The sequence below is a fragment of the Mustela nigripes genome, chromosome 15 (assembly GCF_022355385.1).
Source record: "Mustela nigripes isolate SB6536 chromosome 15, MUSNIG.SB6536, whole genome shotgun sequence".
NCBI classification, from domain to species: Eukaryota; Metazoa; Chordata; class Mammalia; order Carnivora; family Mustelidae; genus Mustela; species Mustela nigripes.
This window is the reverse complement of record NC_081571.1, coordinates 9367965-9502359: the sequence shown is the minus strand read 5'-3', so window position 1 is coordinate 9502359 and position 134395 is coordinate 9367965. Positions and strand designations below refer to the sequence as shown.

Here is a 134395-nt window from a genome sequence, read left to right as displayed (position 1 = left end):
GCCTGGGTGGCTCAGTGGGTTAAAGCCTCTGCCTTCCGCTCAGGTCATGATATCAGGGTCCTGGGATGGAGCCCTGCATGGGGCTCTCTGCTCAGTGGGGAGCCTGCTTCCTCCTCTCTCTCTCTCTCTCTCTCTGCCTGCCTCTCTGCCTACTTATGATCTGTCTGTCAAATAAATAAATAAAATCTTTAAAAAAAAAAAAAGACCGATTTTGGTCAGACTGGTGGATTATGAGTGATTCTAATTTTCTCCTTTGTATCTTGTTAGGTTTTCATATGCTCATAATAGAGAAGTATTTTTAAGGACTTCTGATTGCAGAAAATCAGCTTTTTAATTCTGTGTTCCAAGTTCAGAACCTTACCCTAATGGAAAAAGATAACTAAAAGTTGGGAAAGACTTTGAGGTATATCCTTTTGATCTCCAGGGCAATTCTCAATTGCTTTATACATGGACTTTTACCCGATCTGTCCTCAAAGCACTGTAATCACTTATACTGAGTTGAGAATGTCTGGAATATACGTTTGCTCATAACGGTTGAGGTTTAGCAGTCACAGGATGATTTTTTTGTGTTGCTTTTTTCCCCTCTTAGTGCTTCTGGTAAACTCTTTCCTTCTCCTCCTCCTCCCCTTCCTCCTCCACTTCCTCCTCCTCCTCCTCCTTCTTCTTTTTCTTCTTCTTTTTTTAAGATTTTATTTATTTGAGGGACACATGGGTGGCTCAGTTGGTTAAGCCGCTGCCTTAGGCTCAGATCATGGTCCCAGCGTCCTGGGATCGAGTCCCACATTGGGCTCCTGGCTCAGCAGGGAGCCTGCTTCTCCCTCTGCCTCTTCTTGCCACTCTGTCTGCCTGTGCTCACTCACTCTGACAAATAATTAAATAAAGTCTTTAAAAAAAGAAAAGATTTTATTTATTTGAGAGAGAGCACATGTGAGAAAGAAAGCACGTTCCAGGGGGATGGGGGGAGAACAGAGGGAGAGGGAGAAGTAGACTCCCCACTGAGCAGGGAGCCCAATGCCAGACTCGATCCTAAAACCCTGAGATCTTGACCTGAGCCAAAGGTAGACGCTTAACCCACTGGGCCACCCAGGGGCCCCCGGTTATACTCTTTCTCTTTGCCAACATAATATTAGGCCAGACCAACTGCTAACAGAGGTTAAGAGAGAGCTGTCCTCCCTGAGGATTGAACTCAGGACCTTTACATGATGAGACTGACACGTTGTCAGCTGCGCTAAGAGGGAAGGCTGAGAGTTGGGGTTTGTGTGGGGTTTTTTTTTGGGGGGGGGGTTGTGTGTTTTGTAACTGTTCTTAATGTATTCATTTACTCATTCATTATGTTCCCATTAGACATTGAAGGTCTTACAAAGATGATGTAATGATGTCTACAGGTCTTTTATTCAGATTCCTCATGTGATATAAACTCAAGGAGCAGTTCAAATGAAGCAAAGCAGGACTTTTAGAGAAGTGAGAGAATAATTCTGCCTGAAGGAATCAGGGCAGACTTCACAGAGAAGAGGACGTTAGGACTTCACCTTTAAGCACACAGGACTCCAGCAGGTAGAGAGGGCAGGATGCCCATAATCTCCCTGTGAGGGAGGGATCCGTGCTTATCTTGTTTACCTGGATTCTCTGGCTACCAAGTAGTCCCTGATGCTGAGTAGGTGTGCAACAAAGATTTATTTAATGACCATTTGCATGCAGGGTGAACAGAAGAGACACATAATCAAATTCTCCAGAGTCACGGAAGCCAGGTTTATTCATACAAAAACCAGTATACATTTGCTGAAGGATAAGCTGCGTGAAGAGGAAAATTGGAAGCTGAAACTGGAAGTTATATATTGAATCTAGGTTCTACTAGACTAAGGAGTACTCGGTAGATAGTCAAGGTGATGGATTGGAAATATTCATCCAGGGTGTTCTTTTAAAAATCAATGGGATAGATCAAAGGTGAAGAAACCAATTCTAAATCTATTAGAATTGGGGAGATGTGGACACAGACTAGATATTTGATAATGTTAAGAAATTATTGTTCATTTAAGAGTGATAGTAATATTTTGGCTATCTTTCAGAGAAACATAAGGAAATATTTACAGATAAAATAATCTGATGTCTGGATTTGCTTCAAAGTTATCCTGGGAGTTGTGGGGTCGGGGTACAGATGACAAAAAAAATGGTCATGTGTTGATAACTACTAAAACTGGGAGATGGCAAAGGAACTTTCTGGGGTGATAGAAATGTTCAATATGTTGGTTGGGAGTGACAGTTACACAGATACGTACATTTGTCAAAACACATTGTACCCTTAAAGCTTATTCATTTTACTATATATGTTTTATGTAGAAAAACTGGATGATGATTAAGTTGGGTTCATCTCACTATTCTCTCTGCTTTTTAAAATATATTTGAACATTTCATAATAAGAAGTAAAAGGAAAGGAAGAAAGGGAAAAGAAAAAGAGAGGAAGACATCCTCTTCGATACTGAGAACAGGAAACTTACCCCAGGTGATGGAATGGAATAAAAGGGGGTTGATTGAGGGTGACATCGTTCAGGTCAAAAGGGCAAAACACTTGCATTGAGCAGGGTTCTGCCTCACTGGAACACTTGTGCGGTATTGTAGAAAGCAGGATGGGCAGCGCTGACCCAGGCATTACTAGGAAAAAGCACACAGCGGGATTCATTCAGTGTTTTCTGATCCAGTTGCCGCTTTCTCCAACCAACTTCATAATCAACTTCATCACAATGCCTACTTACTATTCTCATCCATAGACTAGTGACGCCATCCTCTCATAAGGAAAAAAAACGAATTAAAGAAATTTCCTTTGATGTGCTTTTGGTAGGATTGAGACTTTCTTAGACCATAATTATGGACCCGGGAGGGAAGGTATTTAGGGCTTTCCAGGTGGGGGCCTAATCCTAAAGAGATCTCTCATAGAGATTAGCATCCCTGGGTGCTTTGCTTCTAGGAACTACATCTGTGGAACAGACTATATTATCATTTTCATGTTTGTAGATCCATTTTTATTTCAATATGTGAATGGTAGCAGTTTCTGTGGGTATATTTTTCTACAGATTTGATATTATGGTCACTAAAAATACTATTGATGCAAAAATTAGGGAGCAGCAATGGTCAAAGAAAATTTTACTTATTTTATTTTATTTTTTTAAAGATTTTATTTATTTGACAGAGAGAGACACAGTGAGAGAGGTAACACAAGCAGGGGGAGTGGGAGAGGGAGAAGCAGGCTTCCCACCAAGCAGGGAACCCGATGCAGGGCTCGATCCCAGGACTCTGGGATCGTGACCTGAGCCAAAGGCAGATGCTTAATGACTGAGGCACCCAGGTGCCCCCAAAGAAAGGTTTTTGGGTTTTTTTTTAAGATTTTATTTATTTATTTGACAGACAGAGATCACAAGTAGGCAGAGGCAGGCAGAGAGAGAGGTGGAAGCAGGCTCCCTGCTGAGCAGAGAGCCCAATGCGGGGCCCAATCCCAGGACCCTGGGATCACGACCTGAGCTGAAAGCAGAGGCTTTAACACACTGAGCCTCCCAGGTGCCCCAGAAAGTTTTAATGACAAGGTTGAACAATCCTGACCGTGAACAAATATGAAAAAACAGGCTCTCGTGTCATGCATGCCATGGAAGCCATTCATTCAAGCCTCTACCATCACCTTATGACTTATACTCAGATGAGGTTCTCTGGAACATACTGTCCCAGAGATAGCCTGACAGGAGTGAAAGAAGACGTTACCAGAGGCAGCTGTGGCCTAGGAGTGAATTATTCCCCCAACCCTACCCCAAATGGACACAGTGTCGTTGGCATCTATTCTTTGCTTCTCTTCTGACAGAATGCCCGTATTGTCCAGAGTGGCCCCCATCCCTCAGATAGCCCTGAGCCTCAAGGGAAGTGACTCCTAGCCCCAGTTCCAGGAGCGAGCCTGCTTCGTCAAAGCAACCCCCCTACTTACATCCTCACCAGGGATTTGTTCAGAAATTAACTTATGTCTGTTTCCTCCACTTAAATGTAAACTTGATGAGAATGCAGATGTTCGTCTGTGTGGCCAAGAACCTAGAACGGTGCCTGGCACATAGTTCTTTTTTTTTTTTAAGATTTTATTTATCTATTTGACAGAGAGAGATCACAAGTAGGCAGAGAGGCAGGCAGAGAGAGAGGAGGAAGCAGGCTCCCCGCCGAGCAGAGAGCCCGATGCAGGGCTCGATCCCAGGACCCTGAGATTATGACCTGAGCTGAGGGCAGCGGCTTAACCCACTGAGCCACCCAGGCACCCCCTGGCACATAGTTCTTAATAAATGTCTCATGAATTCATTTTTGCATTCCTCTTCAGCAAATTTTAAATGAATGCCTATTACATGTCGGGGACTCTTCTGAGCCCTGGGGATGCAAAAACACACACACCTCAAGAAGTCTAGTAAGGAAGCCAGACATATAAACAATTCTCTAACAATACATCAAGGTAAACACTGTCATGAGTTATATACATTAAAGGCTGAAGGAGCATGGAAGGACCAACTGACTTCCTCCGTAAGAGTCAGGCAAGGTTTCCCAGCCCTTCCTCCAGCTCTTGGAACAGAACTTAGAAGATGAGCACAAATTTTCCAGATGCAGAATTGGAGCGAATGCAGTATGACCACATAGTCTGTTGATCAAACCAGGATATTCGGAGAGTGAAAGGGAGGCTATTAATAATTACACTGAATTACAGGTGTAAACAGAGACTTCTCCAGGCAAACCAAACCATGTGGTCAGTCTTGGAAGAAGGAGCAACGTGTGAGAGGGTGGAGGATGGTGGACATGCCAGGGGAAAGGCGAGCACTCCTGGTGTGTGTGGGTAAAGTGTGTGGCACAGTGAGGAGACGGGCTGCAGCTGTGGTGGGGGGTCAGGGCCCCAGAGTGAGGGACCTATTCTGGCAACCAAAGAACTTCAACTTGGTCCTCCAGCATCGGGGGCCCTGTGGAGCTTTCTCAGCAGGAGAGTACCATGATCAGATTTCCATCTGGGGACAATGGCTCTGGCAGGCATGCAGAGAAAGAACTGGAGGGGCACAGATTAGAGAAGACAGACCAGACAGGAGGCTCATTAGGGGATGACAGGCTCCTGCTTCTTAGGCAGCCTGGGAGGGTGGGTTCAGAAGGAAATACATACTCCAGGGGATGCTGAGGGAGAATTGACAGGCTGTATGGAGGGGCAGGGGGTGAGGAACAGAAGAGGTAGATGATGCTAAAGTTTCCAGACCTCATGACTGGCGGCTTCTTTCGTCCTTTCCCATGGGTAGAGACAAGTCAGAAAATGACTTCAGCTGTTTGGCAGACTGAGAGTTGACAGGGAGCAGATACAGGAAGCTGGATCTTGTAGGGACCAAGTGCCAAGCCAAGAGGCCAATCCAAGAGCTGAGTCATTATATCTAAAGGGGTCAGCACAGATGGGAAAGAAAGAGAAGAAAGAGTCAAGGTGCCTATTTGGACTAGGGAAGCCCGGGAAGGAGAAGTATTGAAGCAAGAAGGGCAGGGAAGCAGGTACCCAAGGGCAGACCCATTGAAGAACCCATAAGACATGCACTCTATGACTGGAGAAGTAGACTGGGAGGCAGAAGAGGTGAACATGTAAGCAAGTCAACATAATAGAAGTAATCAGTGTTTTTGGTGCCCAGAGGAGGAAGGAACTCAGCGTAGATTAAAAAACTGGGGCTCCTGGGTGGCTCAGTCTGTTAAGCATTGCATTCTCCTCAGGTCGTGATCCCAGGGTCCTGGGATCGAGCTGCATGTTGGGATCCCTGCTCAGTGTGGAGTCTGCTTCTCCGTCTCTCTCCGCCCACTCCCTGCTTGTGCTCTCTCTTTCTTCCAAATAAATCAATAAAATATTTTTTAAAAAATGAACAATTGGCATCCATTTTGTCTATAAGCCCTGGGTGATTTTTAAATTATTTTTTAATATTTAATATTTTTAATTATTTTAATTATTGTTTTTTATTGGGGTAAAATTTACATGAACTTTTCTGTCTCTCTCTTTTTTTTTTTTTACCATTTTAACTTTTTTTTTTTTTTGACACACAGAGATCACAAGTAGGCAGAGAGGCAGGCAGAGAGAGCGGGGGTGGGGGAGAAGCAGGCTCCCCGCTGAGCAGGGAGCCCTATGCGGGGCTCTATTCCAGGACCCTGGGATCATGACCTGAGCCGAAGGCAGAGGCCTAACCCACTGAGCCACCCAGGCGCCTCTTAACCATTTTAAATTTTTAAGTGTACAGTTTAAGTGGTACTAAGTACATCCATGTTGTTGTTGTGTTGTATTGTATTGTATTGTGTTGTGTTGTGTTTCGTTGTATGACCATCACCACTATCTATACCCAAAACTTTTTCATCATGCTTGATAGAAACTCTGTGCCCCTTAAACAATAACTATTGCCTGCTCCTCCCAGCCCCAGGTGACCACTGTTCTACTTTCTGCCTCTATGAATTTGACTTGCCCAGGTACCTCAAATAGATGAAGTCAAACAGTATTTGTCTTTCTGTGGCTGGCTGACTTCACTTGGTATTATGTCTTCAAGGCTCATCCACATTGTAGCACGTGACAGGATTTCCTTTCTTTTTAGGCTGAATCATATTCCACTGTATGGATCTACCGATATAGCTTATTCATCCCTTGATGGACACATGGGTTGTTTCTACATTTGGCTATTGCGAATTCATTACTTTTCAGGTTAAGCAATCACACACTATTTTTTTTTAAAGATTTTATGTATTTATTTGAGAGAGAGAAAGAGAGAACATAAGCAGAGGGAGTGGCACCGTGCTGGATCCCAGGACCCTAGGATCATGACCTGAGCTGAGCTGAAGGCAGACTTTTAACTGACTGAGCCCCCCAAGGTGCCCTGCAATCACACACTACTCTGACTAACCGTTCTTTTTTTTAAAGATTTTATTTATTTGTCAGAGAGAGAGAGAGGATGAGAGAGCGAGCACAGGCAGACAGAATGGCAGGCAGAGGCAGAGGGAGAAGCAGGCTCCCTGCTGAGCAATGAGCCTGATGTGGGACTCGATCCCAGGACACTGGGATCATGACCTGAGCTGAAGGCAGCTGCTTAACCAACGGAGCCACCTGGGCATCCCTGACTAACCCTTCTTAATGAGGAGAGGAGAAGAGAAGGGAGGGGAGAAGAGAGGAGATACCAGGTGATCAATGGGCATTCCTTTTATCTCATTCATCCTATGACGGCCCACTGTGGTTCTGAGCACTTACACACAGTTTCTCATTTAACCCCCCAACAACATGATGAAATAGGGAACTTCTCCTTTGTATAACAATGACACTGGAGCTTAGAGGGTTAAGAGCTTTTTCAGCATCACAAACCGAACTGGTCTGGGAGAGGAGATTGAGCTGAGCATTCCTAGGACAGACGCCCTAATTCTTTCTTCTTCTTCTCCTCCTCCTGCTTCTCCTCCTCCTCCTTTTTCAAAAGTAATCTCTACACCCAACATGGGGCTCAAACTCAAAACCCCGAGATCGAGAGTCACATACTCTGCTGACTGAGCCAGCCAGGTGCCCCTGATGCTTTAATTCTTAACTTGGGGCACCTGAGTGGCTCAGTCGGTTGAGCTTCCAGCTCTTGTTTCTGGCTCAGGTCATGATCTAAGGGTGATGAGATCAAGTCCCACATGGGGCTCTGTGCTCAGCAGGGAGTCTTCTGGGAGTCTGCTTGTCCCTCTCCCTTTGTTCCTCACCACCCTCCTCCACTCCTAGGCTTATGTTCAATGTCTCTCTCTCTCTAAAATAAATAAATAAAATCTTAAAAAAAAAAAAAAAGAAGAAGAACTTGCCCTTTAAGTCATGTGTAAAGAGATTGTTGTCTTTCTTTAGTGGGAGACTCTGAAGGCAGAAGAGCCCTAAGAGGGTCCTAAGAGGGTCCTTCCTAAAGAAGGGTCAGAGTTCAAGTGTGTGCTCTGTTTAGGCAGGGAAACCAGAATTAAACCAGGGTTGCACTGATAAGATACTTTTAAAAAGAAAAAAATTTTAGATTGTGTCTAGTAATTAAAAAATATTGTCACCTAAGGGTGCCTGGGTGGCTCAGTCAGTTAAGAGACCTGTCTTCGGCTCAGGTCATGATCTCAGGGTCCTGGGATCGAGCCCTGCATCGTGCTCCCTGCTTAGCAGGGAGTCTGCCTCTCCCTCTCCCTCTGCTGCTCCCCTCCCTTATTCTCTTTCTCCCTCTAATAAATAAATGGATAAAATCTTTAAAAAAATTGTCACATAAATATATCATTCAAGCTTTAAAAATATTCAATCTATTTAATTTTTGAAATAGTCATACATTTGTGTGATTAAAGACCCAAAAAGTATAAAAAAATATATATGGTAAAAATTCCCACTTTCGTCTTGTCTTCCAACACACGTCCCCACTTCCTCAAACCTGGGACTATGAATCGTTTCTTGTCTATCTGACAGGAGTTTCTTTATGCTAAATATATTTTGGAATTTTTGCTTTTGTTCAGCTTGGCAAAGCTTGGCTATTTTAATAGAGTATTTTTTAGAAAGAAGAAGTGGAAGCCACGCCTTTTTCTCTCAACTGATGACAAAGCTTGAACATTTCAGGAAACCCCCAGGTGTTACACTACCCCTTACTAGATGCCCTGGGTTGGCTGATCAAGGTGAAGTGGCAAGGAGGTTTGATAGGTGCTGCGGCGCATATTTGGCAGTGAAATCACAAGTTAGAGCCACACTTTTACAATACAAACTCCAAACATATGGTCAAACTCTGGTAAAGCGTACAGAAAAGCCATCCTGAGAAGTGTGTGAGGGAGAGGGCAGGATGAAAGAAGCTGTCTCCATAGGGGAAAAAAAAAACAAAAAACAAGCAAACAAAAAAAAACCCCTAAAGACACAAGAAAGAAAATCAGAGTTCTGACTGGAGAAGTAAGATGTAGGTGCTCAAGACTTTATTTAGAGTCCAAAGGGTGTTATAGTTTCATTTCTTTCCTTCCTTTCTTTCTTTCTTTTTCTTTCTTCCTTTCTTTCTTTTTCCTGAGGAACTTCCTCAGGAGAACTGAGTAAATACTGAGGTGAAAATGGGAAATTCCAACCTGAAGAGAGTCAGAGAAGCAACAGAGCCTCCTGGAGTGCTTCGGGAGCCTTCAGATCTTCTCTGTTGATTAGAGAGCTTAAAACACCTCTATGGACCAGAATTATTTTATTTTTCTTTGCTCCAGAGTTGGACCTGTGGAAAGCGCAGGTGTTTCTCGGTTTGGGTCCACAGGGTAACGAATCTTTATTCAGCACTTACTGTTCTTCTGCAGCCTTGGGAATAGAGTTCTTCAGACAGACAGATGAGGTTCCTGCGGAGCTCACACAGAGAGGAGGGGATCCAGCGACAGCAAAGACGTGACTGTGTGAGGGAGCGACGGTGCTCTGGGGACAAGGAATGCCTAGGGTTGAGCCCTCGTAGGTGGCACAGAGCTTGTTGGTGTTTAAGGAAAAAAACAGAGGCATATGTGATAGGAACAGCGTGAATGAGGGGGAGGAACCTGAGAGGAAGCTAGAAAGATAGAAAGGAGGATGAGGAGAAGGAGTTATAACAAGTATCTGTTCCTTAAGTGCCTGGTGCTGTATGAAGTACTTTACAGGTATCAGTTTATTTAATCCTCAGAAGATATCAGGAGGTAGGGAGTAATATCATTATACCCATTTTACATATGAAGAGATTTTTCTGTAGTTTATAAGATGTAATTATGTGACTCTGTGATTTTCCAACTTTTCCCATTGGATCAGGTGACCTGACTCTCTAGGACATGATAGCATTTTTTTTTTTTTTTTGAAGTCCTAAAGAAGAAACAATCTTTCTCTTCTCTGAACACTTATAATATTGTAAATCACACAACTGGCACTCATCTAATTTAAAGTTGCTTGGGTACACATCCTCTCTCAGCTAGGTGGCAAGCTTTTGGAAGGCAGGACTGTCCTTCCCTAAAGTCTACCACAGCCTTCGTAAGTAGGAGGTATTCAAGGATATGTACTAAATACAAAAATGCGGTTCAGATATACATTGTTGAATAACTGTGTGATCGGAACAGACCGTGTTCCTCCTGTTCCTATCCAAGGCTGTCAACGTGCTCTACACTTTGTGGCTGTATTTCTCTCTGTTCTACAATTGGCATAGAAGAAAGGGGTGGCTGGTCAAAGCCTTTAAAACAGTATCCTCTTCTCAAGGTAAGCTCAGCAACTTCTGAGTTTTTCCAAACAAATGAGGTAATTGCTTCATCCTTCCCAGCCTCTGGGCAGTCAGGCCCTGCTTAATGAGGAGCTAAGTATATGAAGAAAATATTCTGTCTTACTTCTGTGCTCACGAGAACTCAAGGTTTTTTCCTCCAGTTGTAAACCTGGGAGCTTGATGTCTCCTTGACATTCTCCACCACGTTAGGTCTCAACAAACTGCAGGACTGGGAATCCAAATTGATAGGATGACAAACCAGGAACAAGGAACCTTTTAAGGTTCGCTGATTCTATCACTTAGTATTGACGGATTCGACAGCAGAGACAGTAGACTCTAACCTTTGCTGATGTCACTACGGGTCCGATCGCCCCCTTGGCGTTCCTCACTCATCTTCGCCAGTTCCCTGCAACACGCAGCATGCTGAAGCCTCAGACATGAGCTGTGCTCTCTCAGGTTTGGTGCATGAGACTCTCCCTCTGCCTGGGAGACCACTGCCTTCCCCTCCCTCACTGTTGTTCGACCTGTTCTTCTGGATCATGACGCCATCCTCAGCTTGTCCCCCCTGTGCGCAGAGCTCTTCTCACCCCCCTGGGAGCTGCCAGCACTTTGTTCTCTATTTTCTCGGTGCATTTTCCAGAAATGCAGTCATCTCTCTCCCCCAATGGCCTGGGTGCTTCCTGAGGGTGCGGAATTCTTTTCTTCATCAGTAGGTGACCAATACATATTCGTTTTAATGGATGCACTCACATTTCAGTTTTAAATAGATTATAACAGGACTGTACCCTTTTAAAACCTAGATTTAAATGGCAAAGTTTTAGCTACATTAGCTATATGCCATCCTGCTCAGCAAATCAACATCTTATATCTTTGGCACAGATGATTCAGCTTTACTCATCATCGGAATTAGAAGTCAGCATCGAAAAGTAAGTCACTGATATGTTGATTGGACCAACAAAGAACATCACTGTTTTCATTAACATCTACCTCTGAGCAAGGGAAGATGTTAATGCTGCCAGTAAAGTCGATTCACTGGACTGCCAATGGGCAGGGTAAAGAAGGAGAGAGATGGTGGGTTTTCAAGTCCAAGTGTGTAGTGTGGCTCCTGACTCTGACTGGTTAAACAGCGCCATGGTGAAAGTGGTCAAATGAGCACAAAATGATCCCACTCTAAGGGCACTGGGGAGCTTACATTAGAAAATGTACCTGGGGTGCCTGGGTGGCCTCAGTCAGTTAAGCATCTGCCTTCAGTTCAGGTTATGATCCCAGGGTCCTGGGATGGAGCCCCATGTCAGGCTCCTTGCTCAGTTCTCCCTCCACCTGCAGCTCCCCCCACCCCTTTGTGGTGGCTCTCTCTCTGTCTCTCTCTCTCTCTGTGTCAAATAAATAAATAAAATCTTAAAAAACAAAAAACAAACAACAAGAAAACAAGAGAAAATGTGCCTAGAGTGCTAATTAGGTGTCTGGCACATAGCAGAGACTCACTAAATCTGGGGGAGTAAATTGGCAGGCTAAGGGCTGTATGTGCCTGCCCTGATTTTTAAAATACTGACTTTTGAGTGGTCATTCAAAGCTCTCCAGTTTGTTGTTGAGTGCCAGGCACTGTTCTAGACACATCCCCACATTTTCTCCTCGCTGCACCCCTCTGAGGTAGACATAATTATTACCCTTATTTTCCAGAGGATGGAAAAAAGATGAGAAAAAGAAATACCTTCTTGAATATATTTTGTAACTCAAACCTACGTGTGGGTCCCAAAGGAGTCAAGTGCCTCTCAGCCTACCTCCTCCTCCTCAAATCAAAACAAGGCACTTCTACAAGAGCTGGTATAGCAGAGCACATACAAATGTGGCCTCTGCGGTCGGGTTCTAATCCTGGTTTCACTGCTTACTAGTTGTGCCATCTAGGAAAGTTATCTCTGTGTCTCAGTGGCCCTACCTGGAAAACAGGGATAAATAATCGCACTTACCTCACTGGGTTGGGATGAGGATGTGATAAATTGTTTGGTGTGTAGAAAAGTCCTCAGTAAGCATTACCTGTGACTATGGTAGTCTTATACCCCAGCCCAGCTCTAACTCCCTCTCCCCACATCCTTCCCCTCCCCACCACAGGCAACATTTCATTCATTTATGTTAGCAGGTATAAACGCAAATGCCTTCAGGGAGAAGAGAAACAGCAAGAAGTACTCAAGCCTACCTCATTTTATTACTCTTCGCCTGTGCTGTGCCTCACAGACATTGTGGTTTTTTCCATGGAAGAGCTGTGGCAATCGTGTGTCCAGCCATTCTTCCAAAATCACGTGCTCAGTTCGTGTGTCTGTGTCCCATTTTGCTCGTTCTTGCAATATTTCAAAATTTTTTTCATTATTGTTGTATCTGTTACAGTGATCTGTGATCAGTGATCTTGAAATTACTTTGTAATTGTTTTGGGATTCCATAAACTGCTCCCATATGAGACAACAAGCTTCTCCAGTATGTGTGTTCCGACTGCCTCAGCTTGTTCTTCCTCTTCTCTCCCTCTCCTCTGGCCTCCCTGTTCCCTGAGACACAACAACATGGAAATGAGGCCAGTTGGTAACCCTACGGTGGCTTCCAAGTGCTCAAGTGAACGGAAAGGTCACTGTCTCTCATTTTAAATCAAAGCTAGAAGTGATTAAGCTTAGCGAGGAAGGCATGTTGAAAGCCGAAATAGGCCCAAAGCTAGGCCTCTTGCATCAAATATTAGCCAAACTGGGAATGCGAAGGAAACAGTCTTGAAGGGAATTATAAGTGCTAGGCTATGGATGATATGTAAATGAGGCAGGCTTACTGCCGATACGGAGAAAGTTCGAGTGGTCTGGAGAGAAGAGCAAACCAGCCCCAGCATTCCCTTAAGCCAAAGCCTGACCCGGAGCAAGGCCCTAGGTGTCTGTGATTCTGGGAGGGCTGAGAGAGGTGAGGAAGCTGCAGAGAGAAGTCTGAAGCTGCAGAGGCTGGTCCATGAGGTTGAAGGAAAGAACCAGCTCCGTAACAGAATATACAACGTGAAGCAGCAAGGGCTGGGGGAGAAGCTGTGGCGAGTTCTCCAGAAGGTCCAGCTACCGCAGTGGTGAACGCGGCTACACACCACAGCAGGTTTCCAGTCAAGACAGCCTTCTACTGGAAGAAGATGCCATCAAGGACTTTCAGAGCTAGAGAGGAGAAGTCAGTGCCTGGCTCCACAGCTTCAGAGGACAGGCTGACTCTCATTAGAGACTAAAGCAGCTGGTGACTTGAAGTTGAAGCCAAAGGTCACTGACCATTCTGAAAATTCTAGGGTTTTTAAAAATTGTGCTCCATCTACTCTGCCTGTGCTCTAGAAATGACACAAGGTATGGATGACAGTCTGTCTGTTTACAACATGGTTTACTGAACGTTGAAGTGCACCGTTGAGACCTACTGCTGAGAAAAATGATTCCTGTCAGAACGCGACTGCTCACTGACAACGCAGCCGGTCATCCAAGAGCTCTGACGGAGACGTCAAAGATGAACCTTGTTGTCGTGCTCGCTGACACAACAGCCATCCTGCAGCCCCTGGATCACGGAGTCATTTTGACTTTCAAGTCTTATTTTTTTCTTTTATTATTGTTAATACTATTTTTAATATTTTTTTCTTGTATTGAGGGCTGACCTGTAATAGATTGTAGTGAGGGAGCTGTTCTGCTACATATGAAACTCGGAAGGTCTTATATTTCAATAAATGCATTTTGTAAGGTTATAGCTGTCATAGATAGCAATTCCCTTGATAGGTCTGGGCTAAGCAAATAAAACCCTTCTGGCACGGATTCACCATTCCAGATGCTTTTAAAATATTCATAGGAAGAGGTCAAAATATCCACATTCACCAGAGTTTGGGATAGATTGGTTCCCACCCCGCCCCAGGAGGACTTGGAGGGGTTCAGGGCATCTGCAGAGGCAGTCACCACAGAGGTGGTGGAAACAGCCAGAGAACTGGAGTTAGAAGTGGGGTGAGAAGATGGGACCGCACGGCTGCCATCACATGATCCAATCCATGTGGTAAACTGTATTGTGTTCTTTTAAGAAATTGCCACAGCCACCCCGGTCTTTAATGGCCACCGCTCTGATGAGTCAGCAGCTCAACATCATCAATATCGAGGCAAGACCCTCCACCAGCAAAAAGATTATGACTTGCTGAAGGCTTGGATGAAAGTTCACATTTTGTAGTAAGGAAGTATTCTTTTTTTTCTTTCTTAAAGATCTTATTCATTTATTTGTCAGAGAGAAGGAGCACAGGCAGACAGAGTGGCAGGCAGAGGCAGAGAGAGAAGCATGCTCCCCAATGAGCAAGGAGTCCGATGTGGGACTGGATCCCAGGACGCTGGGATCATGACCTGAGCCGAAGGCAGCCACTCAACCAACTGAGCCACCCAGGCATCCCAAGAAAGTATTCTTTAAGTTGAGCTACAGACATTGTTTTTTTAGATGTAATGCTATTTGCACACTTAAAAGACTATAGTATAGTAAAAATATAACTTTTGTTTGTGCTGGGAAACCCCAACATTGATTTGACTTGCTTTATGGCAATATTTGCTTTATTGTGGTGGTCCAGAACCAAACCCACGACATCTCCATGGTATGCCTGTGTGAGGTGACACGTGGTTAACTGGAGACAAGACAGGCAACAGAAAATATGAAGGGCTTGCAAGGAACTAAACATGATAGGATTGTGTACAAGTATTCAAATGACAAAAATTAAAATACTGTGTGACCAAGTAGATTATGCTTGGTCCTTGAAGTTATGTGGGTATATTTTGTAGCTCACACACTCAGGCAGGCCCCAAAGAAGTCAGTTGTACACATACCCATCTTTCTCTAGGTACAGTGAAGGTCATGGTAAAGCTGATACAGCTACAAGTAAAAACAGGGTTCTAAACCTAGATAACCCCTTCTACGTTCTGGGTACAAAGGGGTTGTGTTTCTGTCAAATCTTTTTTTTTTTTTTTAAAGATGTATGTATGTATGTATATATGTGTGTGTGTGTGAGAGAGAGAGAAAGAACACAGAGGGAGAAGGAGAGGGAGAAGCAGACTCCCCACCGATGTCCCGCTTGATCCCAGGACTCCGGGATCATGACCTGACCTGAAGGCAGACGCTTAACCAACTGAGCCGCCCCAGATGCCCCTCAATCAGAGTTTAACTGTATGACACATTGTTACGAAATATCCCATTACAGCACTTAGAAGAATCTCTTTATATCTGTGCCTCTCCAGTGAACTTGAGGCGGGGGAGACAAGACATTGTGAGGTTCTGCAATTAGAATCTATGACCCCCTTGTGAATTTAGATGGTTATGACATTGCCTATACATACCTTTTGATAATTCTACCAGGAATCCATTTTTAAAAAGGCCCGTTTTTATGTAAAATTAAGTGTAAAGCTGGCAGCCTCTGTTCCTGTGACATTTTAGGATTCATGGATGAAGAGGCATGTTGGTGGGCAGTGTGGATGGAGGCAGGGCTCAAATTCTGGCACAATAGATCTATTTCCTGGAACAGAATAGTAGATGGGGAGGGCAGGATTACAATAGGAGTTTACCCAAATAGGCAAGACAGGGTCTGGTACCATGGTGACACTTGTAGGCCCTGGGGTCTAAGCAGAATAGAACACAGAAAGAATTCAGGTGGGTGATATTTCCTAATCTTTGGCAGGGAGAGGGAGGCACTAAGCACTCCAAGTACCTGACTGTGTGGTGGTGAAAAGCAGGGTCCTAGCTGCTGGCTTGGGTATCAGGGCAAAGAGGGAGCGCCCCAGCTTCCATGGAGGTAGGTCCCTGGAGAATCAAGCCAGCAACTATGGGACTTGGCTATATTCTATTTGCAATTTTTTCCCCCTAGCAAGCTTATAATGGAAATCACTATGGAAACAGCATTCATGTACCAGAACTCTGTTTTGCACCTAAATTTTGTTTGCTTTGTTTTGTGTTTCAAATGCTTTGAACCTATTAGGCAAGGCATATCTGATTTTTGGAGGTTTATCTGAATTCACATCCTCAGCCACACTGAAATAGGGGAACCCAAAAAGCACCCCTTCACTGCAGCTCACCAAATGGGAAATGTTACAGGCTTTCCAACATAATAAAGTTGTTCTACTAACTTGAACTTCTTTCTCAGATAGGAAGAAATAAAGCTGAGTTTCCTGACATAAAGAACAGGATGCATTGATGTATTTTATAAAAGTAGAAGAGAGGAACCGTACCCTAGCTGGCCCAGCTTAAGGATTTCTCACAGGACATTTTTTTTTTCACTCAGGAGACTTTTTGTCTATGGTAACATCATCATCAGTGTTGGGCTGAGATTTTCCCTTTTGCAACTCAACTTTCAGAACAAATATATTTAGATACTATATTTATAAACATATTCTAAATTTATGGCCAGCAGGGAGGCGGGAAGGCAGCTTGGCCCCCTTTCCCCATTACTTGTCTTTCTTCCTAATTCAAGGAGCTAAATATATATCATTTTTAATTATCTTTTGTTAAGTTATGGTGTTTTGACCCAGGTGATTCACCCACTGTATGTCAAAGAGATAGACCACCTGACATTTTTGTTAAGTGCTTGGGATGTTGGATTACCCGGTTATTTCAACTCTACGAAGGTTTCCTCCCACTCTGCCCAGAATTACCCAGATCACCTCCGTTTTCTTTCTGTGGAGTGGGGACCAGCTGTCCCCTCACCCTTAGCGGAGGCTGCGGGTCAGTCCTCTCCCGGACTTACCCAAGTTGCCGCAGCCCATGCAGCGAAAGGACTAGCCCCGCCCCCCCCTTCTCCAGCGTTCCCTGTCCCCCCTCACCCCCCGCCCCCGCTCTCCCCGCAGCCAAGGCTCTGGTGGCGCTCGGGCTCTAGGACCGCGAGGGACGCGGGCGGGAGGCGGGGTCCGGCCGAGCGCGGGGTGGGGCCGCGCCTGAGTTCCCCCGCTCGCGCGCTCCGGGGCCGTAGAGCCGCGCGCGGAGGAGTGGGCGGGGCCGCGCGGGGAGGTCTGGGCGCGCGGCGGGTGGGCGGGGTCCGCCCCGCCGCTGGGCCAAGCAGCTGCCGGGCAGGCCGGGCATTAGGGCCTCGGCGGAGCCCGCTCCCCAGCGCGCAGGGCGGGGTGTACGGGCGGGAGGCTTCGCGGGCAGGCGCGGGCCCCGAGGCAGCGGCTGCGCCCTGCGCCGGGGAGGAGCCGGGGGCGGGCGGGCGAGCTGCAGGCGGGGACTGGGGCCCGAGGCGGGGAGTGCCGGAGCGCCGGCGGCGACGACGGCAGCGGCGGCAGAGCAGGCTCGGTGCGTGGGTTCGTGGCGGCTCGGGGTCCGCCCGCGGGCTGCGGTGCGAGCGGGCGGCCCGGCTCCTCTCCTCCCCCGCCCGCCGCCGCCGCTGTGATTGGGTGGAAGATGGCGTTGGGCGGATGGAAATCCTAATGACAGTCTCCAAATTCGCCTCCATCTGTACCATGGTAGGTGCGGCGGGAGGGCGGCGGGGGCGGCCCCGGGACCCCCGCGGGCGGGCGGGCGGGCGGCGGCTGCTCGGCCCTTGTCCGCGCCCCTTACACGGGCGGCCCGCGGGGCCTAGCGTGGGGGCCCCCGCGGCCCAGGCGGGGGCGGCTGGACGGCGGCGGGCGGGGAGCGCGGTGAGGTACCCGGCGAGCCCGGGCGGCGCGGGGGCGACCGTGGCAGACGCGGCGGGGCGCGGGCACCGATCGCCAGCGCCCGCGGGCTCGACTGTCCGAGTCTTCCCGCGGCGCCGGGGCGGAGCGGCGAGGCGCACCCCGAGCTGTGGGCGCACGGCCCCCGGCTGGGGTCGGAGGTGGAAGGACGCGGGGCAGCGCCTCTCCATTTCCGTCCGGCGGTGCGCCGAGCGGGGAGGCGGCCCTGGGCGGGGGTGGGGGGTCCGCCGGCAGGAAGGCAGGGTCTCATTCCTGCCGGGAGAGGACGGAAGTCAGACGCAGATATCCTCCGCGCGCCTTTGGCGACGCCGAGGCCCCCACCCGGTGCTTAGGGGAAGGGGGTGTGTGTGAAGGTGGAAACTTTAAATAAGTGCTGTTGAAAAATTTTCCCATTTTCGGCTCTTCCTGAGCAACGAGCTCTCCGTTTTCCAGCCATGTGTCCATGCAGCAGTCTCGGCTTTGCGAATCCGCGTTAATCTTGAAAACCGCTTAAGCTTCCCGGTCGATTGTTTACTTGAATACATCAGACGTATCTGTGTGTGGCTGGAAGTACTTCTCTGTACGGGGACGGATCGTGAGGGTGGTTCGCGTTTCGTTGGGGCATTTAAATAGACTGACGGAAAAGTGCTTCTGCCTGTTGCAAAGTCCCGAATTAATTACAGCAAAACGTGGGTGCGTTTAAATCTTGGTGTTTTCGTGATTGGCCAGAAGGGCCCCAGTTTTTCCACACGATGGGGCAAATTCGTTTCATTAGGTACTTCGGAGCTTACAACGAGGGATCTTAATTGTGAACCCTCACAGAAAAAAAGTTATTCTTTGCAGTGTGGGCCTACCGATTATGTTATTAAAGACATCTGAAATCTTTCCTTCTGCTCTATCTTACTGGCCCTTTTTGTGCGTCGGATTGCACAAGGAGATCCCCAGCAATCTTCGATTTAAGGGTAGTACATTTTATATGGCTTTCTTTAAGGAGTGATGAATCAGATTGGAAAGGTGCTTTAGAGGCAGATTCCATACTGCACGCTGAGGAACAGTACAAAAAAATGGCTGAAGTCAGGTGGAATTAAAATTTACAGTATTAAATCATGTTGAAGAGTGAATCACTGAAGAATCCATTTCCCCAAATGAATGTTTGTTCTTTTTCACAATTTACATTTTAGGAAATCATTGATATTAAAGGGACTATATTAACAACGATTCCCCAGGATCATGTGGATTAATTATTTTTAGATATGCCAATTATGATCGTATTCTGTTTCAGAAGGAATGTGATAATTAATTCTTTGAAAGTGATAATCTTGCCGGATTGCTGAGCTACACGGATTATCTGGTCATAGTTCATTGTCAAAGTCTATTGCTTAGGGAGTGAGTGATGTGTTACTCTCTACTCACCATTCATTCACTCGTTTATCACTTGGTAAGGAAGAGAGACTGGCCTCAGCCAGTGAGGAAACAGTAGTGATCAGGGCAGTCCGTGCTCATGGTGTATATGACCTAGTTGAGGGACACAAACAGTATTCAGGTAGATATATTAAATATATATGCTCTGATTAGATTAGGAAGATGGGGAGAGATTTGCCAAGTCAATCGCCAAGTAAACGATTCTGATTGAAGAATGTCAGACTCAAGCTCTTTCTAGGGCTTTCACTCAAGTGTGTTGATTGGTTGCATGAGGTGTGTGTGTATTGTTGGTGAATATGGAAATGTCAGTGCCTGGTCAAATAAGATAGTTCCAAAACTAGTGTTAGAATTGGGTGTGTCACAGGGCGCCTGGGTGGCTCAGTGGGTTAAGGCTCTGCCTTCAGCTCAGGTCATGATCCCAGGGTGCTGGGATCGATGGAGCCCCGATGGGATCGGGCTCTCTGCTCAGTGGGGAGCCTGCTTCCACCTCTCTCTTTCTCTGCCTGCCTCTCTGCCTACTTGTGATCTCTGCCTGTCAAATAAATAAATAAAAAAATCTTAAAAAAAAAAAAAAGAATTGGGTGTGTCTGTAGTTCATATTTGAATGAATTCTGATGTACTCTCAAAATAATGCTGAATGTCTCAAAGTAATCTGTAATCTTACTCTTTAAAGAAGACTGCAACCCATCTTAGAAAATTGACGGTCAAGAAAAGTAAAGGTATTTATTTACCTTTGTGCCTTTGTAGATGCTCTTTGTGTAGGCTTTGAACACTCCGTCTTTGCTTCTAGTCTGGTGAGTTCTTCCCCATCTCTCAAGCTGATAGCTTTACTTAGATAATCCTACTCCTGTCTGTCCCCACCTCTATCACCCTCATAAGTTCTTGGAGTTTTGGTAACCTCAGTAGCATTTATTACACTTGCTGTGTTGTGAATTTTTCTCTTGTCTCCTTATTAGACCGAAGACCTTAAGGGGAAGGACTATTGTTTATTTCTGCAGTTTGGTGGGTCACTAACTTCTGCAAGCTAGAGAACAGTTTCCCAGAGGCCTCCATTTCTCCTACCTGAGTTTGGGGGAAGTGAGTTTGTTTAGCAGGATGAGGTTGGGGGGGTGGTGGGGGTGTGTGTGTTGGTGGTAAAGAGGAGGTGGTGTTGGACCTAAGAAGAATGATGCTTCTACTCAGAGGGTCAACATCTGTGAAAATATGATGGATTGGAATTTTATTTTAGAAATAGTAAAGTGTAGGGGCGCCTGGGTGGCTCAGTGGGTTAAAGCCTCTGCCTTTGGCTTTTGTCATGATCTCAGGGTTCTGGGCTGGAGCCCTTGCGTGGGGCTCTCTGCTCAGCAAGGAGCCTGCTTTCCCCTCCTCCTCTGCCCGCCTCTCTGCCTACTTGTGATCTCTCTCTCTCTGTAAAATAAATAAATAAAAATCTTAAAAAAAATAGTGAAGTTTACCTGATTTTTTTTTTTTTTCACTTGTCAGCTTAAGGTATCTGGGCAGATTGGCAATACCTTGACTGGATCGAGTAACTGTTAAGAACAAATCTCTTCAGATATGTCTTATTCTAGGTCACTGTTGTTCTGCTAATATGGGAAAAATCAGTTTTTCTGAAGTTAGTGTTGTAGCCTGACCCAAATGAGCGATTCTTTGTTGATGGGAGTGAATAAACTTGGAAAGCTACGACTAGAAATGTTTTTTGTTTTTTGTCCACGAAATAATATATTTTCAGTGTTACATGGTGGTGTTTGTTTTGCCTCTGAAGTAGCTTCGATTTCACACAGTAGTTACCTGATATTAAATAGTCTCCTTAATAAGTATGAAATGATGGGAAAAGTAGCCAGATACATGTAAGAGAGGCCTAGGTTTGGAAACCAAAGCTGCAGAGCAGTTTTGGGTGGCCTGGGACTGGAAGGTGGTAATAAATACATGGGTCTTGCCCTGTTCCTCGAAGGCATCAGCGCCACCAGCTGGGATCATCACGTCCCTTCCTGCGTGGGTTGGAGAAGTCATGTTTGGAAAGAGATTGTTGAGGAGGGGGATTGGGTAAAGGAGAAGTTGTTAAGGGTCGACGGTGGTAGATCCTGGGATGGCACTGGCCTGGCTGCTTGCCCACTCCCAGTCACAGCACGGGGAAGTAGAGCCATCAACGTGGGAGGCCAAGGCCCCAAGTTTGTGCGGGTCTGACAGGTTTACTTCTTAAAAGCTTGTCCCTAAAACAGCATCCTACACGCGGTGACCTTTAAACTCCTTATTGAAGCAAAGTCACAGGTGAAGGTGGCTATTTGTCTTTTCTCATTGTTTTGAGTCTCACTGGGGTGACTCAGTAAGAGTTAAGAGTTAAGCCTCTGCCCTGTTGATTGTCAAACCCCCTCCCAGGGGGTCGGGGGTTGGGGGTGTGAGTGTGTGTGTGGCTGCTCTCTTCATGTAGTCCGAATATTGTATTAAATAATAAAATGCTTTGTTCCTTCTCAGGAAATAGGATAGATGTAATTCTTTTATTAGTAAAATAATTTTTATTTATATTTTATTAGTAGAATAGTACTTCTATAGTAGGAACATTCAAAGTGAGTTGCCATTATTTTACTCATTTTTGCTGTTTTTACTATAAACATTAATTTTAGACAGGAAAATTTCAAAAAGAAGGATTTTTTTCCCCTCATGTAAATGGTTAAGTACTGATAAGGAATGTTTGAGCATGTGTTTGAGGAGGCTTAGTGGAGAGATCATTTAGAATAAGTGTTATAAAAGGTTTATTTAAGCTTACTAATCTGATTTTGGCTACAATACCTTTTGGTTATTAAAATGATGTGTTCTCATTAGAGAAAATTTGGCAAATATTTTATAAAAAGCATTTGAAAACTCTTACTCAAAAAGAAAATAACTGCTTTACCTCCCAGAGCATATTTTGTCTTAAAAAAAAAAAAAAAAGCTTGGGCTACTGGGTGACTTAGTCAGTTGGGCGACTGCCTTTGGCTCAGGTCACGATCCTGGAGTCCCAGGATCGAGTCTTGCATCAGGCTCCCAGCTCCACCGAGTGTCTGCCTCCCTCTAACCTTCTCGCCTCTCATGCTCTCTCTCACCGTCTCTTTCTCAAATAAATAAATAAAATCTTTAAAAAACAAACAAAAAACTTAATCAGCCTTATAGATAAAATTTTCCATTTCAGTTTTCCCCATGAATGATTGTCTTGCTGGCTTTTAAATTTTGTACAATTGCAGGATAAGCATGGAGAGTTTAATGTTTAAAATGATAATATGGCAAGTTTGTTAATGCAGAAAGGTATGGCGATAGGCTACGATGCTGTATATAATTAGTAGAAATGGAATTTTGTAAATGATGATGGGTTTATTCTAATCTTAGGTACTTAATAGTTATCACAAAGATAAGACCATTGGGATTTGAAACTTTTAATATGTTTAAAAAGTATAGTTTTAAACACCATATTCAAGTGTGTGGAATGTGTCTGAGGACTGGATTTATATTATATCATGTGGTTTTGCTTACCTTCTGCTTCTAGCTAATCTTTATAATCTCAGAGCAGTTTAATTATTTACCCTATCATGATCCACGTGGCTAGTTTTAGCCAGGCTTGATCACAACACATCTAGTTTTATTTGATTCCCAGCTTTTGACCAGGTCCCCCAGAGATGGAAAACCTCCATTTTGTTACTTGGAAGTTTCTTCCTTCCTGCCTTTGAAATAATTTTTATTCTAGTTCTCCTGAAACTTCTGCTATCTCAGGAAAGATTATTTAAGCACTTGTTCACTTAGTAGCATTAATCCTTAACAGAAACCTTCATTTTTCCAGATTTAGATGGTCTGATTTAAATCAGATAGTCTAACCTAAAATCTAATTTAGATTTTCTTTTAGTAGCTTAATCCCAGAAACTTAATGTTTAATATTTTATTATGTATCCTACAGCATGGCATAGTAAAAAGAGCAGTTAACCCAGAAGATAAATTTTAGATACATTTGTACGTTTGTTTCCTTCCAGATCTAAAACCGAATACTTTGATTCCTTCAGAGTTTATAAATTATTACCGATATCATCAGTATTTTGGAACCTCTAGTCATGTTTTATCTATTAATTTTTTTCTTCTTACTTTTTGACTACCTTCACCCCTTGTACCTCTGCAGCCATCAAACTGTTCTCTGTATCTGTGAGTTTGGTGGGTTTTTTGTTTGTTTGTTTAAGATTCCCACATATGAGTGCTCATAGGTATTTGCCTTTCTCTGTCTGATTTACATCACGTAGCATAATGCTCTCTAGGTCCATCCACGGTGTTGCATATAGCAAGATTTCATTCTTTTTTCTGGCTGAGTATTATTCCACTCTGTGTATGTACAATAATTTCTTTTATCAATGCATCCATTGATAGACACTTGGTTTCTTCTGTGTCTTGGCTATTGTAAATAATGCTGCAGTGAACACAAGGGTGCAGATACCTCTTCAAGTTAGTGTTTTCATTCTCTTCAGATAATTGCAGTGTTATGGTAGTTCTATTTTTAATTTTTTTGAGGAACGTCCATACTGTTTACCAAAGTGGTTATGCCAGCTTACATTCCCACCAGAAGTGCATTCCCACCAATAAAGATTCCATTTTTTTCATATCCTCACCAATACTTTTTTTTTTTTTTTTTTGATCATACAGTCTAACTGATATGAGGTTGGACCTCATTGTGGTTTTGATTTGCATTTCTTTGAGGATTGCTGATGTGTATCTTTTCATATACCTGTTGGCTAGCTGGAAAAATGTCTGTTCAGATCTTTTGCCCATTTAAAAAAGTCAGTTTTTTTTTTTTTTTTTTTTTTTTGCTATTGAGCTGTTTGAGTGAGTTCTTTATGTATCTTGGATATTAGTCCCTTAACCAGATACATGATTTGCAAATATTTCTCCCATTTAGTAGGTTGTATTCAGTCATGTTTTAGATTATATAAGGAGCATGGAATTAGATACAGTTAAATGTGAATTATGTCTAGTTCCCCAGTTTTGTGCATGGAAAATTACAGTCCAAAGTTAATATATATTTCTTCCTTTAAAAGCATTTTGTGGAGGTTAGGGATACTGCCATTTTATTCATTAACAGGCTATTACTATGTAACTATTTACTCATGCTTGAACATTTTTTCTCTTCCAGTACCATTAAAACCAATTTTGAATTGGTGCCCTTTTTGAGAGTCTACATTTGTTTCCTTAGGTGTGAGTGCAATCTTGGACAACTTAATTTTCTGTGCTGTGGTTTCCTTATCTGTAAAATGGGAGTAAATGATACTTGGGTTCATAGCAATCACTTTGTAATGGTGGTGGTTCTTTATTACCCCTATAAAGTGATTTGTGCCCTCAGTGTGGAAAGGACTCTTTGACGCTACTACTGATTCATGTTAGCTCAACAAATATTAGTAAGCAAAATTGAAAAATTTGTTTCATGAAATGCAATTACTGCAGTTCATTTTCAGCACAGGAAACAGCTCATTAATAATATATGCCTCTGAAAACACAGATTTATTTCAAAGTGGATTAGATTATGATATTGTAAACTAAGAATGGAAATGATCTTTCTCTGTTTTAAATAGTTTGTAGAAAGATTTTATTCTTTTTGTCTGGGAATAGATATGGTCTAATTTGTGACATTCTCGAACATTTTTGAGAAGTTTAGGTAAGTTGGGAATACTACTTTTAGAAGAAAAATCTTGCCTTATTTTTTATACTAAAAAAAAAGGCACCCCAACTTTTTGTCACTGTTAGAACGACTTGTGTGTATCCAAGTCAGCTTCAGGCCTTATTTCCTTTTGTATTTTCCTATTGTTCCTGCCTCTGTCCTTTCCTGCAATAACATCTCTCGTTGGCCTGCCGTGTAGTTACCCAGTCTGCTTTCATATCTTGTTGAAAACCTATTCTCTCCTTGTCTCATGGGCTGGAAAAGGGTTAAATATCTGTAAAGTGCTTTAAAGTGTTGTAAGAAAAGGGTAAATGTTAGTTGTTATGAACAGTTATGTATGAGTTGCTGCATTAAAAACTTGCAACCAGAGAGACAGTGTTAGTGTGAATACCTGGAATTAGAGTTTGATCATTTAAAATCTTATGGTTAGAATTTGTATTAGAAGGAGATGAAGGACACAGTTTATAGACATAATTTGTTTTGGAAGAAAACTATTAGTCTTCACTTTCACAAAGTTCCCAGTTGAGAAGAATTTTGTGATAGTGTCAAGTCCAAGATATTTAATAGGAAACATAATTGTGTGAGGTGCTGAGACTTTGCATATCCGCTGTGTTCACTGCCTTATGCTTTTCTGTTGATTCTTTTTAAGAAAGATCATTAACTTTTTCTAGAAATTGTGGAGTGACTACAGAGTGTATAAGCTTGCCTAGACTCCCCATCTGTAGTAATCCACTTGTCTAAGGCTGCATGCCAGTAAAAATTTATTTCCAACTTAAAACAAGAAGTGGATGTTTATTTCAGTGATAGCTGACAGATGTTCTTATTGAAATGCTTCATAGGTGCAGGAATCATCCATGCATTTCCTACTTGTGAATACTGGTTTAAATCACAGAATCTTTTAGCTGAGTTATTGACTGTTGCCTTTGATTTTATTTTGGTGTTTTAGTGACCTAATAAGTCTTCTGCCTGATAGTGTTTTTCATCGGGGGATGGGGAGAATTTATTAGCCAATAGTGACATACTTTGTTTTTTTGTTTTTTTTTGGTAGAGAGTGTTTTTTCTTCAGTAAGTACTTTAAGGAAGTATTATTGGAGAATTACATTACGTTAGTTTTGGGGGGCGCGGTACTGAGACTACAAAGGTGACAATGGTAAGCCCTGGTCTTTACAAAGCTTCCCATTTAGTGTGTCCTGAATGGGTTCTGGTTGTGCTGAGAAAGTAATCCTCCTGGCCTCTAGGCAGCCGAGAGGCATTTGGATTGACCAGATCCATTGACTAGTCTCATCCAGTTGAGAATACTCTTATCTGTTTATTTTTGGAGGCTCTACAGTTACTACTCTCAAGAGAGAAGAGGACTTTCAGGGAAAAGGCTTCACAGAAGAGATTTGAACTTTGTGAAATGAAGTCATTTATTGTGTACACAAGGAGGGGTAGGATTCCAGATGTGAGCAAAGGTATAGAGTCATGGAATAATGTGCTATTTTTAGAGTCTGTAGTTCAGTTTGGCATGGAAAGAGTCCTGGGAGAATTTTAGGCTGGAGAGGAGGAAGGGGCAGATGCAGAAGTACCAAGAGAGTTTACCAATCATTGACTCTTATTAAAATATCATTAAAATATGTATTTAGCCTGAGAAAATAAAGTTCAGAGGAAAGTTGTTGGGATAATGAAACAATGGAATTGATAAAAATGTCAGTACATTGCATGGATTGTTAAAAGTTACTTGTATTATTTTTTTAAAGATGACGGTAACAAGATTGGGTATAATCACCACTATTCAGTGGGTGGTTAAAACCTGGTAAAGGTTTGCTCCTCCGAAAAACCCCAGCATTAGAAATTTTAAAGTTACATAGGCATGTTAAAAATGAAGGATAAATAAATACACACCCACCCTAGAGATGAATTTTCTTGCGTCCAAACCAACAGGAAATTAAACTCTATCACTCAGACTCTGAGAGCAGAAAAACAGAAAAATCAAGAAGCAAAATTAAAAAAAAAAAAGATCAACAGAAAATCCAGAGCTAGTTCATTAATTACAGTGAACCTAAATGGATTAAATTTATCTGTATTATAGTGAAAGGACTATCAAATTACATAAAAACCAAAATATTGCTAAAAGAAACCTGCCTAAAACAAAAAGACAACATATATAACCATATATTCATGTTATTATACCTAAGAAAACCAACTGTATAGATTGATTTTGAGATATTTCAAAATCATTTCAAAGTTATTTCGTCCTCTTTATCTTTTCTCATAACTGTTGCCTTGAAGACCCATTTAGGGCTAGGAAAGCTCAAATGATAACCTCGTTTTCACAGATTGGAGAAACAGGTTTTAGGTTGTTCTCACATTCACTAGGGATGAGGTCTGAATTTCTTGACCCCCAAATCCATAATGATATCTATAAACCACTATGTTGAAGCTTTCATGGTTGGAACAAAATTGTTTTTCTTTCCTTCTTAGAGAAGAATTTGGAGTTTTTGTCTCTTGACTTCCATGTTTTCTGTGTGGGGGGGAGTACCTTTGAGTCCCACTTCATTAATTATTGGTACTTGGATTTCAGCTTTGAACTGGAATAGTCATTCTCATTAGATCACATGAGGGGATGCATATGAAATGAGACAATTCATGTAGACATCCTTTGTGCTATAAAATAGAACCTAACGGGGCACCTGGGTGGCTCAGTGGGTTAAGCCGCTGCCTTCGGCTCAGGTCGTGATCTCAGGGTCCTGGGATGGAGTCCTGAAAGACCCCTCCCCTAGAAGATAGATAGGATAACTAACCGCTTTTAAAGGTACATTGGTACAAGACTGAAATTGTCTCTGTTCAAAAGGACAATGTTTTCTTAGATCAATTGATCTGCTGTTAAGAAAATGTAAATGGTTTTCTCTTTGCCTGCCCAGAAAAACCAGTTTCTATGTTTTGTTTTATCAGGTGTTTAACATCCCTAATTATATTTAGGCATGTGCTTTAAAACTTTCTAAAATTTTAGCAAATGTTGACAGGATTTAAATTGTAAATCTCTTTAACTCCAGCTTTTCCTTGGTATGTGAAGTTGCTCATGAAGTACTACTGAACCAATGATAAACCTTGGGTTACATTTGGGAAAATGCTATAACTATTCTAGAGATTCTACGCACTTCCTAAAGTTTTAACGTTTTGAGAGATCACCGCTTGATATTGTAATTATGGGAATGTTATGTGTCACAGAAATTGTAACCTGATTTCCTTGCAGCTAAATTGTAAACTCTCATCAACTCTAACTATATCCATTCTGAATTTTTGTCATTTTAATTGTTTTAATTCTCTTGCAAAATTATCTTCAAGTAGATTCCTATAAAGGACTTTCAGGACAAATACAGATATTTAATATGCTTGAAAATCCTAAAACTGAAATGGGTAAGAATTTCCAAAACTGACTAAAGCCGCATTCACCAGAATTAGTAACATGGGACTAAATGGGACTAAAAGATTATAGTGTTGTGTCTCTTAATGTTTTGTCTTACTTTAAACATTGCTGGTTCTCTCTACTGTTTGCTCTTACAGACTAGGGATACTCCCTCCTAGTCATCTGTAACTTATAGAGACGTAAAAGTGCTCATTTGTAAAAGTACTCAAAGCATTCACCTTTTCTCTCTATCTGAACCCTCTGAAACCAAAAGGTCTTAGTAAGTATTCTTTCTTCCATGGCAATCAGTCATTTGCATAAGTTCAATAAGAATCTGTTCTCCTTGTAACAGGAAAGAATTGGAAACACGGGTTATTTTACCAAGGCTTTGACTGGGATGTCATATTTGAAAAGACTCAGATATGACCAGACAGCTTTAAGGAACTAAGGTTGACTTTATGAAACCTGGAGCCATAAAGCCCCTTGGGACTGTTAGCCTGATACCTTGCTTACAGAGTTCCCAGCAGCCTCACCAGGTGAGTAAAGAATGTCACTCCTTGGTAGGTGCGGAGACTCAGAAAAGGAACTCGCCCAAATCGACAGGTATTGCAGGCATGCCTGATGGCAAGTACAGGGCTTGGCTTCTGGCCCGGAGAGGCTACTAAAAGTTCAACCTAGAGATTCCTTATAAGAAGTTCCAGCAAAGCAGATTCTAAAAGATCTATATGATCACACTCAACTGTTCTTACTGAGCTTATGTAAATAATGGGCCAAGTTTGTAAAAACTGGATTTGTTTCACAAGTGAATTAGTCCTGATTTGGCTATCTTTGTAAATGAGGGTTATTTTAGAGAGAAAAATTGTTTTAGTAACACACCTTTATGGATGTTAAAATCTAGATTTGATTGTATTTAAATGTTTACCTAAGCTAAACAATTTGAGGTAAACTTCAGAGAAGTCGATCTTATTATTTTGTGGGGATATTAGCAGACCCCACAGCACATGATTAAACAACTGGAAAATGGGATTGATTCCCCTACAATTGTATAACTTAACTAACACCTTATGTGTGGCTGGGATAATGAAATTGCCTAAAAGCCACCATACCACACTCCATAGGATTAACTATGGACTTGTGGAGATAATGGATGACCCCACTTTCTTTATGAGTGGATTGGATGATGCATGGGGGACTCCCCTTATCTCTTGACAAGTTTTCTCTCACTTGCCAGTGATCCTCTGTAATCAGGATATTGTTAAGGCTGGACCACTCAAAGGTCTTCTTATTGGTTTCACCCCTTTGTCATATTTATCCTAGAGGCCACCTCTGTTGAGGTGCAATTGCAAATAGATGCTTTAGCAAAACCTAGAACAGCCTCCCTCATAAAAGAGCCTCAAAGTTCACTATGGGACAGTCCCTGACTGTAATGATGTCACATCAGGTCCAGATTTGTCTTAGGGATAAGTCTCTCTCTCTCTCTTTTAGTGATTGGTTAAGTTCCTGGTTTGAAGGAGGACTATGGCCAAATCTCCTTCTCGGGCTTCTCATTTTTATCACCTCATTAACCTTAATATGTTGCTTTGTTCAGTGTTTCTCTGCTTGGTGCCTAGACTCCATTGCTGCAATGACTTCACCATGACAGACGATCCTTGTCGCGTGAGAGGACGCCTCTTCACTGCCAGCGCTGGATTCGGCTGCCTCCGCCTTTCGTAACTCCCCTATACATTCCTCCACTGATCAATTTTGACCCCAGTAGGTAGGGACAGCTCTACGCCCCTATTCAGCAGGAAGAAGTTACAGAAGATGAGACCTTCCACCTTCAACCACCTTAAAGATTTAAGAGTCAAAATTGTTCAGGGGGAAACGATGAAGGAGCAGGAGGCTGGCTGAGGATGGAGAAGGGGCTGGTGCCTTGCACCCCCTCTTCACCCTTCTCCACCGCGAAAACTGGTTCAACAGACTGCCTTGGCTTACTACTTTGTTGTCATCTATAACGGGCCCTCTCATCATTCTGTTATTAATTCTAACTTTTGGTCCTTTTGTCTTAAACAGGTTAGTACAGTTCATTAAAGATCGCCTGTCTGTTGTTCAGACTATGGTACTGACACAGCGATACCAACTCCTCAAACAAACAGAGCCCCGGACTAGCTCAATGCAAGGGCAGGACATGCAAGAACAAGACGAATGGATAGAAGATTCTATCCATGATAAAGAAAAAGGGGGGAATGAAAGACCCCTCCCCTAGAAGATAGATAGGATAACTAACTGCTTGTTTGCTTTTCTGAGAACCGCTGGCTTTTAGGCGTAAATTAGGTTATTAATTGCTTATTAATTGCTCTTTTGCCCTTCTGTAACTGCTTGGCTAATAGAAATAATAGAAGACGCCATGATGGCATTCCTACCTTCCCCCTTCTTTTTCTCCCTCCCTGCCTCTCTCCTCCTGCGCGTGCCCTCAGAACCAATCAGCTTGTTCCCCCTTCCCGCCTCTCTCTTTGTGCGCATGGGTCCCCAAAGCCAATCAGCAAACTCCACCTATGCCTTTTTCTTTTTCTTTTTTTTTTTTTTTAAAGATTTTATTTATTTATTTGACAGAGAGAAATCACAAGTAGATGGAGAGGCAGGTAGAGAGAGAGGAAGGGAAGCAGGCTCCCTGCTGAGCAGAGAGCCCGATGCGGGACTCGATCCCAGGACGCTGAGATCATGACCTGAGCCGAAGGCAGTGGCTTAACCCACTGAGCCACCCAGGCGCCCCCCACCTATGCCTTTTTCAAAAGTTCTAACTGTCAACCAATCAGTTGCGCCCCACCCAAAACTTGTTTGTACCTGTCTATAAAAACCCGGCACCACCCCAGCCGGGTGTGCTCAGCTAGCAGGAGCTGCTGACCACCCGCAGGCGCGCGCTGACCACCCGCAGGCGCCTGCGTAGCAATAAAGAACCTCTTGCTGATTGCATCCAGTGGCAGTGTTGGATTCTTGGGTAAGGGAATCCACCGGTCTTTCAGTCCCACATCAGGCTCTCTGTTCAGCAGGGAGCCTGCTTCCCTCTCTCTCTCTGCCTGCCTCTCTGTCTACTTGTGATCTCTCTCTGTCAAATAAATAAATAAAATCTTAAAAAAAAAAAAAAAAGAACCTAAAATCAGTATATGACCATTATTGATAGGACTCCTTGTCCTCCTAAGGAGAGGATGGAAGGCACATTAAGGTGCCATAGTCCAAGAGTTACAACAGGCCTCACAAGTTTGCTTTCACAAAGTGTAGTCATGTCAGAGTTTGAAAATGAGTGTTTTGAAGTTCCTGGTCTTAGGATGCTCAGGTGACTGATGAAGCAAATTTCTAAGTGGTGGTTGTTGTTGTTCTTCTTCTAAAGATCATTTTAATGATTCATAAATTTATGGTTAATAGAGGTTTTATTTGTTTGATTTTTGTTTTTGTTTTGTTTTTTCCTGATAAGCTATCTGTGGGTTTGGCTCTTCTATTAGCATACAATTCACTGAATTATTTGTGCTGTGAGGGTGTAGTTAACTTCTGATATCAGCAAACTTTCTGTAATTCACTTCTAGTAGCAGTTTTTTAAAGTTCTAAAATTATGGAGAGTAAATGTTGTTAATTTCTACAGTATTGGTCCACCTGGATTTTTCAGGGATCCTTGACAAGAGAATTTTTGTAATTCTTTTAAAGTAGAATCTTACAAAGAACCCATCTCAGCACAAATAAAGCAAGCAGTGAAGGGGCAAGGAGAGACTAAAATAAAAGCCATCTGTTCTTTGGAATGATAAATATGTTTGTAATATGAGATTCTGTAGGCAAAAACATTTATTCTGATTTGTCTGTGATTATCTCAGGCATTATAACTGAAGAAGTTACTATCTTTTTTCCTAGAATGTTGTTCCACAGTTTTTTGCTGATGTCAGACAGATTCCCTGGTGTTTAATTTGCTTTATGAAGATACTCCTGCAGGATGATTACAGTGGTACCTTGGGGGTAGCAATTGGTTCTTTGAACTTTGCACGAGGAAAATGTGTTTTTCAAAGAGTAGGAGAAGGGTGTTCTTGTTTCTGCCAAACAGGATATAATATTTAGGTTTCCAGCTTACAGCCTTGAATGATGAAGCTTTGGTTCATCTAGGAACAGGTGAGGAATAGAAATGGAGTGTTTAATCTTTCATTATTTGATGGACTTAAGAGTATAACGCTCTGATTGCCTCAGACCAATGGTAGTCAGGGTTCTTTCTTTAAAGGTGAACAAAAGTTGAACAGTTTTGAAATGTGAGAGGCTCAAAACTAGATATAATTGATGAAAAACAAAACCAGAAATACTGTGCTTTGATTCTGCTATGCAAATTTATTATTCTTGTTATTTGTATATATTTCTTTACAAGGCCTTTCACTCTTTTTTTCTTACTAGTTTCTTTAGTTTACTAGTTAGTTTCATTTGTTTTTACCACATTTTTTGAATTCGAAGAGGTTTACATATCCCTCACAGGGAACCCAGTTCAGTAAAGACCTGACATGTTCCCATGCCTGGTAAAGCAGCTGCCTGGACTTTGACTCTCAGCTTTACAAAGAGAAAGTTGAAGGAAGCAATCTTACCTTCTGATTGATTTTTTTTTCACCCCTGTGAAAATCAAGCCTTAGCCTAGTAACCCCACTTGTGTATTGGCAACATTGTCATCTTGTTTGAAGACATGCTAGATTCCCCATTTAAACTAACAAGTAATATCTGTCACCTGTTTTGTTCTGTCTGTAATTTTATTGTTTTTGTTCCTTAAAGACTACATGGCTGCTTGTGCTGAGGTCACTGGCTTTCCCAGTACTCCACAGTCCTGCTGTGCCAGGCTACTTGCTTTAATTCTCTCCTGTCACTTTGGGAGCTGGACCATGTCAGCCCTGACAGTCTAGCTTTGTTGGGATGTTCCTGCCGTTTTCTATTAGTGATTACTTCGATCATCTTAGCAGACTTTGGAAAGTTGAATGTGACTTCAGTAATTTTCAGCTTTCACAAAGAATTTAGATCTAGATTTCTTGGTGAGAATTTTTTGCATCCATGTTCATCAGGGATATTGGTCTGTAATTCTCCTTTTCAGTGGGGTCTTTGTCTGGTTTTGGGATCAAGGTAATACTGGCCTCATAGAGTGAGTTTGGAAAATTTCCTTCTGTTTTTGTTTTTTGAAATCGCTTCAGAAGAATAGGTATTAATTCTTTTTAAATGTTTGGTAGAATTCTCCTGGGAAGCCCTCTGGTCCTAGACTCCTTTGTTGGGAGATTTTTTTGGTAACTGCTTCAATTTCTGATTATGCGTCTGTTCCAGTTTTCTGTCTCTTCCTATTTCAGTTTTGGTAGTTTATTTGTTTCTAGGAATACATCCATTTTTTCCAGATTGCCTAATTTGTTGACATATAGTTGTTCATAATATATTCTTAGGATTTTTTGTATTTCTTTGGTGTTGGTTGTGATCTCTCCTCTTTCAGTTACGATTTTATGTATTTGGATCCTTTTCTTTCCCTTTTCATAAGTTTAGCTAAGGGTTTATTGATCTTACTAATTCTTTCAAAGAGCCAGCTCCTAGTTTTGTTGGTCTGGCTTACTATTCTTTTGATTTCTGTTTCATTGATTTCTGCCCTAATCATTATTTCTCTTCTCTTGCTGGATTTAGGCTTTTTTGCCGTTCTTTCTCTTTCTCCTTTTAGGTGTAAGGTTAGGTTGTATATTTGAGATTCTCTTGTTTCTTGAGAAAGGCTTTATTGCTGTATACTAGATGTCGATTTCTAACGTTTATTGAGTGGCTACTTTCTGGTGATATTGCTAAGTAACCTCACAAATTGAGATCTTATAAATAAAGGTGAAAAAAGAGTTTGGATTTAGGTAAATTTATGGATGATAAATCTGGAATGAATTATTCAAGAAAGGATATTTGGGTATATTTTTGGTTGAAATCAAAGCTAACAAGGCTCTCTTAAAATGCTACTCTAACAGGGAGAAGGCTGGACTGAATAGGTGTGGCACAGTTTAGAAATGAAATGTAATGATGGAACATTTGTAAAACCTCCAGATATGTATGCCTGTGGAGTGGTTGGTAAATGTTGCCTTATTTTCCTTCTGTCATTTTTACAAACAAAGTATATTTAATACTGACTCTGAAATATGATGATGAGGTCAATTTTAGAAATGGGATGGTAAATATGCTTTTGTAGATTAGTAACTAATGAATTCTTTTGAACTGTCGAAATGAGGAATTTAAAAGTGAATAAATCATTCCGGTTGAACCGTGTATATTGTTAAAGAATATGACATGTGATTACCTTGGAAACAATAGTCTGAATTCTATGTTTCTAAAAAGTTAAAGAGCCACTTACTATTTTACAAAGTACTAAGCTGTGTGAATTTAAAAAAAAGTCATCTTCTGCAAAGAGAAGGAGATGCAGTCTTTCCCAACAGTTAACTGCTTGTGAGAGTCTGTATGGTTGGACGTTACCTGTTCACGTACAAACATGATGTTGTGTGTTTGTGTCACTTCCCCACCCCCAACAAAATCTGCAGATTTGCAGCTTGCAGTTTTTACTTCCATGTATAATGGCTATTTTTCTTTGTCATTTGGTTTCTTCCTTCTAGGTCAAAACTGTGCTCATTTTATTCTCCGTTATTTTCAATGTCTCCCATGTTAGACCTTATATAGTACTATTGCACATTTTCATTTTCTTAAACCCCAACTGTAACAGTTTCTCAGAGCTGCCTGAACAAAACACCAAAATCAGTGTGGCTTAAAAATCACAACTGTATTGTCTCCCAGTTCTGGAGGTCAGAAGTCCAAAATCAAGGAGTCAGCAGAGTTGGTTCCTTTGGAGGGCTGTCAAGAGAGTCCGCTCTGCCTTTCTTGAAGCTTCTGGTGTTTGCTGGCAGTCTTTGGTGTGTAGACCCATCCTGCCTGATCTTTTTTTTTTCCCCCTAAGATTTTACTGATTTATTTGAAAGAGCACAAGCCGAGGGAGAGGGAGAAGCAGGCTCCCTGCTGAGCAGGGCGCTGGATAAGGGGCTTGATCCCAGGACCCTGAGGTCATGACCTGTGTTGAGGGCAGATGTTTAACCTACTGAGCCACCCAGGTGACTTCCCCTCCCCCACTTTCATCTTTACTTGGTGTTTTCCCTCTTGTCTCTCCCATTGCTTTTCCTCTGCACGTCTGTCTCTGTCCATGTTTCCCCTTTTCATAATGACACCAGGTGTTGGATTCGGGCCCACTCTAATGACCTGTAACTTGATGACCACTGTAAAGACCCTCTATCCAAATAAGGTCATATTCTGAGGTCCTGGGGGTTAGGGCTTCAGATGCTTTTATTGTGGGGTGCCATTCATTCCATAATGGCGGTGGGGCCATCAGGCCCATTTCTGGAGTCTGAATCTGAATGGTCAGGCTGTGTCCTGGACATTGGATGCATGGCTGTTTACCTCTTTACCAGTCTTTGTTCTCAGGGGGCTTGCAGTCTAGTTGGGAAGACCATACTCACACATGGCAGGGTAAACAGTGACCCAGACCTCAGACTTGTTGCTCAAAGGGAAGACAGGCCGAGTTGGGAGTGAACAGACTCTGGACCATCTGGAGGCTTTCTGGGAGTGGTGGAGAGGGGAGCTTGCTGGGATTCCCGAGGTGATAGGAAGGACAATGAGGGTGGGGAAAGGGCTTCGGAGAGGAGGCAAGAATGTGTGCATGCATGAGAAGAGCTAACAAATAAGCGTTTAGTGATTAAAATGACATAAGTAGTTTAATGTTTCAGTAATTTTGTCCTCAGATTTGTTAAATGGATTCCATTATATTGGTTTAGGCAAAAACCTCCTCTGAAAGTTGTCTGGCAGTTAAAAAAAAAGCATGTTTATGTGATTAATAATCACATGTGCAGCCTACAGGACTCATTTTTGCTCCAGTGAGTTAATGAGAAGAAGTACTTTTGATGAAGTGGGTAAAGGAAAGTGGGAGACATCATAAATAGGGTACTCACTCCGTTTCTCCCCAAAGTCGTGACAGAGAAAGAAATCTAAAAACCTTTGATCCTTTTCAGCCATGGCATTATTCCTGTGGGTTTTTTTTTTTCTTATTATATGTAAAACTTAAAAAAGAGATCAGAGGAAGTGGTTTCATAGAAAATTTATCTTAAAATGTCAACAAAACCTTGTTACTGTGGGTCAGTCATTAGTAAAAATAACAATGCAGAATATATTTTCATGGCAGATACATGCTGTGAAGAAGCCTCACCAATATCATTTTCATTTTAGACCACTTTATTACTTTATTTTTTTTTGAAGAGCAACTGCAAATCTGTGAAATGGGCCAGTAAGTGGTAGTGTTTTGTTTCACAAATGAGAAAATGGATGAATAGCTTACTACATACTACAGTTACATGATGCATGATTTGGGATTAGGAATCTGCCTGGGATCTCTCCAAATTCCATCTAGTGCTTTTGCCACGGGACCGTACTGCTAGTAATGTAAGTGTGGAGTTCCTCCCCTCCCCAGTACAATCACAGTATCATTTACTGCCCACACCCCCATTTCCCAATTTCTTAATGTCCTCAGTCCAATTACTGTTGAAATTGCCTGATTATCTCAAATGGTTTTACATAGCTGGGTCTGCACATGGCATTTGGATATTCTCTCTCTTAAGTATGGATCTCTCACTCTTTTATAAATAATAGCTTATCTATTGAAATTCAGTTTTCCCATTCTCTGCATTTTGCTGATTATATCTTTTTAGTGGTGTGTAGAATATCCCTCCATCCTCTGTATTTCTCTAAACTGGTAGATCTGCAGGCTTGATCCAGAATCCGTATTTTCCGTTGTAGTTTTGGGTTTTTTGTTTGTTTTTTTTTTGCAAACCCCCCCTCCCCCCGCCCGCCCCAAGCAAGGATGGAATGAGTGAGTGGGTGCGTGGTAGTGAGAAGAGTGTATGGTAATTGGTGTGTACTTGTAGTTCCAGCACATCAGGAGGTACACGTGTTTTCTCTTTCTGTGATCGTGAAGTTGATGGAGGGTTCAGGTGTTGTCAGCATGATTCCTATTATGTGCTCCCCAGCAGCTTTTCACCTAATGATTTTAGCAACTGTTGGGTAAAAATGACCTAGGTCAGCATTTCATTAGAGCTTAAGAATAGTGTTTTAAATGCTTTTTACCAGTTTTTGTATTTGTAGGAAATACTATAGAAAACATTTAGAGAGACTGTAGATCTATTTTTCATATATGTAGATGTAAATCTCTTAACATATGCAGAATATTTTCATAATTGCACTCCCAAAGTAATAGGCTGAGTTTTAAAATAAAATTTAACTTTTTTCATACCTAAACATAATTTTTGACTACAGGTGGGTAAGTACCTGGGATCCTAATAAAATTCTTGCATCTGAACTATAGTAAGACTTGGCTGTGATTGTACACTATGCTAGACAAAGTAGTTTTTCTTATTCCCCCTTTTTAATATGCACCTGTTAGAATGACTCTTGTTTTTAAAGCAACTTCAAATTTTTAAGCATATGATTGAGGCTGCTAGATGAACTAACCAGGTACAGTCACTTTTACACTATCAGAGTGCTTTGATTTCTGTTTGTAAGGTTTGAAATGGACCAGAAATTTGTGTGTATGTAATAAATTACCACCAATTTAGTGGCTGAAAACAACATAAATTTCTTATCCTGTCATTCTGGAGGCCAGAAGTTTGAAATGGATCTCATTGGGCTAAAATCGAGGTGTCAGTAGAGCTTTGGTCCCTTCTGGAGGCTCTAGGGGTGAGACTCTTTCCTTGCCTTTCCCTGCTTCTGGAGGCTGCTCTCTTTCCTGGCCTGGGAAGCCAGAGAGGGTTGGTCAGTCTTTCTCACATCATGTCGTCCTGACCTTGACTCTTTTGCCAGCCTCTTGCACTATCGGGAACCCTAGTGATTGCATGGGTCCCACTTGCGGAATGCACGATAACCTCCTGTCTTAAGGTTAGTTGAGTAACAGCCTTAATTCCCTCCCATCATGTAACCTAACATAGTCTCACGTTCTGAGGATTAATGATGTGGACATCTGTGGGTTGGGAGGGAGGTGGTGCTGTTATTTTTTTGTGAGCATAGTGTATATACATATTTAACTTTAAAAAATAAAGCCTGCATTATATTTAATGTCAAAAATTTGTTCCCGGCAATGTTTGTAATGAAGTTTGGGCTGTGGTGAAGTATTAGAAAGGAGTTTGAGTGGATTAGTAAACATAGGCCTTTTGTGCTAAGTGGGTGTTAAGAAGTCATTAGCTGTTGCAACTATAGGAGTAGAAACTGTTGGCACATCACCCATCTCAGCAGAAGAAATGGAAAGATCCAACAGGGTGTTTAAAGTGCTCCATTCAGTGGGTTTTGTGTTTGTCAGTTGTACAACTCTGACCAGCATCAGTTTGCAACATTTCCATTGCCTCTACTGCAGAGTGAATGTCGCGTCTCCCCAGAATTTATCTGTAGAAAATGGTGGCTGTTTAGGAGGGCTCTTGTTACGATGAGTGCTGGGTGTTGTATGTAAGTGACCAATCACTGAGTTCTGCTCTTGAAGCCAGTATTACACTCTATGTTAACCAGCCAGGATTTAAATAAAAAATTGGGAAAAAATGGTGGAGGTGATGTGGTCAAAGGTGTGGCTTGTGAGGGTGGAGCCCTCACAAATGGGCTTACTGTCCTTTGAAAAGAGACCCCAGGGTCTGCTCCCTTTCTGCTCTGGGAGGCTTCAACAGGAAGTTAGCAGTGTGCCATTTGGAACAGGACCCTCACCAGGACTTAGCTGTGCTGCCGTGATCTGGGTGGGACTTCAGCCTCGCAACTGTGAGAAACAAGGCGAAGTTTAAGCCACCCAGTCTGCGGTGATTTGTTAGAGCAGCCCAAGCAGACTAAGGCACCGACCTTAAAATATCTCTGTTAATCCACTTGAGTCCAGTTACCAACGTTTTATAAATTTTTTTCCCTGGCTCATGTCTTTTTTTTCCTCCTGTATTCCCCTCTTACTGCTTTCTTTTGCATAGAGTGAATGTTTTCTAAGGTAGCATTTTTATTTTCATTATCGATGTTTTATTCTGTATGTGTTTATATATTTAGTGGTTGCTTTAGATTTCACCATATACATTTTATTTATTTATTTTTAAAAGATTTATTTATTTATTTATTTACCGGACAGAGATTATAAGTAGGCAGAGAAGCAGAGACAGAGAGAGAGAGGGGAAGCAGGCTACCGGCTGAGCAGATTCCCCCCCTTCCCATTCAGGGCTTGATCCCCAGACCCTGGGATCATGATGTGAGCCAAAGGCAGAGGCTTTAACCCATTGAGTCACCCTACCATATACATTTTAAATGATCAGAATCAATGTCACGTTTATTTTGACTTAATTCCAGTGAAATAAAGGAATTGTGCGCCTGTTTTCTTTCTCCCCCTTTTGTGGCATCATTCTTGTACATATTTCATCTGTTAATGTTATAAACACATCAGTACATGGTTATAATTAGTACTTCACCATTTCTGTTTCTTAAGCCCATTGCCCATTATTGATACATATGTTACATGTGTATTACATAAATATATATTATAGTTCCAGCAGTATTTTATATATACATAATCTTTTGTAATTGCTTCTTAAGTCCGTTAAGAGAGGAAAGGAGGAAAACAATGTGTTTACAGTGACCTTTGTAGTGAAACAGTTCTCATTACAGGTCCTCTTTTTTTTTCTTTTTTGTTCATGTGGGCTTGAATTCCTGTCTGAGGTCACTTAATTTTAGCCTAAACAACCTCCTTTAGTTTTTCTTATACGTGTGGCTGCTCGAAAAAATTGTCAGGTTTTCTTCTTTCTTCTCTTTCTTCTTTTCTTTTCTTTTGGTCTAAGAAGGTCTTTATTTCACAGTTTGAAAGATTCGTTAGATTTAGTATTCTTGGTTGATAGTCTTTTAGAGCACTTTGTGTATGTTACCCCACTGCCTTCTTGCCATTGTTTCTGCGGAGAAGTCAGCTGTTAACCCTATTGGTGGGCCAGTGTGACCGCTCCTTTTTCTCTTGCTGCTTTCAAGATTTTCTCCATTTCTTTGACTTTCAGTGTTTGTTTGTGGGTCTCTTTGTGTTTATGACCTATATATTCTTCAGTTCTGGCTTATGTTGAGTGCCTCTGCCTTTCAGTGGAAAGTATTGCTTTTTTTAATTTTGACATTTCAGTTATACCGTGTCAACTTTGTAACTCAGAATGATTAGATTAATTCAGGATTGCTTTGTCTCAGCTGAGAATATATTAGTATAGTTAAATATTACAAACATTCTCACAGAAGGCATTTAGGAGAAAATTCGATGCAAACTAAAATGAAATGATAATGTGAATTCTTTTCACGAGTTGTATATTGTGCCTGTAGGTTAGTTTCACTGTATTCTGCAAATAAATTTGTTCCATGTTAGCTCCTTAAAAAGGCTGTGGACGTGAGAGTGTCTAGCTGTGTGGAGTTTATAAGATGCGGTATTTGTTGCATAAGTCTTTGTAACAAGTACCAGAGACAGTGCTTGGAACAAGGAAAATGTATTGTCTTACAGTTCTGAGGGCCAGAAATTGGATCAGGGTGTCAGCAGGGTTATACCTTCTCTGAACGTGCTAGAGAAGACTCTGCTACAGGTCTCTCTCTCCTAGCTTCTGACAGCATCACGTGTTCCTTAGTTTATAGATGGCTCTCTTCTCTGTGTCCCTTCCAATTGTTTTCCCTCTGCATGTGTCCGTGTGTACAGTTCTCCTTTTTGAAAGAACACCAGTCATATTGGATTAAGGCTTACCTTAATAACTTCATTTTAACTTGATGACTTCTGCAAAGACTCTATTTCTAAATTAGGTCACAGCCTGGGCTCTTGGGAGGTCAGACTTCAATGACTTTTTGGGGAACACAGTTCCACCCATAACAGATGGGTTCAAGGGCTGGTGCCATTTGAAGTCCTTTCAGGAATAAGGTACGGACTTAAAGAATTGTACTTTTTAAAGGGGAATAGAAATTGCCCTGTTTAGGTATCCTTCAAAATAACTAGTTTAAGTACCTCTAAGTTTACTTACAAGCGAGCATTGGAGCTCTACAGCTCCAATTTTGCATTAATTTCATAATTGGCGATATTGGAAGTGATTAACCAACTGCTTGATTTCCCCCCCTCTCTTTGCAACTGCTCAGTCCCCTACTTCTCACCCCCTCAGTCTTCCACAGCTATGCAATATTTTCACTAATTACATGGATATTTAATAAGAAATTTTATTGTTTTACTGATTATGAAAGATGTTTGTGTGAACAGGAACGTGTAAAGAAACTAAAAGTACCTATAACCCATTAATTAATTACTAGGAATTGATAACATGTTTGTGTGTTCTCCTGGCCTTTTCCATACATAGCAAATACGATTTTTCAAACAAATTTTTATGATTGCATAGCCTTTTAACTGGGTTGTGGCTAATTGGATTAATTATTATTGCTAGTGCTCTCAAATTAGACATTTTAAAATTCATTGCTCCTGTCTTCTTCTCTTCTGTTACCTCTTGGAGCCCAAGATAGACGTATTTTTGTTTCTTGTCTTCTCTACTGACAACAGATTTTGGTTTTTATTAGAGTTTTGGAGTTAAAAGGGACCTTAGGACAACTACCCCTTTATGGCTACAGGTACTGTAGGGGAACTAAATCTGGGATCGAGATATTCACAGTGATGAGCAGATTCTAAATGAACTCCTTCAACATAGTAATTTAGATTGAAGCTATGTGAGAGCTAGTTTACATTATTATTAATTTGCCCTTCCTTCTGAAAAGCTACCAAACTGGAATAACAAACATGGGTGGGGCCGGGGGGAGGTGGGGTTGGGATGGTTATGCAGGAAGTCTTCAGCTAACAGATTGGTTTCCAAAGATTCTTTTTTGAAGTCATTTGATTGGAGTTCCTTATTCATTTTCTCAGAAACAGTGTGTCAGTTCAGTTCCTCAGCCAAATGCACAGGGTGTGTTTTAGTGCCAGTTTATTACCATAGTTCACAACATTATGGCATAGAGTTCATTCACGGGCTGCTGTTGCTGCATGGAGAAAAGTATGCCTGAGAATTTCATGTCTTTTGCTGCCTTTCATTCTTCAGGAAGGAAACTCATGGGAAGATACCTATCGCTGTTACAGTTATCTGAGGAGAACCTGACAATTGGAAGGAAAAGGAAGTAGGTATAATGAGTGGGATCTCTGTGTTTGACATAGACTTGTGTTCAGGTTTCCTCTCTTCCATTTTGGTTACAGCCATGGGCCCATGACCTTAAACTCTTGAGTTCATCTAGAAAATGGGCCCCAAATAATATATATAACCATTAGTTACCTCACTTGAAGCTTGACATTATTCTAAGACCTGTACACATATTAACTCATTTAATCCCCACAGCAGCTCTGACGTTGGCACTGTTGCTGTCTTTGTAAGGATCATACTGAGCTGCTTGTCTCCAAACACTGCTTTCGGGTTATTGGGAGGAGTAAATAAGATCATGTATGTTAGGTGGCCAGTTCAGTAAGTGTTAGTTCCCTTCAGCTCTTTAGGTGTGTGCTAGGCACCCTGCATTTTCGTGGCGGTCTCGGCTTATAATCACAAATTATGAGTTCCCTGTATTAGCAAAAGCAAGTTTTAATAATGTGGTACCTCTCTTGACTTGTCCACACGTTACCGTCTTACTGCAGGTGAAGATCCCCACTCACAGTTGAGGGCCGTTTCAGAGTGGGTGGAAAGGGGAGGGAAAGCACTGGGGAAAGCCCAGTCAGCACAGTGGCAGTGTGACTTGATGTCAGGGCTAATCAGTGACTGGGAACCCTTGACACAGCATAGTCCCTTCCCCTCCCTGCAGACTGAGAGCCTTTTCTTTGTAGTCTTGAATTAAACTTACTGTAGTACTTAGATAGACTCTAATGAAAAAATTTAACTTTTAGATTAAAAATTATAGACCTTGGGGCACCTGGATGGCTCAGTTGGTTAAGCGACTGCTTTCAGCTCAGGTCATGATGCTGGAGTCCCAGGACTGAGTCCCATATTGGGTTTCCTGCTCAGCAGGGAGCCTGCTTCTCCCTCTGACTCTCTCCCCTCCCATGCTGTCTCTCAAGTAAATAAATAAAATCTTTTTAAAAAAATTATAGGCCTTTTTGATGAAGGGATTAAATTCTAAGGAATGATTCAGTAGGCAGACCTTGAAGGATCGTCTAAAAATAATGACATATTTCTACCTGACAACTCCCATTTTATCACCCAAGAAAAGTAATGGCAATTTTCCAATATTGCCTAATATTTAGACCATATTCTAGTCATCCCAGTTGTTTAAAAAAATGTCTTCTGTGGTCTTTTGTGAGTTTTTTGAGCAACAGTCCAGTCAAGGTTTATGCACTGCCTTTGTCTCCACAGTCTTTTTAAACCTAGAACAGTCCCTTAAGTTCTTTCTTTTTTTTTTCCCCCTCAGTAACACTGAATTTTCCAACCGACAGGACAGATTGTCTCATTTAATACTCTGTCTGAATTTGTCTGAACATTCCTTTGTGATATCTCTTAATTTATTCTTCTTGTATTTTATTTTTCTTGTAATTTATTCTCTTGTATTTCTATAAAGTTCAAATTAGGTCACAAGGCTTGAGTAGACTGAGGTTAAACATTCTTTGACAAGGTTGCTTCATGAGTAATGTTATGTACCTCATGTTGCGGCATGTAATGTGGAACAGTATCTGTAAGTGATGCTGAATTTGATACTGTGATTAAAGTAGAAACTGTCAGATCTCTTCATTGTAAGTGGAATATTTCACTTTGCAGTTACCAAGTAATCTGGGGTATTTGGCACTTTGGTGATATCCTGTGCATCCACTGATGATGAGGGCAAGTTGAAATATTTCTTTGGGTTTTGCAAAATGGTGTTTTTCTTTCACTCCTTCCATGCTTATTCGCAGGCATTTCTCTATAAAGAATTTTCTTTCGTTACCTAGAGTTGAAGTATACCTCTTCCTATAAAGGCAGAATAAGTGTTTATGTCTTCGGTGATCAGTATTTAGGATAAGGAATTAGTTTGTCACTCCCCACCAATGCTACAAATGAGTTTTCTCATTTCTCATTCTTTTACTCTCTTTGGAGTATCATGATGGATTTTTGCATGTTTTATAATCAGTTACAGTTGGTTTAATATTTATAGTTATTCTTTTTCATGCTTAAATTATCCTGGATTTGGCCAGTGAGAGCCCCTCACTGGCTGCTGCCATGACTTGTTGATATACGGAAGAGTTGCAGGAGTAGTACAAGGAATTCTCAAATAGCCTTTACTCAGGGTCACTGATTGTTTACCTTTTGCTGAATTTGCTTGGCATATATACACATGATTTTATCTGAAGCATTTAAGGATAAACTGGAGAATTGTGTCACTTTACTCTTAGGTTCTTCAGCATGCATTTCCGAAGAACAGGGATGTTCTCATTCATAAACACGGTATAATTTAGAAACTTAATACTTTTATCTGTAATGCATTTTTAAATTTAGACAGTTGACCCAATAATGTTTAATATTAAATTAAAGATTATCGTAGTGTATTTACTTAGCTGCTGCTGCTGCTTCTTCTTCTTTTTTTTTTTTTTTTTTAAGTGTCCTTTAATAACTGTTCCTCAGCGTTTTTTGGTCTTAGTTGACCTTGACACTTTGGAGCAGTATCAGCCAAATAGTTTGTATACTGTTCCTTACTCTGGGTTTGGCTGATGATTCTTTGTGATTAGATTCGGTTTCTGCATTTTTAACAGGAATACCACAGACATGGTATGTCCTGTTCAGGGGGCCTATGATCATGATCATGATTTGTTTGAACATTGGTGATGGTAGCTTTGATCATTTGGTTGTGGTTTCCCCTTCATCATTAAGTTACTCTGTTTACTTTATAATTAATTTTGGGGGAGATACTTTTGATACTAAGTATGCATACTGCTTCTCACATCATCACATTTCACTGGCTAGGTTTAGGATGGTCATTTTTTCTTTAGGCATTATTTGGTATTCTGCCACAAAGAGACTTCCTTCCTTCTCTGTGTTTATTTATAGCACTCTGGACTTTTATTTTGTTCAATATGTTGTGATCTGTTGTTAATTTTGATGCATGAATTGCCCCCAACATGGCCAGTGGACATTAAACTGGCCTTTCTTTCCTTTTGTCATGTTTTCATCATTCTTTGAACACTTACTAATATCCTGGCATAAAATAGTTTAGGTTCATCTCGTACTTTCCTTTCTCTAGCCCTGCAGACAGACTTTTCTAAGTGCCTTGATTCCTTTTAATGGAGATTGGTATTTAGAAGTGAAGGTATGGATTCTAGGCATGCTTATTGGTATGGCGTGTCATGGTTTTGAGGTTCTTTTGTTTTAGTGGACCTATAGCAAGGAAAATTTTTTCCAGTTGGTTCACATTGATATTTTCAAATCAAATTTAACATTAGAGTGCCTTTTTTCTTTGAATTTTCACTTCTGCAATTTTAATTGGAAGAGCTACAGAAGGTTTTAGAAATATTCTTGTATGGTGTTTCTGAAGTTCATTAGTAATCTAGTTTTAGTGTGTTGTTTTGGCTGTATAGTCGCTGTCAGTGGATGGAAATAGTTGTGAAACCTGCTGATCTCGTTAGAACAGATAAATGTTTCACAATTAAAAAAATTTTAGATTTCATGTTACAAATTTTTAAGATGAAACCTATTATATCTAGATATTGTTTTATTTACACATGAAGAAAAAGTAGCATTAATCAAAGTTCCAGTATTTTAAGGATTCAAAGTGCTAACTTCAGTTTTCTTATCTATAAAATTCGGATAATATCTAAAAGAGTTGTTCTGAAGATAAAACAGGTAATATATATAAAGGTACCTAGCATAGGCTTTGGCCTTTCACAGATACTTAATAAATGGTATCTATTATTATTACGCTAATGTTTTCATCTCGAATATTGCTTATAGGGGCATTAGTGGACACTACAAATTACTCTGAATACTACTCATTTGATTAACAACATTCCTTGTTGATGTGGATCTTAAGATTTTGCATTCTAAAACTATTGACTTTCTGTGTTTTCATAATTATATGGATTTGTTTAATGTATAAGCCTAAACCTCAATGAAGTTTCAGACTAGATTTACCCACATAATCAGCACCAGTATTAAGGAACATTTTCAGCACTTTTGAAGTCACCCTCCTTCCTGTTCTCTTCCAGTGACTACCTACCATTCTCTTTCTCCAGGGACTTTTTCTGCTTTTTCTCCATGCTTTTTTCTACTTCTTCCCTCCTGTGCCATACCCCAAACATAATGGGTATATTAAATCAACTATTTTTGAGATTAGAATTGTATTCCATGAGAAACTTTATTTATGTTTTCTTTTCAAAATTAATTTTTTTAAAAGATTTTATTTATTTGAGAGAGAGAGAGCATGTGTGCCTGAGAGAGAGGGAGAAAGAGAGCATGATTGGGGGGATGTGAGGGTGAGGGGCAGAAGAGAGGGAGAAGCAGGCTTCCTGCGGAGCAGGGAGCCTAATGTGGGGCTCCATCCCAGGACCTCAGGGTCATGACCTGAGCCAAAGGCAGACGCTTAGCCAACTGAGACACGAAGGCGCCCCTCTTTCAAATTTTTATTTAAATTCTGGTTAATATACAGTGCAATATTGGTTTCAGGAGTAGAATTCAGTGGTTCATCACTTACATAGAATACCCAATGCTCATCATAACAAGTGTTCTCTTTAATACCCATCCCCCCATCTAACCCATTCCCCCACCCAGATCCGTCCAGCAACCCTCAGTTTGAAACTCTGTCATTAAAAAGTCTCTTTTAATGGGGTTTGTTTCACCCCCATATGTTCACATCTTTTTTTGTGTATGAGTAAAATCATAGTGTTTGTCTTCTCTGACTGACTTCGCTTAGCATTACACACTCTAGCTATATCCATGTCATTGCAAATGGCAAGACTTCATTCTTTTCCATGGCTGAGTAATATTCTATTGTGTATATGTATCACTTCCTCTTTATCCATTCATCAGTTGTTGGACATTTGTGCTCTTTCTATAGTTTGACTATCGTTGCTAATACTGCTATAAACATTGGGGTGCATGTGCCCCCTTCGAATCTACATTTTTGTATTCTTTGGGTAAATACCTAGTAGTGCAATTGTTATGTCATGAGGTAGTTCTATTTTTAACTTTTTGAGGAACCTCCATACTGTTTTCCAGAGTGGCTGCTCCAGTTTGCATTTCCACTGACAGTGCAGGAGGGTTCCCCATGCTCTGTATTCTCACTAACCCCTGTTCTTTCTTGTGTTGTTAATTTTAGCCATTCTGCAGGTACAAGGTGGTATCTCATCATGGTTTTGATTTGTGTTTCTCTGATGACGAGTGATGTTGAGCATCTTCTCATGTGTCTGTTAGCCATGTGGATGTCTTTGGAAAAGGCACTTTGGAAAAGTGTCTATTCATGTCTTCTGCCCATTGATGAGTTCTTTATAAGTTTTGGATACGAAGCGTGTATTATATATGTCCCTTGCAAATATCTTCTTCCGTTCTGTAGGCTGCCTTTTAGTTTTGTTGATTGTTTTTTTTCACTGTGCAGAAGCTTTTTCTCTTGAAGTCCCAATAGTTCATTTTTGCTTTAGTTTCTCTTTTCTGTGATGATGTTTCTAGTTAAGAAGGTCCTATAGCCGAGCTCAGAGAATTGCTGCCTGGGTTCTCCTCTAGGATTTTGATGGTTTCCTGTCTCACATTAAGGTCTTTTATCCATTTTGAATTTATTTTTGTGTATGGTGCAAGGAAGTGGTCCAGTTGCATTCTTCTGCATGTGGCTGTCCAGTTTTCCCAGCACCACTTGCTGAAGAAACTGTTTTTTGTTTTTTGTTTTTTTTTAAAGATTTTATTTATTTATTTGACAGAGAGAGATCACAAGTAGGCATAGAGGCAGGCAGAGAGAGAGAGGAGGAAGCAGGCTCCCTGCTGAGCAGAGAGCCTGATGCGGGGCTCGATCCCAGGACCCTGAGATCATGACCTGAGCCGAAGGCAGCGGCTTAACCCACTGAGCCACCCAGGTGCCCCAGAAACTGTTTTTTTTTTCTACTGGATAATCTTTCCTGCTTTGTCAAAGATTAGTTGACCTAGATGAGAGACTTTAAATGGGCTTTGTGAGTAGCTTTTTGCCCAAGTTTCATATTATAATTTTTTATTAATCAATCAATTAATTTTTAATAAACATATAGTGTATTTTTATCCCCAGGGGTACAGGTCGGTGAATCGCCAGGCTTACACATTTCACAGCACTCATCATAGCACATACCCTCCCCAATGTCCATATCCCCACCACCCTCTCCCATCCCCCCTCCCCCCAGCAACTCTCAGTCTGTTTTTTGAGATTGAGTCTTTTATGGTTTGTCTCCCTCCCAATCCCACCTTCTTTCATTTTTTCTTTTCCTACCCCCCAACCCTCACATTGCATCTCCACTTCCTCATATCAGGGAGATCCACATTATAATTTTTAATGTTAATACACTAGTGACATATTTTACATGTAGGAATTAAACTTTAATTTGTATTTTACTTTATTTAATTTATTAAAGGATAATAAAGGATAATAAAAGGAACCTCTTTGAGGTTCAAGGAAGTTAGAATGTTTTTCAGTATCACTTATTTATTATTTTTGTCTGTGAACAAAAAAAGTGGAACCTCAGTTTGCTTTTCTGTAGCGATAAAGCAACTTCATATCTCCTATACATAGTAAGTACCTAGTGCTCGTAAGTCATATAAGAAAATATTTTTAAGGTAAATATATGAATCAGTATAGGCAGTGCCTTATGTATGACTTCACCTGCATTTATTTATATTCTGCCTATATAAGATCATTTAAGTTGGGACTTGTATGTGTGAACTTGCTGTGGGACAGCTCTGTCTTTCTAAAGAGATTTTAGGTATTACTAATTTATATAGGAGTGACTTTTCGAAGACATTTTATTTAAGTATGTAGCATAAACTATGGGAAACTACCATAGTTTTTAGGAATATAGGGTATATCAGCATTAGAGAAACTAATCATACTCCATTCAAATGTAAAGTAAGGCTCTGTTAAGTGTGTCTGCATCTTAAGTATTATATTTTGATCTGTATGCTAAACTTCGCTGAAGAAATCATCAATCAGGGAAAAGTCCAGCAACATGTTACTGTAATGATTTAGAAATGTGAAGTATGTGCAGTAAGAGCAAACTGAAAAGAAAAGATTAAGGTAAACCTGCCTGGAATGATAATGGGTAATATGCGGAATGTGATTATAAGACTAGGTGACCATTTATTGTCTAAACTGGAGCACTTAGGGAGTGAAAAGGTGTGCTCTTAATTATGCCGTGACAGCAGACACACAGTGTCTCAGGCAAACCGGGACATGTGGTCATCCTCTTAGAGGGTTAACGTGGATTTCTCAGTCATGTCCTAGAGTTCTAGAATTACTATTTCTTTAAACACAAAAGAAGTGATAGTAGCACAGCTAAAGAGGCAAATGTTACATGAAACATGGCAAATGTGAGGTCTTCAAACTGAAAATATGAGGGAAAAGTTTATAGGTAAATGGATGATTGTATTTTGCTATACTATGTAACAGATTACCATAAATTTAGCAACGGAAGCCAACACACAAAATAAGAGCTTCTGTGGGTTAGCTGTGCCCTCTGGAAGGCTGCATTGAGTGGTTTGGCCAGAGCTTAGTTCTCATCTGGAGTCTCACCTGGCAGTGGGTCCGTTTTCCAGGCTCACTTAGGACTTGGGCTGTTGTGGAGTTTGTTGTAAGGCCAACCGAGGGCCCTGGCTTTTGCGGGCCGCCCTCAGTGCTGAGAGACTGCCTGCAGTTGGTCGCCCTCTGGGCCTCTGTACCATGTAGCCCTGCCCACCAGATAGCCCTCTCCACACGCCCTCTCAGCTCGGCAGCTTGGTGCTTCCACACCAGTCAGTGAATCAAAGAGCTGGCCGGGAGCAATGTGGAGTCTTCTGTAGCGTAATCCAGTCACAGGAGCGATGTTCCCTCAACTTTGTATTCCGTTTGAGGCAAGTCACAGGTCCTGCCTACGTTCAAGGGAGCAATTTCCGTCCAGCGCAGTGAGGCATTCCCAGTGGCTTGTCCTCAAGGAGTTTCAGTCTGACAGGTTTAATTCTTACCTTGTGTGGTTAATGCCTTCCTTGTGATTGTTTTATGTGAGGTGAGTGGCTGTCTTTTTCTGAACGAATGGAGTCGTCATCTCTCTCACTTGTTGGGCAGTTAATCATGTGTTGCATTTTGTTTTAGCCAGCCTAATCTTTATTATACAAAAACTTAAACAGATATTAAGGGAAACAAAATAGTATTGTATGCTGTCCTACTCCTATCAACTAGCTACAGCGGAAAGCATCTCTTGGCCAACCTTGGGTCTTCCTTGTTTCTACCTTCCTTAAACCTTTCCAGATTATTTTGAGGCAAATCCCAGGTATCATTTCATTATTTAAATATTGTATGATTTAACTTTTTTTTTTTTTAAAGATTTTGTTTATTTAGGAGAGAGCATGCATGTGGGAGAGTGGGAGTGAGGGGGAGGGACAGAGGGAGAAGCAGACTCCCCTGTGAGCAGGGAGCCTGACGCAGGACTTCCTCCTAGGACCCTGGGATCATGATCTTCAGGTCATGCTAAGCCACCCAGGCACCCTTAACTTTCTTTTTTTTTTTTTTTTTTTTTTTAAAGATTTTATTTATCCTAGAGAGCGAATGGGCATGTGAGCAGGGGGAGGGGCAGAGGTAGACGAAGAGACCCTCAGGCGATGCCATGCTGAGCACGGAGACTGACATGGGGCTCAGTTCCCCGATCCTGAGCACATGATCTGAGCCGAACCCGAGAGTTAGATGCATTAACTGACTGCGGCACTCAGGCATGGTTTAACTTTTTTTTTTTTTTAAAGATTTTATTTATTTATTTGACAGAGAGAAATCACAAGTAGATGGAGAAGCAGAGAGAGAGAGAGAGAGGGAAGCAGGCTCCCCGCTGAGCAGAGAGCCCCATGCGGGACTTGATCCCAGGACCCTGAGATCATGACCTGAGCAGAAGGCAGCGGCCCAACCCACTGAGCCACCCAGGTGCCCCAGGCATGGTTTAACTTTTTAATGTGTTTGATTTAGGCTCTCCTCTTGGATATCGTGTATTCCCTGAGGTTCTGGACCATATGTATTCCATACATTGTTTTGTTCTAGTAGTGCCTTATATAAACTTAGAAGTCAGAAAATTCTGTATTCTCTCGTTTGAGTTCGGTCTACAAACCAACCTAGAATAAGTTATTTTTCTATCTTATTCTCTCCATTGGAGAATTTCACTTTATTAAATTACCTAAAGGGTTTTTATTAAGATCTGTTTTGTTCTAGTTATTTGTAAAACTTGGACTTAGGTCACCCCAACTCTGCCATCCTCAGCAGTGTGATGGAAACTCAGGTTTTGCTTAAAGTAATCTTTTTGTCTCAGCAGGAATCATCTCAGAGTCCTGCGAGCAGTGGGGCCTGGGAAAGGACCCCTTTCCTGACACTGCTTTCTCCCAGCTGGCCTGTGCTGGGGAAACAGTCATAACTCAGGGACAGCGGAGGCCTCCAGTGGGTAGGATGTGGTGAAGGCGGAACTGTTGGTTCCCAAAGTCTAGACAGAACGAGCCCTGTGAAAACAGTTTCTGTGGTTCAGGGTGGGCTCTTCTTATCCAGTGTGGTAGTGAAGAAAAGCAAGCTTTCCTTGGTGCTCTCCTCCTTCACAAGCCTGCTCTGGCAGTAAATGCTTCTGTGTCTGTATATATGCCTATACATAAAATAGCAGATCTCATGAGATAACACTGAACACTAAGCGTTTGAGTAGAATGTAAATGTTTAGAGATTCAGATGGTATAGGAAAGGGTTACTTACATTTAATAAATTTTGTTACATATAGAGATTTGAGATAAAGTGTAAATTGTAAATGTTTTCATTTTATGATGTGTTTTTATTCATATTCAAATTGCTCATAGGTATCCCACCTCCCCCCCCCCCCCCCAGGTATCTTTAACATTAGTGTTGGGTTCATCTCTAGTTATTTTGTGACCTAGAGCATAGTTTGTCAGAGCATGTCATCTTTACTTTCATGTAGGTGTTTCCCTATGTATAGCACTTTAAAATTCATTTTTGATGGCGTCAGTGGGTACTGTGGCTTGGGATAATAACATTTCTATTTTTATAATATTGACAGCTGATTTGTCTGTTTGTTGATGTGCCCACATAATATATCACTGATTGTTGACCTTTTCTCTCCCTTATAAAAATGATTTTTGCAAGTCTTATTTATTACAACATCCAGCTTGTAGAATGATGAAATCATATCTCTAGGCATAATTAATAAATGTGTTTAAGTTATTCTCTAAAGGCATCTAGAACTCTCATTTGTTTCAGGTCCACAAGACTTCCTTGGATAACCCTTTGTTGTTCAAAAGGAAGTAACTGAGAGTATTATTATTTTTTATTTAATTTTTTTTTTGTAGTAGACGTGAGGGGACCTGGATAAAGGTAACTCTAGGTTTGGGAGAAAGTACCCTGTATGTTGGGCATGTGGATAAATGTGTTGTCACCTTGGATTCATTGACCTCTAATTCCCAAGCTCCCCCGATTGAATGGGGACACCTGATCTCCCCTTCTTCTGGGTCAGTTTTTAGAATAGAACAGAAGACGAGTCTAGATGGCAAACAAAATGTGGTAGAAATTTTAGAAATTGAATTGCTTTGATCAAAACACTTTGCTGTGAGTTGCCTCTCTCCACATTCTATCTTGCAGACCTTTAGTGACCCTGTAAAGAGAGTTTCTCGAGTCCTTTTTCATTTGTAGTGTGGGGACACATACCATAAAAGCATGACTCCTAAAAGCATTTTTAAATAAATCGGAATAAAATGAAAAATTTTTCTGAAATTGATAATCTGTACGTTTCTTTTACATTTCTGTATGTAATATTTAGGAAAATATTATGGGGATTTTTGCTTGGAATAGTGGTCTGAATGAAACAGCTTTAATATGGATGGAGAGTTTCAGATGAGGTTGATTTAGCATCAGAGATATTCCTTTTATAATGTTTATTAGCAAAGCTTTTCATAATCATTGTGTAATGAATTATACAATATGTATATTCTGGGGAGACTTGACCACTTTGAAGTAATATACTTGTTAAACTAAAAACTCTTATTTTCTAAGAAATATGTTAGAAGGAGCCAGAGGCCAGTCTAAGCTCCAGCACATCCAATTTCTGTGGAACTGACGGAGAGATGTGAGTGTGGTGTGTGTATTGTGTTCAGTTTATGAAACTGTAACAGATCTGGAGGATAACAATGGACCAGATCTTTTTGAGGAATTCGTGGAGGAGTGAAGAGTAGTAGAAAGGGTTCAAGAGACAGCAGTGAGTGGGAGGAGTCAGGGCAGGAAAGAGCAGAACTGATAAAGAACTGTGGGCTGTGTGTTCTCAGGAGAGCCTCATGGAAGGTTGCATTTGGAACCCGTAGCTGCTGTCAGAGTGTGCCTGTGATGCGGTCACCATGGTAATCAGTTCAAGAAGTTGGTTCACAGGAGCAGGTTCAGCAGAGCCTCCTGTCTTCTGTTCAGAGTAGCTGGCATGCCAGGTTTTTACCGTTAGGAGGAAGCCAGAGATGTGGTCCTTGGGGGAAGTGGGTCACCTTTTCTCTGAAGAGAGCTGAGAGAGTCCTGGGCCTCGACATTGGAGAGCGCAGAGAGGGCCTATGGTAGTTTGGGTTTCCCCAGGAGTGGGGGGCAGGGAGCAGGGCCGGCCTGCTGCTCACACTCTGCTGCCTCTCTAGAACTTGAAGCCACTGCTCCCTGGACAGGTGCACGGGAAGGCTGTGCCAGGTACTTTTGCTCATCGTCTTTCATTCACAAACCTGAACAACTAACCAAGGATTCCCAGACACTTGATGAACACTGAGAGCTTGAAAGAAAACAAGAAACTTGACCGATTTTCCTTCGAGTGGCAGTAGTGGAACGAGTAGGGTCACATTTCTGTTCCTTTCCTGTTTTCTCCTTCCTTCCTTGTTTTTCTCCTCCTCTCCTCCCTCCCTCCTCCTCCTCTTCTTTTTTTTAAAATTCTGCTCTCCTGAACTGCTTTTTGGTGGAGTAATGGCATTTTCTTTATTTTTTGCTAGTTACCTATAAACTTTTTAGCATGCATGACTAAAATTTTATGTCTTAAGTTATTCAACATGTCCCCCCTCTACAAGGCAAGCTCCTTTGCATGCATTAGCTATTCTTTGAGTAATCTCTCTTTCTAGTTATTGTTTTTTGAATAAATCATGACAGATTTAGTTGTAATTATAGAAATGAATATTTAAGTGTTGCAGTCCCTGAGTACATAAAGAATTAATTGGGAGGTAGAAGAAATGAGAGGTAGCAGGAAAGGTACACGTGCTAATTCTCTTTTGCTTCATGTCAGGAATTTCTTGAGTACTACATGAAATTGGCAAACCTAGCTACAATTTAAATGTAGAATTACTAGAAGCCTTAGAGCAATGTTGTATCCAGTAATACACAATAAAAATTAAAAGGTGATGGGGAAGTGGAGTTTGGAGGTTGTCTATGTGCACGCATGTGCGTGTCATCGCGCCAGTTTTCCCATCTTGAGTAGCAGATTTAAAAGCTTTTTGCTGAGGCGTATATTAAAGTGATAATAATCACCATGAAAACTAAACCCCAGCTTTTAACAGTGGTTGTTCCTGGGGAAAGGAATGTAAAGGGAAGGAGTGGTAAATAGTAACTCCTGTGTTTTTATTTTCTGTGCCCCCTTTACGGTTTGCATTGCTTTCAGATTGCGAGCGTACAATATTTATTAGTTTTGTACAGGGTTCACAGAAGGGATTTGATACTTATTCTGATATTTTTAACAAATGTCTGTAGGGCACTAACTCTAGATTTTTGAGTAGATTGAGGATTGGCATACTTGCCTTCTACCTACACAGTAGCTATCAAAACAAAGTGCACTTAAAGTACTGTCCTCTATTGGAATTTTCCTTCCTGTTGCCCAGTTTGGTAGAACGACCACTTAGGAAGACCTCAGTGACTAATGCTTTCATCATTCCTTTACATGGTGCTTTAATGCTATAGAGAAGTTTCACACTCATTATTTGGTTATGTGATTTCCATGACAACCCCATGAGGCAGGGAGAGTAGATGTTTCTCTGTATGAGAAGGCAAGGAAATGGAGACTGACAGATTGACTTGCTAAGGTCGTAGGGCTTGTAAAGTGGCAACGGAACCTGCTCTCATGCTCTCCCGATTCGCTGCTCGTCCCATACCCCTGTGACAGTTCTGCTCCTGCGCGGCTCCTTGTGTCCTGGGTGTCTGAAGGGTCTCTCCTACCAGCGCTTATCTTTCCTCTTTGTAACATGCCCCAGACTCCAGTTGTGACATTAATGGCCTTGTTTCCTTCCTGCATTCTGAAATTTGTATTCTAGCTGTGCTTAAAATATATAAATCTGTGTTAATTGTAATTCAGTTTTTGAGATGTGCCACACATAAATGTTGGGTATCATTCAAACTTTTGTTATTTCGGCAGCTGGGCAACCCTTGTTCCTTACCCTGCTGAGCCGATCTTTTCTTAGAGAAATAGATGCTTTCCAAATTTTTCTCATATCCTTGTTTGGTGCTGTCGTGGTTTGCCGAATCAGAGCAGTGGAATTTAAATGTTGTTTACTTCAAGAACTAACTTATTGTCTTGGGCTTGCGATATTGAATAAGCAACACTTGGCCTTACCTGAACCCTACAGTTGTGTTTTTCACCTAAGAAATTTTTATTTCAACTAGTGATTTGCTCTCCAGGAAAACAACAGTGAGGAAGTAAGTGTATTTAGCTCTTGTCTTGGGAGCCCAGTGTAATACTCCTGTCCCTTGATTATGGGTTTTTAAAAAAATATGGTAAAATATATAGAATGTAAAATTTGTCATTTTAACTGACCTTAAGGGTACATTTTGGTGACATTAGTTACGTTCATCATGTTGTGTAACCATCACCACGATCTCATTCCAAAACGTTTTCATTACTCCATACAGAAACTTCAAGCCATTTGATGGTAACTCCCCTTTCCTCCCTCTCTCCAAACCTTACTATCCTATACTCTACTTTCTGTCTTCTATAAATTTGCCTACTTTAGGTAGGCATGTAAGTGGAAGCATACAATATTTGTGTCTGGCTCCTTTCACTTAGCATACTTTTTTTTTTTTTAAATTGTATTTATTTGACAGACAGAAATCAGAAGTAGGCAGAGAGGCAGGCAGAGAGAGGAAGGGAAGCAGGCTCCCTGTTGATCAGAGAGCCCGATGCAGGGCTCCATCCCAGGACCCTGGAATCACGACCTGAGCCGAAGGCAGAGGCTTCAACCCACTGAGCCACCCAGATGCCCCCTTAGCATACTTTTTTCAAGGTTCATTCATTTGTTGCATGAATCCATACTGCATGTTTTTAAATGGCTGAATAATATTCCTTAATATTGCATTGTATCATTCCATATCTTGTTTATCCATTCATCCCTTGATAGGCATTCAGAGTTGTTTCTACCTCCTGGCTATCACAAATAATGATGCTGTGAACACTGACATATGTGTATCTCTTTGACTTCCTTGTTTCAAATCTTCTGGATATATACCTAGGACTGAAATTATTGAGCCAAAAAGCCATACTTGACTTTTTGAGGAACCACTGAGTGTCCCTCCCTATATCCTCATCATGACTTGTCATTTTATTTTTTATTTTTATTTTTATTGTCTTGATTCTAGCCATCCTGATGGGTGCTGAAGTGTAGTACCTTGTGATTTTGATTTGCATTTGCCTGAGGAGTAAGGATATTAAGCATCTTTTCACATACTTATCTGCCAGCTGGGTTGTCTTTTTGTTTTTGTTTTTGTTTTTTTAAGAGAGGAGAGGGGGTGGGATAAAAGAAGAGAGAATTTTTTTGTTTGTTTGTTTTATAAAGATTTATTTATTTATTAATTTAGAGAAAGCAGTGGGCAGGGGTAGAGGGAGAGAAGAGAGAGAGAGAGGATCTAAGCAGATTCCATGCCCATTGTGAGCCTGATGGGTGCTCAATCTCATGACCCTGAGACCATGACCTGAGCCAAAATCAAGAGTTGGACCTCTGACTGCCTGAGCTACCCAGGCACCGCCTCTAGTTGTCTTGAATTGTGGAAGTTCTTTATACATTCTGGATTTTAATCCCACTTGGTCATGATTAAGAAGGCTTTGAATGTGTTGCTGAATTTGGTTTGCTAATATTTTGCTGAGTATTTTTTCATCTCCATTCATAAGGAATATTGATTGGTGCGTACTTTCCTTAGAGTGTCTTAGTCTGGCTTCAGTGTCAGGGTAATGCTGGCCTCATAAAATGAATTAGGAAGTGTTCCTTCTTCTTTAGTTTTTTGAAAGAGTTTAAGAAAGGTGTTAATTCTTGTTTAAATGTTTGATAGAATTCACCAGTGGAGACATCTGGTGCTGGACTTTCTTTGTCGAGAGGTTTTCAGTTACTGACTCAGTCTCCTAACTTGTTTTAAGTCTTCCAATTTTTAATTTTTTTTCTTGAGTCAATTGGCAGCTTGTATTTTTAGGAATTTGTCCATTTCGTCTGGATTTTGCAATTGGTTGGCATACGGTAGTTGATCATGATATTTTCTTGAAATCTTTTCGTTTCTGTCATGTTGGTAGTAATATTCTGTCTTTTCTGATTTTATTAATTTGAATCTTTGCTCTTTTATCTTCATTAGTCTGGCTAAAGGTTTGTCAAATGTGTTGATCTTTCCAAAGAATTGTTTGGTTTTGTTGATTTTCTCTATTCTTTTAACTTCTGTTTCATTTATCTACATGTGAATCTTTTATTATTTCCTTCCTTCTGCTAGCTTTGTGGGTCAGATTGCTCTTCTTTTTCTACTTTCTTAAGCTGGACAGTAAACTCTTTCTTCATTGTTAATGTTGGCTTATCTGGATCTAATTTTTTTACTCTCTGAGCGTTGCTTTTGCTGTATCCCATTTGTTAACACATGTATTGTGTTTTTGTTTTCTTTCATCTTAAGGTATTTTCTAATTCCCTTTGGTTTCTTCTTTACCTCTTGGTTGTTTAAGAATATGTTGTTTAATTTCCACATACTAGTGAGTTTTTAAGTTTTCCTTGTTTTTTCAGTTTGTAGTCTTATTACAGCGTGGTCAGAGAAGATACTTTGTATGATTTCAGCCTTTTAAAATTAATTAAGGATTCTTTATGGTCTAATGTAATATATTCTGGAGAATCTTCTGACTGGACTTGAGAAGAATGTATATTCTGTGGTTGGGTGGAGTGTTCAATTTATGTCTGTTAGGTTTATTTGGTTAACACTGTTGTTGAAGTCCTGTTACCTCCTTGAGCTTCTGTCTGGTGGTTTTTATCTATTATTGAATGAGAATATTGAGTTACCCATCTATTGTACAACTGCCCCTTTCCCTTCAATTTTGTCAGTTTTTAAAATTTATTTTTTTTAATTGAGGTAGGATTGGCCTGTAATGTACAGGTATACAACATCATATTTGATGTTCATTGTGAAGTAGTCATCCCAGTAAGTGTAGTTTCTATTTGTCTTCATAAAGGATTACAAAAGAATTTCTTTTTGTGTTAAGAACTTTCAAGATCTGTTCTCAGCAACTTTCAGATATGCAGTTTAATATTATTGACTTAGTCATCATGAGGAACATTACATTTCCATAACTTACTTATTTTATTTATCCTCTTCACTGGTTTTACCCCCCTCTCCCCCCACTGGCAGTCTCCAGTCTGTTATCTGTGTCTGTGAGTTTTGTTTTGTTTTGCTTTATTTTTTTCTCAGCTCCACATAAAAGTGAAAGCATGTGGTATTTGCCTTAATGTGTTTGACTTATTTCACTTAGGGTAATAATCTCAAGGTCCATCTTTGTGTTACAAATGACAAGATTTCATTCTTTTTTATGGGTGTGTGTGTGTGTGTGTGTTGTTATTTGGTTCTTATATCAGCAATGCTGGCCTTGAAAGATGGGTGTGGCAGTTTTGGAAGAGTTTGAGAAGGCTAGGTATTGAATATTCTTAGAACGTTTGGTAGAATTTCCCAGTGAAGTACATCTGATCCTGGACTTTTGCTTGTTGGGAGGATTTTGATTATTGATTCAGTATCCTTACAAGTAGTCAGTCTTCTTAGACTTTCTGTTTGTTCAGGATACTGTCTTGGAAGATTGTATGTTTCCAGGAATTTATTCATGTCTTCTAGGTTGTCTAATTCGTTGGCATATAATTATTGATAATAGTCTTTTAGATCCTTTGTATTTCTTTGGTATCATTTGTAACTTCTTTTTCATTTCAAATTTTATTTGTATGAGCTCTGTCTCTGTTGTTCTTAGTGAGTCGAAAGCATTGTCAGTTTTTATTTTTATCTTTTCAAGGAAAAGAGACTCTTCGTTTTATTGATAATTTCTAATTTTTTGTCTCTATTTTATTTCTTTTTTTCTTTTTTTTTTTTTAAAGATTTTATTTATTTATTTGACAGAGAGAAATCACAAGTAGATGGAGAGGCAGGCAGAGAGAGAGAGGGAAGCAGGCTCCCTGCCAAGCAGAGAGCCCGATGCGGGACTCGATCCCAGGACCCTGAGATCATGACCTGAGCCGAAGGCAGCGGCTTAACCCATTGAGCCACCCGGGCGCCCTCTATTTTATTTCTGCTATGATTTATATTATTTTTTTCCCTACTATGCCTGGCCTTAGTTTTTCCTTTTCTAGTTACATTAGGTATAAAGTTAGGTTGCATATTGGAGATTTTTCTTGTTTCTTGAGTTAGACCTGTATAGCTGTCATTTTACCTCTTAGAACTGCTTTTGTTCCATCCCATAGATTTTGGTGTGTTATATTTCCAATTTAATTCGTTTCAAGGTATGTTTTTAAAATTTTTTTCTTTTGATTTCTTCATTGACCCATTGGTTGTTCAGGAACTTGTTGTTTTTTTCTCCATGTATTTGTGATATTTTGGTTTTGTTTTCTTCTTATAATTGCTCTTTAGTCACACTGTTATGGTTGGAAAAAAATACTTGATATGATTTCAGTTTTCTTACTTTAATTATTAAGACTTGCATGGTTAAAATCTGTTTTTGAGACTGTTTCATGAATACTTGAGAAAATTGTCTATTCTTCTTTTGGATGGAATGTTCTATATGTGTTTATTAAGTTCATCTAATCGTATGTGTTGATTAAGGCTGTTATTTCCTTACTGTTTTTTTTTCTTTTTTCTTTTTTTTTATTTTTGGTCTGGGTTATATAACCATTGATGTAAATGGACTATTAAAGTCCTTCACTATCGTATTGCTGTCAGTTTCTCCCTTTAGGTTTGTTAATATTAGCCTTATATATTTAGGTACTCCTGTGTTGGGTCCATAAATATTTCCGAATGTTGTATTTTCTTGTTGGATTGATTTCTTTATTTTTATGTAATATCTGGTCCCTGTGTTTAAAGGCTATTTTGCTTGATACCCCACCTACCTTTTAGTTTTCATTTGTATGGTATATATATTTTCATCCCTTCACTTTCATTGTATGGTCTTATGTCAGAAGTGAATTTCTTTAGGCAGCATATGCATAGGTTGTGTGTATGTGTGTTTAATTCTTTCAGTCACTCTGTCCTTTGGTTGGAGAATTTTGGCCATTTATATTTTAAGTAACTAGTGGTAGGTATGTACTTATTGCCATTTTGTAAATTGTTTTTTGGATGTTTTGTACCTCCTCACTTCTTTCTATTTTTTTGGTTCTCTTCCCTGTTTTGATGACTTTCTGAAGTGTTATGCTTAGAATACTTTCCCATTATCTTTTGTGTACCTACTGTAGGTTTTTACTTCACTTTTACCTGAGACTCACTTGTAAGAGCCCATATATAGAACAGTCTGTTTTAAAGGTAATGGGAAGTTAGTTTTGAATGCATTCTAAAGCTGCAATTTTTACTTCTTCTCCCCTATGTTTTATATTTTTGATGTCACATTTTACATCTTTTTATTTTGTGTATTGTTTAATTACTGAAGTTTTATTTAGTTTTTATTACTTCTTTTAATCTTATACTAGCTTTATAAGTGATCATTTTCACTACTTTTATTGTTTATTTACTTATACGAGTAAGATTTTTACTTTACTATGTTTTCTTGTTACTAATTAGTGCCTTTCCACTCCCCTACCCTCCATCTTGAAGAAGTCCTTTTAACAGTTTTTCTAAGGTTCATTTAGTAATAAATCCCTTTAGCTATTGCTTGTTTGGAAGACTCTTGCCTCTCCTTGAGTTCTAGATGATAACCTTGTTGGATAGAGTTCTTGGTTGAAAGTTTTTTTCCTTTCATATTTCACTTTGGATGTATCATTCCACTCCCTCTGGCCTGCAAATAAATCTCCTTCACATGGTTTAGGTGTTTTTCAATCTGCTGCTTTTGCCCTGGGTCTGGGAATGAATGAGTCTGCACACAACCCCTCTTAGAGCAGAGTCTTTGTTTCCTACAGCCCTGTTTTTCTTCTGAATGTAAGCCGTGCTGGTTTTCCAAATCAGATGTTTTAAGGGTTTGTGTCTCTGGTACAGAGGGCCAGGTGCTTGAAGGAAAGCTCAGTGCTTGAGTGCTTGAAGGAAAGCTCAGTGCTGAGCCAAGGGCTCAGGTACTTGAAGGAAAGCTCCGTATTTGTGAGATCTCTCTCAGCTCCTTCTGATTGTGGATCATGATACCAGGGGTGGGGTTTTTGGAAAGATAGTGTCTCTGCCTCTATTTCCCTTCTTGATGTGGCCTTTTTTATCCTCTGTTGTGGAGGATTTGTTCAGCTAATTTTCATCCCCCCTCCCCCCAGTTGTTGCATATTAGCTGTAGATTGGTTTTGTCTATGGAAGGAAGTGAGTTCAGGATTCTCCCACTAGACCAACTTCAACTATCTCAGTTTTGTCAATTGTTGGTTGGTGCTTGTTATGTTGTCTTGATGGATTAAACTTTTTTATTAGTATGTAATGTTCTTTGTCTCTTATCTTCCCCTCCCCCCTAGCTTTACTGAGATATCAACATATGACATATAGAAGTTTAAGGTGGTAATATGATACCTGGGTGTATTGCAAAATGATTGCCACCTGAAGATTCGTTACCACCTCCCACTCTGCACATAATTGCCGTGTGTGTGTGTGTGTGTGTGTGTGTGTGTGTGTGTTGATAACATTTAAGATCTACTTTCTTAGATCTTTCAAGTATATAATACAGAATTGTCCTAAGTTTTTTTGGGTGTATTTCACACACAATGTAACGTTGGTTTCAGGTGTACATATAACTTTTTTTGACTTAAAAATCTATTTTGTCTGATAATAGCTTTCTTCCCTCTGGCCCTTTTTTAATTACCATTTGCAGACATCCTATAGTTAGATTTTTTTTTTTTTTTGTTAAGACTTTAACAAAAAGGGGAAGGGTCAGAGGGAGAAGCAGACTCCTTGCAGAGCAGGGAGTCTGATGTGGGACTCCATCCCAGGACTCTAGGATCATGACCTGCACCGAAGGCAGTCTCTTAACCAAGTGAATCACTCAGGCACCCCAGATCATGTTTTTATCTGTTCTGCCATCTACCAGTTAGAGAGCTGAAGCCGTTTGCATTGAAAAGTAATTGCTGATAATTGCTGATAAGGAAGGAATTCTGCATTTAGGTATTTATTTTCTGTGTGGTTTCTTTCATTCTTTTATTGTTCTTTAATCTCTCTGGTAGTGCCTTTTTGGTATTTACTGCATTTCTTTTAATGTACCATTTTGATTCCCTTCTTTTCTGTATATTCCTTAGTTTTTTCTTAGTTTTCTTCAGTGTCAGAATTAGTGTCTTAAACTTACAACAACTTAGTTTGAATAGCAGTTCAGTTCAGTTTCAGGAGTACACAAACATTCTGTGCCTGTACATCCCTGTCCCTCCACCTTTATAGAGTTGTCACAGACTACATCTGTACATTGTGCACATCTTAACACAAATCTATATTTATTGTTTAATGTGTTTTTTAAATCCTATATAAAGAAAAGGGGAGTTAAAAGCAAAAAGTACAGTAATACTGGCTATTGTATTGACGAGTGTTCTTTATTTCATTATATGGCTTTGAGTGATTTCCCTAGCCTTTTTTTTCTTTTTTTTTCCCCATCTTCGCCCAAAGGATTCCTAGTATTTTCTTGGAGGTCAGGTCCACTAGTAATGAATCGCCTTGAGGCCTGTCTTGGAATGTCTTAATTCTTCATTCCTGAAAGATACACTTTTTCTTTTTCAGCACTTTAAAACCTGTCATCCCTCTGTTGAAAAAGCAGCTCCTAATCTTACTTTGGATCCCTAGGATGTGATGAGTTGTTTCTGTCTTGCTGATTTTAAGGTTTTTCTGTCTTTGTCCTTTGGCAGTTTGATTGTTATGGGTGGATTTCTTTGAGGTTTTCCTGCTTGGAATTTGTTGAATTCCGTGGATATGTGGATTCAGGACTTTCATCAAATTTGGGAGGTTTGCAGCCATTTTTTACCTTCAGATTTGTTTTTTTTTACTGCTTGCTTCTTTTCCCCCATCCCGTTGTCTTTGAGGATTCTCCTGATGTACACGTTGATATGTTTGATGGTGTCACATGGGGCCCTCTGTTGATTTTTCTGTATTCTTTTTTCATTGATTCTTCAGCCTGGTTAATTTTAATTTCCTTATTCATACAGCATTCCCTTGATATCCTTTATTAGTTCTTTGGGCATATTTAAGACCATTGATTTAATACCTTAGTAATTCTTAACATCTAGCATTCCTCAGGGATAGTTTTTATCAAATTCTTTTTCTCCTCTCAGAGTGCTATGGTTTCCTGTTTCTTTGTATGCTTTGTAACTTTTAAAAACAGGTTTTTATTTATTTATTTGGCTGAGAAAGAGACAGTGAGAGAGGGAACACAGAAGGGAGTGGGAGAGGGGAAAGCAGGCTTCCCTCGGAGCAGAGAGCCTGATGTGGGACTGGATCTCAGGGCTGAAGGCGGATGCTTAATTAATGAGCCACCCAGGCATCCTGTTTTATACCTTTTTGTTGAGAACTGGACCATTTGAATATTACGTTGTGGAGACTTGGGAATCAGATTCTCCCCTTTCTCTGTGATTGCTGTTGAGGGTTGCTGTCATCTCTTTGTGTGGTGACTTTTCCAAAATGACTTTGCAAAACCTGTGTTCTTTGCTTTGTGTGATTACTGCAGTTTCTTTTACGTTCTATTTGGTCAGCTTGTGACCTGGCAGAGATTTACTTAAATGTCTAGGTCTTCCCTCCCACCACCCAAAAAATCCAGAAAGGGAAGTTCATGCAGCCCAGGAGGGTGGAAACAAATGCAGGTGTCTCTGTTGTTTCCCTAGGCTGCCTCCAGTATGATAAGATACATAACCCTAATGTTAGCAGGGCAAGGTCCCCATTGCCCACCCTGGCATCAGCCAGCACTCGAGGCACATGGGCCCTATGCTTGCCTGCGCTGTGAGTCAGAGGGACAGGGGCTGTGTGCTGGTTCATGCACTCTACTCTCTGACCTGGGTTGAGTATCCTCTGTCTTCAGCAGCCACACCCCTGGTTGGTGCAAATGCTCTGAAATAGTTGATTCTCATGGGTTTCCATGATTTTGTGGAGGTATTGATCCCTGGAGCTTCAATATTCTGTGACATCACTTCACCTGTGGTTATATTTTGGACATGCTGTGGTGGCAGCTGCAGTCAGTTCATGTCTGTGTTTGAGAAAACTATTTAAGTTTGATGATATTTTTACTTTTTATTAGGGTGAGCAGGAGTACATTTAGCCTCTAGAATCTGGAGTATGAACTCTGTTGTAGTAACAGTAACTCAGGAAATAATTTTTATTTCCCTTCAATTTAATAATACCTTGTCTCTATATAGTGATTTTTGTCACGGGAATGTGACAGGCTTTACAAATAGGTCATTATTTGTAAAAATGGAAGTGTTCACGTTTTTGTAAGTGCATAAGAACTGAACATGTATTTTCTGATTGAGCATTATCATACAATCAGTTATCCTAGTCACGTGTCCAAAGTTGGCCTAGTACCGGTCCAGGGCTCCTTATTTTTTATAGAGCAAAATATTCTGTTCTATTATTTGGTAAAATAGAATAGAAAAATGATAAAAAGAATATGGTAGAGCTTAAAGTAATGTCACATTTCTTGTTATTTGTTTGACCAGAGTAGGTGAATCTCCACAGAGAGGCTGTAAAAACCAAATCTTAACCTTTTTTGTCATAAGTAAGGTAGCATTAAGGGAGTTCAGGTGTGGTTATGTTTTAAATGTGTATCTGTACGTGAGAGTGTTGTATAATTTTCTCAGGAAAGTTTTTTTGGTATTGATATAAATAGGACTTGTAAAATTCAGTGTGCTCACTCAAATTAAGCATGCCATTATATGAAGCTTGGTCATATTGGAGAACTTTCTTTTTGATGTTCTTGTTAAGCTGACTGGAGGCTTGGCAGAGTAATTTGTGCTAAGCCCAGTGTCACCATCATAACTTTCTGACAGAGGTGAATTAAGGAGAGCGTTTTCAGTAACTCATTGTCTCGTGAACACTTAAGAGATTAAAGACGTGGATTTTTGTTGTTGTTGTTTTTGGCACCAAGTCAGTGTTATTACTTTCTCATTCTTTGACTGATTTAAAAGATTTAAAAGTGAATCTGAATCTTATTTTATTCTCTACATATCAATATTCTCTACAAATGACACATTTATTTGTGAAATATATAGCTAATCATTTCACTGAAGATGTTAGATCAAGTAATACAGAGATCATAGCTTTTAACATCTAATAGGAATATTGAGGTCCTAATGGATATGTGAACTTCTGGAGGTGAAAATTACCTGTCTGATGTTTTTGGTTTGGTCATTTATCATTGAATTATAATGATGCACATATGTAACTTGCCTAGCTTCTGTCTCTTACATGGTGTGTTTGTATATATATTACTGTTAGGTGGAAAGGATTATATAAGTGCAGGTCTGAGTAAATTGAAATTTGCAGTCATTTGGTCAGTGATTAATCATAGAATTGAATTTTCTGTAGTTGCTTAGATGGAGAATGTTACCTCTGTAACTTACATGCCGTGTATATGCCCCTGTGGCGGCTGCTGACCAAGGGAGTAAGCTGCTTTAATTTCTTCTGAAAAGAACTATGTTCTTTTTTTTTTTTTTAAGATTTTATTTATTTATTTATTTGACAGAGAGAAATCACAAGTAGATGGAGAGGCAGACAGAGAGAGACAGAGGGAAGCAGGCTCCCCGCTAAGCAGAGAGCCCGATGCGGGACTCGATCCCAGCACCCTGAGATCATGACCTGAGACGAAGGCAGCGGCTTAAACCACTGAGCCACCCAGGCGCCCCTGAAAAGAACTATATTCTTGAAAAGTTTGAAAACTTGCCAGAAGTCTTCCCTGATGGGTTAAAGATTTTTGGGGTGCTGTGGAAGGTAGAGGGAAGTTGCAGGTACACATGAACATGTACATATGCACCATTGGGTAAAAAGTTTATATGGCTTCTCCTTCTCCATGGAACTGGGACTTACAAAGAGGGCTTTCAGAAGACCTGTTATGGTAACAGAGGCCAGAGCCCCTGATTGATTTCCAGAGGTTGATAATTCGTTGTATAGTAGTTCGGAGATACGAAGGTGTTTTGAGTTCTCCATTTGTGTTGGAGACCATCCCACCCTCTCTGTGTGCACCATTTATACCATGTGATGTCTTGCCAGGGTTGGCTTTGCTTTGTGCTGATCTCGGATTCTCAGACAGTACTTGCCACCCTCTGTGACCTGCTTCGAGGGGGCCTTTCCACTCTTGGGCCTGGCCCAATCTTTAGAAGCCCATGTACTTTCTGTGGAGCATGTTTTCTCTTTGATGGCCGAGTTAAAACCAGAGGAGGCCACTGTAGAGGTCCTAGACCAAGATTCCTAGAATGATGGTGCACCAGTGTGGAGTGTCCAGATACTTTCTCAGCTATTTTGGCAATGTCAGTCTCTTGGGGGGTTGATCTGAAGTTGGGACAAAGAAGGAGTAAAGAAACTATTGGTTTAGTGCCTACTGTGCCAGGCATTGTTCTGAATATTTTATACATTTTTTAGTAACAGGCCATAATAAGTATGGGTTTTTTTGTCTGCCCTGTTTTCCACATTTGGAAATTGGAGCACAAGGGTGTGAACTGTTTTGCCTTAAGTTCACACCGTGATTGTGAATCCCTGTTGCTGCTGTCTTAGAATTATAACATGTTAGATTCACAGTAGATGCCATAAATCCGGTCTCTCTTACCTTGCTGATGAGAAAAGCAAGGCAGAGTGATTCTGGACGGTGACGCTGTGCTTAGCTCCTACTAGGCCAGGAAGGCAGGCCTCCTGCTTACAGGCCATTACTGAGTCCATGGCACAGCCAGCATTTGGAATGGTTAAGGCTCTACTCCTATTCTCTGGGCTCTTGTTTCACCAGCCTGCAAAGCTAGAATCGAAGTCCCTCTGAAGGAAAATTCAAGGCTTGGCTCTTTTAGTTACATCTGTTTATGAAGCCTTTCCCCAGTTCTGCAGCTCCCAGAGTCATTCCTGTCCTGATAGCCTATAGTACATACTGCATACTAACATAATTTGACATTTGTTTTCCCCTCTGTAACTTTAAATTTATTTGCAATCATTTTCTATCTGGTTTCATGAAAAACCAGTTTTTATTCATTGTATACTCCTCAGCTGGATCATGACTTCACGATTCTTTCTTACCCTTTTAAATCTTTGGTAGCACTGTATATATCAAAACTTCTTTTATTTTTTTTTAAGATTTTATTTATTTATTTGACAGAGAGAGATCACAAGTAGATAGAGAGGCAGGCAGAGAGAGAGAGGAGGAAGCAGGCTCCCTGCTGAGCAGAGAGCCTGATGTGGGACTCAATCCCAGGACCCCGAGATCATGACCTGAGCCGAAGGCAGTGGCTTAACCCACTGAGCCACCCAGGCGCCCCAAAACTTCTTTTATTTAAACTCACAAGGGAGGGGTGCCTGGGTGGCTCAGTCAGTTAAGCATCTGCCTTCTGTTTGGGTCATGATCCCAGGGTCCTGGGATTGAGCCACACATCAGGCTCCCTGCTGAGCAGGGAGTCTGCTTCTCCCTCTCTCTTCCTTTCTGCTCTCTTTCTCAAATAAATAAATAAAATCTTCAAAAAGATTTTAAAAACTCACAGTGGAAATAGGTTTTACAGTTAGATCTAATATACACGTACTTAATTATTGGAATAAAAGTTTCACACACCATTGTTCACTCATAAAGAGATATACCATGACCTCTTCTGTTTTACTGAAAAAGGAAATGGTAGATCCAAATGGTAGAGACACTATTTCACTGTCCACTAAATGGGTATTACAATTTGACAGTCATGTTCTACCACTTTTTGCACAGGACTGGGGAGAAAGTAGATACTCAGATACTTGGTGAATTTCACCTTTTTTGAAAGACTGTTTTGCGATGATTTTTATGATGACTGTGGAAAAAAAATTTTTTTAATACAGATTTTTGTTGTCGCTGATACAGTTTCAGGGACACAGTATCTTCCAGGAGAACAGGTGTGGGCTTTTTGCCTTCCGTTCTTTTCCATTCTCTGGGTTAAAATATTTGCTTCTTGTATCATCTCTATTTTGGATTCATCCTTTCACTGCTCAAATTCGCTTTGTCTCTTTGTGTTCATATCCTCATATGGGCTCTTCCTGTGCCTTTAGAATTTTTCCTAGTTTTACCAAGGTCACTTGATTGTCTCCTCTTTGGGAAGCCTTTCCTGCCTGTTTTGGCAGTTCTCCTTTGGGTACTGACCTGGTGTGACCCTCCAGTGTTACACTCGGAATGATAAACACTGGATTCAAAGATATGATTTGAAACAGAAGAGTGGGAAAAATGGATTTTATCATATTTGTGTTAAACAGAAAGTTGTCTGGGAACTAATTGTTCACTGCAACTGTTCAGTATAAAAAAAGGAAGTAATCTTGATAAGTATATTTTCTAGGTAGTAGATATTCATCTTTTTACAATTTACTGTTTTTTTATTTCTTGCTCAAATGTAGTAATGTGTTGTCTTGTGTCTTTCTCATAATGGCAGAGTGGAGGGTGGTCAGAGAGGGTGTGATTGACCATGTAAAAATTATTTAACCAGAAACAGCCTCCCCCCGGGTTCTTTTGTTTTTTCCTTCTTGCAGCTGGTATCTTCAGAATGATAGATCAAAGGCAGCTTTATAGAACTTACTCTTCTTGTACTTGGATGGTTATTTTTTGGCATGAAAAAGAAACATTGCTTAGCTTTCTAAGGATTCATAGTAGGCAGGTCGAAGGAGACACTTACTCCATGACCTGCAAATTATTGGATTGGATGACTGTTTCTGGGGATGTAATAATATATCCTATCTTTTCTTCAGAACTTGATGTTTGGTCTTTAATAGACTCTCCAAACTTTTTTCCTTAATGTCTTAATGAGATCAGAAGAACCAATAGATTCACACATTGCTAGACACATGGGGATGGGAGGTACTGTAGATTTTGAGGTCTTACTTATGAGATAACCAAGGTCCAGAGAGAGAAGCATTTTGCCTCAAGTTGTTTCAGCTAGTTATTCAGAAGGCCGGGACCAGAGAGACCCAAGTCTGTACCTTTCCTAGGTCAGTGCCATAATAGTGTACCATGGTCTTGCTGCAGCAGCTCCCCAACTGATCCAACCCATTCTTCCATGAAATATTTTCTGTAAAACAGCATTTCCTGTTTTTAATAAAAATTTTAGTTTGAATTTCTAGCATTATATTCGCAGGAATATTGATTAAAAAATACTACCCAGGGAGCCTGGGTGGCTTTGTCAGTTAGGTGTCCAACTCTTAAGTCTCAGTTCAGGTCTTGATCTCAGGGTCATGAGTTCAAGCCCCACTTCGGGCTTCATTTAAGAAAAAGAAAAAATATTAATTACTATTAACCTGGATTCTTAGGCCTAGCCGTTGAGTTTTTTCTCTTTTCCGACTAATTATCTTATTAAGACTTTCTCTTCTTGGGGGGTAGTACAGGGATTTTCTGTAAAGCTCTGCTCCATGTGTGCATAGCCTCCGTCATTATCAGCGTCCCCCGCCAGACTGGTACTTTTTGACATAACTGATGAACTGCACTGAAACATCATGATCACCTCAAGTCCAAGTTTATGATACTGTTTACTTTTTGTATACAGCCTAAAGAAACGTATAATGACCTAGTCATCATTACAATATTCATTACAATATTTACAGAATATTGACAGTGCCCTAAAAATCCTCTGTGCTCTGCCTGTTCATCTGTCCTTCTCCCCAAATTCGTTTTTTTACTGCCTTGTATAGTTACCATTGAGTTTTTAGTTTCAATTATTGTAGCCTTTATATTTAGAAGTTTTTATTTTTTTTTTTAAGGATTTTATTTATTTATTTGAAAGACAGAGATCACAAGTTGGCAGAGAGGCAGGCAGAGAGAGGAAGGGAAGCAGGCTCCCTGCTGAGCAGAGAGCCTGATGCTGGGCTCCATCCCAGGACCCTGAGATCATGACCTGAGCCGAAGGCAGAGGCCTTAACCCACTGAGCCACCCAGGTGCCCCTATATTTAGAAGTTTGATTCAGTTCTTTTAAAAAAAACCTGCATCAGCCTTGAGTCTCATCTCTGTTCTTATAATCAAGCAATTGTTATTTCTTGGCACATATTAAGCATTTGTTTTGTATCCTGTCTGAAATATTCTGGTGTTTAGTATTTTGAGAGTCTAATTTTGCTGTCTGTGTTTCTGCTGGCTTTTATTCATAGCACTTTATTTTCTTGTTTTGTGGATGTGTGTATGAGTTTTGATTGTGAACTCAAATCTCTTGGAGTTTTATTTGTGGGAATTTTTTGTGGGGTGGATTAACTTCAGCTCCCAGAGTGAACTTGTAATTCTGTTGGTTGCCAGGTGAAGAGGGCACCATCAACTCAGGGTCTCTTTGAATTATATTATCTGCTTGAGTGGTTTGGTTTAAGATCATACAGCTTGTGTGGATTTGGGTTACAGTCTTTTATGAGGGTCAACTTGGGGTTATGAATTTTTGAAGCTGTCTTTCACCCCCAGTGCCAAGCATGTGTCACGCATGTTCCCTTGCTGCCTTTTGTGGTACAGGATTATTTCTTGCTCCCCCTGACATGAAGATCAACCCTTTTGGAATCTTAGTGTCACGCTCAGGTCTTTTGTTGGCCTTCCTGTCATCCCAAGTTTTAGGTTTCCCTGCACTCTCTTTAATTCAGCTGTCAGAAAAGAGTATAAAGGTCACTAGTGTTGACACATGCCCTCACTGTAAAATCTCTCTTTGGCATTTGGCCTGTCTCCCAGGGTTCTCCCATCATTTTGTTTTTTGTTCTCTGTGGATTCCTCATTTTCTTACCAGCTCAGTAAATCACTAATTTTTTTTTTAAATTTTTTTAAAAATTTTATTTATTTATTTGAAAGACAGAGATCACGAGCAGGCAGAGAAGCAGGCAGAGAGAGAGAGTGGAGGAAGCAGGCTGTCTGCCGAGCAGAGAGCCCGATGCGGGGCTCGATCCCAGGATCCTGGGATATCGACCTGAGCCGAAGGCAGAGGCTTTAACCCACTGAGCCACCCAGGAGCCCCTAAAATACTAATTTTTTAATACTAAAATTCATCCACCTCATTGTTCTCATCAGGAGAGTCATGGATACATCATTGCTTCTTTATGATGAATTCTGTAGTAATAGGTACTGACTCTAAAGTAATCTTTTGTGTAAGTTACAAAAATGGAGACAACAATCAGAAAAGAATGTCTTCTTCCTTCTCTGTGTGTCATGTACTCATACAATAAGAAGAATCCTGATACCTATGAAAGCTTTAGAGCAGAAATTCCAATCTGAGCAAGCCAACATTTCTTTCCTTTATTCTGGGAAAGCAACACTGATGCAATAAACCACTGTTAATTGTAGTGGGATCATATTTCTCAAGTGTTGTAAGGATGGAGAATTGTTCAGAGCCATTATTATTCAATATTGACTTGTTCTAGGTTCAGTTTAAACCTTGAGGTTGCTGGTTGACCATTATTTGACACGATAGGGTTTGTCAACCTTCAACAACATCCTCAAGGGATGAGATTGAGAACTCTTTTGAAGATACTAAAAATTCTACAGCAAACATTTGGTTTGGTGGCCCTTTCTCCCCAGCTATACCAAACTCTAGTGTTGAAAACCAGTCATCAGAAACCGAATTACTTCGTCTCCTCTTTGCATTTGTAGTTAGCATTCAGCTAGAGGTAGAAATATGTGCTCTGATTGTTTCTGCAGAGAAGATCTTGAGTTCATGCCGAAAGACTATCCTGCACAGACACAGAATCTGCATTATACAGCATCATTATCATGGTAAGGTGTATGTTACTATGCTGTCCTTTAATTTAGAACTGTCGTAAAGTAAATTCCATTCTCTCTTTGAACTTTCCATTTGGATCTGCTCCCCCTATTCCATCTGTCGCTCTGGTCTTTCTCCTCTGAACTGTGTTGTTTGGCATGTATTATTGGTTGGCTTGGCCCTCCGTGGAGTTTTGTGCTGGTATAGTAAATGTTCTCAGAAATGTTGGTAAAAGTGATTGGTAATGGTAGAATGTTGAGTTGGAAATTACCTAGTCTTAATTTTCTAAACAGGCTTAGCTGTGAAAACTTTAATTTGGGTAAAGGATTACTTGAGCACCCAACAGATAAACTGGGGGCTGGGGTTTTTGAAAATCAGTGAGGAGATGGACCCTTTTATTTTGCAAATGAAGCTTCATAAATCCAGAAAGGTTCAATGGCTATGGTGTATGGCTGTTTCCATTTTATCACACTTAGCCTCCTCTTCCCAGATCTCTGATTGGATTGTGGTTTTGCTTTATTGTCAGCCTCTGGAGACTACAGTGACTGTACCTCTGAGCCGCTTGGTGGAATTGGCCTGAGTGAGGAAATCTATGTTTTTAATAATACCTTATTATTATTATTATTATTTTTAAAGCTATCTCATTTTTCCTCTGACTTGTTTTCTTCTCTGTTGCATGGAGCAGATATTTATTAACATTACTGGCTAATGAGAGTAGCTTTCTTCCCCCACCTTGAATTTGAAGGGAAGGCAAAGAAGGGAACCAATATTTATGGGACGTTGTTGGATGCTTTTTTTTTTTTTTAAAGATTTTATTTATTTATTTGACAGAGATAGATCACAAGCAGGCAGAGAGGCAGGCAGAGAGAGAGGAGGAAGCAGGCTCCCTGCTGAGCAGAGAGCCTGATGCGGGACTCGATCCCAGAACCCTGAGATCATGACCTGAGCCGAAGGCAGCGGCTCAACCCACTGAGCCACCCAGGCGCCCCTGTTGGATGCTTTTATAGAGGTTTAAATTCCTTTCCTTGTAGCTATCCTCTGAAGTAGTTGGTGACATTTTCCTTTTGCAGTTAAGGAAACCGAGGTGCAGAGAAGCTTATAACTTGATCCATAGTGAGACTTACTTTGAGGATGCAGGACAGCTGGAGGATTTTCTAAGCAGGCATGAAAATCTGTGATGGAGGGGTGGGAATAAGTGGATCCTCTGGCATGGTTAGAATACACGGTCTGCGGTGTGTGATTGGCATTACATTGGAGAGACAATGTTCATGTGTTACTGTGTTCATCCTAAGGGCCAGAAATGCTTTCCTGAGTTACATGTACTGGCATTTTACTGTTCCACATAAAAAGATGTAATAAGGTTGTGTTTTGGGTAATAGAACCTTTCTTCTTTTTTTTCCTTCCCCTGCCTTCTCCCCTGCCCTTCTGTTTTGTGGGGAAGGGGTTATACTTATTTGAATAAACTAGTATTAGTTCTTAGAGTAGGTGGTAAACATCCGGGCTTACGGATATTTTTCAACATATTTGAGGAAATTTTATGACCTGATAACTTGTGCTGGCGGGGATGGGGAGAGGGGCTTCCAACATTCGCACCAAGACAGATTTGTTCAGTAGATCTTGTAGCTGCTGAAATATTTGAATTTGATGTTGTTCTGGAACAGTGGATGGCCAGATTAGAAATAAATGGTATCTGTAAACTAGCGATTATATGAAGGTTTTGCAGAAAGCCTAAAATAAGTCCTAAATTAAAAAAAAAATAAAAGCACTGTCGTGTTTATATACAAGGGCTGGAGGGCAGGAAGATGGTAAAGGAAATGTCTTGTTTTGGTAGAATTTGACCCCCAGTCCACCAGGTCTGAATAATCAGTACTTGCAATCAGGAAGTTGAGGATGTGTCGTCTAACAGAGGTTGGGCTTCCCAAGTCCAGGAGCGGAGCTCAGTCAGGACACAACAGGGATGGGCTTCTGGGCACAGAGTTAGCGTTAGCCTCGAGTCAGCGCCTCGGAGGAGGCATAGCATGTATGTTGTCTTGTGTGTGACTTTGCCAAGTGGTGTTCAGGTATTTTGTGAGTCATGCCATATCAGTTTTATGTAGGTGGTGGTATGTTTTCTTGGGACTTTTCAAGTAACCATATCTAGAGTTGGGTTTTCAGTATTGCTGTCAATTCCCTTCCGGCTATGTTTGGAGTCCGCTCAGTGACATGTGCCACCACACAGGGACACCGTGCTCCCGGCCTCCCCCCGCTTTTTTTCAGGGCCCCCAGTGCACAGAGTTGAGTCAGTCATATTCCTGAGACTGTGACACTCAATTGTTGTCTGGGCGCAGGGCCCTTTTTTGGTTGCATTTCATTTTATTTTTTCCCTTTTTAATCCCTCACCCTCTATGCCATGTCTCAGTCCTCTTTCAGCACCCACTCAAGTATTTTTCATGTTTGTTCTTCAGCCCATTTGCCATCGCCTATTTTTTATACACGTGTTAATCTCATTTTTTTCTTTAACGTTATCTTTCTGAGAAATGGTCGTGCTTTTGTATGTAAATCTAGTTCCATGATTCTGACTCTGCTGCGTAGTAGGATGGTTGGCAGTTGCACAGTCATCAGTGCCATTTCCCACAACGTTCTTGTCGTTTGGGATCCGTGGGGGGATTTTCAGGTATATCGCTTCAAAGAATCATTAGGTTATTGCATATCTGCATATTTGGTTTTCAGCTCTCCTGTTAGAGCACATGGTACAGCAGGGTCTTTAATGCATTACCCAGAAAATAGTAACACATTACAAATAGAATTTCTTGATCCATGCTTTGGTTTCCTGAGGAAGTTCTTGCGAACTAGTTTTTAGTCATATTATTAAAATCCTTTACTCTGTACTATCATCCTTTATTTTCCAGTAATGTTAGGGAGTCAAAGGGAACATCGTTTTTAAAGGATTTCTCTGTAATGCCTCTAAAACTGTGAAAATTTAATAGTACAGATACTAAGATCTCTGCTTTTGTTTTTGTTTTTTTAAAGGGCGCCAATGCCTCGGCATTAGAGAAAGAGATTGGTCCAGAACAGTTTCCAGTCAATGAGCACTATTTTGGATTAGTCAATGTAAGTACCCGTTGATACTTAGTCTTCACCAGTACCTTTGGAAATAGTTTTTAAAATAATGCATGCATCTCATCATTTATTAAAGGAAAATTGTTTATTTGCCTCACTAGGCTTAAGGCCAAGAGACTTGATTTGAAATTCCCTTTTTAATGAAAGGGAAACAAAGTTGCCCAAGGTCATAAGAGTTTTAAAATGGTTTTTAAATTTTTCCTATTTTGTGTCAGAATTTTTCATAACTTAAATTTTGTATGGCTTACACCAAATGATCTCTTGATTCTTTGAGAATCCTTTAAATGCCTAAATATAAGTGGTTCAAATGTACAGGTATAATAAACTTTTGTAAATGCCTCCCTGTGTCTGTAAAGTATTTGTCAACTTCTGGCAGTTTTTAACTAGTATAGATCTACAAGGGCAAAATACAAGTAAAGGGTACATTCCCCAGGCTTGTGGAGGTAATTCTAGTAATTATGCATTATTAAAACTTTGGAAGAACTTTCTTTTAGAATTTTTAACTCTTTTCTGAATCATCAGCACACACCACAAATCTGTGTTGTAGGGTACTATTAGGTGGGTCCATGGTGAGTGTTCTACGCTATAGAGAGAGAGAGTAATTCGAGTGACAAAGAAAGTTCCATTGAACACACCTGTGTGTTACTAAACACTAGTATGTAATTGTGATGTGTGAGGTGGATTTCTTGTGTGATTTGAAGCAAGCAGTTTAAGTGGTGTGGGTGTTTCCTTTTTCTTTGGGAGTCCTCTCGTGGGTGTGAAGCCTGTGACAGAATTAGCAGTCCCCACTCCACAGTGCCCTCTCCCCAGAGGAGGCTGGCCATTTTCCCTGGAATCTACCCCTGTGTTCTAGATCAAGTGCCTATGCTGCTATTAGAAACAGTCCATTGGGGCGCCTGGGTCATGAAGCATCTGCCTTTGGCTCAGTTTGTGATCTCAGTGTCCTGGGACCGAGCCCCGAATCAGGCACCCTGCTTGGCAGGAAGCCTGTTTCTCCTTCTCCCACTCCCCCTGCTTATGTTCCCTTTCTCACTCTCGCTCTGTCAAATATCTTAAAAACAAAACAAAACAGTTCATTGACTTCCTGTACGGTAGGTAAGAAACTTATACCTCTTCTAGCACCATCCTTGCCCATTCTCTGGCATGGAATTCACCACTGCTTTATTTTTCCACATCCTTAATTTTCATTTATTCATTTTCATTAAATTTCATCCTTAATTTTCATTTATTCCAAGTCTTCAGCAGCACTAACAAATGCAAAAAGACTTCCTCCGAACCAGTTTGCACTGCCTCAGCCCCAGAATGTTAACATCCCTCTGGAGCCCTGTCATCCTTCCCTGTGGCCTCTGCGTCCTTTTACCGTTACCCTGGACATCCCTTCGCTTCTCTCCTTCCCTGGATCCCCTCTTCTGCTTGAGTTTTTCCCTGCTTTGTGGAACGTGTTCTGTAGTAGCTTCTTTTTTTTTTTTTTTTTTTTTTTAAGATTTTATTTATTCATTTGACAGACGAAGATCACAAGTAGGCAGAGAAGCAGGCAGAAGAGAGGAAGGGAATCAGGCTCCCTGCTGAGCGGAGAGCTGGACATGGGGCTGGATCCCATGACCTTGGGATCATGACCTGAGCCGAAGGCAGAGGCCCCAACTCACTGAGCCACCCAGGCGCCCCCTTTAGTAGCTTCTTTAGGGAGTGTGCATAGGAGGTGACTTTGAGATCTTGTGTATTTAAGAATGTTTTGGCTACAGTCAAAATAGATGGAGACCCTAAGTTACAACCTTCCTTTAGAATTGTAAGGGGGTTACTCTGTGGACTTCTGGCTTCCGTTGACATCGGCAGGACTGATGCCCTTCAGATTCTTCATCTCTTCTGTGTGTGGCTTTTGTCCCTTAGAAAGATGTTTTGGGAGCCTTTCCTTTCAGAATGTGAATGGATTGCCAGTGTTCTGAAATTTCATGATGCGTCTTCGTGTCTCCCACTGTTGTTGTGGACCATTTAGACCCCTAGGCCCCATGATGCGTCTTCGTGTCTCCTGCTGTTATTGGCTGTTTATCAACCCATTTAGACATATTTCATTTTCCTCAGTTCTAGAATGTTTCTGATACCAGTATTTGGATAATTGCTTCCAATCAGTGTAATCTCTTTGTTCTTTTTTCATATAGTCTTAGTTGCATATTGAAATGCAGATTGATTCTCTGTTTTCCCTCCTTTTTCTTCCATGTTTTGATCATCTGATATTCTACATTTTGGACTATTGCCCTTTTTGGTACAGTTCATTGCACTTTTTATTTCGTAGAGTGTTACCTTAAATTTTTTTATGTTGTTTTATGGAGGCAATATTCTGTTATTTTTCCCAAGATATTATTTATAATTTTTGTTGGTGAGGTTTACTTATGCTTACTGGATTGTTTTGAGGTCTTCTCTCTCCCCCCTACTGTTTTAAACTCTGTCTTTTCTAATGGAAACGTGCCTTAAATTTCATTCATACATACAAGTGAGACTCTGAAAAGCTGATTGGGACTTGGTGTACTATGGGTGGAGCTTGTTTGCTGTGGTTTCCCCTGGGGTGACCCTTGGCAGGCAGGTGTTAGAAATGGCTGCATCCCCCCACCGCCCATTCCAATGGCTGGAGCCTTTCCTCTGGGACTCTTACTTGGTCCTGAGGGACTTTCAGTTTCTGTCAGAGGTAGCTTAGTTCAGGGTTTTGTTGAGCCCTCTGTTTTCTGTTTGGTGCCTCACTGCTGTCCTCTGCTGTCCTTAAGGGCTTTTGAACTGAATTCTTCTGTGCAGCTTCTGCAGAGACTAAATCTGCAGTTGAAAGAAAGGTTAAGTGTCATCTAGGGGTCTAAATGGTCCTTTTAAAAGACTTCTGACCAGACCCTGTTTTTAGGGGAAGCTCGACCCCTCCCCCTTTTTCTTGGCCTTTTGGGTTTTTGCTTAGTATCTTCTTTTACTGTCATATTATTGGGGTTTTGTGGGTAAGGTGGGGAGTTGACTATTTAATTTCCCTGGTTTAACACGATCTGGGCCTCTTCTCACGTCTTAAGCATCCGTGCTTAAGAGCAGAGGTGTCTGGTGATTGGAAGCCTGGTGTACATTCTGGCAATTCTGGCAAGGGCAGCACCCTAGCTGCTCCACTCCCATGAACTCCTTCCCTACGGCTCCCACCCGGATTCGGTTCACGTTCTTACGTTGATGTGTGTCTAGAAATGTGTCTCAAGGACCCATTTTCTTCAGCAGAGGAATGTTTTATATATTGAAGGCTGTTTTACCTTTAATCCTCTCCAGTTTAAATATTTCAGTCTCTCCGTTTTGTGTCTGACTGTAACTTTTTCTGTAGATAGACTCAGAACAACTAACACAACATCCTTGAGAAAATTTATTATAAAATGAGTTCTGAAATTAGTCTATTTTTTTGTTATGCTGTTTTTTCTCTGATATATTGCTCTGTGTCAGCTGTGTAAAAAAAAAAAAAAAAAAGGATTTCTAAGAAGGTTTTATTTTTATTATTATTCTCCATGGATCAATCAATCCAAATTAAATGGTGGTATTTGTGCTTCTCCCTGAAACTGACTAACTGATACTGAGTAACACCTAAGAGAAGCAGGAGGGAGTGGAGTTAGTAAGAGATCTTTAGAGGAAGCCTTGTCTATTATCCCTTCCAGAGACTCATCTAATGGGTAGAAATGTAGTTTCTGATCTCTGTGCCTAGTTATTATGAAAAATTGGGATCTCTGAGGTAGCCAGCGCTCCAACTATGAAAGATTGATGAACACCTGAATTATATTGAGAAATTAATTGGTGGTCAGAGTAGATGCAGCAGAACTAGTATAGTGTTTAACTCTGTGATTTAAACTTTCAGGCTATCTTGAGACTGTCTTCTATACTGTTAACTTTATTGTATAGGTCCTGTTTTGCAGCTCTTAAAATATCATCACTCTTTCTCTGTCCCCGCCCCCCCGCGCCTTCTTCCTTTTTAAGAAATTTTTGGAGTTAATCACACTATAGGAGTCCCTTAAAAATGAAGGGTGGAGCTTTGTGGGGGGAGGGTAGGAGAGGGTAGCTTATTTAATTCAGAGGTAACATTGTGACTTTTTTTTTCCCTCTCTGTACCTGTCTACAAGGTAGTTAGTGTTGAAACAACACTGGAATGTAACTGCTTTAAGAACTCTGGTTTATCTTTTCCAATAATTGAATTTTGTTAAAATGAGGCACACATGTATTTTCTTTCTTTTATCAGTATGCTCTTAGCTAAGTATGCATTTTCAAGGTTTATTTTAATTGCTTCTAACAAAACTTACACCGAGAAGGGTTTCTATCAGAACTGCCTGTTTGGAGCCTTTTTGTGACTGGCTTTTTGTGACTGGCTTATTTTGTGACTTTTTGTGAGTGGCACAATCATTCACTACCACTTGCCTTTGGCAAATAGTACATGTATTGGGGCACTTAGAAAATCAGACTTTTTTTTTTTTTTTTAATGGACAGAAGAAAAATAACCACAGTTTAATTAACTGGCAGAAAATTCAACATAGGGGTTACTTTCCATGTTGTTACTATAACCTATTTTCCATTACTTTCAGTTGCAGTTATCTTTTTTTGGAAGGATATTTTCACAAAGGATCGCTTTGATGGCAGTTCTTTCTTACTATTCTGATGTCTGTCACTGTACTTTACGTAATACATTGAGTGGGGATTTCCTGTTGGTTTAATTCTTGTGAATGCTTTAATATTTCTGATGTTTTTAGAAAGCAGGAGGAATACTACTGTGGAGTGGGGGTTCAGAAACTATCTGGAGTAGGCAGGGTAGCCTTTTGAAAGCTTTCTGTTGCAGCAGAATATCCTGCTTAAATGTCACCTTTATAGGGTCAGCTAACTTCTTTGAAAATGAATTGTTTTGATCCAATGAACCAGATTGCCTTTTTCCCCTTGTATCTTTTAGCTAGTGAGTACTTCTTTTTGTATGTAGATAGAAAAGGGGTGATTTCAGTTAGCAGTATCTCTTTTCTACTTTTGTACAGTCTACCTTTTTAAATAGTCTTTTCTCATTGTTTTATGATATGGTTCTGTATGAATTTTCTAATACAGTAGGAGCCAACAGACATGTCGCCTCAGCAAATCTATTTGTGAGGTTACAGTGGAAGGTGCTTTTCCCTAAGATCTTTGTTACTAAATAACAGTTGAGTTCCTAGACCACCTTACAAAAGGCTTTTTACACCTGAATGGCTAGTGGTCATTGGTTCGAATTGGTCCAGGGGACAGGAGCATTGTGAAGAACAGTGACAAATAAAAATGAAACTTTCTTTCCATTTGTGGGTTGTAAAAGGACATCCTCAAGAATAAAGTTGATTACGCAAATGTCTTGGTTCTGTTTTTGTTTGAATTGATTGATTATCATTTTGTTTCTCTCCACCCGATGGCCATAGGCTACTTGAGGGTTAGATTATCAGAGATCCCAGAGAATGTTTACATTAGATCCGAGAGAACAGCTGTGTCTCAAGTCCTCTGCTGAGATTGGATCAAGTGTCCAGCCCTGTGGCAGGGTCTGTGAAAGGGTTTGTGATTGACAACCTTGCAGAATGTATGTAGAGAAGTTATTTTCTGTAAGAAATGGTGGGGCAGCGGAGTTCAGGGGTATGTGGTGAGGAATGCATTTCCACTAACACATGGAAGGACACTTTTAGATCTGGTCCACTTGGCTGTGGTGAGACTGGTAAGTAGGGGCATGTTGGTATAGTGTTCAAAAACAGGGCCATCTAAACAAACTGTAGTAGGGGAAGAGGGTCTTTCCTTAGAAGGGGATGTTCATATCCTTAGAAGAGGATAGGCATCATCGTCACCAGCCTACAGCACGGCGGACAGTAGAGCATTTAAACATTTTAAAGCTTTTTTTTAGGCGATACTGTTAACATAATGGTGGTAAACACCAGTAGTCTCCAAATGATATACGTAAGATGAACGATTGCAATGGCTGTGGAAAGAACTACAGAATCACTAATGTTTATTTTTATCTAAAAATGAGAGTGAAGCCTTACTAATTCTTGTTTTTAAAGATTCTTTTATTCATTTTATGGAGAGAGAGTGTGTGCACCCAACCGGGGCTGGAGATAGCTGGGTGGGGGGGTGGCAGAGGTAGAGGGACTTCCTGCTGAGTGTGGAGCCCGTGGAGGGTGGAGTCCGGAGGGTGGCATCGGATGTGGAACTCCATCCCGGGACTCTTGAGATCATGACTCGAACTGAAATCAATAGTCAGATGCTCAATTGACTGAGCCACCCAGGGTCCCCAGCCTTATTAATTCTTATTTAATGTTTGATACTAGTATCCACACTCTATCCATGTGTGAAGTGGTCCTATGTCACTTCAGGTTCCATAGCACCAAAGAGTTGACAGTGTAACTGTCTCTTATTCATTTATATGTTTATAAACTAGTATAATTTCAAGCTAGATTTAGAGATGATACGATTTAATTTCTGTTAATCTTAATTTTTCAAAATGGTCAGATGACTTAAAAAGATAGTTTCAAAAATAACAGTGCCGTGATGAAGGCAAGGGAACTGTTGTTAGTGCTGCAGGTGGATTATTAGTTTAGTTCTTTTCAAGATTATAGAAGGTGGGCCCTGTGTTACAAACCCCGTTTACAGCCGAGGACGCGGATAAGCGGAGTGGCGTGGCAGTTTCCAGAGGTCAGAGAGAAGAAGCATACTTGGACCTAGACAGTTTGCTTTCATAGCCTGTTCGCTTCGATGCTGAGCGGTGCTGCTTTCAAGGCTGATGATCACTCCAGTGAATTCAAACAAATTTAGTAGATAGGATGGAGAATTTAATTTCAAAAATACATATCTTTGATCATTAAAACAAGCTGAGAAGACATAGGGTAGGTTACAACCCTTAAAGCAATGTTTTTTGTGGAAATCGAGCATTCAGAAACAGGAGTGTGGGGGAAATCATGGCAGACAATCTTTTGCATGAAAGCTATACACTAGAGAGATACATTTTTAGGTTTTAGGAACTTGGAGGAAAGTTACTGTCAGGGAAGCTGAAGACAAATTCTCAGAATTATAAGATCGAAAGTTACTGCTTGTTCTGGAGAAATTGTAGTAGTTTCAAGCTTTGATTTTTCTTTTCTTTCTTTTTTTTTTTTTTTAAAGATTTTATTTATTTATTTGACTGAGAGAGATCACAAGTAGGTAGAGAGGCAGGCAGAGAGAGAGAGAGGAGGAAGCAGGCTCCCTGCTGAGCAGAGAGCCCCATGCGGGACTCCATCCCAGGACCCTGAGATCATGACCTGAGCCGAAGGCAGCGGCTTAACACACTGAGCCACCCAGGCGTCCTATGCTTTGATTTTTCTTTAATGGGATTGATGAAGATCAGTGCAAGACCATAAGAGAAGACCCCAGAGAACTGATTATAATGTTACTCATTGCCTTATGTTCAGAAGATGAGCAGGATTCTACCTCCCAGCATTCTGTACAAAAGAATAGACTCTCTCTGGTTCCTTAGCTTATCATTCCATTTGCTTCTTTTTTTATAATTTGGTCAACCTTTATCATAAATTTTTCTAGTATACTACGAAACGCTGTCTTTTGCTTTTACCTGTTCTGTGGAAGTCATTCAAATCCCTGTTGTGTATTCTTTAACAGAAGTGTCCAGTGATGTAGAGTGACTCTTCTCTCTGATGGCAGAGGCATAGCTTGTTGGTCATTAGCTTCATTAGACTGTGATACAAATACTAGTATTTTTCAGACTAATTAATACTGACTAATCGGTAAATTAATCTCAGTAATATTGTAGAATCTACTGCAGGTGTACTTAGCCCCCGGATAAGCTTTATTAAAGTATATCCAGAGTTACATTTATCGGTAGTACCAATGCATCATCTCCTTTTCATCTACTTCTTTTAGCATTTACCTAGAAAGCCTTTAAAGCACTTGTTTTTATGGAAACCACTTCTTGGCTCTGACCACCAATAGGAATGTAAAAATCATATATTCCCATTGGGCCTCATGTTCTATTCTTCTTTTTTTTTTTTTTGTAGTATTGTTTAACTCATTTCTCTGTTCCTTAAATATCTTGTAAATTGGTAGATAGGTCTAGACATGTGATTGAAATTTATTAGTTTAAAAAAATGTAGTACTTTTGTTTTTTCAGACAGGAATTCTTCCTAAGAGTTGCTACATATTTCTACAAGAGACAAAGGTTTGGCTGTTCATTTTTATTTTTATTTTTATTTTTTTTTAAAGATTTTATTTTATTTGACAGACAGAGACCACAAGTAGGCAGAGTTGCAGGCAGAGAAAGAGAGAGAGAGAGAGAGAGAGGAGGAAGCAGGCTCCCTGCTGAGCAGAGAGCCCGATATGGGACTCGATCCCAGGACCCCGAGATCATGACCCGAGCCGAAGGCAGTGGCTTAACCCACTGAGCCACCCAGGCGTCCTGGCTGCTCATTTTTAATTTGTAGTGCACTGGGGCTTCAGATAGTTTTTCAAGTTCCCATCAGCCACTAACGCTTTTGGTATCCATTGATAATTATTTCCTACTCCATTATTTGTAGTCATTTCTTCTGAATTTATTAGCTGGATTTATTCTATAAGCTGGAACTTCTTCATCAACTCTTTAGTTCCCTGTGAACTATAGTTCTTACAAGAAAGACAAGATAAGGGGCACCTGGGTGGCTCAGTTGGTTAAGCGACTGCCTTCGGCCCAGGTCGTGATTCTGGAGTCCCAGGATCTAGTCCCCCATCAGGCTCCCTGCTCAGTGGGGAGTCTGCTTCTCCCTCTGACCCTCCCCCTTCTCATGCTCTCTTTCTCAAATAAAAAAGACAAGATAAGGGGCACCTGGGTGGCTCAGTCAATTAAGCATTCAACTCTAGATTTTGGCTCAGGTCATGATCTCAGGATCCTGTGATCAAGGGCCTTGCCTGGCTCCATGCTGGGTGTGGAGCCTGCTTGGGATTCTCTCTCTCCCTCTGCCCCTACTCTCTACCCCCGTGCTCATGTGCTAGCTCTCGGGGCTGGGGGGAGGGAGGGAACAAGATAAAACTTTGAGGTTCTCTTTTTATATATGAGTTTACAGCATCCATGGAGTCTAATGAAAGGTTTTATAAAATATCATTATTAATTCATAAATATTTATATGATTAATGTGCTTTATATCAATTGCAGTATTTCTTTTTAATGAAATTTGGCTCTTGAATCTGCACAAAATATACTCCAGGCTGATCTACATTTGTATTTCTTGTCCCAGACCTAGTGTAGCCATATCTGTAAGACATCCTAGTTCCTTTTTGTGGGAAAAAGGTTCTTAAAGACTACAATCTGTGTGCCAGGGAAACTTGTTGCTGCTAGGCCTTTCAGTGGATAGAAGTTGAAAACACACACACACACACACACAAACACGAGTTTATACTAATACTTTAAATTCCAATTTAAGGGGCATCTGGGTGGCTTAGTGGGTTTAAGCCTCTGCCTTTGGCTCAGGTCATGATCTCAGGGTCCTGGGATCAAGCCCTGCATTGGGCTCTCTACTCGGTGGGGAGCCTTTCCCCTCCCCTTCTGCCTGCCTCTCTGTCTATTTGCGATCTCTGCCAAATAAATAAAATAAAATCTTAAAAAAAGAAATTATTAAAAAAAAGATTCCTTCTTTTTATTCTTAGACTATTTCAATATGCATGGATAGTAAAAACTCCATGTTTTAAAGTTGCTCGAACCAATTTTTTGTGTAGTTCTCCCACGGACTGGATAAACATTTAGGTGTCACTGATCTCTGTTTCCTTTCAGCTTTAGGAATTTCTTTTTTTCCTCTGAGATATTTCGATTTAATTTAGTTTAAAAAAAGATCAGTGCAAAGTAAATATTTTTATTTTTATTTTTTTTTTATTTTTTTATTTTTTTTTTTTTAAATACTTTATTTATTTATTTGTCAGAGAGAGAGCAAATGAGAGCGAGCACAGGCAGACAGAGTGGCAGGCAGAGTCAGAGGGAGAAGCAGGCTCCCTGTGGGGCAAGGAGCCCGATGTGGGACTCGATCCCATGATGCTGGGATCATGACCTGAGCTGAAAGCAGCTGCTCAACCAACTGAGCCACCCAGGCGTCCCGCAAAGTAAATATTTTTAAAAAGGTACTTTGATTCCTCTCTACTCTTCCTCTTTCTCTCTAACCATTTTTATTAGTTTTTAATTTATCCTTCCTGGTTTTTAAATATAAGCAAATGTACATGCAAATGTATATGTCAAACAAATGTGTTTGACATTACCCTTAGAAAAAAACACTTATTTTTAGAGCGAAAGTGTGTGTGCAAGTTGGGGTTGGGTAGGTCAGTGGGAGAGAGAATCTCCAGCAGATTCTCCGCTGGGCACAGAACCTGAATTGGGGCTCGATTCCACAGCCTGATACCATGATGAGATCAGCTCCTGAGCAGAAACCAAGAGTCTGGTGCTTAACCGTCAGAGCCACCCAGGCACCTTGACACTGCCCCTTAAAACAGTCTCCTCTGCCTAGGCTTTTTAGGTTAGTGAGGATGTGACCTCACTGCCTGGTAGTGCTTTGAGAAGTGTCCTCTTCCCTCTTCTTACACTTTCAAAGTCTCCCCACGTCCTCATCAATCAGCTGTCGGGTGTTTTGTCAGCTCGCTTTGGGAACCAGTGTCTCTTAGTGGGAAGGAAAAAGGAAGACAATGAATGTTGATCAAATTGTGTGTCATTGTCTCTTAAGGTAGGGTTATTTCCCCCCATTATTAAAGAGGAGGACGTTAAAGTTCAGTAGGCTGTAGTTACACCCGGCTGGTAAGAAGTCGGTTCATGTGGAGGCTTCAATGCACCTGAAGTCTGTTTGTAATATATCAAGAGTGATGTGCAGGTATCTCAGCATTTCAGTGGTGGTTGTGCTAGCATCCTGAAAAGTTGTTGTTTTTAAGATTTTTATTTATTCATTTACTTGAGAGAGAACACAGTGTGGGGGGATGGATGGTAGGAGCAGAGGGAGAAATAGACTCCCCGCTTGGCAGGGAGCCTAATGTGGGGCTTGATCCCAGGACCCCAGGATCATGTCCTGAGTAGAAGGCAGACACTTAACCGACTGAGCCACCCAGGTGCCCTTGAAAATTTCTAATCTAACATTTCAGAGGATCTCATTTTATTTTGCTTTTTATTATTAATATTTTTTAGATTTTTTAATTTCTTCATTGGAGAGAAAGCAAACATGAGTGTTAGGTGGCAGGGGGGAGTTTCGGGGAGGGTCAGGAGGAGAGGAAGGAGCACACTCCCCACTGAACAGGGAAGCGTGATGCAGGGCTCAGTGCTAGAACCCTGGGATCATGAACTGAGCCGGAGGCAGATGCTTAACCAACTGAGCCACCCAGGGACCCTTTGTTTTTATTTTTTGATGGCACTTAAGAATCTGATAAGAGTTGTATCTGGGTTTCTCAGTGGTTTAAGCCTCTGCCTTCAGCTCAGGTCATGATCTCAGGGTCCTGGGATCGAGCCCCACATCGGGCTCTCTGCTCAGCGGGGAGCCTGCTTCCCCCTCTCTCTCTCTGCCTGCCTCTCTGCCTACTTGTGATCTCTCTCTATCAAATAAATAAATAAAAATCTTAAAAAGAAAAAAAAAAAGAATCATGATTTGTTTCCCTGCCGCTCTCTTTAAAAAAACAAAAAAAAAAGAATCTGATAGAAAACCTCACTTTTGTGTTTTTTCAAAAGAATTTTTGAGAGTTATATTTTAAAATGTATAATATATGAAATGCTTAATATCTACAATGTAACAATGGGAATTGACAAAAGAATTATAAAGAAGTCTAAGCCTTTTAAGTACTCTTACTGTTTAAACTGTATAGATTTTTAAATTAGTTTTCATGAAGGCCAAATTTATTGCATATATTTTCCTTCTGTTTTAACCTGAAACCAATGCCTGGGGCATCCGTTTAATGTTTAAATGGCAGATTAGCAGTCAGAATACTTATTTCTACTCTCAGATACCTTTTAATTTATGAGGACCATAAATTCCCTATCCTCTCTCTGTTTTTGTAACTATACATGGAAATTCGTTCTCTTGAAAATGTGTTGCCTCATATTTAACAAGATTTTGTTTTTTCCTATTCTAGTTTGGGAATACCTGCTACTGTAATTCAGTTCTTCAAGCACTTTATTTTTGTCGTCCATTTCGGGAAAAAGTTCTAGCATACAAGAGCCAACCTAGGAAGAAGGAGAACCTTCTTACCTGCCTAGCAGACCTCTTCCATAGCATAGCCACTCAGAAGAAGAAGGTTGGGGTGATTCCTCCTAAGAAGTTCATAACAAGATTACGGAAGGAAAATGGTAATTCTTCTACTTCTGAATGTATTCTTACGTACCAGAAAGGGTAAATAATAGCACACCACAGTTCAGCAGGCACTGACTGAGCATCTTCTAAGACTGAAAGTATGTTAGCCATGGAAAAACCAAAGCTGACGTTCCTGTCTTGAAGGAAGTGCTAGTTCAGTGAGGGAGGTAATCACACAGTAATTAATATGAGGTATGATTAATGTTGGAAGTATGTTCTACAAAGATTACATTCTGTATGCCACGAAATGAGAAATGATAAATTTTTATTTTATTTTATTTTTATTTATTTTTGCCTGCTTGGCTCTTCTATGGAGAATAAAGTTGGGTCTTCCTCCCATTATCTATTGTTTTTGTAGTTTCATGTCTGTTTCATGTCTGCTTCATGTCTGTTTCATGTCTGTTAACCCATTGGATCTTTACACTACCCTGATTTAGAGAGCATGCGATCTCTCCCACTTTAGCCCTACAAATAATAGAGGCTAAAAAGCTTTCCAGAAACTTTTTGGCTTAGGGTAGGTGTAGGTGGTTTTAACTCCACTCAACCCCTTTTTAAAATAGTTACTGATTAAGCCTGTCTTCTCTTTTCTCTCTTCAGTGTTTTTCTTTTAGATTTGTCCCACACGTTTCTGACATCTAAGTCTCATACTCTGTCTGCTGTGTTATGTTACGTCAGAAAATTCAAGTAGGATTTATTTATTTATTTTTAAAAAAATTTGCATCAGTTTTTATGTTTTTGTTTTTGTTTTTTAAGATTTTATGTATTTATTTGACAGAGATCACAAGTAGGCAGGAGAGGCAGTCAGAGAGAGGAGGACACAACCTCTCTGCCAAGCAGAGAGCCTAATGCGGGGCTCGATCCCAGAACCCTGGGATCACAACCTGAGCCGAAGGTAGAGGCTTTAACCCACTGAGCCACCCAGGCTCCCCTCAAGCAGGATTTAAATCACCTGTAGAATTCTGGGTTTTGTTTGATGTAGCTAGTTTAATCATTCTGGAAATAAAATTGAGTGGTATCTTTAGTTTGATTTATTATCAAACGATGCCCACAGAAATAAGATTTGAGACGTCTTTAAGATTTCTTGGTTACCAAACACACAATTGAATAATGCTGTCCTTAACTGCGTGGACACTGTTCATTATCCCATGAATTGAGATAAGCCTGGGTCATATCCAGTTTCCTGTGTAAGAAGACACTGAGATAACATGGCAGTAGGCTATTATTCTTGAATCTGATTCACCTGTTAACAGATTTTGTTCATTTCCTCTGTAAACAGATACAAAGCAGTTGATCATTCATTCACAAAAACAAATCTTTTTGTGTTTTCCCTATGAAAGCCAAACATTTCCTTAAGTTAGAAATCTGTGTAGTATCTTCTGCTTTTAAGAACACCAAATACAGCTCTGTTCGAATTTGGCTGAGTGATTCAAGTCCCTTAAGTCATTTTGTCTGTATTGGTATGAAACTTCAGGGATTTTGTCTTGGTAGAAAATTGATGTACATGGTACTTGAACATGCTATCTTTCTCGGTGGTTTTGTTAGTGTTTTAGAAATGGTCAGCATCAGAAACATGAAACACCGAATACACAGTATTTTCTTTTTCAGTGAATAGTGCATTTTTCTTGACCTTATTATTATTATTTTTTTAAGATTGATTTATTTGAGGGCAGGAAGGGGCAGAGAAAGAGAGAGAATTTCAAGTAGAATTCCTGGTGGGCGCTGGGCTCAGAAGCAGAGCCTGGTCTCTCAACCCTGAGATCACGACCTGAGCCAAAATCAAGGGTTGGATGCTTAACCAGCTGAGGCACCCAGGCGCCCCTTGAACCTATTCTTTTATTTTTTTTTTTAAGATTTTATTTATTTATTTGACAGAGATCACAAGTAGGCAGAGATACAGGCAGAGAGAGAGGAGGAAGCAGGCTCCCCACTCAGCAGAGAGCCTGGTTCAGGGCTTGATCCCAGGACCCTGGCATCATAACCTGATCCCGAAGGCAGAGGCTTTAACCCACTGAGCCACCGACCTCGACCCTATTCTTCAATCTATTGTATGTGCTCTTAGTTTGGGCTGCTGTAACAAAAGTACCATAGCCTGGGGTTTCTTGTAGTTCTGGAGGCTGAGACATTCCGGAGTAACATGCCGGCAGCTTCAGCGTCTGCTGTCTTCCTGGTTCCACATGGCTGCCTTCTTGCTGTGTCCTGCATGGTGAAGAGAGAGAAGCAAACTCGCTCATGTCTCTTCCTAAAAGGACACTAATCCCAGTCTTAAAAACCTAAAAGTCCTACCCAGGCCCCACTTCCAAAGAGCGGCACATTGGGGGTTAGGGTTCCAACAGGGGACTTTGGGTGGACGTACATGCCTATGGTCCTGAAGTGAGCAGTGGCTTTTTAAATTTACAGTAAGTCACGCTGCACACAGAGCTCAAGTTACTGTGTTTTGAAAATTATGTTTCTGTGGCTTTATACGTTTGCTTGTCAAAGCTGGAATGTTTTTGCAGTGTTTATTATTTTTTCAATAATTCAGTATTTTCTGAAAATTTTTTATATGTTTAGGCAGAGTACATTTTACAGTAGACTTCTTTTGTTTGATGAAATTGATTCCAGAGTGAATATTCCAAACTTATCCTCTCATAGTTTTGTTTCATTTTTCTTTACCTCAGAAACAGTATTTAATAAAAAAGCATGTTTATTATTTGATGTTGCTGGCATTTGTATGAAGTACAGTTTTGCCTTTTGATTTTTTTCCTGATAATTTTGTAGAGGAGAGTATACAAGTTAAAGAGCATTTAATGGACTATCCATGCTTAACTCTCCTTCTGACCTTATGTTTGTTGGGGTTTTTGTTTGTTTTTGTTTAAATCTCTGGCAAAAATGGATATTGTCCATTTCAGAATTTCCACTAACTTTCACTGTTGGATTGTTGTTCTTAAACCAGTTTTCTTCCATGGTATGCTGTAAATAAACACGTCATGTTTTGTACTTGCAGTCGATATTAGCTTCATATTGTGTTAACCACTGATACTTTATATAGCTAATCATTTCGATATTACTTTGGAAGAAACTGTTTTAATTTCAGTAATGGATTTTTGGTTTAAAAATTTTAATTCATGTTCCCTAATCATAGCATAGAACTTTTACAGTGTGATAAAACTTGTTCCATAAATGTGTTCTCCCTAATGATGGGAAACTAGCTGAAAGTTTGAATTGATTAACTATTATATATTTAGCTTCTGTTGACGGCCAGAAACTAGTGGAGAGGACCAATAGTCATGTAATTTAATGTGTTATCTCCATGAAAAAAAATAATAAAACATGGAAAGGGAGTTGATCAGTTATGTTAGTTCAGAGAGTTGAAGTGAGAAGCCATTGGAAAATCTGAGGTAAACTCGTTCCAAGTGGATAGAATCGAAATTGCAGTTGCCCTGAGTGCTTGAAGGATGACAGGAATATTCATGTGGCTGGAGTGGAGTAAGAGCAAAAGGGCAAGGGCCTAGAACTTGGGCTTTAATTTGAAAGCCATGGTGAGCGGTTAGGGTTGCTGAGCAGGTGGGTGATGTGTTTAGATCTGGCTGCTGGGTGGTGTGGTAGCATGAGCGGACATGGGTCGCATGAGTACAGCCCAGGAAGCCAGCCAGGAGGCTGTTGCACTAACCTAGGTAAGAAGTAAAGCCCTCCGTTCTACACTGCTAACTTCCCATAGCCACTCTACCATTCTAAAAGACTCAAAACACAGACTGATGAGCTACTTGTGTGCTAGCTAGCAGTGACTTGGCTTGGGATCACTTCTGGGGGGCTTGAAAGTCCCATCAGCTGGCACGTGTAGCTGTGTGCTCTGACTCACTGGGTCTTTTTTTTTTTTTTTTTTAATATTTTATTTGATTATTTTGACAGAGAGAAATCACAAATAGGCAGAGAGGCAGGCAGAGAGAGAGGAAGGGAAGCAGGCCCCCTGCTGAGCAGAGAGGCCAACGCGGGACTCGATCCCAGAACCCTGAGATCATGACCTGAGCCGAAGCCAGCGGCTTAACCCACTGAGCCACCCAGGTGCCCCTGACTCACTGGGTCTTAACAGCACAGGTAGTTCACGCTATTGTTTGGGCCCAGATTTCTTCCCATGTTGTCATAGCTGTTTCCGCCCCTGTTGTTCATTTGGTAGTTCGTTCATTTATACAATGCCAAGCACATCTAAATATGTGGCAGGCATTGTCCTGGGTGCTGGAGATACAGCAGTGAATGAGACAGAAAAGATCCTTATTATCAAGAAACCTGTATGTGCTTAGCGATGCTTCAGGTGATGCAGAGAGATACTGATATAAATATGTAAGAATAACACCCATTAAATAGATGTGAGTGAATAATTCCCATGTTCATTTTAATCCTGTTTCTCCAAAAGAACGTAAAAGATTTTTGTATTAATGAAAGCTAACATTTTCTGAATTATGAAGAACACATAACATTTTTACACGTTGATTTAGTCCCCCCCCCTTTTTTTGCATTAATGTTGCAGCTATTTGGGACTTTAATAATTTATACCTTTCATATTCATTTATTTGATAATGAATTGTCCCATTAGACTGTCAGTTCCATGATGAGGGGAAGCCATTTGTTTTTGCTCATCATTGTATTCCCAGCATGTAATCTAGTTCCTGGCACGTAGTAGGTGCTTACTAAATATTTGATGAGTGAGTGAGTGAATGAGTGAATTTGTTTAATTTGCCAAAGCAACTTTGAAGCCCACCTTTCCCATCATGCTACTTAGCAGAAAAGAAAGCAAACCATAAGGAAACCAAGATTTCAGAAATTAAGTGTACTACATTTTACGGGTCTTGTCTGTGGCCATTTAGTTGATGTTGTTTTGCTGTTTATGTGGTTCTGGTTGAAGTTTTTAAATCTGTATTGACGACTCAGGCATAGCATGAGTCTGGCACATTTACCATAATGTGTTTATAAAAAATGGACTGCCAATTATTTTAAATATTTCAACAAAATGCTTTAAGAGTATTTTCTGGTTTACTCTATATCTCATTTCCAGAGTGTTCAAGTCAGTTGAGGTATGTCTGTGCATGTGAAGTCCTTTGTTCTGTGTTAAAAGAACATCTAAAAAAAGTTGTTTCAAGTTTTAAAAAAACAAAAGTATTTGCCTATTTTTGCTTTATAAATTATTTTGAAAGACATGCATAGATGCTAAAATAACTTCTAACAGGAAAAAAAAATGAGACTTATTGTTTATTGTTTTTTCTTAACCAGAAGTTTTGAAATTTATATCTTTTTAGTTATTTTCTAATTTTATAGTTTATTTTAAATATTCACAGCCAAAATACATTCATTACAACTTCGGTTAGGGGGCACCTGGGTAGCTCAGTGGGTTAAGCCTCTGCCTTCAGCTCAGGTCATGATCCCAGGGTCCTGGGTTTGGGCCCCGCATTGGTCTCTCTGCTCCTCAGGGAGCCTGCTTCCTCCTCTCTGTCTGCCTGCCTTTCTGCCTAGTTGTGATCTCTGTCAAATAAATAAATAAAATATTAAAAAAAAACCCCAAAACTTTGGTTAGAAAAAACTTGATTTCATGGGAAAGAGACTACTTTAGACTGTGGCATTGAGCCAGCATATAGAGAGCCAGAAAATAGACTAAATTGTTCATATCTCACTTTAACTAGGCCCTTAGAGTTTTTATAAAATATTTTTATGGTCCTCTCCGATTATCCTTCCTTTTAGATTCCTCGCTGACTTTTCCAATTTGTTCGTATTTTCCTTGAAGACTAATCAACTCTAGCCTATTTCCTTCTTAGCAGACATGGGTGGTTCTTTTGTGACCTGGTGATAGATGAGTAAGTGAGAGATAAAAAGGGGACTTTTAAGGGTGTCCTGTACACTTCTCGAAGCTGCCCAGACACTCAAAGTGTCAGGGGTGGTAAAGGAGTCGGGATGGACAAAGAGGCCACGAATCAGGCCTTTAGGAGGTGAGGGGAAGTTGACAGATGACCACAGAAAGAAGGAGGTTCAGGGTAGTATGGCCAGATCTTAACAGCTTTTTTGACTGAGGGTGAGTTTTTCATATGCAAAGCAAAGTGTAATGATTTAGAAGTGGCTGCAGGGAGCTTAAAAATGCCAGAGGCTGAAAAGATGGGGAGTTTAGAACAGGATGTTGTTCTGGAGGGAACAGCAGAAAGGGTTGAGAAAGAAGAAAATCCCAAGGATGAGGAAGGAAATAAGGAACAATAAACGACTCAGAGCAATAGAGGATGGGAGAGTGGGGTTGGGAGGTAGACTAGTATTTTCAGGGATGAGGCATCATTGCACTGAGAGGCAAAGTGAAAGGTGATTGACTTCAGTTACCCCAGCCTTGCCTAGACCCGTCCAGCGGTGGAACCATCTCAGGGTTGTGACCATGACTTGGTTTGTCTCAGGAAGATAGAGTAGACAGCTGGGAGGTTTTGCAGTGAGCTGTGTCAGTGTCGGGAGTGACACACAGACTTCTGCAGGCAACAGGGGATGGGGAATGGTGTCACAGTCTCTTGGATCTGTCCCTCATGGGCAAAAACCACTGGACACACAATACCAAATTATCATCAGTTAAATGTTAACGCCACATAGGCTAATGCAGTATCTCTCAGGACTCAAGGCTTTCATTGTTCTTAAACATAAAGGGCTTGTTGGAGGCTAATCAAATCCCTCAGGACAAGTTTACAGAAGAGAAGTGGGGAGTGGCTCTAACTGCATTAGTATTATTGAGTTTGACTTGAACTCCAAGAAGGAGGTTTAATAAATTGCCTGTGACATACATGTAACGAAAGGTCGAACCATCCTAGGAATCCAGACAGTCTTGCTCGAGGAGCTGCACCTTACATCTGAGGCTCCTTACAGGTCTTTTTGACACCAAGAATGAAATGATTCTTTATTTGTTTTGACTGTACCTCCCAAATCCACATTTTCACTAGTTCCCATTCTGTTTGTACAGTAACTTTGCAAGAGAAGATGGTATTCCGTTTTCCAGACCAGAAAATCAAGGCCTTTTTGATTACCATAAGATTGAACATTTTCTCACATTTTTTAACTTTTTGAATTCTGTTTCTATAAATTGTTGATTTCCACACTTGGTATTTCCTTTTGTATAAGCTCTTAATGTGTTGAAGCTGTTAATAGTTTTTATGCTTTTTTTTTTTTACAACCTTTTCAGGGATTTCTTATGCACAGAAAATTTTATGCAGTCATAACTGTAGCTCTTCTAAAATGTAATTTTTTGTTCTTTTTATCTTAGACTTTGCTTAAGTTTTGTTCCTAATTTGTTGTCTTTTATTTGAAAAATGTCAGCTGTGATATCTTTGGAATTTATTAAATGTGCCTTGAGTATCTAAAGGTAAAATATTGCTGGCCAGGTCTTCTCAGTGTGTGTGATCGCTGAGCAGCAGGTGCCAGTTGTGGGGCAGGGCCTCCCTGGGCAGGCTGCTTTGTATGCAGCAGCAGGGCTGCTTGGGGACTGCCTGCTTTGTGTCCTGGGCCTGCCACTTCCTGGTGGCATGACTTTCCCTCTCTGATCCCATTCCCTCATTTGGAAGATGACAATAACATAGTCACAGAGTTGTTAAAAAGAGCACCTGCAACACTGCCTGTGAAGTCCTTACCTTTCAGTTTCAGTGGTGTGATGTCCAGTGCTGGGTATAAAGCAGTTCATGTCAGTGACTGGTTTTTGGTGATTTTTTTTCATTTGTATAGTTACAGGGAACATTTCACAGAGTTACAAAATCTCACTTTTAGAGATTATCTGGATTGAATAGATCATTTATGATACCGATGTTTCCTATACCTGACTGCAGATCAGAGTCCCCTGGAGGAACTTTGGAAAGTTCCAGGTTCCAGGCCTCACCTCTGACTGAATCCCTAGGATGCATGGCCCACAGTTCTCGTGGATCACTTAATATTGTTGCTTTAAAAAGAAGATCCTCATTTGTCTTAACTGTATTTTCTCCAAGTTTAGTCATATTTTTGTGAAAGATAATCTGTTTCTTGTACATGACTGACAATACCAGATGTTTGTATTTAGTTCTGATAGAATATTGGATATTTGTTTTACATCTAGTTTTAATCAGGTTATTAATTTTGAAGTAATTCTCTAATATATTTTTATTTTTAGAACTTTTTGACAACTACATGCAGCAAGATGCCCATGAATTCTTAAATTACCTGCTAAATACAATTGCTGATATTTTACAAGAAGAAAGAAAGCAGGAGAAACAAAATGGCCGTTTACCTAACGGTAATATTGACAATGAGAACAACAACAGCACACCAGACCCAACGTGGGTTCACGAGATTTTTCAGGGAACACTGACAAATGAAACCAGATGTCTTACTTGTGAAACTGTAAGTATGTCATCAAATTTTGTATAGAGCAGATTGAATTCATTTTTATTAAAACTTCTTAGAGATGGAGTGTGAGAGATGAACATGAAGGTTGTAATTTCTTAGGTGTAGCATAAATGAATTATCGAAGCTGTACTTGCTCTCGTACTCGGTATGCTCTGTAGTAATGCTGCTTATAAACAGTGAATACCTGAGCTGACTGAAAAATACTTACTGCGGTTTGGACCGTAGTTCACCCTTGAACAACAGGGGCTTGAACTGCATGGGTCCACTTATTTGTAGATTTTTTTTTTTTTTGTATACGTATAGTACTGTAAATGTGAGGTTTTTAAAAATAATTTTCTTAACGACACTTTCTGTAGCTAACTTTATTATAAATACATACTATGATACATACACAAAGTGTGTGTTAATCAAGTTTTATGTTATCAATAAGGCTTCTGGTCAACCGAAGGCTCATATAGTTAGCTTTTTGGAGACTCAGATGATTTTCAACAGTGGCAGCGTGGGTAGGAGGTTTCGGTACCTGTCACTCCCCCTGCATTGCTCAGGGGTCAACTGTATTTGTTTTCATTTCCGTGTAAGAGGCCATAGAGTCATGTTCTGGAAATTGTTCGTCTGTGTCTTACTTAAGTCCATAAGAAACTTACAGGTCAGGGAGGTACATTAATTTGTTTTCCCTTTTCCTGCAGTTATGTTTATTGCTGATTGTTGGAATAAAAACTAAAGCATACTGTGTACACTCAAGCAGGGGGAAGTACCCACTGCTGGATCCTTCGTAAAGCGGAGCAGTAGGGAAGAAGCCTGGAAATGGATTTTATGTGGGGTCAGATAGCCCAGTCCTTTCGTAGGATCATTACCTTCTTAAGACATTTACATTTTTAAAGAATATGTCCTTTTTAAAAAAAAATCTAACATTTCTCCTAATGAATTTATCTGATGTTTCCTTCTAACTGAGATGCAAGTATGCATTCTTGGCTGGAGTGATTCAGTTAACGTGTCTTTCTCAGGGTCTCACGTGTGGGCACACAATATCCGTCTGCCTCTCGTTGGTAAAATTTTGATCTCTCATTCAAGGTGTTGTTCACTTTCTCTGGTTGATAATGTCTTGTTCTTATGCCTTGGTAAAGGCAGTCTGTGGGGAGGCACAAATATATTGTTCACCAGAATCTCCCGCAACATTTAGCATCCACTCAGGTCCAGTCCTACTATGATGGTTCTACAACTAGTCTTTAATAGCACAGAAGAGTAGCATCATCCATTGAAAAAGAGAATTCACAAGCAAGAAAAATAAGACAGATGTTTTATGGATGTTTGGAAGAATAGCATGGTTACTTGTTTGTCTAAATCAGATAAACATACCTAGTATGCTGAGTGAGGCCAATAGGAAATTGTATTTTTTAATTAATGGACTTCAGAAAAATTGAGTAGAAAGTACAGAAAGTTCCCAATTCTCTCTCTCCTTTATTCCACTTTCCCCTATGATTCATGTCTGGTTTTAATGAGGTACATTTGTTGCAGTTGATGGACCGATAATGATACATTATTATTATTATTATTTTAAGATTTTATTTATTTATTGGACAGAGAGCACAAGTAGGGGAAGCAGCGGGCAGAGGGAGAGGGAGAAGCAGGCTTTCCGCTGAGCAAGGGGCCAGATGTGGGGCTCGATCCATTCTGGGATCGTGACCTGAGCCGAAGGCAGATGCTTAACCGCTTAACTGAGCCACCCAGGCGCGCCATGACACATTAACTAAAATCTGTAGTTCATATTTTGAGTTCAGTCTTGGTATTGCCTGTTCTGGGGTTCCATCTGTTTTGACAAATGTATAATGACACGTGTCTGTCATTAAAGTATCATACAGAGTAGTTTCACCCTTTGTTTCACAAATTCATCCCTCCTTCCTCTCCAAATCCCTGTCCAACCCCTGATCATTTTACTGCCTCCATAGTTTTGACTTTTCCAGAATGTCGTATATTTGGAATCATAGAGAAGTAGCTTTGTAGCTCATTTCTTTTTTTCACTTAATTATATTTCATGATGTGGATATTCTGCAGTTTATCCATTCACTTATTCACTTTTCCATTCACCTGCCTCCCAAGTTATGATGACTATTGCTTTGTCTGCTCTGGGCCTTGTGCTTCTCCATATAAACTGTAGAATCACACAATATTTAAAAACTAGCATTGTCCACAAGATAGTGTGCTGTGATTTCAAAGGGGATTGCCTTGACTCTGTAGATGAAGTTGGGAAAAACTGCGTCTTCACAGTCTTGAGTCCAAGTGTCCATTTACATGGACTGTACATTTATCTACATCTTCTTTGATTTAGAAAGAAATCATCTTGTAGTTTTCATGTTGATCTTGTACATATTTTATTTTGTTATGTTTGTATAGATGAGTGGGGTTTTTTTGTTTGTTTGTTTTTGGCTCTAATGTAAGTAATATTGTAGTTTCTTTCTCTTTCTCTCTCTCTCTCTCAAAGCAAATGGTGACTGTTTTGGTTCCACCATGAATTAAAAGATAGAGTCTTTAAATAGAACTATGACCTATACCAATTAATGATCTATTGACTGTTGATTATGCATTGATCTGTTTAACGATAATCAGGCATTTGGAAAATGATAGTTGTCAGTAGTATAACTTTAGTTAATGAAGGACACAGTAGTAATAAATAAAATTCTTTTGTGAAAATACATTTTTATTGGTGACCCTCTCTCACATCAAGTGAAAGAGGTATAATTGAGTGTTTAAATATATTACCTTGTTGTGAAGATGTTTTTGGGTTAGAGTAAGGATTATTGCTCACTGCTGCAACCATTAGTTGATTGTAGTAAGAGTTTGGGCAATGTTTGATGGCAGGAATTGGTCTCAGTACTCATATTTATTCGATCTAACCAACTCCATTTGTTTTTTAACACAAGTTTTGTAGATCTTATAAAGAAGAATTTTATTGGAGCTGAGTTCTAAGTAAATATATTGTCCAATTATTAGAGCAGTGTTTTGCCTGGAATCATAGGTACAATCAGAGAACTTGACAGTTGCTTTTGATGCTTATGATGGAGTTTGGTCTGTGTTAGAAGATATGTATAATTCATCCTCTTCGATAAAACAGAAAATAATTAAATTTGTTTAGCATGTTGAGAAATGCAGTAATAGGTGAAGCTGGCAAAGTAGATTTGGGAGGGTTTGGGGATACTGTGATATAAGGTCTTTGAAGTTTATGTTACAGACTGAGGATGATGGGAGTGAGGATTAGATGGAGAAAGTGATATCACCCATTCTTTTTTGCTCAAATATTTATTAATTTTATTTGTAATGGATGGATAGTGATCCTTCCACCCATTCCTCGCTCGCTAGGTCCTCCTGTGGTCTGCAATATGTATTTGCAGATAGTCTCCCAAGAATTAAGGGTATGAATTGAGAATATTTCCTCAAAATCTCAATCGTCCTCTTGCAGACTCAGTAAATGATCATTAGTACCATGCCTTTATCAAGTTAAGCTAGAGAAATGACATTGAGAATTTCTCAGAATGAATATATAGCATTTCTTCATTTAGTTTCGTACAACTATTTGAGTACCAACTATGCCAGGTAGAAGATGGGTAGAGGTTGGCGGAAGATGAGTAAGACCTTAATTCTGATCTCAAGATGCTCCCAGGTGAGCATGCAGGCTTCCAACAGATAGGTAATTCCAGTACAGTATGTTGTAGTTCAAGTAAGCATGAGTCTGTGGGAGTCAGACAACAGTGGAGCTGACCTATCGAGGTGTGAGTGGGACAGAGTTGTGCAGGTTCAGAGTGGGCTTCCTGGAGACAGTGTTCATATGGCAGATGTTAGTAACACAGTGGCTAATGTCGCAGTTGGTAGAAGATTGGGTTTCTGTAATGGCACCCTCTTCTTGTGTTCTTCTGTTGTTTGATGCTTTCTTCTGGTCCCATTCTTTTTCTGCTATTAATCCTTCAAATGTGGGCTTCCTCCAGGCTTTTGTTTTGGGCTGCTTGTTGCTCTGCCTTGGGAGGGTCATGTTCCATTTTGTTATCGCCTGTGCTAATGACTCCCCACCCACATCTCTAGCCTATAGGGCTTTACTGAGTCTTCCACATCCTGGGTGTGACCTGATGTTAGCATGGGGGAGTCCAGCAACAACCAGACGTGTTTACCAACACTTTAAAGAGTTAAATACTGCCCCGCTTGGTAGTTTCCCAGTACCAACAGAACTGTAAATCCAAACGTAGTAACTCAGATATATCCAGGTGATCCAGAACAATCGTTATGTCAAAGTTTGTATGCTATAATAAAGATCAAAATCTAAAATGAAGACCCCTGAGGCCGTGCCTGAGAACCACAAACCTCATTTTGAGAAACACCAGACTCTCTAATCTTTATTTCTCTTTAGCCTACACATAAGGCCCTGCTCAGTCTGGCTTTCGCCTGTCTGTCCCATAGTATCCCTTGACATCCTACCCTTCTTCCTCCCAAAATGGGCTGATTCTTTTTCCTTAGCACCTCACGTTCCCTTTCCTCTCTCTGTGAGGAGTCTTTCTTTTTCTCTTTTTCACTGAAACTTTTGAGATCCAGATCATTTCCCTCGTGGTGTCCCTAGAATGTGCATACATGGTACCCATAGCTACTCCTGTTTGCATAAGTGCATAGTATGTACAGCCACGTAATCTGTCACAAGTTAATGATGCTGATCTTAGAAAATTGATGCGCCAGTGAAGCAAAAAGGCATTTACTGCACTGGGCTTATAGCCCTTGTGTGTGAGAGGTACAGTCAAGAGATCTCCTGTTGTGTGCTAACCTTAAGCATAGAGTCTTTGAAGGGAAGAGCTAGGAAAATTGATGTCTGTAGTTCTGTCCTAATCCAATTCAAATGAATAAGTAATAACTTGAATTTTTTAAAATCAGATGAGTTACCCATAATTCAAACAGAACTTTATGTTAGATTTTATTTTTGAAGAAGAAGAAGGATTAAAGGAGGTCATCGATGAAGACCATAATTTGGTCGTCAGTGAAGATTGTAATTTGGCATTTTAGGCAAAATTATTTCCTTGAATAATAAAACAGCACAGGTGTGATGCCCTTTGCCAAGTGTCCCCATTTTGTCTTAGCCCGTGTTTTTTTTTAAGAATTAGTATATATGGGCAGTTTGTTTCTTGTGTCACCATAATACCAAGGTTTTGGAAAATGATGTGATTTCCCATCCTCATCTTTGCCGGAAAGGGAATCAGTCACAGGTGGACTTTGCTGTTTCGCCTGTACGTGTGTTGAGAGTCCTTTACTCAGTGTCCTTTTGGATAATCCGGATCCAGTAGATTTCTTTTGAACTCGTGGAAGATGAATTCTTCATGTACTTACTACTACTAATAGAATGAATGCCTTTAATTCTGTCACTTCAGAACAATGATTTACTGACAGTTAAAGAAATCAAAGGTAATTCCCTATTTTTACAGATAAGCAGCAAAGATGAAGATTTTTTAGACCTTTCTGTTGACGTGGAACAAAACACATCGATCACTCACTGCTTAAGGTAAATGGAGAGTTACTTATTTTGGAAGTTTAATGAATATCTTTGGTTTAGAGTACTTTTAAATGAATACACAGTTTTCTGGTATAGACTAAATAAATTTATCTTGAATTTTACACAGGGGTTTCAGCAACACAGAAACTCTGTGCAGTGAGTACAAATATTACTGTGAAGAATGTCGCAGCAAACAGGAAGCACACAAACGGTAATGTAATGTTTTTAAAATTTGGTAGTAGTTCTCTGGCAGTGGGTCATGTAGATGGGCTTTCCGAGCTGAAAGTTATGCCTGAAAATCTACAGAGTAAAAATGCCTAGTTTTATCATTAAGTAATTAAGACTCACTCAGTTATTCCTGGGTAAGCAACAGTCAGCTCTGCAACCTCCAGTGATTTTCTCCACTTAATGAAATTTTTTAAGAATCATCAACCAGGGGCACCTGGGTGGCTCAGTGGGTTAAGCCTCTGCCTTCGTCTCAGGTCATGATCTCAGGGCCCTGGGATCGAGTCCCGCATCGGGCTCTCTGCTCAGCAGGGAGTCTGCTTCCTCCTTCTCTCTGCCTGCCTCTCTGCCTACTTGTGATCTCTGTCAGATAAATAAAGAAAAAATTCTTAAAAAAAAAAAAAGAATCATCAACCAGTACAGTTAAAATACTTGACTTTGGAGCTTGCATGCTTTATGTAAACTTGGTCTTGGTGAGGAGAAAGAGTGGGGAAGATCCTTTTCCTCGCCTCTACTGTCGCTTCTGCTAGCCCCACCTAGGATCTTGTGCTCTCTCTCATTTGGTATTTGGTGTCGAGGAATGGAATCGCGTCATCACCATTCTTATTATTTTACTTTTTATTTTGGAACAATTTCAAGCTCAACGAAAAGTTGTATGAACAGTACCAAGAATGCTTATTTACCCAAAACCACTCAAACGTAAGGTATGATGTCCTGTGATCGTGAACACGTGAGTGGCTGTTTCCTGCCAACAGGGAAGTTTCCCTATTGCCATAGTCACCCCCCTGGGGCAAGTCACGCTGGCATGTTAACTGTTCTAGTAGAAGGTATTTCATTAGCACGGATGTCCCAGTACTGTCCTTTCTGGAACAAAACGATCCAGTTCAGAAAACACGTTATCTTTAGTACTCATGTGTCTTTTGTCTTTTTACATTTGAAACAGTCTTTTCTTGGCTTTAAAAATCTCGACGCTTTTGAAAATTATAGATTTATTTTATAGATTGCCCCTCTTTGGGTTCATCTCAAAGATTGCCCCTCTTTGTGTTCTTATGATGAGGTTCAGGTTATGTATTCTGGTGGGCATCTCACAGAGGTGATGAGCCTCTGGGGGAGACGACACCTCCCCTATGTCCTACTCAGTACTGAAGGAGGTTAGGTGTCTTGCGGGACTCCATGGCACTGAACTCTTGGAAGCTCCCCTGGCTTTCTGCTCTGCGGAGATGCTTTGCCATCTTTCCCTGTAACAAGTCTTGGCTTTGGGCCTGACCATACATGCAGAGTCTCACGAGTCCTTCCAGTGTGTCTCCGGAGTGGTCTGAGGGACCCCACACATGAGACAAATTGGAATCATGGATAAGAGGATACAATGAGAATAGAGCTCATTATAGACCTAGTGTTCAAGGTTGTAAACTGAGGGTCAGACATGTAGGTACCCCTCTGTCTTCCAGAATTCTAGACCCTCTGAAGGAAAGGAGGTGTTTAGTGTAAACCATATTGTTTGTCCAGACAATTTAGGCCTGTTGAGACACTCCCATCATTTAGGGAATGGTGGGAACACTCCTCAAATCCAAATTCTCGTATGTTAACCAAGGACCGTCCTTGCCAGCAGGCCTTTCCAGAAATAGTCTGAGGCCTGCGAGGTTAACACTTTCCTGCCTATCCAGTTATTCAGTTATCCGGTGCTGTTCTGTTAGAGCACTTGACCGTGGTGATGTCTCCCAGAGGTCTTCACTATTAAGCAATGGTTTTTTCCATTTATATAATTCATAAGTATTTTGAGTGGAGGTATTTTGAGATTGTAAATATGCCCATTCCTCATCACACTTCTAATTTTTTTCATTTTCTAAATCTCAGCATGGAATCAAGGATTTTTTTTTTTTTTTTTTTAAATTCAGTGGGTAATGCTCCATTACCATTCGGCCAGTGGGGGCCCCTTCAAGCTATCACCCGTGTCTTTTTGGCATGTCCCATATTCTTGAGTGACCCTTCACTTTGTAGCGTAACAAGATGTTCCGTGCTCATCTTGTACTCTCCTTGCCCTGACTCTGGTATCAGCCATTTATCCCAGGAGGCCTGCTTTCTTACAGGAGGACGATGATGTTTAGGAAGCAGGACTTTGGTATATAGGTATGCTCACTGATACCAGGATGTCTGTGTTCCTGAGCCCCCTAGTGAAAAGAGCTGGACGGTGTGTGTGTATGTATGTATGTACTCCACACATGCTTACGTCTACCTGTCTATATTATCATGGATCTGTCTATATTGAGAAACCATGAAGTCACAATTATATCCACAGTTTCAGCCGACACCATAGGGTTCATTCTAGTTTTGTCCTTTATAATATTCATAATTTCCTTCTGACAGTACAAATTGGTTCCCAGTATCCTTCTGTATTTACTTACTTGGTTAGTGACCCTGTCCATAATTGATCTTACCCCTCAACCGCTATGCATGCACACAGCTCCATATTGCACAGACATGCTTTCTGCTCTGCTCAGTCTTCTCCTCTCCGCTGCCTGCCCAGATGTCTACCCTGGAGGGCCCTACCTACCTAAATGGTTACACTGAAACGTTCATGAAAGGAAGAAGAACTTAGATTTTTAAATGACTATATTTTTATTTGTATTTTGGACACATGTATCTGTTTGGAAGGGAGAGGTTTTAGGTGATGGGCCCAAATAATCAAAACAGAGTACTCATTGTCCCCTTCTATTAGTGAAGACAATTAGAGTACCTCCCCTAAGTTTGGTTTTGTCATGGGGGTTGATAGATTAACCCTGAAAATGTTGTAGAAGGTGCCTAAGACTATCGGTTAAGGAAAATAGAGTTGAGGACTAAGTGTAGCTCAGAGGAGTGCAGTGACAAACTTCTTTGGCTCCATGGAAGTAAGTGCATCTGTGAGCATGAGCTGATCTTCGTCCAGAATCAAATAGCCAGACATGAGTAATTAGAAATTGTCCAGCAACTCCAGCTGCTTGTTTCGAAGACATCCATGTGATTTTAATATAGTATTTAATGGTAGATCATTTGTTAATATGCATGGGAAATATATATACACTGTCAAGAAATTCGAAAACACAGATTAAGTATAAATCAGTTAAGAATCGTTATTTATAAAAGCATTGTTAACATTTTTGTGTGTATCCTAGATTTTTAAAGAGTGTATGTGTGTACATGTAATTCTTGACGTGGAATTGAATTCTATGTACAGTTTTATAATTTTTTCCCTGTATAAATTACAGACGTGTCAGTGAAAGTATACTTTTACATCATTCTTCAGAGGTGCTGCATAGTACTTTTTATATGGGCATGCCATAATCTACTGAGTTTCTCAATCTAATAGTTTAGATTGTTCCCTTTTTTCACTGCTATAAGGCTTTGATAAACATATTTTGTATGTATACCTCTACCCATACACACATTTTCACACAGGTTTTAGGCTGTTTCTATAGGATAAATTGTGTGTGGGTTTATGGAAAGATAGCAGTACAGAAATCATTTTCTACTAGGATCTAGTGTCAGCCCTTCTGATAACTTGCATTGTGATATTGGGCAAGTCATTTAACCTTTTGGGTCTCACTTGATTAGTTGCTATCTAAGATCCCTAACCAGCTGTAGAAGTCTATAGTTTCTAGTCTCAGAATAAAAGAATAAGATAGTGGATATACAGATCATCATTCTAATTAAACAAAAATCATTTTGACATTAAAATGTTTTAGTCTGGGGGTGCTAGGTGGCTCAGTTGGCTAGGCACCTGACTCTTTATTTCAGCTCAGGTCTTGATATCAGGGTTATGAGACCGAGCCCCCCCATGGAGTCTGCTTGGTATTCCTCTCTCCCTCTCCTCCTATCCCCCTTCCTGCTTGCAAACATTCTCACTTTCAAGTAAATAAATAAATAAATAAACAAAAGGTTTCAGTCTGAAGGATTAAAAACCACATGATCACCTCAGTGGATAAAGAAAAGGTATTTGATAGAATTCAAAACCTGTCTATGATAAAAAACCACTCAACAGAGTCGGTATAGAAAGAACATACCTCAACATAATGAAGGCCCTCTGTGACAAGCCCACAGCTACCATACTCAGCGGTGAAAAACTGAAGAGCTTGTCCTCTTGGATCCAGAATAAGACAAGGATGTCTACTCTTGCCTCTTTAATTCAACATAGTGTTGGAAGTCCTAGAGCAGTTAGGTAAGAAAAGGAAAAGAAAAGAAAGACAGCCAGATGGGAAAAGAAGTTAAATTATCTCTGTTCACAGATAATATGATCTTGTACGCGGAAAACCCTAAAGATTAAACAACAACAACAAAAAGCCTTGTTAGAACTAGTAAGTATTCAGCAGAGGTGCAGATACAAAATCGGCACGTGAAAGTCCATAGCATTTCTGTACCCTGACTTGAACAGTTAGTGTATAATCTGAACAATCTGAAAAGATCGTTGAACTATCTGAACAATCTGAAAAGAAAATTAACAAAATAATCCCATTTACAGTAGTATCAAAAAAGAACAAAATATTTAGAAATTGACTTAGCAAAGGAGGCCAAAAACTTATGCACTAAAAAAATAGAAGATATTGCTGAAAGAAATTAAAGAAGTTAACAAGTCAATGAAAAGATACTCTGTGTTTGTGAATTGCAAGACTTAACATTAAAATGGTCATAGTACCCAAAGCAGTCTGCAGATTCAGTTTAATGCCTACCAAAGTGTCAATTGAGTTTTCTCATGACATAGGAAAAAAAAAATCCAAAATTTCATATGGGAAATCTTAAAGGACTCTTACAGCCAAATAATCTCAAAAGAAATAGCTGGAGACCTTATACTTTTTAACTACAAAATATATTATAGAGCTACAGTAATCGAAGCAGTGTGGTAGTAGCAATAAAGACAGACATGTAGGCCAATGGTATAGAATAGAGAGCCCAGCAGTAAATCCTCATTTATATAGTCAGATGATCTCCAAGAGTGCCAGTGCTACAGATAGATAACATATAGCTTCAACACATAGTTTGGGAACACTGGATATCCACATGCAAAAGAATAAAGTTGGACCCTTATACCATATACAGAACTCAATTCAAAATGGATTAAAGACCTAAACATAAGGCCACAACTATAAAACTCCTTACAAAAGAAACACATGGGAAAATCTTCATGACATTGATTTTGATAACTGTTTCTTTTTTTTTTTTTTTTTTTTTTAAGATTTTATTTATTTTTTGACAGAGAGAAAAATCACAAGTAGGCGGAGAGTCAGGCAGAGAGAGAGAGAAGCAGGCTCCCGTTGAGCAAAGAGCCCGATACGGGGCTCTATCCAAGGACACTGAGATCATGATCTGAGCCGAAGGCAGCGGCCCAATCCACTGAGCCACCCAGGCGCCCCTTGATAATTGTTACTTAAGTAGGACACTGAAAGCATAAGCAACAAAGGGAAAAATAGGCTGGACCATAACAAACTCAAAAACTTCTGCATAACAAAAGAAACAATAAATGATGTGAAAACGCATGAATGGCAGAAAATACTTGAAAACCAGTATGTGATAAGAGGGTAATATCCAGAATACATGAAGATCTCCTATAGCTCAACAACATAAACCAGGGGCCCAATTTAAAAATGAACAAGTAGGGGCACCTGGGTGGCTCAGTGGGTTAAAGCCTCTGCCTTCGGCTCAGGTCATGATCCTGGGGTCCTGGGATCGAGCCCCACATCGGGCTTTCTGCTCAGCGGGGAGCCTGCTTCCCCACCCCTTTCTGCCTGCCTCTCTGCCTACTTGTGATTTCTGTGAAATAAATAAATAAAATCTTAAAAAAAAAATGGACAAGGAACTTGAATATTTTCCAAAGAAGATAAAAAATGGCCAACAAGCATATCAGAAGACACTTAACGTCACAGATCATCGGAACTGCAAATCAGAACCACAGTGAGGTATCCCCGCACACTTGTTAGAAAAGTCACATCCCAAAAAGAAAATAAGTGTTGGTAATGGGAACAAATTGAAACCTTGTATACTGTTGGTAGGAAGGTTAAGTGGTGCAGCTGCTTTGGAAAACAGTATGGAGGCTCCTCAGAATACTAAAAACAGAATTACCACATGACCCAGCATTCTTGCTTCTAGATACACACCCAAAAGAATTTGAAAACAGTGTATCAAAGAGATTATATGTACTCCTTTGTTTATTGCTGCAGTGTTCACATTAACAAAGAGGTGGAAACAACTTAAATGTCCCTCAACAGATGAATGGATAAAGAACATGTGGGATGGACATCTAGTGGATATTATTCTGCCTTAAAGCAGAAGGACATTTGGTTATAGCACCAGGTGGATGGATCTTGAGTGTATTATGCTAAGTGAAATAAGCTAATCACAAAAGCCAAAAAGACACATTGTAATCACAAAAAGACAATTTCTGGATGACTCCAGTTATATGAAGACTCTAAGTAGTCACATTCTTAGCAACAAGTAAAATGCTGGTTGCCAGGGTCTTGGGTGAGGGGCAAAGGAGAGATGTTCAGTGGGTGTAGAGTTTCCATGTGCAAGATGAGAAAGTTCTAGAGATCTGTTGCACAACAATGGTGCTAATTGGAAACACTGCTATACTATACATTTAGAGAGGGTTAAGATGGTGCAGTTTATGTTACGTGTTTCTTTCTTTTTTTTTTTTTTTAATTTTATTTATTTTATTTGACAGACAGAGATCACAAGTAGGCAGAGAGGCAGGCAGAGAGAGAGGAGGAAGCAGGCTCCCCGCTAAGCAGAGAGCCCGATGCGGGACTCGATCCCAGGACCCTGAGATCATGACCTGAGCCGAAGGCAGCGGCTTAACCCACTGAGCCACCCAGGTGCCCCATGTTACGTGTTTCTTAACCACAGAAGAAAAAAACATGTGCTTTGGCCTTCATTCAGACTATATATGTTCCTATATGCAGACAATGTGTTCCTCAAAACCAAAGGTTTCAGTATTGGAATCCTCAAGAATGAATTTGGGAGATGTTACCATAAAAGAAGTATTCCATGATCAAATGAGTTCGCTCTATAATAAAATTTCCTCTTCATTATTTATTCATGCTTCATATTACAGACTCTGAGAAGACTCACAGAATAGGAGAAATTTATCTTTTTATCTAGCTTTGTGCAGAATTTATCTGCGCAGGGACTCCTTTTACATGGCCCACCTGTTGGACTGTATAGGGCTGTATACCCGGGCTTGGCAGATGTAGGTGAACAGCCAGAAGCTGATGCCCAGTGGGAGGATAAAGCCCCTGAGGAAAAGCAAAGTGCTTTCCCGCAGGGAACTGGAATGTGAGGATTAGGATTCCCATGGCTTTGCTTTGGGAGGTGTTTTCCTGTCCTCTGGGGTGGGGGTGGTGGGGGATGTTTTTGAAGCTGCTCTGCTGTCACTCTTCTCTGCCTCAGAGCAGGGTTCAGTGAGTGGCCCCACTGGTGGCTGAGCCGGCCTGACTGGTTCTCTGCTAGGCGTCCTTCCTCTCTTCACTCTTCACTTCCAGGCCTGGGGCCGGCCGTGTGAGGCATCGGGGAAGACCCGTGAGGTGCCCAGGTCAGCAGCATCGAGTTGTCATGGCCTCTGTCTCCCGTCTACTCTGGTCTAGTCGTTGAGGTCCTTCCGTATCCGATTCTTCCATGTGCAGGTCCTAGTCACGGCTAGTGTCATGTTGGCAGCCTTGTCGTGGCCACATGCCCTGTCACTCCTGGCATGTACCCTGTTGTAACAGGATACCATAGACTGGGTGCGTGACAAGTGCCAGGGGCGTCCTTAGAGTTCTGGGCGCTAGCAGTCCCAAATCAAGGCTCCAGCATGCCCTGTGCCCGTGAGGACTCTCTTCCTGCTTCCTCGAAGGTGCCTTCTCACACCGCATCCTCATGAGCTGGAAGGATGCTGGCATACTGTCTCGGGTCTCTGTTACAAGGATACCAGTTCCATTCCTTAGGGCTCCAACCTCATGACCTAAGTATCTCCCGAGGCCCTGCCTCCTAGTACCATCACGTTAGATTTTGAACATGGGACCTTCTTGGGACTTTGAGGGGCTGACTTTCCTCTCAGTGCTGACAACTCAGTCATATGGTGTCTTCGTCACCTTTGGTCTAGCCTCTGTTCCCCTCTCACTCCTTAGCCTGCCTACCCCAGGTAGGCCTTCTGGATGGGATAGTATATGAGAATAATGGGATTTCATGTGTGTACAACTACTGAACTCTTCTGTGTGGTCATAACTTCTCTGCTGGGGCGCTTGGGTGGCTCAGGTCATGATCCCAGGGTCCTGTGATCCCCCCACCCCCTGCTCAGTGGGGAGCCTGCTTTTTCTTCTCCCTTTGCTGCTCCCCTCCCTCGTTCTCTCTCTCTCTTTCTCTGCCAAATAAATACAAACCTTCAAAAAAAAAAAAAAAAAAAACAAGGACTTCTCTGCCAATAGAATTTTATTAAGTTCTTAGGTGCTTGTGTTAGGATATTAAATTTCGCTCTGGCAGAGTTTGCCTATTAGTGCCCTTTGGCCCACATTCACCGTACAGCCCTCTTTGCTGGGCTCACAGGGCTTATACAGATGGGAAGATATACTTTGAAAGAGTGGCTTCTGGCTTTTCTTGACCAGGGGGGAAGGGTGAAAAATCAAAACAGCAGACAGCTTTGGAACCTGACACCTGCGTTCCTGGGGCCATATGTTGTCTCTGTGGAGTAGCTGGTATTCCGGTCCGGGAATGGTGGCAGACCCTGCCCGTTCTCCAGCGCCCCCACTCCTGTAGGATGCTCTCACTCTGGCTCCTCTCCAAGGGACTCCCCTTGGTCTGCTGCTGAAGGAAGCTCCCTAGAGTTTCTTTACCCCAGTGGCTTTTGACCAGTGGATGGAGATGACAGTGCGAAAACCCAGTTACGTTGCTGTCTGTGCAGAGTAGAGAATTCAGAGCTCAGAGCTGAAGCTGCCCTCTGTGCCACCTTTCCAGAGACTGAATCCTTAGCTGGCTTCTTCCCTTTCCTTCTTGGCTCCCTCCGATCAGGGTCTGCTTCTGGCTAATTAGACCCTGAATAAGAAGGATGTGATTGCTGCCTCTTCTTACAGTGCTTTGATTTGTGACCTGGTGTGTAACGTCGGCAGTGCATTTTTGCCAAGAAAATAAGTCTGCCCTTCCCTGGTTTTCTAGAAAAATATTTGGATTAGGTTGGAAGAGGACATGCTTGTTTTTAAAAAATCACATTGCTGATAAGCATACGTTTTCTGCCAAGATGTAAAATTTCTGTAAAATTTAAGTGGGGTCAAGGTTTCTTTTCTTCAGGAGGAGAAGGATGCTATCTATTATCTTAAGATGCCCCTTACGTATTTATTATTATTACTTTGCTAATTTAGGAATATAAAGAAGTCTTTCCATTTTTACAGTTATTGGTCTTTAGAAAGAACCTGAGGACAAAACATCATTTCATTTAGAACTATTGTATCATCCCCGACTGAGGTTTATATGTTGCTGGGTTCAGTTCGATAATGTTCTCTTGATTTTCATATCTTTGAAATATCATGAAGGGTATCATTAGTCTGTAATTTTCGTAAACCTCTGTCAGGTTTTGGCGTCAGGTTCATGCTGGTCTCAAAAATGAATTGGTGATATGAACATTGGAGTACAGATGGCCCTTTTTTTTCACGACATCTGTATCTTTGGGGTAAATACCCAGTAGTGCAATTGCAGGGTCATAGGGAAGCTCTATTTTAAATTTCTTTCTTTTGTGTGTGTGTGTGTGTGTGTGTGTGTGTGTGTGTGTGATGGAACTGTTCTTTATTTTATTAATTTTTTAATTAATTTTTAAATTTTTTGTAAGCATATAATATATTTTTATCCCCAGGGGTACAGGTCTGTGTATTGCCAGGTTTACACATTTCACAGCACTCACCATAGCACATACCCTCCCCAATGTCCATAACTCCACCACACAGTTGCCAAACTGTGGAAAGGACCAAGATGCCCTTCAACAGATGAATGGATAAAGAAGATGTGGTCCATATATACTATGGAATATTACACCTCCATCAGAAAAGATGAATATCCAACTTTTGTATCAACATGGATAGGACTGGAAGAGATGATGCTGAGTGAAATAAGTCAAGCAGAGAGAGTCAAGTGTCATATGGTTGCACTTACTTGTGAGCATAAGGAATAACATGGAGGAGATGGGAGATGGCGAGAAGTGAGTGGGGGGAAATCGGAGTGTGGGGAGACAAACCATGAGAGACTGTGGATTCTGAGAAACAAACTGAGGGCTTTGGAGGGGAGGGGGATGGGGGGTTGTGTGAGCCTGGTGGTGGGTATTATGGAGGGCATGTACTGCATGGAGCACTGGGTGTGGTTCATAAGCAATGAATGCTGGAACACTGAAAAGAAACAAAATAAAAATGAGTTGGTGATGGTTCCCTCTTGCATAAAGGGGCTTGTGTAAGGTGGGTGTAGGCACAGGCATATCTCACTTTATTGTGCTTCACAGATACTGCATTTTTTTTTTTTAACAAGTTGAAGTTTTATGGCATCCCTGAGACAAGCAAGTCTAGTAATGCCCTTTATCTGATGGTATTTGCTGACTTCACGTCTCTGTGTCATATTTTGGTCATCCCCACAGTATTTCTGACTTTTTCATTATTATTACATTTGTTACAGTGATCTGTGATCAGTGATCTTTGATGTCACTCTTGTAATTGTTGGGGATACCATAGACCATGCCGTATAAGATGATGAGCTTACCTGATACATGTGTGTGTCCTGACTGCTCTGTCCACTGGCCATTCCCCCACCTCTTCTCCTTTCCTCTGGCCCCTCTGTTCCCTGAGACACAACGGAACTGAAATGGGGCCAGTTAGTAGCCCTACAGTGGCCTCTAAGTGCTCAAGTGAAAGGAAAAGTCACATGTCTCTCACTTTGAATCAAAAGCTAGAAATGGTTAAGATTAGGGAGGAAGGCATGTTGAAAGCCAGCATAGACTAAAAGCTAGGTTTTTTGTGCCAAACATCAGCCAAGTCGGGAGTGCAAAGGAAACAATCTTGAAGGACATTAAAAGTGCTACTCCTGTGAGCATATGAATGATAAGAAAGTGAAAAAAGTTCTGTTGCTGATACGGAGAAAGTTCGAGTGGTCTGGAGAGAAGAGCAAACCAGCCCCAGCATTCCTTTAAGCCAAAGCCTGAGCCTGAGCAAGGCCCTAGGTCTCTGTGATTCTGGGAGGCCTGAGAGAGGTGAGGAAGCTGCAGAGAGAAGTCTGAAGCTGCAGAGGCTGGTCCATGAGGTTGAAGGAAAGAACCAGCTCCATAACAGAAGGTACAAGGTGAAGCATCAAGGGCTGGGGGAGAAGCTGCAGCGAGTTCTCCAGAAGGTCCAGCTACAACAGCAATGAAAGTGGCTACACACCACAGCAGGTTTCCAGTGTAGACAAGACAGCCTTCTACTGGAAGAAGATGCCATCAAGGACTTTCAGAGCTAGAGAGGAGAAGTCAATACCTGGCTCCACAGCTTCAGAGGACAGGCTGACTCTCACGTTAGGAGCTAATGCAGCTGGTGACTTCAGTTGAAGCCGGGGCTCACTGACCATCCCGAAAATTCTAGGGCCCTTCAGAATTACTCTAAACCTACTCTGCCCATGCTCTAGAAATGGAACAATGAAGCCTGGGTGACAGCACGTCTTTTTCCAACATTACTGAATATTTGAAGCCCACTGTTTAAGACCTGCTGCTCAGAAAAAAAATTCTTTCAAATACTGCTGCTCACTCACTGATACTGCGCCTGGTCTCCCAAGAGTTCTGATGAAGATGTGCAATGAGATGAGTATTTTCATGGCTGTTGACACGGCATCCGTTCCATAGCCTACAGATCAAGGAGTCATCTTGACTTTCCAGTCTTATTCTTTAAGAAATATATTTCATAAGGCTCTAGCTGTCTAGAAAGTGGTTCCTCTGATGGATCCGGGCAAAGTCAATTGAATGCTTCCTGGAATGGGATACAATTAAGAACAATCAGAAGAGGTCAAAATACCCACATTTGTTTGGCGTTCGGAAGAAGTTAGTTCCCACCGTCCCTGAGGACTTGGAGGGGTTCAGGCCGTCCATGGAGACAGTCACCGCAGAGGTGGTGGAAACAGCAAGAGAACTGGAGTTAGAAGTGGGGCGAGAAGATGGGCCCGCACGGCTGCCGTCTCATGATCAGACTTGGACGGATGAGGCGCTGCTTCTCATGGATGAGCCAGGAAAGTGGATTCTTGAGCTGGAATCTGCTCCTGGGAGAGATGCCGTGAAGACTGTTGCAGTGACCACAAAGGATTTAGAATCTAACATCAACTTACCTGAGAAAGCAGCAGCAGCTTTAAGTGGACTGACTCTAATTCTGAAAGAAATTCTGTGGGTGAAACACTTGAACAGCCTCCTATGCTACAAAGAAATCCTCTATGAAAGGAAGAGCCAGTCGATGTGGCAGACTTTCTTGTCTTCCTTTAAGAAATTGCCACAGCCCCCACCAGCCTGCAGTGGCACCGCCCTCATCAGTCAGCCACCATCAGCAGGGAGCCAGGACTCTCATCCCCAACAGAGAGATTATGACTTGTTAAAGTTTTAGATGATGGTTTGCCTTTTTTAGCAATGAAGTATTTCTTAATTAATGTATCTGCATTGTTTTTCTAGACATAATGCTGTTGCGCATTTAATAGTAACGGTATGGTGTAAATCTAACTTTAGTATGCACTGGGAAACCAAAAATTTCATTTCACTGGCTGTATTGCGATATTTACTTACCTATGGTGGTCTGAAACTGAACTCACAGTATCTCTGTGATACGCCTGTCTCCTGGATTTTTCCAGTTTTTCACAATATAAGATAACTCTAGAATTTTTTTTTTGAGAAGTCTTGTATTTGAGATGATTTATTTCCCTTCTAGAAGTGGGATTACTGAGGCAAAGGCCATAAAGACTCTTACACCGCTGGATTTCTTTCCAGGAATGATTATCTGTTTATGTTTATTCTTACTAATCTTTTTCAAAGGTCAGGGTAGAATAGTAAATGTTTCTGGAATAATAAGATGCCCACCACATTTAAGATTTGTAGGATGCAGATTTACTATAATGCTACAAAATGATTCTTGTTTTCATTTCATTAGAGACACTGGCTTAGTAAATTCATTTTTTAATTATGAAAAGCGTTTTGCTTCATTGAACACATACAAAATTCGGTTCTGCTACATTTGTCAACTATCTGTTGTGTGCCAGGCGTGTTGTTCAGTAGAGAAATAAAATGGGGGGAAAAAAAGGTTTCTACCTGTCAAGATTTCAGATCCTAGAAGAGAAAAACCCACAGTCATCTAAATATTTTACGGTGTAATAAACCGTATTCACCCACTGTGACTCCGCGAAGTGCCGATGGCGGATTGAAGGGAGGAGGCATCGATGCCAGGGTTACAATGTGAGTTGAGCCTTCAGAAGAATAAACTTCCGGTAGATGAAGTAGAAGTGCAGAGGTCGTGCCAGGGAGAAATGACACTGAAGGGCATACTAAAGATTGTCCAGAATGTGGAAGATGGCCAGTTGTTTTACAGTTAAAAACTTTTCTCCTAAATTTGCAGGTCATTTAACTCCCATCCTAGAATACATGTCGTCCTCATTCTTCATCTGGAGCTATTTACCTCTGGCAAACCCCTTTCACAGAATGGTCTTTAGTAATGCTTTTCTCCCTGCGCCTGTCCTCCACCTGTTAGTGAGTTCTACTGACCGATGGAACACGCAGCTCTCGGTCTCCACGCACACCCAGAGGAGTCAGCAGCTGTGAGGAACCGCTTTTCCTCCACCCATCGTGTCGGCCTCCTGTGCAGTCCGCCCGATCCTGGGGGCCTGTATTTCAGAATACAGATTTCTGAACAAAGGACTGAGGCCAGTCCATCTGTCTTGAAGCTGTATGGAGTACAAAGTCCTGTTACATGGTTTGGTGCTGGTGGTTGGGGTGGGATCTTCGCAAGACATTCGGGATGTTGCTTCGCCGATGTAAAAATAACGGGTAGGAATACGCAAAAGTGGTCAGTGCTGGGCTACTCACACTTTCTGTGACCTGTTTGTTAATGGAATCAGAAAGTTTGAGAGTTCTTTCAAAGATGTGTTCTGAATGCCTTTCCTGAAATTTTGTTTCCGTGTTTATTTGAATAGGATGAAAGTTAAAAAACTGCCCATGATTCTGGCTCTGCACCTGAAGAGGTTTAAATACATGGATCAGCTTCATCGATACACAAAACTGTCTTACCGGGTAGTGTTTCCTTTAGAACTTCGTCTGTTTAACACCTCTGGTGATGCGACCAATCCTGACAGAATGTACGACCTTGTCGCCGTGGTGGTTCACTGTGGAAGGTAAGCGCAGCCGTGGGCCGTGCGGGCCAGGATCTCTGTCCGTGGGGCAGGCGTGCAGGATGTTCTGTGCCTGCCATTTGTGGCTGGCGTGGCTTCGTACAGTACCCCCTGAATGTCCACGCTATCCTACGCAAAATGCAGTCCTATTAACAACCTGCCACGGTGTTACTGTTAAAGGGGGAATGCAAATCACTTAGTTGCTGGTACTGTGTTCTTAACAATAACGACACCCTTAGAGTACCTTTTCACATCCTAACTTAACTGTGCCGTAGCCTCTTCAGATTCAGGGACAGTTCTTAGGTTTCCCTCTGCTTGGATGATGCTGGGGTTCCTGGAATTGCTCTGCTCACAAGACTGTAAGCTCTGAGATTCCTGGTCACAGCTGGGCTCCCTCCCCGACTCCTTATTCCTCTTCTCTCACTGCAATCCTCCTGCCGCCTGCCCCTCCTGGCCTCCTCAGACCTCTCTGAAAGCCGTGCTGGGTGCCCTTCTCATCCAGCCCTGCTCCATTTGGGGCCACCCCTCTGTGTTCACCCAGCTGCTGGATGTGTCCTGCCCGCAGTAACTCACTGCTCGGTACGGTGTGTGTTTATCAGTTTGGGGGGCCGTCTCTGGTAGCAGAACAGGCACTTCTTAAAACAGGAAGTGATCCTCCCATTAACGAAAGATTGAAAACATTTTCAAACCTTATTTTCTACTGACAAGATTTACTCGTAGTTACGTTTCATACGAGACTGTAAAGGGTTTACGTTGCCGCATCCTTGCCGCGGTGAGGCCTATTGCCAGCAGGCCTGTGCCTGCCCAGCTCCCGTGGTCCTGCTCCTGCGTGTCTGGCATCTCGCGGATTTCCGACAGGTGCTTCTGGACTTCGTGCGTGTGATCCTTTCATTCCGTCTCAGGGCCCAGCTCCACTGTAACCAACTTCCTCAGCCCTCCTCCCCCCAGCTGCCCCCTCTCCTGGGTGAGGCCTGTAGGTTGCACTACCCCTGCAACTCCGCTTTTATATCGTATGGGGCCCCGTATGGTGTTCTTGGAGAGGTCTCTCCTGTACTCACGGTGTCCTCAGGCCAGGAGGCTGTGGATGCCTTTCTGAGCCCCACAGCAACCAGCAGTTATTAGCACATGGGATGTATTCATACCATAGTGCACTGAGCATGTCTTGTGTTCAGGATGCACGTCCCTAAGCCATGGCTCTTGTAGGGTGAAGTTTTCCAGCCTTTCTTCTCTTACTAGTTTCTGTAGTGAACATTTGTCTTTTGTCCTTCAGACTGCCTCTCTGCCAGAGGAAAAGGCTGCTACCCTTTTCAGTCTCACACCCAAGGGTTCTCAGCCCACCCGCCTCCTTTCCTGTCTGGCTCTGTTCCTCTGCCTTTCTGAGACTTTTTCTTTATGTTCACCACTTTAAAAATTAAAAAAAAAAAAAATTCTTATCATCTCACTATGAAACAGAAGACTCTAGATGACTCCTGTAGGAATGAGGAAGTTTTGTTCTTGTTTTTTGGTGGGGTTTTTTAAAAGTTTTTTCCAGTATTAAAAGCCTTAAAAACAAACCAAAAAAAAAGGTTCTTGAGGTATTTTCTTCTGTGGAGAAAGAGCAGTACTGTTGTTTTGTCATTTTGTCACCTGAGGTACTCGTCTCACCTAATAATCAGAGGAGCCTAGGCAGGGACACATGGGAGGGTTCTTATTCTATTACCTGATTATCTGATGTCACTAATCACCATAAACAGCACTTTGTGTTGAAAATTATCTCAAATTCTATAATATAATAATTGTAATAGAATTATAACTTAAAGAATTACATAGAAGCTTTTATAATGAGTCATACTTAATCTGCGAGAGGTTAAAATCCTTGCCATGTCCTTTATAAAGCAAATGATTTTTTTGAAAAACAAAACAAAAAACAAAAACAAAAAAACCCACCTGCATTTTACTGCATTTCTAGATTTCTTTATTCCAGATTTGTTTAAAATGAGCCGCAGAGGCAATTCCAAGAATTATAATGACTAAGATCCAGGTACTTAAAAATAGCACTAATAATACAAGCAAAATGTCATTTGTTTTTAAAGAAGTTTCTGAGGGTCAAGCTTGATTTTAGAACTATAGATGTGATATGTGTTTTTTTAGGCATCACATGGTATTTTTCCTCAAGAGAAAAATGATCGCCAAGGGAATAAAACAGAAAAAATTCTACGTATGTTCTGTAGTTTAATTCAGGGCGCTCTGACCCTTGATCCTCTATCTCTCCCAAATGCTAAAAAATATATTCAAATTTTTCAGAGACGCAAATTTGAAAATTATTTTAAACATTATAATTAAAAAATTATTACAAAGACCACAAAAAATTTAATAGCATAGATTTATGTAAATAGAATGCTCGTTATAGCTCTCAAAGTAGAGTACTGATTATTTGATTATAAAACTGAAGGCCAGTTCACATCAGTGTAGCTTGATATTTTGGGGAGGAATAGATAAGGAGTATTTTCATCAGTTTCAGTTATTCTGCTTTATAGAACATGATGTCAAGGGCATAGAAGAGTGGTATTAATAAACATTGTATATAATTAACTTCTCTTTCTCTTTGTTTTAGTGGTCCCAATCGAGGACATTATATTGCAATAGTTAAGAGTCATGATTTTTGGTTATTGTTTGATGACGACATTGTAGAAGTAAGTAGTTCATGAATTTCTTATTTTTATTCAAAGTTGTGTGTGTATTTTACTCTTCAGTTTTTTACTCCCAGCCTCTCATTCATATGACAGGTGATGAATATTGGATAATTGTTGAAGTTTTCAGATTGTAGTCTGATTCCTGCTTCTTACTCCCCAATAGCCAACCCCAATGCTTGAATGGTCAGGTGACCTTCAAAATGCATAGAGTAAAACAAAGAAAAGCTTTCCACAAGAGAACTAGTTTTAAAAAGTCTTTCATTGTCTAAAAAAAAAGATTGAGCTATAATACACGTACAGAAAGTATATGGACCTAAAACAGCACTTGAATTTATTTTTTTATTTTTTTTAGATTTTATTTATTTATTTGACAGAGCTCACAAGTAGGCAGAGAGGTAGGCAGAGGGAGAGATTGGAGGAAGCAGGCTCCCCACTGAGCAGAGATCCCGATGTAGGGCTCAATCCCAGGACCCCAGGATCATGACCTGAGCCGAAGGCAGAGGCTTTAACCCACTGAGCCGGCCAGGTGCCCCAGCACTTGAATTTTTTATGTGTGGGTTTGCATACACACGTATGTATGTGCAATGCACACTCTGTAGCCACTCTCCAGACCAAGGGAGAGGACACTGGTAACACCCTCCGATAAGCCCCCTTATCCTTTTCCCGGTCAGTCTTCACGGATTTCCCTCCCACTCCCCACCAACCTCTGGACCCACTATTGATGACTGATCATTGTGATTAGTTGTGCCTCTGTTTGACTATAAACGGACTCCTCCGGTGTGACTTCTTTTGTATCTAGCAGTTCACTCTCGCTGCCTATGGTAGTGGTTCTTTTTTATTGCTCCGTAATTTCTCATTGTAAGAATATAACAAGTTAGAGATTTGCCCTTTTATCCCTTCCTGACTATTCTCAATAAAACTGCCTCAATCACCCCTATCTAATGCTGGATATACGCACTCATTTTTCTTGGGTAATTGTTAGGTAGGACCATAAGAAATTGCCGTTTTCGTAGGTCACAAATGGTTGGGAATTGTTGGTTTCAAGTGGGTCAGGTAATTCTGTTCCCTAGGAATAGACTTGCTGGATCGAAGGCTAGTTGTGTGTTCAGCCTTACAAGATAATGCTAAACATTTCCTCAAGGTCTCCGTTCCATTCTGCCTTCCTGCCAGCTACGTGTGGGAGCCCTGTTTACTGCACTTTCTCACCAATACTGGGCATGATCAGTCTTTTTAACTTAAGCCATTCTTGTGCAGAGCTGTTTTATAAACATAAGCAGGAAAATGAGAGGCACGATTCTAAGAAATGTGCAAGACTTTACTGGACTGTAGAGCTCATTTCTGTACTAATATTTCCATTTTGCCTCACAGAAAATAGATGCACAAGCTATTGAAGAATTCTACGGGTTGACATCAGATATCTCAAAGAACTCAGAGTCTGGTTATATCCTTTTCTATCAGTCTCGGGACTGAGCGGGATCGTGATGAAGAGATACTTTCTGCCTCATTTCTTCTCTGGTTATTTTGGAAAGGATCAAGCACTGATTTTTCAAGACAAGAGAAATGCAGGAAGCTCAGGGGGCAGTAGCACACTTTGCACACAATAAAGCAAAGACTATGGATTAACACGCTCTTCCTATCATGGTAGTTGATTTATTTGCTCAGGTATCATGCTGTCTGTGCAGTTCCACACAACAAGGAAGTGAAATCAGAGATAGCAGCTCCTCTTGTAAAACAGCCTTCCAGTAACTGATATGCATTTCTCTTTATTAATTGCACCAGTAATGAGTTGAACTCCTTGGGGGTGCAGTAGAAAGACTAGGAATCTGTGCTAGGTTGTATTGATCATTTAAGGAGATCACACCGAACACACTGCGTAAATTTGCCCGTGTTGAAGCCACACAGAAGGAATATTTGGTGTCTTTTCAAGTGTAAACCAGAACTGCATTTGGGCCCAACACTTGCGGTTGCCTTCCTGATGTCAGAACTCAGCTCACTAGAATCCAGTGTCAGGAAGGCAAATATGTTTTGCTTCTCTGAAGAAGCTTATAATAATATACAGTATATGTATATGTAGGGAACAATTGGTCAAAAGTGGCTTTTTGTTTCCCCAAGGGGAAAGACTGGCTTTGTAATTATCATTTTTTTTTCTTATTTATTTTACTTAAAACTGGTAGAGTCTTAAGTATTTTGTGAAGTGCCCATGATTCTGTCAGTAAATTTGAGCATATTTTTATTAGTTTTTGTCAGTTTTACTAGTCCTTTTGTTTCTATTTTGAAGGTGAATTTTAAACTCTATTTTAAAGTCCTAGGATACCTTAAGAAAAATTTGCTATGAGAGGAGGTAAATACTCTTTTTCAGGAGGAACTGATATCTCTGGCTAATATTTGTCCTTTGTTAGAGTTTATAAATCAGTTGTTCAGCTTTAATCTCAGCAGCATAAAAAACTGTCAGAATCTCCCTGTCACAGTTGGAAGGATGAAGGAACGTGTGGCCCCGTGGGGGCGCACCAGTCCTGAGCACTCTCAAGTTCTCGGACGTTTCAGGATGAGGCCGTGCTTGGAAAATTGGTGTCGTAGCAGTTATGTTGTTTTCAAACGTCATTCTTTACCCGGGAAAGAAGTAATCTGTCAGAACCCCAGCAGCCCCTGCAGGCTGCTGCACACACCGACGAAGATGAAGCGTTTGTGGCGCAGGCCGGGCACACGCGGAGCAAGTCCTTTTCTCTTCCTCCCACCCCCTCCCGCCATCTTCACAAACCTTCCTGGAAGAGTGTTCAGAGATTACACTTTGCCTTTGTTAAGACTTTCTTCTGTTGGGAGTTTGAAGAAGTAATATATGTCATGTCAAGTGCGCGTGAACCATGGCGGTCGGCACTTTTCCACGCATCATTAAGTTGTCGGACGGTGGCCCAACGTAACATGCAGGAGATGATTGAATACAGAGTCCAACTCACAGCGATCAGGCCTTGGATGTTCTTTAAGTCCCTTTAGGAAGTAATTTTTTTTTAATTGCTGTAATTTTCTAAACTTCTTTGACTAATACTGTTGAATATGAAAAAAAAAACTTTTTTGTCTGCTGCTATTTATTAACATTTATTATCTGTATCTGTTAGCTCAGGAAATGACTTCACCTACTCGTTCCATGAACTGATCTTTAACAGGGTCACTTGGCTAATCGGGCTGTTTCAACAGATGTGCTGGGAGAAAATGATGTATTTTGACAACTTGCTTTTTAAGATTATAGTTGCTAAAACCTGACGCTGGCTGGAGTGGGTTTGTACAAATTATGTAGCCTGCCCAATGACTACATTGCACAGAGAATCATGACTGAGAATGTGGGGAAGGTCACAGACGTGGAAGTGGATACATTTTTTTTATTTTGAGGGCTTAAACCAAATTGTCTTGGAACTCGAGGCTGTGTTTCTGCAGCGTTGAGCGCAGAGAGACGTAAAGTGAGGCTGAGGCAGTCTTCACTTGAGTCAGGCCACAGCATGGATAAGAGAGATAGATGAAGTCATTTGCATAGAGGTACAGCATTGGAATACTACGCTGTGTTTGTTTCTACATTTTGCATTTTTAAAAAATACAGTAAAAGCAAGGTTAAATCTCCTACTAAAGCAAGTTCTAGCATTTTTATTGAGTTCTTTGGTAGTCACACACTGTTCACATCTACACCATGTTTAATAGTATGATTTGTCCGGGGAGGGACTGTGGGGTGATGGTTCTCGGTTTCCTTTTTACTCTTAGTACAGCTGCATCTACATAAAATGTTTTGAAGCTTGTCAGAAACTCAGTATACTTTGAAAACAAAGGGTTAGGGTTGTGGGGGAAAATGCAGGTATTTAGTAAGAAAAATGACCCATCTAGAAAGCATCGTGAGGTTGTATCTTGGTTGACTGTGATTGAAATGAGGGGCGGGGGTAGTAAAGGGTGGCTGACTGCTCTCTAACCATGTACATGTTTGTTGGGATGGCTGTCCCATATTTTTTGTATATTGGAATAAAAATTTCTATAAATTACCGTAACTGAAAGTAAATATTCTAAATTAAGTCTCACTGCTAAGTCCTATGGCTTCTGTCTCGGAAACTTCACCTTTAGAAGATTGCTTAAGACAGGAACCATGAGACCAGGAAAAGGGAAAAAAAGGACATGTGTAATATATGGGTCTTGTTGCCTCTAACCATCAGTATCGGGTTTTTTTCTTTTTGGTGATGGCAGTAGAAAGACCTCACTTTCATAACATACTACTCTTGATTCTTTCTTTAAGGACACTTTTCATTAAAGATTCTCCCATGAGGTATTTAACTGGGAGCCGGGAGGCTAAGGCGCTCAGGTCCTGGCTCTTCAGTGAATTTAACTGTGTGACCTTGGGCAAGTCACTTAACCTCTCTGTGCTTCAGTCTCCCTATCTTGTAAAATGGGAGTAATACCTACCTCACAGGGTTGTTGTGGGGATTAATTAGATATAATGTCTGTAAAGCATCTAAGGTTCTTGAAGAAGGCGCTATATAAATACAAAATGATATCTATTAAAGTTGGTTTATTTGTGCTTGTGGGCTTTTGAGTGTGTTTTTTTCTCTCTGCCTAAAATATCTTTGCAAATTAGAAGAAGAGTTGACCCATGAACAACACGGAAGTTTGGGCTGTGTGGGTCTGCTTTTAAGTGGATTTTTTTCGATAAACATAGTACTATGAACATGGTTTCTCTTAGGATTTTTCTTAACATTTTCTCTTCTCTAGCTCTGTTGTCAGAACAAAGTATATAAAACATATACAAACGGTGTGTTAATGGCCTGCGGATGTTATCGGTAACAGGACAACAGTAGACTCATAATAGTTTTTGGAGAGTCAAAAGTTAGGCAGGGTTTCTTCGACTGCCTAGACACGGTGCCCCTTACCCCTGGGTGGTTCCACTTCAACTGGATACACTAGGAGAACGGCCTTACTGCTTTTGCTGCGAACTTACTCCCTCTGTTACCCAAAGAGATTGTCCCAGAACAGCCTTCAGCACGTGTAAAACAGCACACGCAGTCACGTGTGATCCTCACGTACCTCGCATCCATCTTTCCATAGTAGCACTGTCTTTCCCCAAATCCCAAGATTAAAAATGTAAATTTAGGATCACAGACTCTGAGAGGGGCAAATGGGTTAAAGGGCAGCATTTTTAGCACTCCTTGCCCCTCCCAGTGTAGCAAAATCGGTATGTTGGGGGTATTCCCCCTGTGCTGGAGTACTCGAAGCCCTGCTCCCCCGCTCACTGACTCAGTAAGTAGGCGCTAATCCTGCCTTTCTGTGTAATCCACCTCCCTCGCTCTTGGGTGACCATCCCGGAAACACTCTTGGGTATTCATCTCTCTGAAGGAGCGCAGTAATGGGCGAACTAGATCACCACTGGGGACCTTAGATGGCATTCTCTCTTATAAACATCTGTATCACACACCTTGTGTGGAAACTTTAATCCATGAAAGTGTCTGCACTCTCGAGAGCTGCTCCTGAACCGTTGCAAAGCCAAGACTTCCCCTCCCTTTATTCAAGTTCCTTTGTTACCCAGTACCTGTTTCTCTTCTTTTGAAGCTTTTTTTTTTTCAACTTTGTGCATTTGTGTTTTCTTTTTTTTTAAATTTTTTAAAAAGATTTTATTTATTTTTATTTGAGAAAGAGGGAGAGACTGAAAGACGTGAGAGGGGAGGAGACCTGAGGTAGAAGCAGATTCCTTACTGAGCGAGGAGCTTAATGTGGGACTCGATCCCCGGATCCTGGGATCATGACCTGAACCAAAGGCTGTCACTTAACAAGCTGATCCACTCAGGAGCCCCTCGATGTTTTCTGTGATAACATAGTACTTTTTTTTATTTCCAGAGCTGCTGCAATAACAACCCATCATTTGTTGGTTGATGGCATGAGAGGCTGTTGGTACACTCAGCATTTTACTTTCGATCTTGACAATGACCTCCATGGATATGTGGAACCCTCATTTTACAAGAAGAAACGAAAACTCTCCAAGGCGGAGGCACTCAGCTGGAACGTAGTAGATCCAGATTTCAAGTAGGTAGAACTTTGCGGCCCATCCCTTCGCTGTGGCTGTCATTATCAGAGTGTTTTATTGTGGAAAAAGCACAAGACATACAGTTTGGCATTTATCCATTTTTTTTTTTTTAATATTTTATTTGACAGCACAAGGAGGGAAGGCAGCGGGCACAGGAGAGGGAGAAGCAGGCTCTGCTAAGCAGGGAGATTGATGCGGGTCTCGATCCCAGGGCCCTTAGATCATGACCTGAGCCGAAGGCAGACGCCAAACCAACTGAGCCACCCAGGTACCCCCATTTTCACCATTTTTAAGTGCAGTGGAGTGACATTAAGCACATTCACAATGTTATGCAACTGTCAACACCATTGATTTCTAGGATTTTTCATCTTCCCAAGCAGAAACTTTGTATGCATTAAATAATACCTCCCCACCCCTGGCCCCAGTAACTCCTTTTCTGCTTTCTGTCTTTATGACTTTGCCTGCTGTAGGTCACTCATTCAAATCCTATAATATTTGTACTTTCGTGTCTCGCTTATTGCACTTATTGTGCTCCTTGCACTTACGTAACGTGTTTAAGCTTCACGGTGAGGCACGTGTCAGCATCTCCTTTGTTAGTACTTGGTAACACTTCATAGCATGCGACATTTTTATCCATTCATCTCTTGGACATTTGGGTGGTAAAGCCGCTATGAACACAGATGGACAAATATCCGAGTCCTTGACTTCAGCTCTTTCAAGTCTATACAAGAGATTGCTGGACCAGTTAATTCTATTTTACCTTTTCTCCCCTGCAAGATGTTATTTATTTGAGAGACAGGGTAAGGGAGAGAAAGATTGAGAGAATGAATGGGTGGAGGGGGAGAGGGCGAAGCAGATGCCTCGCTGAGCAGGGAGCCTGAAGCGGGACTCAGTTGCAGGACCCTGCGATCCTGACCTGAGCCAAAGGTAGACGCTTAACCGACTGAGCCACCCAGCACCCCTGTTCCAGCTTTTTAAGGAACTGTTTTCCATGCTGTTTTTCTATACGCCTATACGTTCCCCACCGGTGATGCCCCAGCACGGCAGTTTCTGTATAACCCCGCCAACAATTGTTTCCACTTCCCTGGAATGTTTTTGGTAGTGGCCGTCGCAACTGTGTGAGGGGATCTCACTGTGGTTTTGATTTGCCTTTCCCTGATGACGAGTGATGTTGAGCAGATTTTCATGGGCTCCCTCGCCATTTGTATAACTTCTTCAGAGAAATGTCTATTCAAGCTTTTTGTTTTTAAAATTGGGTTGTGTATTTTTAAAAATTGAATTCTTTGTAGGGGTTCTTTTTAAGTGCTGAATATTCATCCCTTTTAGGGAGATATTTTTTCCCTTTCCACTGTCTTACAGATGGTATCCTTTTTGATGTAGTCCAGTGGATCTGTTTTTTTTTTTCTTTTGCCTTTGGTGTCACATCCTAGAAATCACTACCAAATCCAGTCACAAAACTTCTCCTCTGTTTTCTAGTAAAAGTTTTATTAGAGTTTTAGCTCTTATATTTAAGTCTTTTATCTATTTTGAGTTAATTTTTAAACATGGCATTAGGTAAGGGTCCCACTTCATTGTCTTACATGTGGATCTCCAGTTTACCCAGCACTACTTGTTGAAAAAACTGTTCTTTCCCCATTGAATGATCTTGGCATTTGTATCAGAAGTCGATTGGCCGTATATGTGAGGGTTTATTTTGTTCCACTGGTCAATATGTCTGTTCTTATGCCGCTGTGACACTTTTTATTCCTGTAGTAAGTTTTAAAATCAGGAAGTATGAGGCCCCCACCTTTGTTGTTCATTTTCAAGATTATTTTAGCTGTTCAGGGTCCCGTGGAATTTCATATGAATTTTAGGACTTAATTTTAGGACAACAAATGTTTCTGTTGAGATTTTGAGCAGGATTGCATTGAATCTGTCTTCCTGGAAGATGTCTGTTTATTTGTGTTGCTTTCATTTCTTTCGGCAATATTTATTTATAGTTTTCAATGTAACAATCTTTCACCTCCTTGGTTAAGTTTATTCTTAAGTATTTTATTGTTTTGATGGTATTCTAAATGGATTGTTAATTTTCTTTTTCAGATTGTTCATCGTTAGTGTATAGAGAAGAAACCGATTTTTGTGTGTTGATTTTATGTCATGCAACGTTGCTGAGTTTGTTTATTCTGAGAGTTTGTGGGGCAATCTTTGGGGTTTTCTGCATCTAAGATCACATTATTCACAAATAGAAAATTTTACTTCATCTTTTTCAAATTTGTATGTCTTTTATTTCTTATATAATAAGGCAACAGCCTTATTGCTCTGGCTAGAAGTGAAATCAGGCATCCTTGCCTTGTTCCTGATCTTAGAGAAAAAGCTTTCAATCTTGCACCTCTGAGTGTGATGTTAGCTGGGCATTTTTCATGTATGGCTTTCATGTTGAGGAAATTTCTTATCTGTAGTTTGAGTGTTTGTATCAAGGAAAGGTATTGAGTTTTGTGAAAAGACTTTTTTTTTTGTTTTTTTTGCTTTGCTTTGCTTTGTTAATGTATTATAGTGATTTTCATAAGTTGAACAATCCTTGCATTTTGGGAGTAAGTCCCATGTGGTCTTAGTATACAGTCCTTGAAATATGCTGCTGAATTTGCTTTGTCAGTACTTTGTACATGACTTTTGCATGAATATTTTAAGGGATACTGGTCTCTAGTTTTTTGAATGATCTTTGGCTCGGGTGTCAGAGTAATGCTGGCCTTATAGAACGAGTTAGAAAGTATTCCCTCCTTTTCAACGTTTTGGGAGACTTGGAGAAGATCAAAGATTTTTACAAATAACCAACACTTACATGCTCACCATGGGTCATAAGAAAGTCAAAGGCATAGTCTTTGACTTTGAGGAATCTACCACCTAGGAAGGAGTCAAACGGCTTGTTTGGAAAGTCAGCTGCATGCTTCAGTATACACACAGCTTTACAGAACAGGTGGAGAAAGGTGAAGTAGAAAGATATTGACATCCACCGAGATGTAGTCAGACTACTATGCCTACAGAGAGAGCCCCACAGAGAGATCAGGAAATCAAAAACAGTCAAAGGGATTGGAGATACTAAGTGTAGCAAGAAATCAAGAATACTAACTCCTAATACTCTCCAGTAATAGAATTTCTAAGCTTGATTCAAATACTTACTCCCCTCCCTCCCAGCCCCGGGTTCTCCAAGGAGAGTCTCTTAACTTAACTCTCAGGAACTGACCAGGCAGCTACTACGGACCTGATTCCCAAAGAAACCAGCTTATGCCATCCTGTAGCATGTTGCTTATTATAATTCACCTAAAAAATTGGTTCCTTTCTTGAATTTCCTCACCTGTTGTCAATGATTTGCCCTTGACATGAAGACTTAATTAAATGTTCCTATGTTGCCTCCTAATTGTTTTCAAATAAGCAAAATTCTGTTTGAAGATTAGGAAAAACGGTCCCACTACCCTGATTTGATGAGTCATTCCCAAACCTGGGTGATGAGCAGAGTCAATGGGGAGTTGCACAGATGTTCAGATGCCGGGCATCCCCAATTTTGATGCTCTGGAAGGTTCACAGGTGATTCTAATCACCCGGGTTCGAGTCTCCCTGGGGTAGAACTCCTCCCAAGTTCAGTATCATTTTTCTGTAAGGTTACTGCCAAACTGGAGTTGACCTGAAGCATTCTCAATAAAACAAATTACTTCAGGAACCATCACGGGAAATTGAAGGGGAGAGGATGGGCACTTGTCTTTACAGCATTTGAAAGGTTGCCATCCAGAGGATGTTTTGCCATTGTGGTTCGATGGGGACAGAGAGGCGGAGAGGGCAGAGACCATATTAAGTACAAGGAAAAGCCTTCTGGTTTTTCAGCAATGAGAACAGCCAGCGAGCTAAGAAATGAAGAGCGAAGCTTCTAATGCCATTGACTGTTTGTAGGTAGGGCTCTTCGCTGGCTAGGAGGCTGTACCAGAGAACCCTGTGCTTCTTTGCAGATGAGGCAGGGAGCCAGAGGACGAGCGGTAGGCTGGATTTTGTATTCCAGGGCTCATACTTAGCTCTCTGTATCCACACATAATTGGACGTAGAGGGCCATCATTTACTGGGGGCAGGATTTAGGTTGCTCTCGTGGTTAGGATGGAAAGCAGCCTGTTCCCCAGTCACTGGCTCAAAAGGAGGGAGGTGGGTTGAATAAAACATAGCAGTCTCGAGTTTTCAAATGTGGCAGTTGTAGAATTCATTTTTCCTTCCGTTGGAGCAGAGAGACGCCCTGGGCGAATCGAACATCATAAATCCAGCACTTCCCACTGTCTCCCCAAATACTTCTTTTGAGGAACCTTCAGGTCCTTCGGATTTAGGGAACTCTGAATTGTGGCTGATAACAAGACACGTTCAAAATGGACTGAGGTGTGACCTCCCCTTCTATGAGGGACACGCTGCTCACCCAACAAATTTGGGAAATCGCATGTTAGGTCATTAATAAGGAAAACTGCAGAAGAATAAAGTACAATCTTGATTTTACTATACCTAGCTGTGTCATTACAAAGTGTTTCTCCATTCCCTGCAGGGCCCAGAAAGAAAACAGTGAAATCATGCTGCCTGTGCACATTTTGGAACAAACGCAATGATTGTGTTTTTTTTCACTGGAACTTCCATTTGCTGGGAGCCTTTTACCTTCAGGTAGAAACCATTTTCCAAACTGTGTTGATTTTCAGCTGCAGAAATGAACATTTTCTTCGTTGGAGTTCTGTGGCTAGTTTTGTTTAACCTGCCAGAGTTTTTGCATGGATTTTAAGGAAAAAACCGTAGATGATAGAATGATGAGGAAGGTAAACTTGCAAAATTACATGTCAGTGGATTAGATGATCAGATGTAACAGTGGAAGCTCCCCATTTTCCCAGTGTTCCATAGATTTATCATCCTAAAAATCTTATCGGTTGCTGCACTGTGTTCAACAGAAGTATTTTAAAATTCCTGTCGTGAACACAGTAGGGGCCGTGTACTCTCTGATTTCTATACATCATAAATGCTCTGTATACTCCATATGCAGCTACTTATTAGAACTGATGTGAAATTACATTAATTGACGGAATGCAAAGTTAGTTACAACCAGATCAGGTTTATGAACTTCTGCCAAAGCAGGGAGGGGTGGGGAGATTTGTACTCCCAGAAAGTGCTCCTGGCTGTGGTGTGGAAGGAGCCAGAGTGAGTGTGATGAGGCCTCAGGGGGTCAGGACTTGGCACCAAGTCAGCTGGCTGGGGACACAGGAAGGGGAGTGTCAGGACTTAGCTCACACAACCGGGATGAGAGGAGCCTTTTGCTGGGAGCCTACGAAGAGGACCAGGCTTGGGGGGTCAGATCACAGTGCTCCGTGGTATGGAGGTACCACAACTTTACAAGCATTTGCACTTAATAGGCCAACACTGCCAGGCAGTGTGGACAGGCCCAGCCGAGGAAGCGAAATTCCTGTGCTCAGACTGTACCCCACGTGCCCCACGTCCAAAGCTGTAACTTCAGACGTGAAGATTTGGTAGAAAGCTGAAACGACCATTGTACTTCTGGGGTAATTACTCTGGGTGAACTCACTGAATGTCTCTCAGAGTCTGCAGTGATTTTGAGGCATTTAATAACTGAGGACAGACAGAGATAATGTACACCTCATGCTGAAGAACGCTGGGGCCTTTTGAAAGCTTTTACTGGAAAAAAATGTATCATTTGTTCTGGCATTCAAAAAGCTTCCTTTCCTTTATGGAAAGTTGATCCATTTAAGGATCCTGGAGACACCTGAGACTAAGGCAAAAAAAATGCTGGTCCTCCTGAAAACTTGTGGAAAGAAGTTTTGTGAAGTGAATGTAATGCAGGCATAGAGATGAAATCCTGGATTAGAGAGATCTGAAGACCCCCCCCCCCGCCACCACCACCACCATGGCTGGCTGTGGGCTGCAGGGGGTACTGTCTCATCTGCGGTTGGGAGGGCTTCCAACCCTCGGTCCCACGTGGTGTGTGTCTCCAGGAGAATCCCCTTAAGTGTCTCTGGCCAAGGTCTTGGTCTCTCTCCCAGCCCCTGTTGGCCCCTTGGTGACCATACTGCTTCCCACCTCCTAGCCTCCTGAGCCCACATTCCTCATTCACAAAATGGCAGACGTAACAGTATTACGTAGGAAGCTTGTAAAACGGACTTGAGATACATTTGGTACACTTCAGGGTCACAGTTGCTCTAATAGTGTTGTTTTAGAAACTTGGTATGAAACCCCACACTGATTTCTTAGGTAGGTCATGACTGAGGGGAAGGAGGCATTATGGGAAAAGCGTCGTATCCGTTGTTCCAAGGGACATAAAGATGAAGAAGGCATGACTCCTGTGCTCAGGGAGCTTCCAATGCAGAATGTAAAGTTCTTTGGGAAAAAAAAAACAAAAAACAAGACGAAATGTAAGTAAAATATCCAGAAGGAGGCCAGAGGTCATGTGGTGTGGTCAAGAGCACGGGTTCTACAGGCAGAGCCCCCTTCACAGCCCCGCTTGAGGAGACTCCTGTCAGAATAGAGAAATTCTGTGGGTGTCCACTTCACACATAGTGAGACGAGGATTCAGGGAGCAAGGATGACTTTGAAGGCACTCAATAAATGTTAGGAATGATGTCCTAATTTGGTGCGTAGTTACATGTCTACTGCGCCAGCTGCCGAGAACACAAAGTTGAATGAGACTTTGTGTATTCAGGTCAGCGAAGGAAACAGACCCATCAATAATGAATTGCAATGATGCAGAGTGTTGGAGAGCCATAATGGGTACATAAATAAGATAATGTGGGAACACAAGAAGAGCATCTAAATCAGATTGCTGGGCAGGGAAGGCCTCCCAGAGGAAATGCTACTTGAATGGAGCATTCAAGAAGTAAGGTTATTCGGATCCAGGAAAGGAGAGAGGAGGAGGCATCAGGTTTAAGGAAAGGAGATGGGGGAGGGCACCTGCAGAACCCTGCATACTGGAGCACTCTGGGTTTTGTGTGGCTGCAGCAGACTATGTTGGGTGACATGGAGCAAGAAAGGTCGAGTTCTAAATCCCAAAGCCCTGATTTATTAAGCTATTAAGTTCGGATTTTATGAAAATGACCTAGAGGACTTCTGAAAGATTTCAAGTCGATGACTAATTTCTCAGAATGATGTTTAGCTGCAGTGTGGACGCCAATCCGTCCTGATTAGAAGGGGAAGACCAATGAGAAACTTGTAGTAATCCAATCAAGAAGTCACCAGAGCCTAGACAAGGTGGCGTCAGAAATGGAGGTTGGGGGTGGGGGGCTAGAATCTAAAGGATCTGATTGAAGAATTAGCTGTGGAAGTCAGCATGGGGGAAGGGTTCCACTTGGGGCCTGGGGGTGAGGGGGTGTTCTCCAGGTTTCTCTTCTAGGTCATTCGCTCCCTTCTCTTCACAATTCTGGACAGCGTTCGTCAGCACCTGACACCAGTGGCTACCAGAGTCTCACCTCTAGCCGGGGTACCTGGAACCCACATGCTTCCAGTGATGTTCACAGACACCTCAAACTCAACTCAGAACATGGCAGCTGGGATCCGTGAGGAAGCATCCCCAAAGAGCAAGGCAAAAGTATATGGTGTTTTAGTGATCTCTTCTCAGAAGTCACCCAGCATCTCTTCAGCCTTACAACATCACCCAGATGGAAGGGAAGTGGATATAAATCACATCATGTGGCAGGAGGAATGTCAGCATCACACCCCAGGGAGAGCAGGTGAGATGGGAGATACTGTGGCCATCTTTGGGAAATCCGATCAGCCACAGTCACTCTCCTGTTTCTTCTCTGTGTGACTTTGCTGAGGAGAACTATCGTCTAGAGTGCATATTTACTCAGGAAAAGCATTTTAGTCAGGCAGATGTTCAAGGTCCAGAGGGAAGAGTGAAAAGAGAAGAAAGGAATTCTAGGCCTAGAGATGCCAATAGGGAAAGGTGTTGGGAGCAGGTCACATCATGTAAGGGGGGTTCATAGCCACAGGAGGTTAGTCTTCTCACGGGTATGTGTCTGGGTCTGATGCTGCTGTGAGCACACGACATAGAAGCAGGGAGAGGACGTGTTGTCTGGCACATAGAGAGCAGCACACTCAGGCATGTCCTTTCTGCAGTCTGTGTAGACAGAACACTGACCAATGGAGCCCCTTTCCCCTATGACAGTCCACCATGAACCCCTGAATGTGGGGCCAGCAGGCTAAGCATGCATCAGAAAGTGAACAAAGAAGGGTTTGGAGGCAGTATCTGTCAAAGTATTAAATAAAATCAGCTAACACATTAGTTGTGAAAGTTATGAACCCGTGCCTTTTCAAAGACCTAGTTTTACAATAAGTAGAATTTCTTCAACTCAAGAGATACGAGAGAGAAACCAAGCACAGGTGGGCAGGCATTTAAAAATAAAACAGAAGATTGAAAACATGTATTGATAAGGATTCTGTTACGGTTAAGAGAAAAACATGTCAGCTTTCTTGAAAGAGACTGTCGCTCAGACACTGGACAGATACTTAAACCGAGGAAGGGGTCATTCATTCATTGCTTCATTCAAAAAATCCAGTTAAGCAGGTAGTTTGTCCTTGGCACTATTTCGAGCAATAAAGAAGTGAATGAGACTGGCTGCCTTCAAGGAGTGTGCGCTCTAACGGGGGCAAACAAGACAGAGCATTAGACACTGTGATGTGTGGGGAGGGAATGAACAGGGCCGTGTTTTACAGTGACTGAATTGGGTGAGGCCCGCCACAGATGAGGTGGTGACAGGCAAGGCCTCTCTGAGGAGGCCACATTGGAGCTGAACTTGAAGGATGAGAAAGAGTCAGCCATGCCGGGGCTGGATGGAGAGCATTCCGGCCACTGGGGCAGCGGGCAAACACACAAGCTCCGAAACGGAATAAGTTTGCCGGGCAGAAGGAGGTCGTGTGGCTGATTCTTCAGGAACCCTAAACACGCATTGCTTTACTGCTGTGTTTAAACAGTGAGGTTTTTTGTTTTGTTTTGTTTCTGCTGAGCGTGGAAGTTTGAATG

The 134395-nt window shown here is 41.0% G+C and overlaps 1 protein-coding gene across 2 annotated transcripts; it reads left to right on the top strand.

Annotated features, from left to right (window-relative positions):
• Positions 1-17257: 17257 nt before the first annotated feature.
• On the top strand, positions 17258-123882 carry USP12 (ubiquitin specific peptidase 12). 2 transcript variants are annotated; one of them, XM_059377639.1, is made up of 9 exons: positions 17258-17674; positions 75805-75885; positions 87985-88198; positions 96328-96557; positions 102014-102090; positions 102209-102292; positions 116467-116664; positions 119255-119333; positions 120702-123882. In XM_059377639.1, exons 1-9 carry the CDS (start codon positions 17627-17629, stop codon positions 120801-120803), a joined length of 1113 nt encoding a protein of 370 aa, XP_059233622.1. In that variant the 5' UTR covers positions 17258-17626; the 3' UTR covers positions 120804-123882. The 2 variants fall into 2 exon arrangements, with proteins under 2 accessions (XP_059233622.1, XP_059233623.1); XM_059377640.1 differs by lacking the exons at positions 17258-17674; positions 87985-88198 and having other exon boundaries at positions 75804-75885.
• Positions 123883-134395: the final 10513 nt, after the last annotated feature.

What these genes read in the sequence shown, in the direction of transcription:
- USP12 (XM_059377639.1), top strand. Translation starts at nt 17,627, where the DNA reads ATGGAAATCCTAATGACAGTCTCCAAATTCGCCTCCATCTGTACCATG. An exon ending in GTGGTGGTTCACTGTGGAAG is followed by an intron (nt 116,665 to 119,254) that starts GTAAGCGCAGCC and finishes TCTTTGTTTTAG; the next exon opens with TGGTCCCAATCGAGGACATT. An exon ending in TTGATGACGACATTGTAGAA is followed by an intron (nt 119,334 to 120,701) that starts GTAAGTAGTTCA and finishes TTTGCCTCACAG; the next exon opens with AAAATAGATGCACAAGCTAT.